We start from the raw sequence: 123,804 nt of genomic DNA on the forward strand, positions 1-123,804 counted from the left end.
TTGACCTCTAATATATGGGTGAACAATAATAATACAAGAGAGAACAATACACTTTCTACAGACGTTGTCTTTAGCAGATATTCCCACAGTATAGCTGACTTGTATTAATTAAATAAACAAAACATATAATTAATGCTAAGAGTATAGATGATATATTGAATTTGAATTAAACAAATCCATAAACAGCTTCCTCTTTTGTGAAATCCACATCTATAAAACATTCTGCGGAAATTTTCTGTTGGGCATTTTGTTAAATATTACAGAACGGCAGTGAAAGTGAACTATTAGATGTAATATATCAATACAAAATTCAGAAGGGAATAAAATTAAGTAGCTCCCCGTTGTCGTCGTCTCAAGATGAAGAGGGTAATGATTTCGAGACCCGAATGTGACGGGTTGTGTAAAATACGAACCTCCTGAAAAGTGAGAAGTGCTTCAGATAAATAAAGAAAAAGAAAAAGTGATGACATTTTGTGTGAAATCTGCAGGATCCCGTCTGACTAAGGACAAGTTGGAAAGCTGCCGAAATTACGTCTCTGCGGCGGTTTTCTCCAGCCTGTCAGTGCATGACAAACAGCGTCCTCAGCAGCTGATGGCTTTTCTAGGAAAACAGCAGAGCAATTTACCAGGGCCTTTAGAAATACAGACTGAGGGGAGAATAATTTCACTCATAATAAAATCCATTTCGCAATATTAGTTTTGAGTTTTCTTTTGAAGGAAAAAAATACTTTCGGCCTGAAAATAATCATGAGTTTCAGACCGTGAATGTGTAAATGGTATAAATGGTCTTGACACTCTATGAAAGCCATTGGCTAATAGTTAAAAGAGAATTATATCAGGAATCCTGTTAGAGGAAAAACCAACCCTGGGAAAGAATTTGTTTTGAATTGACTTGAATTGAAAACTGTGTTGTGATGTCATCTTGCCCGGCTCTCCAGGGCCGTCGGGCTCCCGGTTCTGCAGGTGCAGCCGGACGTCGCTGCTGGTGAACCTGTGACTCAATATCCCTTCAGAACGGATTGCGGTCCGACTCATAATCAGCCGCAGTTCAACAACAGCAGCCTTTATGGAACAGCTTTCACTCACGTTTGTACCCAATCATTTTTAAATGTATCGCCAGGGTCCAGTTTCTAGTACGTATCAATAAAACTGTATATTGTGATCTGTGGATGGATCAACATATTGATTTGGTCAACCAGTAGACCCTGATACTCAAGAGTCAAAGAAACCAGGACCTCATGTCACCACAGAGCTTTGCTCTTATAAGGTGGTGTGAAACAGGGGTACGTTTACAGACAAAAAATCTGACACGGTGTCAGGTAAGATAAAGGACCAGCAGGGAAGGTCTGATATGTTCTAAGTTCTTCATCTGGGTTGGATTATCCCTCTCAGTGACTCCCTCTTCATATGGATTCATCAGAGATTGACTCCTGACCTCAGTACAGTATTTTACTAATTAGTGTGCATGGTGGCTGTTTGCATACATTGATTTCATACTGAATCATACAGTAATACAGCAAATGAGTGACTACCTCTGTCCTGAACTTAATCCCTGAAAAATGGCATGAATGGCTTGGTTGCTTTGTGAGATAGGAGCAAACAATTTGTTAACCCACTGGACTTCAGTCTGCTATTAGACCAGCAATGTGGCCGTGTAACCCTTCATAGAGCAACAACAGTCGACTCGGGAGCGAACTGGAAAATAACACAAGAGTGTAGATCTGTGGCAAAAACCTCTCTGTGCAACATCTGGAGAACTTTGGATCGGACACCAACATAAGTAGATCTACAAAACCTCAGCACTGGTGCCTCATAAGATATTACTCTCGACAGCACAATGATGCCGGGGAATATTGAGAATGGTTTCATTGGTTTATTTAAAATCAAGTCAGAAACTCAATGCAATGTTTTCTTAACAATAGCTCTAGGATGGTGCTATAGTTCATATGTCAAGATTGCTGATCACAGGGGACCATTTGTGTAACCCTTTGCAGAAGAATTCAGCGGACCAGTCAGCTTAAAAGGCTGGATGTATCCCGGAATGAGGAGATCTTGGGCAGTTTGGGTGAGAGGACCACGAAGCAAAGCTGAGCAGTTCTTACTGTACAAACTGTGCAAAATGACAGGTCTTATACAATAAGAGACACTCTTGACCTGACTTTTAACTTAATATTAATCACACACCTAAGGATTAGACACGCAGATATCTTTACAGTGAAACAAATGTAACAATCAACCCCCCTTCTCTCCATCTCACAACATTTCCATCCAGATGTCACTGTAACTGACCTTTCTGTCGTGTTTTCATGCTGGTTAAATGTAACGAAATTAATGCAAATCCTGTAAAACTGGCACCACTAGCATTATGTGTCCTGAAATGTTATTTGTAACGGAAGAATTTGTAATTACTGATAAATAATAACCTGCACCGGATTATATTTATACACCCAATGACAGGTATGGAAGTGTTTTGAAACTTCTGGTCTGTGATTGGCTGGTTTCTCGCGTGTGATTTATAATACTGTCAATGAGCGTGGTGTCAGGACAACACCTCTCTACACTAGTAAGGAATCTTAAAGAGATGGCAAGACAAGAGAGCTTTTACAAACGATCACATTGTGCTATCCACCCAGTTGAAAATCAAAACTGATAATCCCTTTTCCTGAACAAGGACTCAGTATGATATTTCCAATCCCAATGATTTTAATGTGACTTAGAAAATCGCAGATCCTGAAAACATTGGAAAACAAAGGAAAACATTGCATTGAGTTTCTGACTTGATTTTAAATAAACCAATAAATCCATTCTCAATATTCCCCGGCATCATTGTGCTGTCAAGAGTAATATCTTATGAGGCACCAGTGCTGAGGTTTTGTAGATCTACTTATGTTGGTGTCCGATCCAAAGTTCTCCAGATGTTGCACAGAGAGGTTTTTGCCACAGATCTACACTCTTGTGTTATTTTCCAGTTCACTCCCGAGTCGACTGTTGTTGCTCTATGAAGGGTTACACGGCCACATTGCTGGTCTAATAGCAGACGGGGCCTCTGAAATCCAGTGGGTTGACAAATTGTTTGCTCCTATCTCACAAAGCAACCAAGCCATTCATTTTTTCAGGGATTAAGTTCAGGACAGAGGGAAGTTACTCCACACCACAGGAGAACTCTCCAAGAGTGCGCTCAGGGTGCCGGTGAATGGAGCTGCGCTGGACAATGAAGTGCCGCCGCAGACGTGATGAGTTTAATGTTGATGTGATGAGCCTAGCTCACTCTGTTGGCATGGCAGCAGCGGTCTCAAATAAAACCGCTCTGTTCCAGCGGCACGAGTGAAACCAGCTGATATAGCAACGTAGCTTTTTTCTGTCTGGGTATTGAAAGCTATAAAGCATTACGCCTTCCTCTACCCATGTACTGGATTAATTGATGACCGGTTATCGTTTTTTAAATGTTCTATTACTGTGTTGACTTTAGTTGTGTTGACGCAGATGACTGACTGAGGTCCATTCTTGTGTTTGAGTGGAGAAATTATTAGAAACATTTCAGCAGTTTACAACCCCAGTCAAGACTTGGCGTGAGCGATCAGTTATATGAACATAAGAAAGTTTACGAATGAGAGGAGCCCATTCGCCCCATCGTGCTCGTTTGGTGTCCATTAATGACTAAGTGATCAAGGATCCTATCCAGTCTGTTTTTGAATATTCCCAAATTGTCTCTTCAGCCGCATCGCTGGGGAGTTTGTTCAGATTGTGTCGCCTCTCTGTGTGAAGAAGTGTCTCCTGTCTTCTGTCTTCAATGCCTTGAAGCCCAGTTTCCATTTGTGTCCCGGGTGCGTGTGTCCCTGCTGATCTGGAAAAGCTCCTCTGGTTTGATGTGGTCGATGCCTTTCATGATTTTGAAGACTTGGATCAAGTCCCCACGTAGTCTCCTCTGTTCCAGGGTGAAAAGGTTCAGGTCCTCAGTCTCTCAGTAGGACATTCCCTTCAGACCTGGAATAAGTCTGGTTGCTCTCCTCTGAACTGCCTTTAGAGCAGCGATATCTTTCTTGAAGTGTGGAGCCCAGAACTGTCCACAGTATCCAGATGAGGAATAGGATTGTGGAAGAAGTATAGTATACATGTTTCCATCAGCCTGTAGCCTTATTTACACATACATGTATAATTGCAGATCTGCGGCCCCTACGTCTTCTGTAAATTATTATCTGCAATGCAACTGTCCGTGCCTGAGAATCACTCTGTGCCCCCGGGAGTCGAGATTAGAGAGCCCTTGGTTTTTTGCGCCCTTCGTGCCCATCTGAGATCAAGGGATTATTAAAACAATGCTGTGGCTTTTTTTATTACAACAACAAGCAAATGCCAGCCTAGGTGTTATCGAAACCATCGCATGTTGGCAGTTTGGGAAAGAATCGTAACAGCCGGTAGCCAAGAGGAAATTAGCATTTTTCCAACTTCAAAGGAAACCTCATACTTTAATGAAGAATCGGAATGTTGGCTGAAATACTTCGAGATTTGCTTAAATATAGCGAGCGAATCCATCACTGGGTAATAGGCATGCCGGACCGCGGTGTAAGAGGAAACTAGAGGGAGCGGAGCCAATGCTTTCTGTTTTTAGAAAGGGGTGCCGTGGTGATTTGAGAGTAAAGCATGGCACATTAAAGATATGTGTCCTTGTCCTTGTGTTTCTTGTATAATGTGATTGTTATTGTGAGTGTCAGAACCTGTCAAAGAAATAATTCACTATGAAATTATATATATTTATTTCAGTACAATTGTCCACATGTCCCAACCATCTTGCCTTCCTGCTGTAATATATCGAGGTCTCCTTTGCCTTCTGTGCACCCATCTTATAGCTGTTTCTTCTTTCTTCCAGTCAGTCTACAAAGCCTGGTTATGCTCAGAATATTTCAATGCCACCCAGAGCCAGTGTCACCACAGAATTCCCTGCAAGCAATACTGTCTGGAAGTCCAGACCAGGTGTCCATTTGTGTTACCAGACAATGATGACCTAGTCTATGGTGGATTATCGAGTTTCATCTGTACAGGTAAGTGATACGCCCGCAGTGTTGATAAGCCTGATGAATCAGGGCAATGCCTGTTGCCGGGCTCTTATTAATCACCTCGCATGGCCTGCAGGAAAATGCGATGTGAGGGCACTAACAATAGAGTGAAAGAATGGAGTTACAAGATACAATCATCCCCTGCGCATCATTGAGACTTGTTGATCAATGGCTGGCAAGAAGGTCGATGCTGTTCTGTGAACTTCCCAGTAAAAGAGATGGCAGAACGACAGTTACACAAGACCAGCTCGGTAAACAGGGCCAGGTCAGAAAACCACACTGATCTGAAGTGCAGCAGTGCAGCCGTATGAACCGGAAGACGTCAGGTCCTCTGCGTTCAATGTCGTCCTCACTGTCTGTTTTTGTGTAGATTCAAATTCTAGTGACAGTGAAGACTCAATTATCCAATGTAGGCACCTACTTCATAAGCACAGCGTCTTTCTCATGGTCGCTGACAATCCACAGCGAGGAGTTGTCTCATTTGACCCTCGTTTCATTGCTGTTTGTGCGGCCAATTATTGTGTCAAAGTCTTTTGCGAAAGAATTCATCCGAGATCTGTTGACCTTAAGTCTACTTCAAAAGCAGGGAAGGTGTCGTGTTTGTAAAAGGCAGGCGCTCCACTCCTCAGAGCCATGCATATTCATAACAGGGTGGGTTGGGGGGATTAGCTATGAGGCATTCAGACAGATGCATATATATTCTATTTTGTTCCTTGCAGCTTGACATTTCAGAAAACAGACACAAAATAGGAGTGTGCATGTGCAGGAAGGAGTTTGGGATTTTTTGATCTTGCTAAAATGCATTGCCTAGTTTCTGTATTGCCCAAACGTCAATCTCTGATGAAAGAATAAAACCTAATCCTTTCGAGTACTTCAAATGCTGTGCAATGCCCGTGGCACCCAAGACAACTCCGGCACTGACGATCCGGACAGACACTCAATTATTTTTAGCATTTTTGCATGGTATTCATTCAGTACTATAGCTATAACTATAAACCCCCCATAAATGGCTACCCTGGCACCAGACCCTGCTTAAGCACCACTGTTTTGTTTTGTTTTTTAACACACACACACACACACACACACACACACACACACACACACATACGGTGTCAAGTTATTGGAATTAGGACGTGTCTGACAGGAACAGGTTTCCCTTCCTCAGCAGCTTAAGCAGTGTTCCTGCTGGCTGTGGGATCGCAGTGTGTATCGGATGTGGAAAGTGATCTCAACACTGCCCTCTGGATGAGGGAGGGGGAGGGACGCCTTCAGTTCATGTTTTCTCTTCTCATCTGTTCCCTCCTCACTCTTATCTGTTTACAGAGGGAACTATTTACCACGAATGGCCAGAAACAGTTCTATCAGGGTTTCGTGTTACCGAAGGGTTGTGCTGTTTGTTTTAAATCATTTTGGCTCTTGTTTGTTACCTCCATAATAATGTGCCTAGCAACCACTGTTTTATGCTGTTGGGAAACTCGATGGCAGTGTTTTTATAAGAACTGTCTGTATGTGCTATTATTATTATTATTATTATTATTATTATTATTATTATTATTATTATTATTATTATTATTATATCTGAATTAAGAAAGGAAGATAGTATTACCAATTAAGTATTAAGTATTACCAGACAATGCCTGTCAGTAGATGTTACTTTATACTTCAAAGTACTTGAATTGCATCTAATTGCAGAACTAAACTTGTAATGTTATCATTATTTCAATACCCAAATTATATATATATATATATATGGCTGGCAGCAGTTATGAGTATTAAATATATATAATACATTACAATTTTGAACTCTATCACTCTAAGACCCTGTGTAGGTAATTTGCCACAATCTCACAGTATAGTTGTTTTGAATCAACTCAGCTCTCTGATTCACAAAACAGCAACTGACTGAATCCCTCAATAATGAGTAACAATTGGGCTCATTCTGTAATTCATTTAACTGCGGTAAACAGAGATTTAACATCAACAAAATGAGGAAACACTGAAACATATGTGTTTTTTCTCATACATAAACACATGCATGTACATCAATTAATAACACAAGCAGGGACAAAAAAAAACTAAACATTTGGTTCAGTAGCCTAGATGATTTAAAACCTTGTGAGCTCAGAGAAATCAAGTGGTATTCTTTATTTATTTCAAGTAGGTATTAGGACAGAAACATACCTTCTGTTTAGAGGTTTTTTTAATTTGATTACTTATTAAACTGTTTTCTTGTTTTCCATCATGTTTTGGCTTTCCCAGGTAAGTCAGCTGTAAATTCACAATCCTCTTGTAATGAACAATATTTGCTTCCTGTCTTTTCACTGAGTGGCAGGTTATTGAATCTTATTGAATCCTGAAGCCATTAACAAGCATTGCTTTAGAAGCTTTGGAGAAACCCTCCCCCAAATTAGGCCAGTCGTTCAAGTATTGACATTAGTTCAACTAAGAGTCCACTAAAGCTTGCCTTGGTGAGCATCTTTTCTGTTCTGTCCACTGATGTCTCCTGTAAAAACCCTGGGGTCCCCATTCTCATCCTAAAGATGCTGCAGGTTGTGCAACTCTCCTTCAACCACTGACCCTCTCAGACCAGCGGAGGGTCTTTAAATTGGTTGTCAATGATGATCATTTGTTGAACTAGGAATTTAAGTGCTTCTGGTGGAACGAGAATCTGAAGACACTGTGGCCCCCCAAGACCAAGACCGGGGACGCTTCATTTGACCAAACAATTAACCGATTTCTCTCCTCTGTGCAACAGGGCTACTAGAAAACCATTTAACCAATGCAGAACCAGAATGTTGTGATGTCAGATGGAGCTCCTGCGATCCGTCCGTGGATGGGGTCTGCAACGCATCTACCAAATTCATGGACTCCACCCCATCCCACCACCGGTCTTCTCTGCCTGTGTCGGCCGCCGCTCGGCTGTGCAACAGCAGACTCAAACTGTGCGTGCTGGTCCTCATTCTGCTGCACACCGTCGTTACCTTTTCTACTATACAGAACAATGGCGGAGTCAGTCTGGAGGCACTCACAGCGATGGAGGACAGCTCGACGAGGGAGGAGTGAAGCCCCCGCCCCCCACGCGAAAACATATTAATCGATGATGCGATGAGAAAAAGAGGAGAGTTTATTTTCAAAATGAGGCACACAGTGGTCCTTAACAGAAAACAAAGGCACGTAGTCCAGGTGGCAGGGTCACGATGAGGGAAAAAAACGAAACCCAATGACGACAGCGCCACACGGGAGGGCCCAGCTCCTTGTGGCCGTTTTGTTCTTCTCTGGAAAAGGTGATGGTAAGCACGCTCTGGGAAGGGTTTGATACAAGCGGCCTGGTCGTCTCTCAGCCCACTCTGTGGACACGTTAAGAGTCAGAGTAGCGAACGAGAGCCTTTTGTCATAAAGTGTGAAAAAGACACACCAGGCCAAGTCGCTCCTGTTCTGGATTAGACCGGTCCATCATCAGTTAAGCGGTTCAGCGAAGGTGTCGTGCGTGTGCTGATGTGGGCCACGCAACGCTAGCTTACCAGTATGGAAGCACGGTGAATATATATATATTTTTTAATTATAATAATTTATTTATAAACAGTTGACTTTTTCACTACCAGATCCAAGATGGAAACTGGCAGATGAAAGCTCGATATTGTCTTTGGGTTCATGGTATCAAATAAATACATGAAAAAGTGAATTTGCTGTACCAAACCATTCAGTTTTAACACGGGCCAGCAGGACAGTGACATGTATGTAAGCTGCCTAAATGATCACATCATAGAAGATGAAACAGCCCCGACACTCTGGTCCCAAACAGGGATGTGATTTCTGTTAATCAATCAGAGTGTGAAGTGTTTCTCTGTATTGTTATACCGATTAAGAGTAAATTTTGGCTGTCGATCCCTTTTTCCGGCCCATATTTATGCATTCCTATATGCAAAGGCATCTATTTTGGTTCAGTAAAAGCGATCTTCTATTGTGATGGTCTTGTGTATTAAGAAACCATCCTTCAGTTCACAATTGTAAGCTGCACTTGAGCAAAATGGGAGAAAGCGTTTCGAGAGCGGTGACATTATGGCTGTCGTACAGCATGCGGTGTAGGAGTTTTTGAGCGATTGACTTCTGAATCCCCGAGGAAAGTGTTCTTACATATCATGTAGGCAATCCGTGGCTTCTATTAATTTATAACAAAGCGGGAAATGAAAGCATTATTTCCTGACATTCGGCCCTCAAGTAACAGAACAGTTTATCCCGAATATTACAGAAGCAGAAAGTTTAATTTTGCAGTGATGTGTGATGGATGCAGGCGATTCTTATTATAAGTGATGAAAAAAAAAACGTTTTTAAAAAAGAAAAGAAAGCAGCTTAGTTTTTGCAGGACATGAATCTTTACACCGTGCTTTAGAAAAATCCTTCCACGCATAATGTTTTTTTTTTCCTTTTTCTTTTCTGGGACACTCATGTAAAATAATACACGCCGGTGAAGTGCAGGAGGGTTTGAATAGACCTGTACAACACCACACAACCTCCCGGTCTCTTCTTACACTAGGGTATGCACCGTTTTTCTCATGTATTGAATTAGCCTCCAGAGCCTTACTGTAAGTCTATATCCTGAATTTACCTTCAGGAACTCGATTGGACTGGTGCCTTGGTATCCAGCTGGCATAGATCATTTCACGGCTTGGATACCCTTGAAAAGGTTAAAATATGGGCAAAAAAAAAAAAGATCCATCTTAATTTCTCTTTCTATATCAAGGCCATCTGTTTTTAAGGTGTGGTACTGCTATTGTTGAAGACTTTGCAAGCTAAAATATGTTAAGATAAATCATCTCCACATGTTCCGGCTTGTTCGGGATTAAATTTTACTTTACTGTTTTTCTCGGTGTGATTAATGAAGTTTGAGAAGTCTTTTTTCTTCTGCTACTTCTGCTTCGTTCTGTTTCTTCTTCATTGTCTTCTTGTCCTTTTTAATGTCTTTCTTTTTGGTTCAGTTAGATTCAAAGTCATGAAATATAATGCACCCTGGACTCAAAAGACAGACATATGCATTGGTTGAAAGACAATATAAACCAAAACCAATATGTCTTCCAAAAGAATCAATTAATACACAGAGGGAAACAATTAGACATATTGTAGATCAAAGGAGACTTTCTCTATAAACATTAAAGAGACAAATATTTATATTTTTGTGTGCAAAGCTTAGCTAATGTGGTGTTTTACATAAGCTTCTTATTTTTAACATAAATGCCTATATTTTATTATTTATTTTTTCTATGACACAAATAATTTCCGCTCAAATATTTTTAGATGATACATTTCGAATGCAGTAAAGCTCGACAGTAAAGTATATAACAGTGTCTTCATGTAAACCTTTAGTTTATAAAATATATGGTTACATTGTGTTAATTTACGCTGTGAAACAATTTTATTTAACAGAATCGAGTATGCAGTTTATTGATACATAAATACATTGCTTCATGTTCTTAGATTTTATGTTTTACAGATTGTGCTTGTTCATTTCATTATCAGATTTTTGGTTCCTGTCACATTCAGCGGAGACACACATTAAAGAACATCTGTCAAAGCTGGCATTTACGGCTGTCAACAAATCAAATTGCACAATAACTTGTGAAACACCGTGACGATAAAATCCCCTGAGGTGTTTCAAAACATAGTAGCGCAAAAAACAACAGAATGCAATCTACTGAATTCCTAAAAAATACAATACAGGTTTAAGAGTTTAAGTTTAAGAGTACCATATACACACTATATGCTCAAACAATCTATAACACAGTATTTGTTCTTCTATATATCATCACTGTTGTAATTGTAATTATGTAATTACACACAAATGCCCTTCGAGATCATAATATGTGCATTGAAAGTAGGCACTTAAACTATTTCATATCTTTCAATATTCTATTCCTTCTTCAAAATGTTTTTTCTTTACTTTCACTTATTAGAAATGTTACCAAACTGTGATTCCTGCTCATGAGATTTATGATGTTCGGACAGAAAGGGAAGTTGGCAGGGAATGAAAACATGTTGTTATGATGTTGCTGAGGTAGTAGTGATGTTGGCCCAACAGTTTTTCTTTCCCGGTAGTTTCACATGAACACTCAACCATTTTGACTCAAGCAACAGTTACCATTCTGAACTGAAATATCACGACAGCAAATACTTTTTTAATTATAATTTGTTTAATTCTATGAATCATCACAACGTCAAAGGTCAGAAAGCCAGGACCGAACCCCCTGCACTTCTGTTTAGACTTCGAGGGTTTCATAGGTAGGACGATAAATATTTTTTAAGACGAGAGAATGAATCTTGTGTACGCCCACCACGCACAGATGTGTATAATGGTACGCTGCGACGTGTGAGTGTGTGTATCGTTCTGAGATACTGCTTCACTCGGAAAGGCTGCTTGTATTCACTCCCTTCTCACTGCTCTCAAATGGGTGCTCTCCCATTGGCAGGACGGATCCTTCTTTATAAGAAAACAAATGGCGCAAATCCACCTTAAGGGGAAACTATGATACAAATCTGGATATCTCTGCTAAGCCTGTATTCTTTAAGGGGAATACTTCTTATGCCATTTTATACACTGTGCTTTAATGTTTAGAACTTTTTGCACTAGTTCTAATAACATTTATTTTCAGAGATGGTTTGAAAACTGTGCTATATAATTCAGTTGTATAACAAAATATTATATCATATCTGTGTTTCTAGTCTTTACTTGTATCTGTAATGTTTTCTGTTTCTGATGTATTTTGGGCAGAACAGTCCCCTGCTCAATGTTTAACCCCAATAAAGAAATACAAACGTTCATTATTCATTGACAGCCTCCTGTTCTCTGATGGAAAAAAAAAAGTAACGAAATATTAATCTATGTTTTACTGTTTATACTTTGAAGTATTTTACCTAAGTCTAATGTTTATATCATGATTAAATCCAAATGCTTTAAAAGTCTTTTTATTTAGAAATAAAATTAGAATGAGAATGAACATATGCGCTGCTTGTGTTCTCTGTTTGCTAATGGCACGTGTTCACACATTTGTTTCCTGCCTTAATTCGCTGTTTACTGGTATACAAGCCTGCTATAACAAGCGTTTTAAACGTTTGTTGGGTTTGGTTTATGGACTGCAAGAATCCTTTTAGCTTACTGGGGCATCAGCTTTCACTTACGGGCCCATAACTCCAGACCCGAGCGCCCAGCCTGACAGACCAACAGGGTTCACGATCAGCTCACAGAAAATGGCTCATATTATAGTATTTAAAAAAGGAGCTTATATGGAACTGCGTTATCCTGTTATACATTTTACACTTTCCGTGGGAGCTCTGCAGATTGCATGAAACCTGCTTCTGAAGGATTATGAAATTAAAGCTACACAACAACAATCTGTCCTCTGGTTCACCTCTGAGACGGCTTTACAGAAGCAGTACCTGCAGTTATTAGGTTATCTGAGCTGAAACGATAGAAATCTATAGGACATGTTTACCTCAGGACACTTATATCCCGACATGTTTACCTCAGGATACCTATATCTCGGGTTGTCTGCAGGGCATTTGATGTAAACTTCTCCAGCAATGACAGACTCAGAAACTACACACTGCAAGCAATATGTCTTTACACAGATTAATCAAAAGACACATAGGAAAGACTATAAAAACATATAAATAGATATCACAATATTACAAAGAATCATGTTTCACGTGTAGAAAAATACGAAGCAAATCATATTCTTTAGTGAGTTTTTCCGTTGAGAGTTTGTTGTTAAAACAGGCATTACTCTTTAACCTAAAAAACAAAACAGTACAATGTGAATGTGCTCTCGGGCTGAATGGCTTATTTCTGGTGGAATGGGAGCATGCTGCAGTTCACTGGTTTTAAAAGCTCTGATAGCAGTAGCAGGTAAGTTTTCACTCTGAGAAAGTGATAAGTGTCTCCCAGCACTTTGAATTAGCCAATGACTGTGCTGTGCTTTTCATGTTTTTGTCTGAATTAAATATTGCCACTCCTAAAACTACCACACGTATGCATCATTTCATGAGTTGTCTTTGGGAGAAATGTGAACGTGTCAGTGTTTTGGTGAGACAGTTAGTGTTCAGTGGGCACAAGATTTTCAAGTGGTGAGATGTGTTAAGATAGCTATAGGTTCAAATGTACAACACTTTTAAAAGTCTACTTACAGGCCACAGTGCCTGGTTTCTGTGCTGTAGGCAGAGTAATATTTGAAGACTCTGTTTGAAGACGTGTGATCTAGCCTTATGAAGGCTTACGTCCAACATTTATGCTGTCGTCATTTATTATGTTCCTTGGCCAAACATTAGAAAAATATTAATTAAAGAAAAGAGTCTTGATAAAAAGAAACTTTCAAACTGTGTTTATTAAAAACAAATGAACCAACACATATTATTACATTACTATGTGAGATTTGTCTGATGTTTCTGATGGGAAACCTGTTTTCGTTTAAAGCCCAGTCTGTGTGACTACAGGACTGATCTGCTGTGTGGCTATCAATTACATGTTTAATTATGTAATTGGCAATTACAGTTACAATTATTGAGGCTTACTAAGGCTCAACTACAATTACAATTATCTTTTTTAAATGCAGTTGAATCTCGTTTTTATTATACAGTTCAATTAGTATAACTGATCAATTACACCTTAATTGATCTATTTGTAATGTTTTCTAATTGCATAATTTGATGAACATGTGCGACCCTCTGAATGTCAGGGTCATTTGTGATGCAGCATAATTGTTTGCTTCATATAGGAAGAATCACATTTGATTATATTAAAGGAGTGTCTCTAACCCCTGTCCGAGAGACTCCAGGTCTACTTATTTTTATTGGTCACCGTAAAGCAGTGGTTCTCGAGCCTGGTCCTGCAGGAGCCCATACCCTGTTGGGTTTTGTTCCAACCAAGCTCTTAATTACTTAATTGAGCCCTCCAGGACCAGGATTGAGAACCACTGATTTAGAGAACTATACAGTGCTGTGGGATTGAGGCTCTCCAGTTATGTTAAAAAATAACCAACGCCTCAAAGGGGATGATGATGACCAAAGACCTGGCAGTGACTCTATAATACAATGCTCTGTGTCCTGTGCAATTGCAATGTCTGTACCTCACTCAATCAGGAAGAATCCGCACTACTGGAAACATGACTGTATTTATAATATGGAATAAAGATGTCACCCCAAGGAAGCACATCTTCAGTGAGGTCTGAAGGACGGTGTATCAGATCAACATTAAAGGTAGGTGCGCGATTTGTGTCTGATTGCATGTTTTCTGTAATTTCAAATCTTGTCTGCGTGTCTGTGATGCTGAATGTTGCCTCCTCGACTCGGGTTCAGGTTCGTGGAAGATGAGGGAGTAAAACACAAAACCTCATGTCCGTGCTTTTCCCCGTATACAGTGGTCACACTATTGAACCTGTGTGGTTCTGATGAGCCAGGAGATGGTTTTCAGTCCATCGCCTGCCTTGTGTGGTCAGGGTCCCAGTCCATCTTTACACAGTATCTCACACTATTTCACTTCCATCCCCTCCAGTGGAATCCAGGAACTATAAAGTGTTCACGATGTTGCAGATTATCAAATGTGCAATATGGCCTCCAGCTGGCCTTCATGCTTTTATTACCATCTGTTTCTCCGCAGATGTCCTCAGTCAGAGCGACATACAGTTGTCACAAAATATACACATTTCAAGAATCACAATACACTGAACAAGAAGTAAAATAAACACATGAACTACATATCCGTGTGGAGAAGCTGTCACCCAGCTCACACACAACACCGTTATACATTCGAGGATGTGTCGTTAAGGTGGTGGCAGACGCCCTGTCACAATTCATAAACTGAAGAACTGATTCTGTCAGGCATAACGTCGAAGAAATATTACAAACACAGCAGACGTTACAAACTAGAAGAGAATGTTTTATACATCATTTACACAGATGTTATCACTAATTGATTATTATAAATGTGGACATGCATCCGTTATTAATGTCTGCCCGATTGTATAATCAATCGATGCAGTAGTCCACGTTATTTAAATTTAAGATTGTTTTAAATACTTCGATAGTCATCCGCACATGACAACAGTTTCACAACGTTCAATGCGTGTTTCCAGAAAGACACTGTGTTTGTATTCTGTCAAACACTGAACACAAGGTTGTCACAGAAAAGAGACGCTGACGTTTATTTATACGTTTTTTACTTTTTACATCCCATTCCTGTTTATTAATTCCTCAGCGCCACATTAGGGGTCCGTATGGGATACGAACACCATGTCACCCCCAGACATGATTCAATTCCAACTTTTTAACAAAGCCCAGAGGAACACGACTCTTTCATTTCAGCAGGTGCCCCGTTTTAATTACACGGCTCCAGACAGGCAGATATCGGGATAATTAAACTTGATGGATGATAAATTACACATAATCATAGTCATGGAGGAATTAAGTATGAATTCATATTTTGGAGGAAAAAATCCAGCAGTGAGATCCTTACCAAAATATGAATCCTTGAATGGTCCCACGGTGATGGACAAAACAAAGTTCCTGCAAAAGTAGGCCTAGATGAGTGCGGTTTAATTTCAGAAATGGGCTGCAGTAAGATAATGCTGGTACACGTCAGTTACATGTTCTGCCCTTTTAAGGCCTGTGATTGTACACTGTTCATTGGACATGTGCGTGTTAGTGTAAAATATAGGCTGTTTTTTGTTTGTTTTGTTGTGACTTTTTTAAATGATCAGTAGTCACAGAATGTGGCACACAAAGTTAAAACATACTTCATTTGTATGTTTTAGATCATCACCACAGCTGTTTTGAAATTCACCAGCCGCTACTGTAATTAAGTCACTAAATATGAGACACCAGTCCAAGAAATGCATTTCGAGAACATATAAATAATGTATTTCATGAATTAAATCATCGTTATCATCCCCATCGGCGTTGTCGTTATCTTCATCAGAGGATTGTTGGAATGACTTCAGCTTTTAAAGTCACGGACTGAAAGGCCCGGCTGCGACTCCTGTGCTGTGTGACAGTGAAAAGCACTATCTTTCCTGATCAGGGCCTACGCATCAGAGGAAACTCTTGAGACATGGGAGAATAATATTAAATAAGAGGGGGGAAGAAAGAGAGAGAGCGAGAAAGATAAGACTTTCAGTAGCATATCTAGGCTTTTCCAAATCCCATGCGATAGCACAGTGGATTTAAACAAAATAAAATAAAAAAGTGCAGATTGAAACGGCCTGCTTCTTTGCTGAAGAATAAGACAATGTCATATAGTCTTCTCAAGGATCATTTTAAATCATCTGAGTCCTCACTGCATTTATATTAAGGTCAGATATAATATTGTAAGACTAAAAAAATATTGCAATCTGTATATTGATTGTAATAAATTATAATCTGACAGACACATTCAAACTAAGCTACTACATTTATTTATGTATTGGTTTATTATTTTAGTGTTGTTTTGGTTTGCTTCCTTTACGATAGCATGATGACTTCTAAAGCTTTTTACTCCACTTCTCCTCCATCCAAATGCTATTCAGATGTTATATTATTTATTGCACTCACATTTTCATTGGCAATACTGTTTACCTACTGTACAATCACAGCCCCTTCAAAAGGAGTTTCCATGTTTCTGAAACCACATGCCTTTTCACCTTGTTTTTTTTGTCTTACTTCCATTCCACATATTTCATGTAGCTTTTGTTCTCTTTCTTTCATTTTTTAAGAAGAATCTCCTAATATTGTGCTCATTTTTTTGTTGTAATTGCAAATGTTTTGTATTAATTTTGTCCATGTACGCATACTATAATATGGTTACCCTGGGGCACTGTGGGATATTGAAGGTCTTTTGTCAGATCATAATAAACAGCCAGAATTCATGATCTCCACTCTTTGTTTCCTCATCATCTGTTATTCAAGGTGAATATAATTAATGACAAGATTGAGACTCATCCTGCCTATTGGACATCAGTGACACTCCAGCGCTCCTCAAATACTGTATCCTTTCTTTTTAACACTGATGCTATATTATATTTTATACTGGAAACATATATCCTGCCCCATCCATGACACGACGTGATGAGGAGAGAAAGAGATCTAAGTGATACAACAGTCATGGAAATGCAGGCTGTGCTCTGGGACGCACTTTCAAGTTTCCAGTGGTGATTACTCCTACACCCAGAGCCTGTGTGTTGGGAAGGCATTCCTCCAGTCAGCAGGGTTTATTCTCTTCAGCACGGCCGATGGCTTGTGAAAGGCTTTGATTAGAGCGCAGTTGTTGCTGCGTCTCTTGTGAGTTCCATTCAAAGACGGTTAACGGTGATATGGAAAGTGCCAGTACTGGAAAATTGTATAGTTCTCTATTGCACCTATTACTGAATACAGTTTAGCTGCAATATCAGAAAAGATTTAAGGGATCAGCGAAAACGCTTCAATGAGAGTCAGCTGATACTTATGCAAGGGCAGGCAAGACGTTTCAGACAACTTTGCCTTTGTCTGGTCCTTTGAGAAACATGGAAGGTAAAGTAGGCAACCTGCTCCTGTTTTGATTCCCACATTCCCAGACAAATGCCTATTACTGCTGGTAGATATTAACAAGAATCGCTCTGTATTTTATCCCAGTTAGGAAAATTGTTCCCAAGGTTTCCAGAAACACTCAGAAAGAGTGCTTATAGTTCAAATATTGAGTGTAAAATTGTATTCAATTATGTGAAATACAAGACTTATGTACTGGTGGTGAAGCACATTGACCAGGGTTCTTCTGCGGGTATAATAATAACTTAAAGCAGAACAGCCTGTTCCTTGTTAACTGCAGTATTGAGGAATCGGCGCAGCACTAGCCGACACATTCGACCAACACAACAGCCAACAGAAACACCGTTTCTCAAAGAACCGAACTTCAACTCTGTCGAGTGAAAAGGTTCAAAGGGGTTCTTGTTCCTCAAGCATTAAATCAACGCCACAAAGGAAGACTGGTAGATAAAGGAGTGCCAAAGCCCCCGTGCCCCTTTCAGAAACCAGAAGTGATCTCCGGTGACATGCTGTCAATCCAGACAGGTCAAAATAACTGCCAAGTATACTTAGAGCGAGGCTAGGGACTCGAACTGGGTCTCTTATGCTTTGAATGGTGGCAACGACAGCCCTAAGGCTGACAAAGGCTCCTGCTCAGGGGCAACAGAGTACTGTCACCCTCTCCTGCCTGATCTTCTCCAGGAAGGCTGGAAGAAGAGGGATTGGTGGGAATGCATGCAGGAAGTCCCCTGGCCACCAGTGGGCCAGTGCATCAAGTCCCAGTGGGCTGTTGGTGCCAGGAATGGAGAACAAGAGCACCAGCCAGTCAGCCTGAGCAGGGAGAGACAGGGGTGGATTGCAGCAACTCGTTCATCTGTGAGGAATGCCTTCATGGGCGTAAGAGGAGGCTATGTTACCCTCTGGGTGCAGGAGGACTTACAGGTTACAAGACCAAGTCCTGAGAAAATGCAAGGTCCTCCCTGTAGAGTGTGAAACATTCAGGAAATGTTCTCATTATTTCTCACACTGGAGTTATTGATGCGAATGAGAGATTCGTTTTGGAGCTGATTTATAACATCAAAAGTCTAGAAGGCAATATAGACTCTTCCTCGTCCCCATGCTGGGGAATGATAAAAGGCATATTTGTTTTACGCTAATTGTTTTATTTTATTGCCTTGGAACTTGCATTTAGGCTGCAGAGAGTCCCTTCAAACCCTGACGCTCTAACAGATCACAATCAGGGCATGAAAGATATCCTTGTACATCTGTTGGACATCTTGCCACAGTCGCACTTTGCTGAGCCACAAGCAAACATGTGTGTGGTCTATGCATGCTTTTCACCTGTTGCCCCACTGCTGGGGACCAAAGAGGTGCAGAGATATACTGGGGAAGCATGGGGGTCAAGTGGGGTGGGATTGAAGAGTTGAGCAAGACTGTTTCTGTCTGTAGGGCTAATCTAGGGATATAAGAACATAAGAACATAAGGAAGTGTCCAGTCGAGAGGAGCCCATTTGCCCCATCGTGCTCGTTTGGTGTCCATTAATAACAAAGTGATCAAGGATCCTATACAGTCTGTTTTTGAATGTTCACAAATTGTCTCTTCAGCCACATCGCTGGGGAGTTTGTTCAGATTGTGATGCCTCTCTGTGTGAAGAAGTGTCTCCTGTTTGCCTTGAAGCCCCATTTCCATTTGTGTCCCGGGTGCGTGTGTCCCTGCAGATCTTGTCCTGTGTTACTCTCACTTCATGATCACGCCTTGCTAATACAGACATGAAGTATCTACAGGACATCCCTCGGAGCCAATAGGTGTTCAAACAAGTGAGGCGCTCTTACAGAAGGTGAGCAGACAATTCGACTGGCAAGGGTCAGTTCAGTTCAATTACTGCTTCCACCTGTGTACATAAATGTGGTCAATGTTAATTTTGGCCCTGAGATCATTTTTAAATAGAATGACACTTAATTTCAAAGCTCAAATGTTACAAGTACATGCAGTTAGTTACATTGTGAATCAAACATCCAGTGAAAGGTACGGCAACTACAGCGGAAGTGAGAGGAAGATTTCAAGATTAAACGCTAGAGTACATTTAGAAGAATCAAGAGTAGAATCAAACACACATGTTGCTCAGATGGGTTAAAGTGTGGATATATATATATATATATATATATATATATATATATATATATATATATATATATTTGTTTGTGTAATCATAAACGTACCAAAGCTTTTTTTGTTTTGAGTTTGTGAGAAAGCTTTAAGCTGCTTTAAGTGCAGAGGGGCTTAAGGGAAATGAAAACAAATGCTGAAACTGAACAGGTGTGTGCCTCTAGGCAGAACTGGACCATCGTGTTTTTAACTTCATGCATTTGCTATTAAAAAAGGACGCCTAAGCAAGCGGAGGGGTGGGATAAAAACAGGGGTTGTGTAAACGGGGCTTGGAGGTCAATCACAGCTTGTTCTCGCGTTGATCGTTTTCCTTCGTGCGGTAGGAGCAGCCAGTGCTGCAGCTCAGGCAGAGCGAGAGCCAGGCAGGGTGTCGTGGGACGCACACTCATCATAGCTGTCGTTTTTTTCAATAAGTTGTAGTACTTTAAAGTCAATTTTCTGCTTCACTGGAAGCCAGCATTGAAGCCAACACCAGGAATAATGTGTTGTCCAGGCGTGGTTCATGTTTAGCAAGTGCAGCACACGTTTCACACCAGGCTTGTGCTCACACTGTCAGGGGTGGAGATGACCTTTATTTGTATTATTATCATTATGATTATTAGGGATTTTTGCACACGCAGAAAGGGTAGCAATTTTACATACAATAAAATAAACTGTGGTGAAAATAAGTCTTCCCACAAGTAAATTCTTTTGAACTGAAAGAAGTCGATATTCTGGTGTAAGTTTGTGACATAGTAGTCGACCGCAAGAGTCTCATAGTTTTGGGTACCAGCCCTCGTCTCCAGAGCAGGCTGGCAGTGGGGATTTGGGTGGGTAGACAATAAAAGTTGTTTTTTTAAGCACACGAGGAAATAATTACCCTCTTCTGTTTTAATCATATTTTTCCAATTTATCCCCAAACACATTCCACAGTATGAAAGTCTCGGGCCCCGCGCTCAGTGACAGCTGTGCAGACGCGAGTGAACCGGGCAGCAGACATTCCCGGGCTGTGCCAAGAGCTGACAGATCCCATTATTTCAAAGGGAGGCTGACACTTTGAGGATTAGGGATCGCTCCGAAGTGGAACAGCACGATGCATCCATCACAGTAGTGGGGGGAAAATGTGCTTTCGCTTCCCTGTACAGCACTGCACCCCCCCCAGTGAGGAACACAGTTGAACCCATCTACGAGAAGGGTTATTGACGTTTACCAAGGAGAGGGAAAGCAAATTGACAATTAATTCCAACTTGTCCAGATGCTAAGTGTGATTCCCTTCATCTTCCTTTATCCACAGTTTTAGGAGCGTGGAGTGACATCTGTGCCGTGCAGTTCAAAGATGCAGCTTCACGGAGGCTGATGCACTTCATTCCTCTTGTTGCGCGGCACTGTTGTGCGCACTGTGACACACTGCGCCGCTCCACCAGCGCCGTACATCTGTTGACATGGGACTGACGTCTGTAAATGTGGGAATATGGAAAACACAGTTCAAAGAACATGAGCATCTTTGAAGCACAGGCACACTCCACACTTAGGTTTAAGGTTTGATTTAAGTTCATTTTGTGTGAGGGTGTGCGTGCGTGCGGAGCATGCGGTGTGGTGCGGTGTGTGTGTGTGTGAGAGATTGGGGCGTGTGTGCATGGTTGTAGGTAAATAGTGACACAATTGTGAAATAAATAACAACTTGAAATAACAACCTGTCATCTGTGTTCATTGATAACTGAACTCTTTCTGGGGGGGCATATCATTTCCACAGGAATCGGCTCATCACAGGTCAGCATGCTCTTTCTCCATCCTCACCCCCAGTGAGGTCAGGACCACCCAACCCCATCCCGGACCCCCGTCCAGCCTCTGCTGAAGGCACACCTGTTCAGATGGCACCTGCAGCCCCTCAGGCCTCGGCTTCTGAACAGTATGGGAAAACCTGATGCTCCAGACTCGTGGTCTTTATTTTATCTGTACTTGTGTTCCTTGTATTTAAATTGCCTTCATTGTAACTCTGTACTATCGGTGATGATGCCTGACATGACCCAATGCACGTATCTAATACCAACTTCTGCTTCTACTCGAACTATCCCTTATCAAGAACCTAGCATTGTGTTTTATACTTAACTATAGTTTAATGTGCCTCAGTTGGGACTTACATTCTTAATTGTCATTGTTTGCTCTTATGGTATATGTCTATATTTTGAGACAACTATACAGTGGGGGAAAAAAGTATTTGATCCCCTGCTGATTTTGTACGTTTGCCCACTGACAAAGAAATGATCAGTCTATAATTTTAATGGTAGGTGTATTTTAACAGTGAGAGACAGAATAACAAAAGTTATACATTGATTTGCATGTTAATGAGGGAAATAAGTATTTGACCCCTTCGACTTAGTACTTGGTGGCAAAACCCTTGTTGGCAATCACAGAGGTCAGACGTTTCTTGAAGTTGGCCACCAGGTTTGCACACATCTCAGGAGGGATTTTGTCCCACTCCTCTTTGCAGGTCCTCTCCAAGTCATTAAGGTTTCGAGGCTGACGTTTGGCAACACGAACCTTCAGCTCCCTCCACAGATTTTCTATGGGATTAAGGTCAGGAGACTGGCTAGGCCACTCCAGGACCTTAATGTGCTTCTTCTTGAGCCACTTCTTTGTTGCCTTGGCTGTGTGTTTTGGCTCATTGTCATGCTGGAATACCCATCCATGACCCATTTTCAATGCCCTGGCTGAGGGAAGGAGGTTCTCACCCAAGATTTGACAGTACATGGCCCCGTCCATCGTCCCTTTGATGCGGTGCAGTTGTCCTGTGCCCTTAGCAGAAAAACACCCCCAACGCATAATGTTTCCACCTCCATGTGTGACGGTGGAGATGGTGTTCTTGGGGTCATTCCTCCTCCTCCAAACACGGCGAGTTGAGTTGATGCCAAAGAGCTTGATTGATAGAGCTTGAGTGACACAACACTTTCACCCAGTTCTCCTCTGAATCATTCAGATGTTCATTGGCAAACTTCAGACGGGCCTGTACATGTGCTTTCTTGAGCAGGGGGCCTTGCGGGCGCTGCAGGATTTCAGTCCTTCACGGCGTAGTGTGTTACCAATTGTTTTCTTTTTGACTATGGTCCCAGCTGCCTTGAGATCATTAACAAGATCCTCCCGTGTAGTTCTGGGCTGATTCCTCACCGTTCTCATGATCATTGAAACTCCACGAGGTGAGATCTTGCATGGAGCCCCAGACCGAGGGAGACTGACAGTTATTTTGTGTTTCTTCCATTTGCGAATAATCGCACCAACTGTTGTCACCTTCTCACCAAGCTGCTTGGCGATGGTCTTGTAGCCCATTCCAGCCTTGTGTAGGTCTACAATCTTGTCCCTGACATCCTTGGACAGCTCTTTGGTCTTGGCCATGGTGGAGAGTTTGGAATGTGATTGATTGATTGCTTCTGTGGACAGGTGTCTTTTATACAGGTAACGAGCTGAGATTAGGAGCACTACCTTTAAGAGAGTCTCAGCTCGTTACCTGTATAAAAGACACCTGGGAGCCAGAAATCTTGCTGATTGATAGGGGATCAAATACTTATTTCACTCATTAGCATGCAAATCAATGTATAACTTTTTTGAAGTGCGTTTTTCTGGATTTTTTTGTTGTTATTCTGTCTCTCACTGTTAAAATACACCTACCATTAAAATTATAGACTGATCATTTCTTTGTCAGTGGGCAAACGTACAAAATCAGCAGGGGATCAAATACTTTTTTCCCTCACTGTATGTCCCTGGGTGAGGGCCTCTGAAAATATAGAAATAATAATAACAGTCATTATATTCCCAACAGGAAACAATCACGATCTGAAGCACAAATCACAGTGTGTGACCAAGGAGGTACAACATCAACACAACCTCCAGACCTCCCATAAAACACTTGCGGTATGTTGTGCAAAATGTGCAAGTCGAAGGAGCTGGAGAGATTCTTTATTGGGGAGTCAAATATCACTCCTGAGGTATTGATGATCCTTATTAGAATATCAATTACCCTATTAGAATACTGATCATCCTATTAGAATATTGATTACCCTATTAGAAGGTTACAGAAAGCCCCTCCTCCACTGATTGCTTGGGTTTAAACACATTTGAGCGTTGTGTATTTAGAAATCTGTTTTTGACAGATATGCTATTGATAGACACACGATTGATACTCACACAGTTCTCACTTTTTGATGAATCTGTATAGGATCACACAGTGGAGACCTGCATGTTCTTTGCGATCTGAACTTTTATTTACACTTCATCAAGGTTATGAGTACATTTGGAGGGTACTCTCTGGATGGTCTTTTATGTTAGCAATACATTTTCACCTCTCTCTGCTTGGACAGCGAGGAAGAGGATATGCTGCCCATGTGTTTCTCTGTAATGATACTGTCTATTGCCTTATAAATAACAAACTGTCATTTTTTGCCGTTTCCCCATCCTGAGTTGTAAAATATGGCTTCCCTTCTCCCAGGTCAGAGATGAATGAATGAGGCCGTATTTCAGACTTCAGTGAGCCTCTGTTTTCACCTCATGAGGAATATTTATTGCACTACGAACGCTATGCTCTCACACTTCAGTGTAACTCCAGTTCTGCGGCTGCTGGGACTGAGACTGTGCCGTCACGGGCTCATGGTTATAGACATCGTTATAATCAGTCCCCAGTCTCAGCCGAATGCTCAAGGTGATCAATGCGGCGTCCGTGGGAAGACACTGTGGGCTGGAGGGCATCGAGGGACACTTTAAATTAGACAAGTGGGGTCTGAACCTCTGCAGTGAGATGAGTGGTGAGGGCTGCACAGAGCTTATCCAACCGAGATAACTTGTTGGCTGTGTTTCACTGAGAAAGCTGGGAATCTGCTGGAAAAAATGGCAAAGCGCAGGATTACTGAACATAATTGAGAGAAGTTATTATCTTTCAATAGAGACAAGGATAATGGACTGCTGCGATCCCCATCGGAGAAAGAGAGAGAATTAGACATGAGGGAGCAATAGAGACCCACTGGCCTGCAGGTGCCCACAGAGCCTCCTGTCCTTCTCACCATGTTCCTGTGATCCATCCTTGGTCATAGATGTCCTGCCCTATGTGGGTTTGTGATCTCTGTGAAAAGAAATACAAATTGTTGGTGTATTTATCTGTCCTGTGTGGGTGTCTTGAGAATCTGCTGCTGACCTGTGTGGGGGACTTTGTTACTAGACCGAAACCCAGGGTCACAGGTCCTCTACCCTATGCATCACTGAGGTGGCCCAGTGGGCTACAGTGGGGAATCTGGGGTGGTAGCGTTGTTCACCTGCTGTGACGAACACCTGAATTATTGTCCAGTGGGTCAAATGTTCCTCTCCTACCCCCTCATACAGTCCCTCCTGTCTCAGGCAGGTGCGGCTGAGAGATGAGGGATGCAGGGAGCGGGAGCGAGTTCAGGAATCAGGAGACCCTGCAGAGTCGCTGGAGACGTAAGGCAGAGAAATGACCACCAACAGTTTCTCATGAGGTTTGAGAGCCGGACAAGGACTCTGGAGCAGAAGTTCAATGTATAAGGAAAAGGTGTCCAGATTAATTCTCCTTAATGTAGAAGAAGAATAAGAACTTGGTTGAAAAGCATCTTATAAACTGAATGGAGTTAATTCAAAAAGGTGGTCATTGTCATTTGATATGTCATTTAATAAAATAATAGATTTATTCTTGTATTAACTTATAATAAAAGTATACCAATGATACATATAATATGTTGATTCAACAGATTGTTTGAACACATGCGGTTCCCTTTAAAGTGACAGGCCAGGCTGGGTGACAGTTTATTGGGCTACATATGTTAGAATTATGCTATTATGACTTTAATTTTAATGCTTTTAAGATGTCAAGGCCCAGATGGGTTTACTCGTACTTTCCCTTCTCCTGTGGTTGGTGAGCCCCCTGCGGTGCTTCACATCCGTGTCCTTGTTCTGAAGTTATACAGGAATATCACAACATGCTAGAGAATAACACGGATAAATGGATGCCGTTTTTAATTCAAACAGTACAACGTGCCGACTGGAAAATGAATGTCAAGTCCAGCACAATGGTGAAGAGCTGCGACTGTGATCAGACTACTGCCGAGCAAGAAGCTTCTCTGAGTTGTTAATTTGTGTATTAAAGGTACACCCTCTGGCATTTCCTTTGTTGTATGAAGCATTTAAACCGAGGTACAGGTGCTGGAATTATATGCTGCGTATTCGGTACATGCTTGAAATATTTAACATGGGAATAATTAGGCCGAGACATTCCATGTGACTCAGAGTTGCCAAAACTCCCAGACTTGCACCGCGCTAACTAGCAGAGTAAACAGCGAGTAAGTGTCAGGCCGGGACTGCCTGAAGCTCTCATTATCTGAACAAAGAACAACTATTTAATCTTTGCATTCAAATTCAGTGTAAAGAATCTGGGAAAATCTATCGCTGTGACTCAGGTTGTTTTATTGAGAAGTGACTTTTCAACATATAGTATATCAAACACGCCAGCAGTGAACAGAAGCACCTCTTGAGCAACAGTTTGACAAAAGTCACTTGTATTTGTCATGAATGGATGATCTTTGTTTACATTTTTCCGTCTAAATTGCAAATTGCGTGTCTTGTCTGGAAACTGCACTGAATATATACAGTTGTATTATTTTGGTAGTGTTGTCTTTAACAACCAGAACAATAAACCAATATGTCAGGGAATTATACATTCCCCATCATCTAGATGAAAAGTCTCACACTTGGTAGATGTGTCATCTGTTTGTGTGTCTGTTTGGAGTGAAGATGTATTTATAACATCAGAGAGCCACTGAGCGCTCATTGAAATGCATGTTTCATTTGTTGTTGCTTTCATTCTATGAAGTAATCGAGTGATATTGTTCATGTACAATTACTGCTGTGTACCAGCCTTCATTTCTCAGTTCAGTCTTTATTGTGTTCATCCTGAATCACAGAAGGTCTCTCCTTTGGGGTATTTACATTTGATTGTGATGAAGGACAGAATTTTAAGTTTCAAAAGTTACTAAAATGATAGAATGGAATAGAAAAAAATAAATAGAAAATAGAAAAAAATAGATAAAATCAGACTTTATTCATACACCCCAACTAACACATCGATATAGCTGTCGAAGCCTGCCGCCAAAAGACTCAGATATGTTTTAATAAATAAAGTTAAGATTGGTACCTTTAATTGTCTGTTTGTTTTTAAGATGCATTTGCAGATTGTAAATGTTACGGTTTCCTACATACATACACATTATATCTAACAAGACCATTGGCCATTATTATTATTATAATAAAGAGCAAAGAAAAGAAGGAATCCAAATTTCCATCAGGAGAGTATTGTTTTCCCGCTGAAAAAGGCATAAATCACTTGACCTAATGGTTGCAAACTCTGAAGTGGTTTATCCTGTGTTGTGTAGCTGTGAATGGATGACACACTGTGAGGGGTTTACAAGTGCACAGAGCATGTTTGTTTTTCTCATGTTTAGATTATTGTATCGTTTTACAAATGACGTTTGTACTTGAAAGCAGCCAGTGTTTTTGATTAACCCCAATTAATTCAGCCATAAACTAGTAGATTGGCACTAGAGTGTCCTTTTGAGTGGCACCGCAGTCCCGCATGGCTCCGAGTGAGACACCCGTCAATCAGGGAGAGGGACACGAGTCCTGGCCTTGGTCATCAGTGACATCACGGTCTGTGGACACTTTCCTGAGCAGCACCTCCTGCATATGCGGAGTGAACACACAGAGGAGTGAACACACACAGAGGAGTGAACACACAGAGGAGTGAACACACACAGGGGTGAACACACAGAGGAGTGAACACACACAGAGGAGTGAACACACACAGGGGTGAACACACAGAGGAGTGAACACACAGAGGAGTGAACACACACAGAGGAGTGAACACACAGAGGAGTGAACACACACAGAGGAGTGAACACACACAGGGGTGAACACACAGAGGAGTGAACACACACAGAGGAGTGAACACACACAGGGGTGAACACACAGAGGAGTGAACACACACAGAGGAGTGAACACACACAGGGGTGAACACACAGAGGAGTGAACACACACAGAGGAGTGAACACACACAGAGGGGTGAACACACAGAGGAGTGAACACACACAGGGGTGAACACACAGAGGAGTGAACACACACAGAGGAGTGAACACACAGAGGAGTGAACACACACAGAGGAGTGAACACACAGATTAGTGAACACACACAGGGGTGAGAGGCAGGAGAGTGAGAGGGAGGAGGAGTGAGGAGGGAGGGAGCAGCGCGGAGTCTGCAGCCACGACGCGTCCAGTCCTCCAATGAGCGGCTCGGGGGGCGGGCCCTGGCGCCGGATCGCCCCGCTGATTGGCGCGGCTCTCCGGGCTGCCCGCTCGTCCTGAGCAGATCCGAGCGGCGGGTCGATGCGGTTCCGCAGCGCAGTGTGTGACCAGGAGCGGATCAGCGCCGGAGCCGAGCCGAGCCGAGCCGAGCCGAGCCGAGCATGCTGCAGTAGCAACCCCTGACCCACTCACACTCAGACCCCGACATGGCATCCAAAGCTGCGCCCGAGAAGCTGGACGGGAAGGCGCTGAAGCCCGAGCTCGCCGCGGGCTGTCCGTGCCGGGAGCAGTGCAGCAGCTGCCGGGTCTTCCTGGGCTTCTTCGTGCTGTCGCTGTCGCTGCACCTGGTCACGCTGGTCTGCTACCTGGACCTGCGCTCCGAGGTCAAGCGAGAGCTGTCCCACAAGCACCGAGACGAGGCCGGGGCGCCGCCGGGCTCGGAGGAGCGCATCCCCCCGGACCCCCGGCTGCTGGACCCCGGCTCGCCAGCGCCGGACCGAGAGGTAACCCGCAGCGCTGACCTGACACCGTGCATGGGCAAACACCGGTGACACAACGTGTCTTTTAAACCTTTATTTAAATGAGTTTGCGAGCGATTTCGCGACTGTGATTGGCAGCATAAACTGCAGCTGCATCTACAGCCCGAGCCGGTGCAGTTTAGTGCACTGCTGGTTTGCATGCATGCCAGTTTAAATGCCATGCCATAGACTCCTGGCTCATGCATTTCTACTGATGAATGACTTGATGCCACTTAGACTTGTTGTTTTAATGACATTGGGTGCCATAAAAATACCCCCAGTTTGAGCAACTCGAGAGTAATAATGCGTTTAAAAGCAGTGTGTGTTTGACAAATGCACAGCTCCCCGGTCTGTGAAGGTGAAGGATCAAAGCAGTGGCTACTTTTTCAGCGGCCATTGCAACTTTCTGTCTTTTCTCAGTTCACCGTGTAACTCTTCAAACAGCCATGGATTGTGATCAGTGTGATCATTGCACAACGATATTTCAACCAGTTCACTAACACACACATGCTGTTTAATGCAGTGTGTTGACTCAGGGCTAGAAATGTCGGGTTTTGAGAAGGGCTTGCAGCAGCTTTGCCACCTGAGTGTCTTGCATTGTTATGCACAGCAGATCTGATCTGATCTGTTATTTTGGGGTGGTGGCTAATGCATTAACAATGAAAAATAAAATGCAACAGATTGTTAGAAAAGATGCATCCCAGGATAATACATACAGAGTTCCCTTAAATGTATGTTTCCACCACTGTAAGCAACATGTTGTGGCATACAGTCCTGCACTTTAACCCTTTGTGCAGAAACGCAAGTCTTGGAGTCTGCAGGTGCTGTAGTTTTGTTCAGAGGGGGACTGAATGTGTCGCGGGTCTCTCCACCGATGAGGATTGATAGCCAAGTTGGTGCCATTGTTTCAATACGAGAGAGCAAGTCCTGCATCCTTGTTGCATTGCTTTTAAAGGCACAGCACTCACAGCAGCACAATGAAGCATGAATAGCATTACAATAGTACACAGTTGCATGAAGAGGTATTGTGTTGAGAGACCGGGGACTCTTTCTGAGTCAAATGCCATCCCTTTATCATTCCTTTGTGTGTTTCGTGTCTCAGCGCTGCGGTGGGATACACTTTAACAGCGATTCTTTTGTTGGAACAGGGGTCATTTTTTTTTAAATAAAAAAAGAAATGGTTAGTTTTGTATGCTTTGAGAAGCACTCTTGAAGACCGGACATACAGCCTTTTAAATTAGATTAGATTCACAGATCTAAAGATATGGGGTATCCTCTGTAATGTGAACACTGTGAACTGAGTATGATTGCTTGCTTGCATGGAGGGACGATGCCACGGTGTGCCTTGCATAGGTACTACTGCATGAAACCGTTCAAAATAGCAGTGTGACGGACAGCAGCTTCCCCAACGTCCCATTTATTTGTGCATTAGATGTTATTGACCCAGTGCTCAGTGCGAATGTTACAGAGCTTTGAAAAGTCCAGTTAACTTCATGGGTTCTGAAGATTAGGCAACACAGACTTCTAAAGATTAACTGGTAACATCTGTACGAGACTTCTCTTGGTGCGAGCTCAGGGCTGGGGAATCTGGTCGATCCAGCAGGTGTTTTGGCAGCAAGCGTCCACAGGAAAACAACGGCCCCAATACGAGCTGATTGCCACCCAATTAGTCTTTACATTTTTAAGTGAATGAGCCATCCTTCAAACAGACTTGCACAAACAGCGGCGAAACTCCCAGCATTCCTGGCTTTCATGTTCTCAAACCCCTCCAACTGCTCATTAACACCGTGGCTGTTTCCAGAGGCAATTAAAGTATTTTGGAGACATTGACTGATCTTGTTGAACCTAGGAACGGTTGCTGCCGTCCTCCATCTGCCCTGCAAGTGTTATCTGAACAGATGACTATGTGATGGCAGGAATTCGAGCACATGTATGCGCGGGAGGATGGAAATCTCTCTTCCCATTAGTCACGTTCTGCTGGTGAAAACCCCTGTCGTATCTGTCAGCTGAGATGCAGATAGAGGGAGGTTTCAGCTCTGAACCGCGGCCTGCACAGAACTGCATCTCCAGATGTTTCTAATCACACTAGTTCAATACTGTGATCTGTGTTCAGGTCTTTATAGCAGATGACATTAAAATAATACGGCTCGGGCCTTCCTTTAAACCCCTGAAGTGACTTGAACGTACTTGTTCAGACTGGCAGCCGGAGATAAACGCGAGATTCCTGGGGAGACTCAGGCGTGCCATTCGCATGTGGCACACAAATTCCATTGTCTGCTCGAGGATTAGCAAGGCACTTCAGCGCTGCTTGTTTAGCAATCTTGTGTCTTTGCATTTGAAAAGGAAAATGCAATTGAGAAGGTAGCTTATCATTTGAAAGACGCTCCACATCTGTACCCCCTGCTAACAGTGCGGTCATTCTCAAGATTGTATTATTTATTTTAAGCCTGTGTTATTGGCGCTGACCTCTGTATGTATTAGTAATTGTGTTGTTGTTTTTTGCCAGGAAGAGCTCAGATGACGTTAATGTTGGTGGTTGTGTGTTGCTTCTGGAAAACCCGATCAAGTGTTTTCTGCGATTAAATTAGTGGACATAAGGGGAGATAATATTCTCTCACACCGTCTGTAGATTGTCAACAGGGAGAGTAAAGTGCCTTTAGACGAGCCACGGCTTTCCCTTTTGCCCAGATGACTGGAACGCAAAGGAGAGCTACTGTTGAGAGAGGCATCCCTTTACAAGGATACGAAAGCCCTTGTGATGAATAAAATAAGACAGGAATGCAAGCCAGCGAGAAAAGCGAAAGAGAAAAGGACGCCTTATATACAAATTACAAAGAACAAGACAGGAAATGTAAAACTGTCCATCTGGCCTTCATTGGCGCTATAACCAGATGAGACGCAGAGATTTGGTGGTTTGTTGCCGTTCTTGTTTCTGGAACCGCCTCGCATTCCACGTCCCAGCCCTGACCTTCCTAGCAGCTGCTGAGTAGTGCTGAGCCGGGAGACGAGCGCGAAGAACAGACCTGTGTTGTGGGGGGGCATGGACGTTGAACCCTTTTACAGGTTGTCGTTTTGTTTGCCTACTAGTTTGGCCTGCCCATGTCCCTTCCTCGGGGCTCACGGTGTCTTCAGATCTTTTATTCCGTGCTGGAGTTATTTACTGAACTAAACTTTGCTTTACTGTTTTTACCCTTTTCCCAGTAAAATCAAGGGGCCAATTAATTTCACTTCTTTGGTTTGTTTTTCAGTAGCAAGTGATAATCGAGCCGCTTCTAAAAGCAGCACACCGGGTCTGCTTCAGCAACAGAGTCGCTTGTTCCCGACCCCCACACCTCTTTGTGTAGAGATGTGCCTCTTGTTTTGGTCACCTGAATGATCACAGTACTTAAAAATAACTGATTTATTAAAGCATCTTTCTGCAGCAGATACGAGAGTTGAGTGGTTGTTGAATGTGAAAGATCAGTGAAGCATGTGGATGGAGTATATTTGATGTGTTTTTACATTAACCTAATATTTCATTTTCCACCTGTGACCTTAGCTCCCTTTGTTCTTGTATGAATTAGGCTTTGGGTTGGATTTAATTCCAGACTGAACTTGATTCCTTTAACTTGTTTTGCGTAAGACCATCCACTGAGACCCGGGGTGTCTCAACTGACTCTGGTTTGATGCAAAGTCCTTCTTGGAAACTTCAGTGTCTGGTCTTTCTTTGGCCAACTTTGCTGGCATCCATCTTCCTTATTCTGTGTTGAAATAAGTATCCATGTGCTTCTTCAAAACCGATTTTGATTACATTTCGATTTTGGGGAACCACAGTGTGTATTAAACATTTGGGCCACATTGTAAAAGGCAGAGCATAGTAGGGGGGTGAAGAATGCCTTTGCCCCGCTGTGGAGACCTCGGGTTCGGTGGCAGTGGTCCAGGCCCCAGTGAGAGACTCCTGTATGAGGCAAATGTAGCCGCCCAGAGAGCCAGCGCTCACCTTTTGTAATTAAACCCAACCGTATGCATGCTCGGCTCAGGAATGCCGTCTCTGACAGGAAATTACCTTAATGACTCCGTTGTGCAACAGAGCAATTACCCTCGACTCCATTAAAATGAAGATGGCAGGAGAACAGACAGCGGCTCGTAAAGGCTGCTGCGCTCAATACACACTGGAAGCTGAATTAAGTGTATTGTAATTAGAGTTGAATTGGTTCCAACGAGAACATCGTGCCTGCCTGACGATCGAGTGGCACCGGCATCACCTCGGAGAGGACGCCTGGGGTCCCTGTGGACAAGTTCATTTCGCTGCAATGATTACTTCGTTCCTACTGCCTGGCCTTGGGAAGTGTCTGAGGGGTGGAGAAGGTGTCCGACGCCCTCTTTGTGACTTTTAAAGGTTGTTTTTCACATCACATGTTTTTGTAAGCTTTCTTTTCACATTGAGAGAGATTTCAAGTGAGGTCTGTCTGCTGTTATCGATCTGAATTTGATGAATGAAATCCTGAGCCCTCGGATGTTGGACACCCAGTGATCGCCGGCACCTCTGGCGCTGGGTCTGGCTTGCCGCACTGTTACCGGAGCCGCGTCGAGTGAAAGGCGGGGCGTTTGTTAACAGGCACGGTTTTAGTGTTGCCTTAGCGACCCCTCGGCAGTTAGTCATCCGAGCTCCAATCGGTTGCACAATGACAGTGAACCAAAATACCAAAGGCCATAGAAGGAAATTGTGGTTTTGTGAAGAACGAGCGTGTTATAACGCATACCTCATATGTCAGAATATGTAAATCGTGCTGCTTCTCGGCTTCACCCTTCATCACTTCTTTGTAAGCCGGTTAAATCAAATACCGTGTCCCACCAGAACTTGTAACCACACGGAGATGATTTATTCTCTCCTGTACTTAATCGACGCAATGTTGACAGTGCTCTTCCATGCGATTGTGGTTTATTCCCGAAGTCAAAGAGAATAACAAAAGACCAGCGAGATCCTCTCGATCCGTTCAGCTGCAGAATCCCTGTCAACTGCCCATCATTGACTGTATCATACACTTGTTTCAAACTAGCATGGAGGAGGGGACCTCTATCAAAACACACAAGATACTTCACCACATACATGCAGAAAGGTCCAATCAGAGGTTCTCAATCCCGGTCCTGGTGACCCCATGTCTGGCTGTTTTTTGTTCTAGGTGAGCTCACAATTACTTAATTACGAGTAGGGCACTTAATTGAACCCTAATTAACTAATCATTTGCCTAATCTGAAAACAGTTCAGTTCAGAGTTCAGTATGGAACTTGAAATCTCCAACTTTTTATAAGCTACACAATTTAAAAAGTAAAATTAAGCCAATTAGTGCAATTGAGGGTCCAATTAAGTAATTGAGAGCTCGGTTGGAATGAAAAGCACCAGGGCAGGGGGTCCCCAGGAATCAGTGGTGTAGATATATTGTCATTTAAATCCCCATCGCTGTTGTGGAGATAGAAAGGTAATGGGATTTGGTAATGGGGGGGGGGTCCTGAGAACTAGGCCTGTGATTTCTAAGCACTGTGATTAATTTGAAGTCTCTCTCTCTCTCCGTGCTGCTGGTTAGTTTTCTTGGACTGAAACAGTATTTCAGGATCGCTGGTTTAGCAGCGCAGGTGGTTGGTGATGAACTTCTCTGGCGTTGGGTCAGTTTGGTCGGTCAGTGTCACGCAAGCTACAAAGTCTTCCTCCGAGTGTGTTTTTTCATGCCTGACCACGTTTTAACCACGGCTTCCTCGTGCATTCAAGTCCCTGTCAAACATAGCTGTGGCCGGTTTTTCTATCTAAACACTTGTTTATTTATAAATATTGTTCTGGAGAATTACAGCTCGTCACGATGGGCTCGGTTTTGTGACTCGTTTGTAGAAGGAAAGCAGGACAATGCACTCAGGGCTGATGGCTGGGAGTGGCCGAGTGTCTGGCATTTAATGGGCTAAATAAGAGACAGTTTGGATCACTGTTTGCTTTCTGTGTGACACCCTTTGTCTCTGTTTATCATCAAACCCTTACTTGGCCAATTTAATCCTCATCGTATCTCATCTGGAACTGTAAAGCCATTCCTTCAAACTGTTTGCTTTTGATTATAAAGGGACTTCAAAAAATGTTATCTTCTGTATGTTAATGAATCCAGTTGCTTTTGTAGGTTAGTAGGTTAAGCTATTTCGGGTGTTCAGTTAATCTGGAGTCGGATAATATTGAATCAGCTTTGTCACACATTTGTGCCATTATTCTACCCCAGTAATAACTCTTTATGAACACATTTAGATAAGTAAGTAAGCAGGGTTTGGTGTCAATAGAGTCTTTAAATCAGGGAATGAGGGATGGCATAGATGAGACTCCCAGGGATCAATGATGGAAGGACAGATATTTAGTTTAATTTAGTAAGTGTTCATACATACAAAAATTAAACAATTTTAGCTCTGTCATAGAAAACACTAGTCAGGGGCTGAATTCCCAGATGAAGGGGACGTTTATGGTTCTAGGATGCATGCAATGGTAAGATCTGTCCAGTCCAGTCCTTCATACAATATTCATGGTCTCCTTGGATCTTAATTCTTATAACAAAATAGTGTTGAATGCTAACTGTCTAGGATTACATATCAAAGAATAATGGAAGTGTCGGGACGCTGAAATGGGGGGATGAAGGGAATGCAGGGAACAGATCCAGTAAGACACTTTAAGCTTTTAACAGAAACAGCATTTTTCTACATCCTTGAGTTTGAAATAGTTTTGATTGCATTTGATGTGTTTCAGAGGAAGTAAATACAATTATTCCCAAAACCAATCGTTATGGGCTGTCCGTGGCCATAGCTGGAGGAATGCAGGTGTTGGGATGTCTGGTACCAGTTTGGTTTTGTCCGCCACAGATTTTATGATTGGATGTTTGGATGAGCTTAATTCTGGGGGTTGTGTGTTCTCCGAATTGCACCTGCTTCTATTTAAACTATCTCCAGGGCCTAGTGGCCAAGCAGATGTTTGTATCTTTTGGGATGTAAACCATAAAAACCCAAAAATGCTCTGTGGTTTTCAGTATGATGAAACAACAAGTGGAAACAATGGGCACGCACATTTACTTTTAAATGGTGGCTTCTTTTGTAGAAGCTGTCCGAAAACAAATTAACTTAGCAAATGATTTGTCACGGATTTTAAAGACCTTGCGAGATGTTGCTGGAAAACCTATTTGTCACTGAAGAGAACAGACAGTCCCAAAAAAGCTATTCTTTAATTAAGGTCTACATATTTAAATGTTGACATTTTATTTAGTCGTCTAATTGTGTTTAGTTGCAAATCCACAGGAGAGTTTTGCATAATTCTCAATGAAAGGCATCTTGTTACTCGATACTGGCTTAAAACCGGGAATACGATTAGGGTATAATTTAGTAAGAAAGCACATCTTTAGCCAGTTTAACATCATAAACAATGCAATGATTTAAAAATGGTCTTTACGAGGTTATCACCCACTTCATCCCAATTAGAGGAGGTTGCGCGGGATGTCAAGTCATAACTGAGAACCCAGTTATATTTAATTTGTTTTTGTAAGAACCACTTAATCCCTTCAATTGTGAGTGTATAATTATGAATGGTCTGCTGTGGTTTATTTTAAACTGTTTCAAATAGTGTTAAAGCTTCAAAAGCACATGCAGCTTGTTTATAATGTGATGGAGATGTCTGCCAGCGCTGTGGAAACACACAAATGGTCTAGCACTAGGGAGAATGTGTAGGGACTTAATGTTGTGTTAGGGACAGAAGACAATTCCTGACCAGGTTTCAGATAAAATGCAACCTTTGTCATTATGCTCAGATCAAATGAATAAAGACAACCAATCATTCAAAAACATGTGCTTGAGATAATTCCCTAAATGAAATGTTAAGCTCGTCCCTCCGAAATAAATCCGTCCAAATGGAATAAAGCTCTATACATTAGGATAAGACCTCTTGTGCTCATGAATAACTCTGTTGTTGAAAGTCTTTTTTTCACATTTCAATGAATTTCTCATCACAGCGTCACCAACACCATCCATGTCTTCTGTTTAGCAAAACACTGGTAAACAACATTAGTCACTGAATTATACAATTGCATTGCAGTGGAATCTCTGACTGTGAATTAATAATGAGTCCAGTACACAACAGCTCAACTGTATTGTTATGCTAACTTCATTAATCCTGTTGAAAAGATGAGAAGCCAACAAACAATAGACCTAAATGCATGCATACATTGATTAATTAGGTAAGAATGTAATTTTGTTACCTTAAATTAGCATAGTTTTATATGAGCACACTTTTTTTATTTTTTTATTTAGTTAGTTAGTTAGTTAGTTATTAGGAGAAACCCAAAGAATCTACTTCAACCACATCGCCTGTTCAACACCCCTACAACTCTCTGTGCAAAGAAACGTCAGCCATTTTCAATGTTCACAAAGAGTATTTTGTTTTAAATAGCTGACATTTTGCATTTCAGCTCTGTTCTTGAAGTAAAATATTGATTGCAATCCTCAACAAAATATCTGCAACTCATGGGTAAAGGAGTTTGTATCCCTGGTGTTTTACAACTTGAGGAACTGACAGCGTGTCGTACACCTGAGTGCTTTTGATTTTGTGTGCCTTAATTATAATGCTTGTGGTTCAAACTTCCTTCATGATGATAATGAAATTGACTCGTCCAATCGCAAAAGCGTAGCATCAACACAATTCATTGACTTTTCATCAAGCGTACAAGATCTGACTCCGTCCAGTCCTGTACAGTCCCCGCTATTGGGTTCAGGGTTTTCATCGGATTGAAACCCACGCATTCAGGGAGAGATCGATGGGACAGAGAGGGATGAAGCGGGCAGAGCCAGGCGCCAGACACTTGTGGAAACGGGACGCATGTGTTTGTATCGATGCACGATTTATTTACTGTACAGAACTCTCAATTGAACAGACAACAGAGTTATTGTAATTGTTGTGTGAGTATCTGTGTGTATATGCGGTTTCTTAATGACAGAGTCAAGGTTATATATTCATCTCTGAGGCATTCGTTTCATTTGTGGATTATTTACTTTTTCCCCTGACGTTTTGTATACAGTTTAATTTTGTTAGGAGTGAAAGTTGTATTTTGCGAAGATCAAACCCTCGCACTTTTTTCACAGTATGAAGGTGATCTTTGGATTTTTTGAGAACCGTAAAAACCGGGTTAGAACCAGCCTGACTGAGTCATACTCGGCCATATGGACCTAATTATACAAAACAGGTTTGATATCGTTCTCAGAAGACCATCAAGATTCTTTTTTTATTCTAAATTCCATTATAATGGGTTATTTCCGCCTTTTCTTATTTTGTGCTTGTTTTAGTGATTTCTTTTTGCATCAAAGGTGATATCCTGTCAGTCCCCTGTGCCCAAGGACTCGAGCCACATTCACAAATGAAGGTACACCGATATTTCTAAAAATAACTTCTCTAGGCGTTTGATTTTGTTTAGTGCATCTTTGTCTCTCAATAATTCCCGGCCTGTTCAATAATCGTGCATTTACCTCGATGCATTGTCCAAATCAGTAAGTCTGATTCACAACTCTACTTTCAGAACACTAAAAACTGCAGATGTGAGCTTATTATAAGCATTTTGATGTGTTGACTTTTCTCTTACAGGAAGTAGGCATTACCACAAACTCTGAGCATAAAGTAAACTATTACTTCTTCTGTAAATAAACTGGAGCACATAATGACTTTGCTGGTTCGAACTTGACGTTTTGCCTGAAGGAAAGACTTGATTTTCTTCAGAATTCGGTGCAGAGTTAAGAAGTGATTTGAGTCGGAGGTGGGTGAGCTGTTTAAATAGGGATCGTGCTTTGTACTGTGGGATCTGCGTTTGTGGGTCTGGGTGCAGAGGGGTGGGTGCGTTTGTAAGCTGCTGTATTAAAGAGCTAATTATTTTCTTATTATTCACAATCTGCTGCATTTTCAGACGCAAAGCCCGGGCTCAAGGGACTTTTGTTTTCAGTCGGTAATTGTCCTGGTAAAATGTTTCTGCTGTGTTGGCAGGTGTCTTTGCTGGTGAAAGTTGATGCATTTGCCTCCTGGAATTAATCCCCAAACTAAATAAACAAGACGTCTTTTTAGAGCAGATTTGTGGGCTCAGTTATGACTTCTAACTCTTCCCTAGAATGCCTTGATAATGCTGCTGCTAATAATAATAGCCTTAAAGATCACCACATTTATCTTGTTCACATCCCAGTAATTTTCCTAGTGCGATTTCTTTCAGGATATTGTGAGTCGTTTACGGTGACGTCGCGCTCTCCTAGGTTTGGAGGACTTGGTGTAACAGGTTTGTCTTTCTTTTGTGGCCGTGGCACTTAATGCCAGGCCTGAGATGGTCCCAGCAGGGTCCGACTGCAACAATAGCCTGACCCAGATTCATGAAACTGATGCCGTTCAGGTGCTGAAGCCGCTGCGGAGTTCATGGGGGGAGAGGATAGCCAAACGCACCAGTCTGTCCTGATGACGTCACCTTCCTGGTCCTTAAATCGCCTTCACACTCTCCTCGTCAGGGGACAAGCACACATGCTACCCGTGCAGCAATTGGAGAACTTGGTTTACTTATGGTTTAAAATGCTGGAGCAATCTTTTGATGAACGATTGCTCAAAGTCTTGTGTTGCTGCCTTTTCTCCTGCAGCTACACATTATGATACGGCCCTGTTTGCTCCAGTTAACAAACCCTTTGAGTTTGGCAAACTTCACAAGGCCTCTGCTTTTGTGAAATGCTGCCTCTCTGAGTGACGGAAAGCCGAGAAGACTTGTTTCTAATAATAACAGATAAAAACGCTGGCAAGGCACATAAAGTATTCAAGTGATGTTTAGCTGTTTTGTTTAGTTTTTTCAGCAGAAAGCAATAATAACACAGGCATGTTATAACTGCCAGCTTTTCAGACTTAAAATCCAAGTGAATCTCCCTTTCAGTCGGAAGGCATATTTATGGATCAAAATGACACTCGTCTCATAAACCGGCTTCTTTAAGCACAATTCATATTTAACGCCAGACAGGGTTTCCTTGGAAATAAGCAGTTTTGATTTTCATCATCTGCTCTTTCATGTACCGCGGTGCGGCTCATCATGTTACAAAAATGTCTGAGCGAGCTGCAACGTTGTCCGTGTTGCCCTGACAGCAGCAGACAAAATGACATTTCTCATTTTTGTCACGCAACTCCTCGGATCTGGTAATGAAACACCCAAACCAAGAAGAATAGCACGCTCAAATGGAGGCTGAGGTAATAGCGAGAGGTTGAGTGAAGGCAGGAGGAATTTGAATCTTCTTTATCTTGCAGGATTAAGATGAAATGATTTGACTAATCGGTTGAGCTCTAAACTTGGTCTCACCTCAAAGCGATGTCCTGTGTTTTGCCGTCTGAGTTTTCCTTCTGAATGGAAAATAAACGGTGAAAGAGTTGCTGTATGTTGCGGGACCTTGTTTAAATATGCAAATCTAATGCCTGGAACTAGGGCAGGCCATTGATTGATCGCTTCACACATGATTGCAGGTCCTTCAGCTGGGTAGTCTAGCGTCCTTGTACACCAGTGGGTCTGGAGGAAAGAGGGGGGGGAAAGACTTACTTTTTCATTAGTGAATAATTTCACGGCCTTTAACATGAATTGGTAAGAGAGTGAAAATAACCCAATCGGAAATGTCCAAGCAAGTGAGGTGCACGAGAAAGTGGACAAAAGTACAACCTGGCACAGAAACCCGACACAGATAGGGGAGATCTGGGAGAAATTCTGTTCCTGCAACAGTATTCCTGTCGTCCAGCTGTTGATGTCAGCCCCCTGCGAGAGAACATGCCCGGGAGAACCTGGCTTCAGGATATAGACGCTGCTGGAAGCGGTTGGTCTGAAATGCGTGTATCCAGTCGTGTCTCAGGACGTTCGCAGTACTTGGATCTCAGAGACCAAAGCGACAGCGTTATTTTAGTCTGTCTGGAATGGTTAAAGCTTAATATCCATCAAAGGGCTCTGAAGAAAGTGAGCATCTTCTGAAATAACACGACTGTGGTGCAGCGAGTCCACAGGGAGGGCTTCACGTGACTCGCAAGTAGCTCTGAAGTCAAGTATAGAACAAGCACTTTTTTCTATTGGTGTGTGAAAGTGCTCATGTACCTTGGTCTTTGTTCTACTGTATAGAACATGCATATTCAATTTTTCCTTTATTCTCCCTTATGCATTAAATAAGTTAGAATTTTTACAATGTTTGATTTGTGATTATTTATTATGTCAAATGTTAAAATCCTGCCTTCAGTGCATATTTGACACAATTTCTCTTGTTGCATGCTAACAAAAAAAAGTAATTATCGGCAGATATATCGGTGATCAGGAAATTTAGCTTCCCAATTATCGGTATCAGACCCAAAAAACCTGTATGTGTCGGGCATTCATCCAAATACACATTCCTGTTGAACTTGTGATGCTGCGGTGCTGACTCATACTCCGTCTGTCGTGAAGGCCAGTCTTTATTAGTGTGTTCATGTGTGACAGTGGACAATTTGCTGTCGTCTCTGCTGCTGCTTCTTCCACGATTAGCACTGGAAAGAGGAAAGGATAGTGCAGAGCTTTTGTTTTCGACAGTATGTCAAATGTGGGACCTGGACTTTTTGGACAGGCTGTTGACATAGTGAGCATTTGTGCATCGCAGCTTGTTTGGTAACCTCAGTGGAGTTAAACTATTGACGCTGTGAGTTGTTTTGTATGTGGTATCATTTTATGAATCCCCTTTTTGAAGAAGTGGCAGTCAAGGATCTTCCTCCAGTGTAAATAATCTATAGCAAAACTGTTCGTAATATTTACTCTGCAGACGCAGCGCTGTACTGCGCTGCTGTAATTGCACGGTCAGCATTGTACTTTGCGCCAGATTTCATCCTGTCCATGAAGCTCCGCGTGGGGATGAGCGTGTACGGCCTGTGACCAAAAAATAACCTCCTGAAGGTGTATGTTGACATCGGAAACATCTGCTTGAGCTCGATATCTCAGCTGTTGGCAAGGAAAGGACAGACAACTGTTCACAAGCCTCCACTAAAAAAAAACAATCTGGATGATCAGCAAAGTTTGTTAATTGGTGCTGAGCTATTTGCATACTTTGGAAACAGACTGAAAGAAGCAGGCAAGGATGGATGTGGTTGACTTCTGTCATGGCAGTGTTGTTTCTTTCCAGCATTTGTACCTAGCCAGCTAGTTATCTTTGTCTTGATGTTGGCATGTTTCACTGCATCGCTTTGCCCCTGCCCCGAGATATAACATTGCAACGTGGACATTCATACGTGTGAAACCCAGGACTGTGCCCTGTCACCAGGACTATGGATTCTCTGTATTTAATAACTTGTGAATCTGCTGTCATTATTCCATCCCAAGTTTGGTGTTAAATCCTGTGAAACGGGCGGATGCAGTTGGTTGAATTGTGTGGCTTTTTGTGAACTAATTCTGAATCGATTGCCAATCCCTTGATCTCACACACTCGCTTCAATAGTAAAGACACGCGTTGTGCAAAACCACGCCCGTCCAGCCTGCGTTGTCCGTTCTCATGCATGTGTTGAGAAATGTTGCGTTGTTTCTCTCCTCTGTGATGATAATCTTGTTTGACTGAACCAGAGAGTGTGTTTTCATTCGTAGAATTGCAGACTGGAAATATCACAGAACCTATTTACAGGAAATTAAAACAAATGGTTATTAAAGTTGCTAAAGACATTTCACGCTCCGTGCACATATGGCTGACATGTGCAAAGAAATACGGCCTTTTCGCAATGTTTGGTATTTTCCGTTAATTATTGTAATTACAGCAGTGCGATGAAGTCAAGCTTATTCACCTGCTTTTCAGATTTCTGTTTTTTATGTAATAATAAATTCGTAGATGGTAAAAGTGAACGCGTTTGCCCCCAGCGCAGGTCAGATTTAGGCTTCAGCTGGAACTTCTAACCTCCTGACTCTGCGAGTGCCCGAGCAGGACAGGTCAGCTGGTCACTGTGCCCTGGAGCTCCTGGGTAAAGCTGGTGACCACTAGTGTAAACCACACAGGTCAGAGCCGTTTACTGCACATGCCTCACAAGACCATTACTGTCATTTAAAAAACAAAAAAACAATTTTATGCATTACCTTCTTAAACCAGGGTCCTGAATCTGCACCCCTATGCATCTTTTTTCTAACCAGGCAACTTTATTTTACTCAGAGGCGGAAGTCTCTCACTCCTTCCAAGAGGTTTTCTGTTGTGTTTTTGTGTCCCAGTGAAAGTTGTCAGGAATGTAAATGAATCGAGTGTTGCAAAATTCGTGTGAATAAACCCCTTACTATGACCATAAAGAATGTATTTCTTTCTGAAAGTATCCAAAGCATTATCAGAAGTGATCTTGCGACCTCGGGATCAGTTAAATTGTTTAAATTAGAACAGCTTTGTTCAAATCTCCTTCACCTCCAGTAATAATGCAGAATGCACATTTTCTTAGGGGTTTCTGTGGTTGCAAAAGCACTAGACCGCCTCCCCTGATGCTGTCATTACTTCAGGAACACAAATAGTGTAAAATTGCCCTCCAGACAGCTTAAAACTAAACACAATCGATGTAATCCTCATTCGGTAATTTGGGGATCCTGACAAGTTAGCAAAGTATTCAGTACTGTATTGATAGGATTAAAGAACCTTTTAGGTATTTTTAGGGACCCCATTAGTTGCAGGTTATTGATCTTTGCTTTTTGTCTTCCTTGTATCGAATCCAATATCCACACAAAGTGCTGTATTACTCCTGAGGGAGGGGGTGGGGAGTGGGGCGACTGAAACAAAGGCTTTCATCGCGTCGATCCGGAGACGCCTCACATTCTGCCCAGACCGTGGACGAGTGTGGAGAGATGTCTCCCTCGGCCCCAATGAAAGGTGCCGTCCGCTGTCGGCTTGAGATGCAGAATAGCTGGCATGTGACGCGCGGGAAGCAGACATTGATAAACGGTGGAAAAGTGAAATTAAGCCCTCGTGTTGCTGCGGAGCAGATGTGGGGCCACATTTACGAAAATGTGTTTCATGTGGTTTCTGGTTATTCCAAATTGAGATGGTTGAAAGCCACAACGCTCGCGGATTCTGCCCGGAGGAAGGGCTGGGTGTTTCTGTTGGGAAAAGGGGGAAGAAAAAAAAGGAAAAACTGAGGTAGCAGGTGGAAAAACATATTAGCCAAATTGCTGACAGGTGCTCTGAAGACTTGGTCACGACGTTCAAATGGAGAGCTCAGCATGGGCACTTGGCCGAGCGTTTGGTATTTGGCAGGTCTCCACTGAAAATAAGTTGTGGCCGTTCAGCTACCTAGCTTTGCAAGTGTAAGGGATTTTGGGAATCATGGCAATAAATGTCTTCTTTTAATGCAGGCAGACAGCTAATAAAACCTAAAGCCAATTTTTCACCCTCCGAAATAGTTTAGGATTGAAGAATAATCTCGACTTCAATTGACAGGCAATTTGATGACAGCATCACATGAAGTAGCCGTGCTCCCATTGCAGCGGTTTCAATTATTAAAGTATTCCTCCATTGCTGTGCAGAAAAAAAAAAATAATAATAAAAAAATGATTTGACCTGAAAGCAGCACGTCGTTAAAACAATAAACGAGTGCATTTCTTTAATGTGTATTTTTAAAATGTGCTGATACAGGGCCTGTCCCCTGGGCATTCATTTATCTCGAATATATGTTTTTTTTTTTTTTTTGTGCCTTCAAAAGGAGGAATGTTTCGAGGGGGGGGCAAAACTCTTTAATGAACCCTTTTAAATCTGGCATTAAAAACTAAAGATTGAAGGAAAGGTGGAGCAAAAATAGCAGTGAATAATGACTTTCTGGGATAAAGATGTTGAGAGAATTCCAGGCTTTTCTTTCAAAAGACCAGATGAGAAGATGTAATTCACAAGTGTATTTGGAGCTGCTTAGAAGCCCTGAAAACAACGAGATGTGAGGTGGCCGACGTCACCGAGTACATTCGCATCTGAAGCAGCTCTCAATCTGTAACACTGGAGAAGAACGGAGACCCATTTTGGTGATTTATCATTACATTATCCCAGGATGTTGCATTAAAACATTTTAGCATGGCCTCTCTTAGTTTGAATTCATTTTTTAGTCACAACCTTGAATTTTGTCCCTCTTTTAAATGTCTTGGGTTGATTTTCTTTTTCCATATTAGCAATTTGATATCATAAGAACATAAGAGAGTGTTCAATCGAGAGGAGGCCATTCGCCCCATCGTACTCATTTGGTGTCATTTGGTGTCCAAAGTGATCAAGGATCCTATCCAGTCTGTTTTTGAATGTTCCCAAATTGTCTCTTCAGCCACATCGCTGGGGAGTTTGTTCAGATTGTGACGCCTCTCTGTGTGAATAAGTGTCTCCTGTTTTCTGTCTTGAATGCCTTGAAGCCCAATTTCCATTTGTGTCCCCGGGTGCGTGTGTCCCTGCTGATCTGGAAAAGCTCCTCTGGTTTGATGTGGTCGATGCCTTTCAAGATTTTGAATCAAGTCCCCACGTAGTCTCCTCTACAATATCCATTGTATTCATACACACTGCCTTCATGTAATTGCATTAAACCTAAATTTGTATTTGCTGTACCTAACTATATATGAAGTTACAATCTTTAATCTTTCAAATATTCGTATAAGGTATAAAATGATGACTGGGGCCGCACAATCTGCAACATCATCATTTTGTATTGCACGGTGAAAAATAACTGGTTCCTCACAAACCGAGAGCTCTGCGTTTCATTTGCGGTAATGTAATTTCACAGTCTGTGTGCTTAATTTAGCTGCAGTGCTTTGATGCATGCCAACCATAGAATCTGATTCCATATCCTAAGGACACTGTCTTGAAAGGATGAATGTCGTTTTCATATGACAGTGTGCATCCACTCCACTTAAAGAGATTTACTCTAATGGATCCGTCATGAAAGTACGGCCAGCATAAATGGAGCGTTTTATTACCAGACGGCTTCCATTGTCTGGAAACAACCACTGTCACTCTGAGAGATCACTCTGGGTTTGGTTTCTCACAAGTCCTCACTTGTAGACTTCAGATTTTGTTCTTGGAGAAGAAGGCCGAAGAAACCGGAGCTTTTCCCCTTTTCCTATCAGCGCTCTTATCTGGGAGGCTGCAAAGACCCCGAGACACATCGACTCATCTCCTCCGAGGGGCTGGCTTTGCCGTTCCAAGTCTGATGTCCAAAAGCCTTCGTGATTCCTTTGACTGGAAACAGCTGCGCAGCGTTATTGAGAAGGGATGAGATAAGGCGTGTCTGAAATGTCCCAGGCCCTTTGTTGATATGCAGTGTGTTTGATGTCCGCAGCGGCGCAGCCTGACTCATGACAATGTTTCTCGTTTGACGTGTTGGAAAACCTCACATGAGTTATGCTTTTCGAGTGATCTCTTCTGTAAAACTTGCTCTGGGATTTACTCTGCTGTTTGTTCTCTTTCAAGAGCTGTACAGTGCCATTACAGGGATCAGCGACTCTCGCTTGTATTTGTCACGTCTCTACACGGACGCGTGAGGTCGGTTTTGAGCCGAGCTTCTCTAGCGGAGAATACGTGCGTCCGGCGAGGGGCTTGGCAGGTATTCCCTCGCACAAGAAGGGAACGCACACATTTCTCGCAGCTGGAGAAGGGAGCTGAAATGGCAAGGAAAAAATGCGGTACTCACGTGAAGAAGTCCAGATTTATGTTGTTGTTATTTATTTATTCATTATCCTGAGGCCCCCAACACTGTCCTGCAATCCCGGGGATCGGTCAGATCTTGTGCTTTTAATTAAAGTTGATTTGAATAAATAATAACTTGCAGTTGCTGTCTTGATGTGGTGTAAACTGAGCGAGTGTTGTGTTGCTCGACTGGGTTTACTGTAGGGCAACACTGATGTGCAGATTCACGAAACGACAGGCATGCTTTGCTTTGAAGCCTTGCTTCATGGGTTAGAGTTTGAGTTGGTGGCTTGTGATGGAGCATGAGTGAGGAGAGGACCACAGAGTTGCCAATCCCATCACAATAGGCATTATGAGATCCTTGAGGTATATTGTGTAGAAAATGCTATCATCCAAACTACTCTACTGCTTGTACAAGATCTGTACTGTACTGGCCCCGATGACCTCAAAGCGAGGGCCGCAGCCTCCTCCTTTCGACACGACCTCCCTCTGACCGGGAGAACTCGGGACTTCGGCCAGCAATCGCAGGAGGAGATTTGGGAATGTTCTGTAGGAAGCCTGAAGGGAAATACCAAGAGAGGATTTGGAAACGCTTCAGGACAACGACCTCTCAGTGAACGTACACGGGCTAAGCTGGGCGATACAAAGTCCCAAAGTGTCCTCTGTGCTTTTATTGATGTCGTTTTTGCGTTTCCTATCTTTAATCTGATTCAGAGGAGTTGGAAATTGAATTTGGCTCAGTGGAGGGCGGCTGTGTCTGAAAGAGGGTGTGTGTTGGGTTTCTGACGGCCGCTTTATCAGTTCTAAGAATAACGCAGCTTTTTTTTGTGCGGTTAATCAATCGTAAACACCATTAACGTGTGTGAGGGATTGTGGGTGTATTATGTTTCACCGGTAGTCTGTTCTTACATGTCATAGGTCTTTTAATAAGTGTTAATTTTTAGATAATATATTAACTATAGCTCAATATTAACTGAAGCTCAATGCATCAGTTCAGTATCCGATCGCCGTTACTTTGTGGTATAAGCACAAATCAGTGCATTGTGTAGTGCTCCATATTCTTGTGTTCCTCGTTAAGATGATATTGGAGAGAATGCATCTTGAATAATTCAATATTTATGTTATATGAACAATAACTCAAATGTCATGTTATTTTGTTGTGCAACCTGAATCTATACAATCTATTCAACAATGATAAGGGTTTCCGTGAGGCTAGAAGTATATATCGGAGAACCCTTTATTAGTTGGTGAAGTAAAATATGGCCAATGGAAAGGGCCGTTGTGGTTTTGTGTCTAATCCCAATTTGTTTTGTGCTAAATTTAAAATGTTTATTCGAGACTTTGTTGCTGACTCGCTTGCATTTCTCTTTTCAGGCCTCAAACTAATCTGTCAGATAGTTTGGTCTTGTTGTTCGCCATTTAATCATAAAAGACTTGGAACCACCCAATTTTATATAAACTGTAAACTGCCTTTTGTGCGGAAGGCTCTGCTACCCCAGCACTAGCTCTTGAGTTGCATCTAAAGACATTTAGATTTGTTTGAAACGCGCACAGCTGGTCTCTCTATAAAGAGTGGGGGCCCCCGAGTCACATGTTTCCAATCAAATTATATTAATTTTCAGCGAAAGGCAGAAACAAAAGGCTTGCTTTTAGAAGTAGTCATGGCACTGAGTAACACTGCGTCTACTGTGTTTATAAGCTGTTAGCAGATTCTGGTTCCAGTAAACGAGGCCGATACACGAGAGTCGCATGCGTGTTGCATTGCAGTTCCCCGGGTTGTGGCTTTGCTACTACGATGACAAGCGACACTCAGACCCTGTGTAGATCTATTAAGGATCTGTCCGTCGCTTGGTGGTCAGACCTCACGCTGAAAGGTTTACGGGGTGTGCTTTCCTTTGTGGCCACTTCAGTTCCAGAGAATAACCCGTCATCTCGTCACTGGAAAAGAAACGATGCCCTCAACAATCTTTTATGCTGGTTTCTTTTCTGGTCTCCTTGTAAAAATAGGGGGTAATGAGTTGGACATTTGTCAGGAATTGCCAAACCTCACAATATGGCAGTTCAGAGGAAGTCTGGCCCTTCTGGCAGATATTTTACAGTTTTACACAATCCATGTATTCATGACCAGTCAGACGGAAGGACTCGGTCAGTATTGTCGTCTTTTCGGGTTAATTATAAAGTTTGGGTGTCATTATATTTTATGGTGAGTGATTCAGCAGCTAAACAAAATCCCTTCACAATTCAAAATTAGATTTGGTCATCTAATATCTATTCAGCCCATTGTCTTTAGGTCTCCCAGAATCCTCAGCGCCTTAGGAACAATGAAGTGATGTAACAATAGTCCAATTAAGACAGGAATAGGCAGTTTAAAGGTCAAGTGGAATGAACACCGGAAAGACACTATTGCCCTGCAGGCCTAGGTTGTGCACCCCTGGTTTAGATCACTTTGACTGGTACTACATGGTTCACAGGGCTGAGTCTGGGGTCTTTGTCATTCGATAGGCCATGTGTTCACAGTCCTTTCCACTCAGTCTTTAAATGGGATCCTCGACAATTCTCTGGCCTCGGACGCTCAGTCTCTGCCTTCTGTTTCGCAGGTGCTTCCCCTCGCTGATAGAGTGAGCGAGTGAGTGTGAACCCATCCCAGTTGGAGACTTGCAAGACTATTTCATCCATATCTTTTTAGTGACACTGTATATATGTCTTTCGTTGCCTCGACAAGCTTCTGAGATGTCTATCAGTTTAATCATTCTGAAACTAAGTCATGATCTGGAATCAATCCATGATATAAAACAGATTAAAGTAGATTTTATATGCAGGATGTGGACATGAGTTTCTTGTCATTAATTTAGGAAAACATAAGAATTAGATGGGCATTTATATACGACCACAAACGGGAAGTTCGATCACCAGAACATTCCCATTCTTCATGTGAAGAGAACTCACAGTTCATCACTGTCTCATGTTTGCAAAGCTTTACATTTGTATTTATAGCTTTGGTATATAAAACATTTTTCCATAAGCAATCCATGTTGTAACAAACCCCTTGAGTGGCTGTGTGACCTATGATTAGTTAATGAGATCTATAAATTAACTGCTTTAACAGGGTTGGATCTCAGTGCAAGGTTTTCCACTTCCTGTAATTATCTTTGCCAAAGGAGAGCTTTGTGATTCTCTGGATCAATCTGTATTCAAGACCATGATTCATTAGGGATTGAGGAGTGGGATTGAGAAGTGTTGTAAAGTACAGAGCAAGAGGACGTGATTTCTGTGTGGAAAGCTATAAACATAGTCCGGGACAGATCTTGATAACCATGCAAGATGCTAAGAATAGGTCTAAAGGGCTGCTGCCAGGTTTTGAAGCTCCGATTAATTGAGGCATTGCATTCTTTGCACAGCAGTACAGTTTGGAAAACATGCTTTACAATCGGATAAAGGACTGCTTAGTGTGAGTGACGGGTCTGTCAACTCTGGAGGTGTCGTGCCACTAACATGCCCTTTATGAAGGGATTGTTCAGGCCCAGTAGTGTCTTGCTGCTAAAGGTAAACTAGCTCTGTGCTTTTTTTCTTAGGTACCTGATGTGCAGAACTCATACAATACAAAAGTTCACAGTTACAATGTGTAGCCTCTATACTACTGTAGTTCCCACCTCCTTCACCAGTGTAATCTCATTTTATTAGCAAACGTATCAGTTTTCTCCCATCTCCTGAGCTGCAAGATTAAAAACACATTTTGTAACAATTAATGTGGGATTCATAGAGTTCCTGGTGCTATCGATCTGCAGACCTGGGCAGCTATGCGGTCTAATAATAGCTATCCATCCTGAAGGTGTTCACTCTGTGATAACGTTAGTGTGTGTGAGTGTGAGTGGATTGGGTGGCAGGCTGGGAGAGAGGTTACCACTGAAAGATGACTTGTGACTCTGTTTCACAACCTCAAAACATCCGCTGTTATTAGGAATATTAAAAACCTTGTGATTGTTTGGGTTGGTGAGAGGCTGCGGTGTGTACTGCCAATGTAACCGACTTTTTTTTATTGTGTTTTGGTTTGTTTTTTAATATAATTTGTTGTGTGCCCTGGAGCCACGGCTTCTTAAAGAGAAAGTCACTGTTTACCATAAGACCGCATATTATACCTCCTACTTGGCTCAGCGCAAAGATAGAGTAGCCAATCAGACCAGCACTTTGTGATCTAAATTGCTCCTCCAGACGGGCAACTCCCACTGGCACTGGGACGGTGAGTTTGCGTCACAAATTACTTTCCTGATGTTACGTTTTAAGTGTCTAATGGATGCAAAACTGTGTAAAAAGGTAATCTGTAGTTTTGTTGTTGTCTGCATTATAGTTGCATTAGTAGTTTAACCTGTACAGCATATCTCATAGTGTTTCAGGCTTGGGGAACAGCTTCGCTTGTACGTTTAAAGCTATGAACCGTTCCCAATACATTTATACTGTGATATTTATTTATTTACCACCTAATAAAAACTAAAACAGTTTATAGTTGCGACAATCTTCTATCTATGTTTGTGAGCCGTTTCAGTGAAGTCCTGCCAAGACATTTACTGACTTCAAATGAGTTTTCTGCTCTTCGGCCAATTTTTCCTGCGCCGTAGTGCATCGGCTCTTCAAACCCGAGAGATATTATGGGATATAATGTTCGAGATGCAATGTTTAAATCATTAGCCTCTTTTAACAGGGTTTTTTTGATCAAAGTAGTTTTTCTTGAAGACAACGATGCATGTGTTTTATTGTGTGACTTCCAAGTTGTGTTGGACAGGGAGGTTCGTGGATGACTTTGGTTAATAGCCCAAAATAGCCTGACTGATCTTGTGCCCAAACATTTTTTTTTTTGTTGCTCATGAAGGAGCCAAAAAATGTACTGAAATTTTAAACCTGAGTTTACTTGCAAAAAAAGGAGCCTTTATAATTAAAACACGTTAGTCCGGTGGGATGTGAGTGATGCTTCAACAGAGCAACTCGGACCATTAAAAGGCCAGGTTGCAACCGGAGGACCGATCTTGGAAATAAATATAAGCATTGTGATGTCTGAATGCCTGTTTACTAGTGGGACAAAAGAATAGGTTGATTGGATGGTGTGTTCATCAGCCAATATCTGCTGGGAACCGTTTTTTGTTTTCTTATTATGATTGACTTATATTCAACACTAAAGGAATCTGCATTAATATGTTCCATGTGTGGGGGTGGGTCAGTGGATCAGTCTTCTTTGCTATAGCGCCCTTCACAGAGGAATTGCCCTGCAGTGCTTCACAGGCTCAATGTTTACAGATTAACAAGACGGTATACATAAATGTATACATTTATTTGTACAGTAAATAAATAAACTATCAGGAACCGAGGAAATAAAAATCAAAAACTCATGGAGGAGAAAATAAATGGGTGGCTGAGTCAGAATTGTGTAAATGTAAATCTCAGGTCCACCAGTAGAACCAATCCACCATCTCTGGTCCACCAATAGAGTTGAGGTCCACCATCTCCGGTCCAATTAGAGCGGGTTGCTCAGTGCCAGCCAGGGGGCCGAGGTGGAGCACGTGGGAGACGTAGACTCGTGCTTCTGTCTGCAGAGAGGTTTGAAAACAATGTCATCCTTGCAAAGCACGTCCTGAGAACACGGGTGGTCGGCCGTATCGAAGGCTATAGAAGTACGTCTCCGTCCTGGACAGGATGAGACTGCTGGGGCATCGTGTGAGGAGGAGGGCCTTCGTGTGCCAGCCCAGTAACTAAACACTGGCTTCCTGTGTCCTTTCAAAGAGTTTGAGAGGTAGCCAGACTGAACGCGTTTCCTCTCTGGATTATTTGTGAGAATGATTCCATTTTCAGTTTTGAAGTCTGTGGGCTCACCTTGTTTTTAAAAACCTCAGCATATATTGACATCATTCTCTCAGACCGTGTTTTCGGCAGTTCGTTTAGAAGACTCCCCCCACAATTTAAGCATTTTCATTCTCGCACTATCTTACTTCCTACTGACTACACGATGCATACTAATAAAAGACTTGTATAGTTAATTTATTTTCTCCGCGGGGCCGTTCTGTGTCCCCAACTTACTTCTTTCTTCATTGTCCACTGCGTTATAATGTTTAATTGGTGTTTTAACTTTGTGACAGTAATCTAATTATATCTGAGCAATTAACCTTCTATAGTAAAGTGTCGAATAAAGACATTTTCATCCACAATTCTTCCGACTGCATTTCCTTTATGTAACATGATATTTTCATACATGGCTATTGCTTTGACCATGTCGACCACAACCTGCAGAGATGCAAAACATTGTGGACATCGCAGTCAGTGTCTTCTTGAAATACAACCAAGAACGGAAGAACCTCAATCAATATTATTTTCACAATTTGCAGCGGATAACAACATTTTTGAAGTAGTTTTTTCATACAAAATTTCCAAAATAACATCTTCCATCCATTAGCGTTGATAGGTCCATATGTGTATTAGCATCAATTACTGTCTGTCCTAATCATCTTCCAAAGCATGTTTTCATTTGACTTAACTGTCAAACTCATTCTGTAATCAACATTAATGAAGAGTTATGGACACATTCAGCCATGTTTCAGTTTTTCAGCTCCAGAAAGAAAAACAGAAACTGTTAAAAGCTTGTGTGCCCCCCAGCATAAGAGGATTATGATTGTAAACTTACTGCGAGACTAAATCTACAGCATTTAAATTGTAAAGGAAGAACACCAGGTTTTTAAAAGTTGTCTTCACCTGTGCGGTTTAATCCCATTGAAATGGGTGATAATCCTGACAAGTTCAAAATAAGAGTTTTCTTCCATATTGATATCGACCCATCTGATCTGTTGAACGTGTCCTCAGGTCTGCCAAAGCAGCTGGCAAACTCCATGAGGAATAATTACTTACAATACTTGTACTGTCAGACGCTCACCTTCAAAAGCCGAAATGAATTGTTTACTGAACTCTGCCAAAGAATTTGACTTTTTACGTTGTGCCTGAAGAAATGTGAAATGGTGGAAATTGCTTTATCACCCGATTCAGTTTCTGTAGTTGGGAGATGATTAGTTATGCAGGGCAGACGTTCAATAACTCATGCATAATTCATAATAATAATGTATATAAAATACTGTATTATCATATTTCAAAAATGTAACCAAGTTGGGACAGAAAGAGATTCTGCTTTTGGGTAAACAGATTAAAATGTGTTGCCAGTACCTGCGTATGTTTTAATAACAATGGTGGGCGTTTTCCTTTTATGACCTCAATTCTGCTTTTTTTATTTGGTTTTGCTCCGTTAGGAAAAGGTTTATTTCTATACACTGACCTGACTCCACTTGACCTCTGTGTCATAAATGACACGTTGCTCTGGAGCTATGGGTGTCACAATGGAGACCTAATAGCAGGATATCTCCATATTTCACATCTTAGTGGAAGAAACGTAAGCTAGTTTTGACTAGTTTGTAATTAAAAATGAGCAGTGTAGCTCTGCCAACATCATGAGCAGGACAACAGAAGGTAGGCCAAGAGCCAGAGATCAAATCAAAACCTTGACAAGCCAAAGAGGGTAAAATTCAATCCAAGTTACATGTATTATAAAGTAACCTCTGACAAAAATAATAATAATAAATCAACCAAAATGCATAAAATCCCCAAACTGTTTATTATTTGAGGTCAGAAGACAGACAGATCTCTGTGGAGGAATGTGTTGAACAGCCTACAGATTTCTAAACGCTCAAAGCGAACCACAGAAATAACTCTTTATGACCCATAATCTGTGTGAATTACGGCAAAACCGTGAATAATTGTAGTTTCATAATAGGCAGCTACAGTAATTCAGCCCGTTTCAAATACATTGGAGTGTCTATGGGCATAAGAACATAAGAACATAAGAAAGTGTCCAATCGAGAGGAGGCCATTCACCCCATCGTGCTCGTTTGGTGTCCATTAATATCTAAGTGATCAAGGATCCTATCCAGTCTGTTGTTGAATGTTCCCAAATTGTCTCTTCAGCCACATCGCTGGGGAGTATCAAGTGATAGGAATTAAACTACTTGTTCATGCTTTGAAACATTATCATAACATTTTACAACGCTGCTTTTTTCCTCTGCTGACTCATTTCATTTCTTGTCACGATGCATTCTGCTGCATGTGGCTTGTGGTTTGTGTTGACCTGTGGTGCATTCTGGGTTTGAAAACAACGCATCAGATGTTGTCCTGACTTGATGAGTTCTGCTTTGATTAATTTTCACTTAATTGTATTTATTTTGATAGATAGGTACTTTTAAGGTCAAAGGGACACTATTAGAAGTAATTGGCTTTATTTGCTTATACAAATCTAGCATTCTATGTAATTAAATAGAATGGTAAAAGCTATTTTTGCATATAGTTATAAGCAGTGAGATCACAACGTTTCTTAATCGCAGGAAGGCTTGAGAACGAACGGCAGTCTAATAGACCAGCAGTCTCTCGTGTTGGCCGAGCAAGTGTTTAATTACAGCCTCAAATAGCTGCGAAGCCACATCGATTCAAATGTAAACTTCAACCTGTTTTGTTAATGTTGTTTTGCAGTAAAGTACTTTCGGATGTCAGTCCTGCCAGATGGCGATGGGCTGGAGTAGGTGAGAAGTGCCGAACAGCTGCAAGCACTTTATTGTCGACAATGTTTGCGCATATGTCACTGTTAAACAATCGTGATTACGGAGACCGCACTCTGGAAGGATTCGAAAACAGGAGCACATGTCCCGAGACGGAGAGTTTACGATGATGGAGTTTGAGATGGAGCGTTCATGACTTTGCTGAGAAACCGGTCAGTACAAGCAGGAGGAGGCACACGCACACACACACACACACACACACGCACACACACACATTTACACACACACACACACACACACACGCACACACACACATTTACACACACACACACACACACACACGCACATTTACACACACACGCTGGGTTTTTCTATATTTGTGGGGACTTCCCATTGACTTCCCATTATATATCGATTAACTCATTCTCACTCATTAAAGCATTGCTTCACGTTGGAGGAAGCTAATATTTGGACACTAAGTATCTAAAAGCATTTTAGTTGTTAAAAAGCTACAATTGCATCTGTGTTTTGTCAGGAGTTACTTTTGAGGGACATTGATGGTCTTTGAGGGACATTTTCAGATACTGTCTCAACCATGATCAAAATGCATTTCAGTGCATTATCTCATGTATTTTCTATGATCGTATTGGTCAGATACGGAAGCAGCAGAATTGCTTTGGCGTGTAGAGGATGTTGCTCAAACGTCTGAACTCTGATCTCTGAACTCTAATCTCTGTCTTGGCCTTCCCGAACTCTTCCTTTAAAGGTGTTGTTTGAGGAAGTTGCCTCTTGATTAGGGTTTGATCTTTCGGTGATACATTTCTTATCGCTCCTTTAAAATTTCAATAATTTGTCATTAAGACACATCTCCATCCTTTATCTCGCAGATGCCACAGAAATCCACTGTAATGAACTATTCAGGAGTCTATAATTCCTGTATGGATGCAGTATAAACGTAGTAGAGCCAGAGCAGCATTATGATTGTTTTATGATTATTCTTTTTTCAGCTCTTTGTCCTTGATGAATCTCCCAGTAATTAAGTGAGTGTGTGTCCGTGTGTGTGTATGAGAGAGAGTGATTTTGATGTGTGTGTGTGTGTGTGTGTGTGTGTGTGTGTTTTGAAAGTTGGCTGAAGACCACAGTGCACGGGGTCAGGTGTCAAGGGTCAGGGGCTGCCAGTGATTTGTCAATCTGCGCACACATCACAAGTTGTCGTGCAAATCAAGTGCCAGCAGCCAAACCGAGCTGTGGACACAGCTGCTCACCATCTGGATCGTGCTGCTGACTAAAGACACATCTGGAAGGTTTTCTCTCAGACCAGCCCTCCGATTTCAACGCTCTCAATCGGGGCGCAATCCCTGGCTCTGGAGGCGAGGGCACGGCGCTGGCTGGCCCGAGACACGGGCCGTGACTCCCGTCGGCTCGCTGTGGTCGGCTGTGTGTGACGTAACGCTGCCAGACACGGGCCGTGGCTTCTGATTCCACGGTGGGGGAGAGAAGGTGACTGCAAGAGCGAGACCCTGTAGTTACTGTAGGACTTGTGTGTGAAGTTTAATAGCGACTTCGATTCCCGTCTCTGCGGCTGGCCCGACGAGACGTTGTGAGATTGGACAGGCTTTCTGATCCACTTCCACTGTTTCTTTGTTTCTGGACTGAACAATCATATGCCGTTTAGTACAACAGGGCTTGAGTCGGTACGAACATCTCATTTAATCGACTGTACTTGAAGCAGTTGACCTAACAGAAGGGATCAAGTAACTTTCTCATATCTCAGTGCTGACAGACACCCGGCTTTGTGTTATATTGTGTTATCTTCACACAGTGAACAATAATACAATACATTTAAAGCATCCGTGTCTGACCTATGCAGGCAGGAACACTTTAAAACACAAAACATATATCTTTTTATTATTATTAAATATGGTTCCAGAACAGGGAGACGCAACGCTGCTGCTTGACCCCCGAGGCCTGTGCGACCCCCCGGGCCGGACCAGCCGCCGTGGCTGCAGGTTGGCGCAGACCTGGCACTGAGGAGAACGGGGGGGTCGCTAACGAAAAGCAGAAGGAAACTCTGATTGTTGGGGGGGGGGTTTATTTGGGTTCGCAAAAGACATCCTCCACTGTGTAAAGAGCGACTCGTGACCTCAGAGTCTGGAAAGTTAAACTACTGTACGTGTGAGGGGTGACGTTTCTCTCGCTGTGGTGCGAGCGCAGGACACACAGCTCGGCCTCTGGCACGGGGGGACGGTCTGTGATTTTGGTTATTTTTCGCTCTGAAATCCATCGGTCTTTGCCGAGGAACAATAAAAATTACAATTTTTGTGTTTTTAAGGCACACAGATATTTGAAACCATGTGATTTCTGATCTGATCTAACGCTAAGCCTTCAACATTCATAATTCATGGGAAGCTAACTCTGTGTGTCTGCTTTTAAACTTGTCATTTTACATAGGATAGTGGAAAGCCGTCCCAGAAGAAATCAAATGCAAATTAAAAACTGAATAGAACTAATATAAACATTATTAAATATCTGTATTTGTGTGTGTGTGTATATATATATATATATATATATATATATATATATATATATTTATTTATAACAGAAAATCAGAAGTGATTTCAGATTTTAATTCTCCAACCCCATGCACTTGAATTTCCAGCACTGTCTGTGCGATTGTGTTGGTGGAGGGAGTGTAATGCGAAACGGCTTGTAACCACTGATCTGAGCCATGTGTGGCGAATGAAGCTGCGATTATAAACAAATTCAATTTCTGTAAAAGGAAAAAACAGACTGCAGTAAAAACGACTGAAATGGTTTATGGTTTTGTGAAACAGGTGGCTGGGGTTCAGTTTCGGGTGCAAAGGGTTCTGTCTGAGGCAAACAAGTGTTTCCCATTTGAAACCTCTCGCTGACGAGGAGATCCTGAATGAGAAGTGAGATGTGATGAAAAGCGAGGGCAGGCAGGTGGCCGGAGTGGAAACCTGTTTCAAACACGGCGTCGCCTCGCTCGACTGAACACATTAACTGTAACGCAGGGTTTACCTGTCAGACGAGGGCTGGGTGTTTACAGCTCGCAGGGCAGGAGCTCCCAGACTTTAACTGCCCATAAATCTGGACGGTCTGTGCTAACGGTTTATGACACACATCTGCTCCCGTGATGGATGTGTTCGTTCGGCCTGTGGGTAGAAGGGAACCCCAAGAAGACATGACCTGGCGTTTTGTGTCCGTCTGGTTACGATTACATTATTCCCAGACGATTTCATAAGATCATCATGTGAAAATAACATACGTGTGTAGATGTGTGTTATATATATATATATAACATTCACAAATTTGCATCATAAAGTGCATGTAAAGTGCTGCTATTCATTTTCTTTTTCTTTGTCTTTTAGGGTTTATTTTAGGACACCCTTTTCATTTCATTGCATATTATTTCTTGATAGTGTCCGCTATCAAAACTGAATTGCTGACACAACGACCTAATTTAACCTCTCTTTTGTTTTATAAATGCTTGAAAGCGAACATGAGTCCTAGTATTTAAAACCTTATAAGCTTCCCAGGGTGGTTTTAATCTTTTCTTGTTTAACTTTTAAACTGTCCTTGGGAATAGTCTGTTTTCAGCACTTCCCTTTCACAGAATTGTTTGTGAATTGTTGAGCAACACTTAAGATGTGGGATTAAGGTACTTTGCGATGATATCGAGGGCTTTTCTCAGCGCCAGAAAGCCACTGGAGAAACTGCTTACTTTGGACGCAATTAAAAGTGCAAATCATGTCCAAACTCCTGAGCCAGCTCATAGTTTTTCATTTTTTTTTAAATGAAATGGCCTTCAAGACTTAAACATGAGGTGCTTCAACATGAAGAGCATTTTGATTGAATGCACTTTATTAATCGGAAGAGTGTAAGAGGCCCATTAGTGCCTGCGTCTCTTTTCAATGTTTACAGCGGTCTAACGTGCTGCCGGGACCTTTAATTTTTTATTTTGCCCTCGTCCAGTTAAGGCCAGTGTTTCTCTCTGACATTCAAAGTCAATTTCATTACTTTCCTCCTTACCTAAATCCCTTCTGCCGTTCTCCCCTGCCCCGCTGAGACTGAATAATGGATAATTACACATTTATAGGATTCATTTCACCAGGCTTTCGTGCTTTCGTCTCTATTCATTATTTATGAATGTTAAAACCAGTCCTCTGATTCGATTCTGCACCGTAAGCCTTGTAAAAAAGCTGTCAGAAGTGCATTCCTGCTGTAGAAGCCATCGCCTCATCTGTTGCTATTCTCTGACCTCCAAATAAAGACTCTTTGAACAGGCCCTGGATCGAGCACAAATAGTTTGATGTTGTGCCTGCGTGGTGATGCAGCGAGTCAGGCACGCACAACGGAGCCCTAGATTGCGAGGCCTGGGAACAGGTTTATGCTTTGAACTACGTGACCGCCATTAAAACCCTCTCTGCTCACAGTTACACACTCTTGAAAGAATGAACATTTTATAGTCTTGCCATTAACGTCAATTTAGCAGCATCATTTAAAGCGCTTTAATCGGAAGACTTGCATAGCTCTTTATGTTTTAGTGCTGCTTATTTGTCTTGCACAACCTTCGTTCTCAGGATGTGTATTCCTGCCAAACGCTGATATAAAAATGCTTCATGCAAGGTCTGCCAGGGATCTGTTCTGCGTCAAGTTTCTGATGATCTGGTTTATAAATCCATCGGTATGATTTGCAACATATTTTACGTACAACCGTAAATATGGAATCCGACATCGAGAAGCAACTAACAATATCCACCTGTTCTGTACACCAATGGGTATACACTATTTAATATTAATATTACATAATATTGAATAAGGCGGATTAGTAATAAAACGATGCATGTCCCTTTAACTAAATGTCAAAATCTTCTGCCGCTTCATCATCAATGCACAGTTGTTCCAATTAGAGTGACTGACTAATTGAGATGATTAAGTGAATTGGTTAAGCAGACTACATGGCTACCTGGTGTTGGGAGGAATAAAGTGCAGCCGTAGAAAATGGTCGCACAAAACACATGGTACTGTGCATGACACGACTTGTGTAGCAGCCATTGTATTTAATAGGTCTTTTTTGTTACCCATTAGCTTTGGATCATGAAGTGGCTTTTCATCTGGTGCTCTTTGGGAACTGACTTTTGCTCAGGCACTGTGGAGATGTGTTATAGAAGCCTGCCGTTTTTTCCTTAATAAAACACAGTCCTCCTGCCCTGTCATGTCAGGCCCTCCTTGTGTGGCCGAGAGAATCGCTGGAAATAACATCTACCTACTGTGACAAGGAGAGGACTGTTGAGAGGGAGGAAAGAGGTTTCTGTATAGTGACCGGGGTGGAAAGCAGACACAGGGCATCAGTCACTGAGAGTCCAGAGTTGAACGATGGCCGCGGGTGAGACAAGCTCATTTGTAGACTGTAAATCTTTCCTGTTGAACATTTGCCTTTTAGTGGACATGTGTGGAGCTGAGGGTCTCCTCTGAGTCTGCAGGAAAGGATGTTCACAGCCTGAGGGGATATTGGTGTCTCTGAGGCTTGAAAGGGGACTAATGATTTAGACATCCATGTTATTTATACAGGAAATTGATTTTCTGCTTCCTTTTTAATATATTATGAAAATGCTACTTCATAGGGAAACAAAACTACTAAACTGAGAAGCTTTGTGATCAGTAGAAATGCTCCAGGCAATATCAAACCTATACTTAACCCTAGCCAAGTCATATACACATTTCCAGGAGATGTTTTCTGTGCGTTGGCTATACCTTAAGCGGGACTAGATTCCTCTTGGCTGTGACAGCCTCCTTCGCTAGAGTTACTGTGTGACGATGAGGTAATAAACCACAAACAATGGTCGAATCCAAGCCAACAACATCTAAAACATCTAAATCCAATATTAGCAGCTCGGTTCCTCTGAGATTCAAAGATCCCGACTCATTATCCTCCCTTCATACTTCTGACTGTGTGGGTTTGGCCGGAATTGCTAGTGTGTTCTTTAATTTCCATGGATTATGTATGAGTTTGGGATGAGGTTTGTTTTTTTTAGGTGACACGGAATATCTGATAACCAGGAATCTCCGTGTCGAGGAGCTGTTGTACCAGCGCTGCACGCATACGGATCAAAAACAAATTACTCAAACAGTAGCCGCTAGCGATGGGATTTCTCAACCGCTTTTCTCCTCAAATGTGATATTGCAGCGATAGTTGCCAAAAATGCTCTACATGTCACTGCAAGACTGGATATAAAGGCGCTGTAATCAGGAGTGTCGTTTGAATGGGCTCGTTCCAGATGTGCTAATTAATAAGTGGCTGGCCCGTGTTGTTTGGGTTACACACCATCAATCATGCTGACCTGCAGGAATCCCATGCGCTGTTTACAATGCGAGGAAATGGACATATTTGTCATTTTCTGCGTGCCTTTAAAAGAGAACCTCGGCTGAGTTCAAGACCCTGGGTGGTCTTTGAGTAATATATCAGAATCACCCAGTGCCGGTGAAGTTTATTTTTCACCTTCTGTTTCTAAGCTGCCTTCTGGCGCTCTTGAGAGTTGCCAGAGATGTTTTGGCCGATACACCCTCGACTGCCATGAAGGGATTAAAATAAAGTACACAGCCCTGACACACTGATCCAAATTAAGTGGGAAGTCCTCACAGCAATGGCAGTTGACCTTGGAGATATTGAGCAACTCCAGCATCATTGCACATGGAGATGGTGGCTGTTTCCATTATAAATGATGCATAAAAACCCAGGAGCCCTTTTTTATCAAACCGCAGGAGTGATTGAAAGTGGCACAAAGGTGGCATCATCTTCAAAAGTCCCTCAAATGAGGAGGAAGAACCAGAGAGGCTCGATTCATCTCCCATCAGGAGCCCGACTTCCCCAGTAGCTCAACAGACCAGACCGCAATCCTCCGATACTTCAAGTGGTGATTCAATTTAGTTTCATTGTCCCTTTAGCAAGAAGCAAATGAAAGCGATGTCTCTTGACTCTTTTTATTACAGTACAATAGGTGAGATAACAATATCTTGTTCTAAAAGGTGCAATTTAAAACTCTTTGGGAACAGTTACCTGCATACAAGTGCTCCGGTACTCAACACAGAGTCGGGTTGCACAGTCTAGACACGATGTCTCGCTGCTTTTCAGGGCCCGGCTTATTAGGTTTGCGTTTGGCAGGTCAGCATCCGTTCCAGTGATAATACTCGAAGTGCATCGTTGAATACGAGACTCGGGTCTCCTCCCCAGGGACCCTGCATTACCATTCGGTGCCAGCATAATCTCGTTCTTCTCACTCGCTGCGCACCCATTTATTGGGGTTTCCTTTCACTCACGAGTCTGCAGAGTCACGAGGAAGAGCTAAACAAATCCTTCATCCATCGCTCTTCTTTTGGCACTGAAGACCTGCGTTGAGGGAGAAGAGTGTGGACTGACAGTGTCCCTTTCAGAGAACAGAGATGCAGTAGAAAGTATTTGTGAGATTCACTTTCATTTCAAACAAAGTTCTATCTTTCCAGAGTTGACTTAAGGTTAAGAGGGAGGAGGGGGTCTCTAAACATGTTATGCTTTTTAGTGTTTTTTATTTGATCATGAATCATGCAGAGCATAAAGTAGTGCTTGGGAACACTTGTCCTGGGGACCGAAAGTCCTGCTGATTTAGTTTTCTTCCACCTGAGTTCTGAAATACTTAAGTTAAACCTTAAATTAATGATGTCATATTTAATTTGACTTTGTCAATAGTTTAGCCTACACAAAGATAATTCAAGTGCCTTCTACAGTTTTATATCCAGCTTGAATTCTGCAACAATTTAGCATAATTATAGCACTCAGATGAGCCAAATTATACATTTAATGAAGCTGTTCAGTTAAATTGAGAGTTTGGTTGGATCAGGAACGATCAGGACGGTGCGTCTCTGGGACAAGGTTTGAAAATCACTGACATAGAGCACCTGCTGGAGAAAGCACTGAAACATACATTATCTTAATCTACACACAGAATGAGTTTCCTTTACGGGATTTGTTTTTTGTTCAACAGATCATAAAACACATGTCTAAGTACTCGGTGTTGTTTTAAGGACAATAGGAGGGTTTTCGGAGGCAATACTACGCTCTCTCTCGTAATCTCCCCAGCAACCCCTAAACCCCCAGTAGCGGCCTGGACGGGTCCCTTTCACCGACGGGAGTTTTGTGCTCCACCCAACGTATTGTGACTCGCACACACTGTATCAAAAGCCATTGTCGAGGCCTGGATGTTGGTTCCGTTCTAAAAGATATCTTTTGTTTGCAATTACAGTATACAGTGTGTTTTTTTTATACCCCACGGAATTTGTTTTTTTGTGTTCCCAGACGGGTGCTTTGAGAAATCTGTGGCTGTTCTATCCTGTTACTTTCTATAGCTGCATTGTAAGATCAAGAGATCAAGAGCTTTTACCTGTCTGTCGAGCGAGAGTGAGAGCCGTCGTCTCTGCGCCTGGAGGCAGGAGGAGATTTTCACCTGGGTGCTGAGGAGCACTGACGACAAATCATTTAAAAAGGTGGCTTAAGGAAACTTCCATGACATGGTTTGCGGTCACAAAGAAAAATGGAAGAAATACTATGAATGTCAAAATATACTTCAGGGACGTGTCGTCTTCACGTTTTTTAAATTATTTAGGAGAACAATTCTTTCTTGACTGCAGGATGGCAATGAATACGAGAACAAAGGCCCGATTCTCAGCCTGATGTAAATGTGAGTGGTTTTTGATTTGATAAAGTTTAGCTCCCGCAGTAAAAGTTCATAAGAGGTCAGACACCTGTAAGAAGCTTGTCTGCGCAGACCCTACAGTGCTACCTTTATGCTGTAACAAAAGCAAATAAAACATTGAAATCACAGTTCAATTAAATATATAGGCTATATATTTTTTTAAAGCTTTCAACACTTCCTCCGCCTCCGTGTCCAGATTCGTAAAGCTCTCCTGCTGCTTTAACAGCACAGAAAACAACGAGAGCGGCTTTCTGCCCTTCTCACAAAGCCACATTTCAACACTGTCTCGTGTATTTATTTCATTTTTATTTGTATTTATTTTTTATAGAGATCAGCCCTTCAAGTGTTTAATCGATGAAAAACAAACTTCTTCGCTGGTATTAAACAGGATTTGCAGGCCGGCACCTGGAAGCACTTTGTGAACCTGGCCCAGCTGGTTGCCATTGTTGGCCGTGCCAGCGATTACTGTAGGACAGCTTAGCGTTCGCTTTCTTGTACTCAACACTTTGAGTGATTGAAGTGCAGGGGGTTATGCAAACCTCTGCAGCCCGTGTCGATGTTCTGCCAGGGTAGGTTTGCGCCTCTCCTCGGGTTTTCTGTGCCTTTTTGTGCCTCTCAAGGTAAGAAGGCGTTCCTCTGCTGCCAAAACAGAAGCTTGACTTCAGTGCATCATGGAGGAGAAACATACAGAACCAGGGCGTCTTACTTCATAAAGGAGAAGATGAAGGACAGTCAGGGCCGGGTCGGATAAACGCTCATCTCTGTGAATCTCCCCGATGTGAACGGTGGCTCACGAGCAACAATCAGATCCACTCTTTACTCAATGAACGGCACGGTTTCTTTTATTGGTTTTCTTTTACTGCAGTCCATTTGTATGACTGTAAATGTACCCCGGTAGTTTGTCTTTATATGTGCAAGTCAGGATTTAAAGTGTAATGAAAGTATCTCGGACCAGTAGCCGAGGAAGGCAGGCCTCCTCACATACAAACACACTTCTCAGTTTGACAATGAGAGCGCGAACATTGTTGCTCCAAATAGTAAGAAGGTCCTTCATTTCATTGTCTAGGTACATATTGTTTTTGTAAATGTTTAGAATATTTTCGGGGCATCTACAATGTTCTCGTATACTGCGTTTTAGTTTTTTTGGAAGGATAGTTTCTCTTGGTAAGAAACATAAGAGAAATACTATCTTGTTTTGTTTTAGTTTTTGTCCTATTGTTGCTTTTTGTATTTTGGTTTCTTTGTCTAATAGAAAAATGGATCCTTCAGTTTTCTTTAGCCACCCCTTTTAGTGTTCGGCTGGAAAAGAGGAAACTTTCAGATGAGCTTTTAAAGCACTTCGCGCAAGTCTGTTTTGCGGGGTGTTGGAAGATATCTGCCATTCAGCTGTTCCCCTTAATCTCTCCCATCAAAAATGCTTCACACCATTTTCAAGACCTGAGTGGGAACCAGAGCACATGCAGAGAAGACCGACCCTTCTACTAGTTATGTATTTATTCTTGGCTAAGGCTCATTAACTGTTTTGGTGCAATAGAAATAACTGTATGCAAAGACCAAAGACACAGAAAGTTTCCTTCAAAAACATCTTCCTTTAACCATGTCTCGAGTAATGTGATCTCGACTCCCCCGTTGAGCTCCTGTCACACTCGCTGAAGCCTAAGTCCTTAATCCACCCGACAGGAGATCCAGCGCTCTCAGAAGTCTGCGTGTTTGACAGTTTTAGGGCAGGGATTACTTGTATTAGTTTAATCCAGTGGTCTTGTTGAACAAGTTTATTTGCTGCTGGCTACGTTGACTCCAGTATCAGGTTCCAGATACACGTATGACTTTATAGGCTGTGATGGGAGTTTAGATAGCAGGCCGTGACTGACAACTTCCTTTGTTTTATATATACAAGTGAGTTCTTACACAGAGACGGACGCTGGGCCGTAAAGAAATGAGGAGAAACTCTTAATTAAGGACCGGGAAATGGTTTTACACAAGTTAATGCCACCACAAAGTGAGATAGGTCTGTGTTCAGCGCAGCTACTGTTCCCTGAAATAAAACACCATTTACTGAAGTATTCCTGTACGGTCTTCATCATGATTGTCTAATATTTTTTGTTGTCTTTCTGCAGCCTTCAAACGAGGTTTTCTTGAGATTGAGTTAAATTTTTATATTGATTTCTATAAGCAGAACATTTCTTATTATCACAAGCAGGAGCAGTTTCAGACTGTCCTGGGAAATGAATACATCGAACAAAAGGCCCTCAATTTTACGGATGCATACAGAAGAAATGAAAAGCAGAAATTAAATTTAAGAATCAATATAATGAAGCTTATTTGATGCAAAAACACAAACATTATTAAATAGCCTGGTGTGTGTGTGTGTGTGTGTGTGTGTGTGTGTCTACAGTGAGGGAAAAAAGTATTTGATCCCCTGCTGATTGTGTACGTTTGCCCACTGACAAAGAAATGATCAGTCTATAATTTTAATGGTAGGTGTATTTTAACAGTGAGAGATGGAATAACAACAAAAAAATCCAGAAAAATGCATTTCAAAAAAGTTATAAATTGATTTGCATGTTAATGAGGGAAATAAGTATTTGATCCCCTATCAAACACTCTCTTAGAGCACTCTCTTAAAGGGAGTGCTCCTAATCTCAGCTCATTACCTGTATAAAAGACACCTGTCCACAGAAGCAATCAATCAATCAGTTTCCAAACTCTCCACCATGGCCAAGACCAAAGAGCTGTCCAAGGATGTCAGGGACAAGATTGTAGACCTACACAAGGCTGGAATGGGCTACAAGACCATCGCCAAGCAGCTTGGTGAGAAGGTGACAACAGTTGGTGCGATTATTCGCAAATGGAAGAAACACAAAATAACTGTCAGTCTCCCTCGGTCTGGGGCTCCATGCAAGATCTCACCTCGTGGAGTTTCAATGATCATGAGAACGGTGAGGAATCAGCCCAGAACTACACGGGAGGATCTTGTTAATGATCTCAAGGCAGCTAGGACCATAGTCACCAAGAAAACAATTGGTAACACACTACGCCGTGAAGGACTGAAATCCTGCAGCGCCCGCAAGGTCCCCCTGCTCAAGAAAGCACATGTACAGGCCCGTCTGAAGTTTGCCAATGAACATCTGAATCATTCAGAGGAGAACTGGGTGAAAGTGTTGTGGTCAGATGAGACCAAAATCAAGCTCTTTGGCATCAACTCAACTCGCTGTGTTTGGAGGAGGAGGAGGAATGACCCCAAGAACACCATCCCCACCGTCAAACATGGAGGTGGAAACATTATGCTTTGGGGGTGTTTTTCTGCTAAGGGGACAGGACAACTGCACCGCATCAAAGGGACGATGGACGGGGCCATGTACCGTCAAATCTTGGGTGAGAACCTCCTTCCCTCAGCCAGGGCATTGAAAATGGGTCGTGGATGGGTATTCCAGCATGACAATGAGCCAAAACACACAGCCAAGGCAACAAAGGAGTGGCTCAAGAAGAAGCACATTAAGGTCCTGGAGTGGCCTAGCCAGTCTCCAGACCTTAATCCCATAGAAAATCTGTGGAGGGAGCTGAAGGTTCGAGTTGCCAAACGTCAGCCTCGAAACCTTAATGACTTGGAGAGGATCTGCAAAGAGGAGTAGGACAAAATCCCTGCTGAGATGTGTGCAAACCTGGTGGCCAACTACAAGAAACGTCTGACCTCTGTGATTGCCAATAAGGGTTTTGCCACCAAGTACTAAGTCGAAGGGGTCAAATACTTATTTCCCTCATTAACATGCAAATCAATTTATAACTTTTTTGAAATGCGTTTTTCTGGATTTTGTTGTTGTTATTCTGTCTCTCACTGTTAAAATACACCTACCATTAAAATTATAGACTGATCATTTCTTTGTCAGTGGGCAAACATACAAAATCAGCAGGAGATCAAATACTTTTTTCCCTCAATGTATATAATAAGAATAATTTAGGATTTGTAGTTCAAAATTTTGCTTCATTGGCCCATAATAAGTGCTAGTCGGTTTAGCAGGAGTTTTTGGCGTTTTTCTCCCTTCACTTCTCTGGCTTGTACATCAAAGACTCGCTAATAAACAAAATAAACTCTGGGCCTCACTTTCCCTCTAGTGTACTGCCCTGCTTTAATATTAGTCAGGTGCTTGGTTAACAGTAAGTCTTGGATTTTAGAAAAGCGCAGGCAGGATCCCCTGGTGCTGCCCACGTAAGTCCTTCAAATCTCCAACAGCATCCACAGAACATGTGCTAAAACATTCTCCTGCTTTGCCCCACAGAAGTCTTCTTCCTTTGAATGGTTTATCGTCTGAAGCCTGTGATCTGCAGGGGTTTGAATTCACTAATACTTTCAAACACAACTCACTTTTTCTGTAACTGGAAGAGTTTAAAGCCGCAAGTTAGTCATGTTAGTCATTTTTTATATGAAATCGGCTCAGTGGGTCTTGCCTTTGAGTCTCTGGCTCAGTTTGTTTAAATCGTGCAGATGTTCGTGGACAGCTTTGCAAGAACTTGGATTACATTGGTCTTTGCTGGACCCACAGTGTCAAGTGACTTGACTGTATCTTCATATTTATGTTTCGGGTCCATAGTGTATTATGTTGTAATTTACCCTCGTTAAAAAGTTTTTATTTTGTTATTTTTACTTCTCTCCCAGTGGAACAATACATAAGAGGAATTCAAAACTCAGTCGACCCTAAACCTTGACATGTATGTGTGTGTGTATATGATTGTTTAGCCAGTTGTAAAATGAATGGGATGCAGAAGTGTGGATTGACTTGTGAGTATTTATATACATACACACACACACCCCACACACACATTCTCATACCTCTCAATTAGAAGTATATAATCATACCGATGAAGGAGTGGAATATCATCCCTAAGGAATTCAGAGCCGCTGTAAATCAATAGGGTGACACAACAATGCAGTACTTGGCACAGCTGGCAGTTAATGGGTTGCGCTACATGTTGTTAATGGTTGGCAGAGCAGTTTTGTGTTTTTCCAGCCGTCACGAGTCACGTTAACTGCATTGCTGAATATCTGGGATTTTTCCACACGAGAACCCCCCTCTAAATGAATCCTTCTCAAAGTATCCGATGCTTGTCTTTAATTTAAGATTTAGTGATTGCTGTCAGAACGTTGTCAAGTGTATTTCACTGCCCTGTGCAATAAAATGTGCTGCGAGATTTTGTTACTTCTGCAACATTTTTCTCGTAGTTGGAACAGTGATTTATTTATATGTCCCCTCAAGCTCTGTAACCTAAAGCCATTTTGATTCAAGAAACAAACAAAAACAAATCCAGACCCCAGTAATCTAACACTTTCTGTGTAGAATCCATATAAAAATAAACCCCATGACTCTCAAACTCGGAGTATAAACCACAGTAAGGTAAAGCAGCTTTTTTCTTTTAGTTTTCTCTCACCTTCAATCAGCAATTTCTTTTTTCCATTTAATTATCCAAGTACACTTTCGGAAAGCCAACTTTCAGCTGCCTTTACATGTCGTGTTGGCCGGAGTTCCTGCTGTCTCGGGCACAGCACACACCTGAGCCCCCGATCTGTACAGCTGATCCAGCAGAACGACAAACCCTCGACGCCAAAGGACTGGTCACCTGACACGGGGGGGGTTTGGTCGCTCTTTCCAACTCAGAGATTGTCACTCTAAACAGCTCCTACACTGAGCTCCGTGACACTCGCCCCCTCTAAACACCTCCTCAGATGTCCACAGCAACCTCAGTGACGAACCAGCATGAATGTCATTGATCCGAGTCATGGCGTTATTGTAGTTATTATCTGAATCATCTGATCTTACATGAACGATTCTGTGAACATGTTCTGCTGTTCATGAATTGTTCAGGGAAAACTCTTCAACAGCGATTGCCAGCTTGTACTTTACAGTCAATGCCAGATCTTCATAACCATTAGGTCAATCTAATTTAACTAATTATCAATGGCAATAAATCATATAAGCACAATTTATCTTTTGCAAGTTGTCGTCTTTGAACACCCAGGTCATAAAGTCACGATAAAGCCAGAATAGTCCCAGCTTTCCATCAGAACTCACACACTTTTGGTTTTAATTACATATTTGCTCTTTTCTTCCTATTTCAATTTTTGTAGAAATATGTAAAACAAGCTGATAATAGAAGGTGATGCAATCCGAGAAGAGCATCCCTGGCAGTCATCTGAGAGAAACAAATAAGTGCTGACGGCCGGGCTGTTCCACATTCCTCTGAGACAGGAAATTTACAGATTTTTTAATCATGCGGTCCAGCTGATATGCACTTGGGAATGATTAGCATCAGAGAAGTTTATTGTACATAGCCTGCCTCCTACAAAGAAAGGCTGAAACGTCATAAGACTGCATTCGAGCCTCTAATCAGGCCAACTAATGATTCATTCTGAACTTCAATGAGGCGACCGGAGCTCGCGGGGGAATAATAGATATTCCGTTGCAGCTTTATTACATTAAAGACAATAAATATTCCACTTTAATAAAGAAAAAAGAGAAGTGAAATTCAAGGCGCGAATGGCCAAATGGATCTTTAAAATAGGAAGAGGTGGACAAGGTTTGCTCAAGTTACAAGATCTATTACTGCAGTCGTGACTCTCAGAAAAGGCCAACTTGCCCTTCAATGTGCTGCTTCGCCCTGCGTCAGTACAACTTTTTTCTGGCAGCACACAGATTCTTTGTGTAATACACATTCACACGAACAGAAAAGAAAAAAGACAGACACATAATAAGCAGCAGGCGTTTCCTGTATTACACCTACTTCGCTAAATAAATATATCCAATCCTATTATTTGTAGTGCCAATGATTGGGGTTATCTAGGCTATGCTGTTCAAAGCCTCATAATTCATAGCACTCCATTCATCAAAGATCACTTCGAACTCCACTTCAGATAACTCTTCTGGACATCTTTCAAACGTTGTGAAATATCATCTATAACATATCGTGTTAGGGTTTTTATGTTCTTGTTTAATGTTTCAAAATCTGAAGCTCAGTTTTGGATGATTTATAAGTGAACGTCTCGGAGAAAGCCTTCAGACTAGCTTGTAAAACAGACGTTCATACAACACTTGGACATCTTGTGCCCCGCTGGTCTTTCCCACAGAGGATAAGGATAGAAGAGATCCAATGCATTTGTGTTGTTGTTTTTATTAGTGAGGGTTTGTAAGGTGGATGAAGATTTTTTCTTGATCCTTATTTAAAGGTTTAAAACTTCATTAATGGTTTAAGACGCTCAAGCCATTTTAAACCAAGGAAAGCAATAATATCCCTCTGTTAGCCATTAGAACAAGGGAAACAAGTTATGCACAGTGTTCCTTAGGAATCCTCCCTGTGCGAGTTGAATTGGTCCATCGCAAACTCGACTCCAGCATCCAAGATGGATGCGTTGAGTGGTAACTCATCGTGAAATAAAATCTGTGTGTTTTATTGAATATTAAACGCAGCTGCCCTCCCTTCTAGCGCATTAAAGCAATCAAGGAGTCATCGTCACTCTTGAGATCTGGCAGCGAAGGGCAGTTGATAAACGCCAACAGACCGCCTGCAATCAGACACTCGCACCAAGTGGAAAACATAACTGCTAATCTGACCACGAGGCTTTCCGTGTGCTTTCTGATCATGTATGCAGCACGTGTTCCCTCATTGGCAAGGTGTTTAAAACTGATGCCCTGTGGCTGAGTACTCTCTGATATTAGTCTCCCCTCCCCCTCGGCCGGATCGTACACCTCCTGACAGTATGGCCTAAATCTGTTCTGTATTTTTGGTTAAATATTTTCATTTTCATTAGTAAGATTTTTGGTTTGTTGATGAATTGTGATGCTCCACAGATGATGCTGCTGATAATGATGGATAATTCTGCCTGATATTAGCTTTATAATCGTTTACTGTTGTATACCCTGGTAAAATGACAGTAAAGTTTATTTCCCAATTTGTTTTTCCACAGGTTAGATCAAACTTGTTCAGCATGGAAGGACACTCTCGCCTCATTGAGGAAAGTAAAAGGGTAATTCTCCGAATAAAGAGGAGTCAGAATAAAAAGTCTGATGGAGGTATGTGTATCTTTTTTATTTGATTTTATTAAATCTAACCCTAATTATTGTTGCTGATTCATTGCTGTCTATACAGCTGTCGGTGTTACTGGAAAAGATGATAATTGCTGTTTGATTAAAGTTGTGGAAAAACTCATATGTTGTCATACAATACTCCCAAGTTAAAAAAATAATAATAACCATGGAAAAGGACAAAAGTGAGAAGTTTGATAATGAAGATCGTAAGGCTGGCGACTTGAATCCAATTCACAGATGAAGTTACGGCCGTCAGATTCCCACAAATGAAAGCTTTGTTTAAGAAGCAAATGTGAGATAATATGACCTGAACAATGGGAGCTGTCTATACCTTCATGACAAGGCACCTTATACTTCAAGCTGTCAAAATACAGGGACGGAGATCTATATTGTCAAGAGGATGATCAGGGTTTTAATTGCCCACATTCACGCAGAAAAGCAGTACAATTGTGTCTGTAGGAGCAGAGCTGTTGTTAAGTGTTACCGTCTGTCATTTCTAATGAGTTTTGTGGCCCGTCCACCTGGATCGTTGTCTTGTATTTCTGTCAGCTGATACAACAATATGCCATTGTCAGGGAATAAGTGAGCCCTCTGTAAATAACTGTGCTGCAGGAAGAAAGTATTCTGACAGCTTTTATTGAACCTTTTTTTAAAAATGAATTACGCCACCATCGCTGAAACTAATTTATCCTTTCAGAAGTTGCGCCCCGGACTCATAAATTTCAATTAAAGGATTGTTGAGCCAAAACACAAAATCTTTGCAGGCTTCTCCTGACACTAGATATGTAGTTTATCCACTTTTCTGTGGAAGGCCTGACTCGGGCTGATCTATGGCGTTTGAAATGGTCCAGAGCACCTTGGATTTACAAAGGGGAACAAATTCCCTTTCATGTATTTCCAGGGTTATCTTTGCAGATGAATTGAACGTATTCCAGTTTATAACCTCTGATCAATGGAGCGGTAATTGTTAGGATTTTGGTGTAAGAGAATCTCCTCGGGCGAGTTGAGCGATGGATCAGGAATGTTTCAAGCAGGGGTTCGGGAAGCTATTGGATGGCCTTCTCTTCTGGGTTCTCAGATCTGAGCTGATAAGCAATGCATGAAAAGGCTGCATGTGTGTATTATTAGACTAGAAGGCTGGCAGGAGCTTTTAGTCCCGGCAAAACACTGTGATTTGGCCTTTATAGGACTGATCTGAATAATTCCAGATGATTTTTTTCCACTTAGCGCTGTGTTCAGTTATTGAAGGAGATGGTCTGTGAAAGATACGCTTGGCAGAATTGCAATGCGATGCTAAAACATCGATCTTGTGCTTCTTAACGGTTATGTGTCGGTCAAATATGAAGCACAAAGGCCACAGAGCCTCAGAGTCTTTTTACTGCTCAAGGGTACATCCAGGGTTTGAACCCGCGACCCTCCGTTTATCTATCTGTGCTGTAATCTGTTGATAACTAATAAGTATTTGGGGTTCATTTGCACAGCCTCTCTGATTTAACTGACTTGTTCCCAGGCTGAACTCTGTATTATTGGGATAATCACGACTCCTGTGACGTTGAGGCCGGCTTGTGGACATTTGGCAAACTTTTACATCGCAATTTCAGACTAGAAGAATGAAAACTAAAGGATCACATGTGAGCCGTCCTATATGTGTATGTAAAATAAACCATATATAGATACATCTATCTGTCTATATAGATGTATATATAATGTGTATAGCTATACATTACTCATCCTCCTGCAAGGTTTCCCAGTTTGTTGCCATCTGAGTTTGCAGTTATAAAAACGTTTTACTCAATCTACTCCAAACCGATAAAGCTAAAAAATGCATGTTTTCTAAATAAGTGTATGTATATATATATGATGATAAACAGATATATAATATGCTTCAATCGATAGCTTGCCTTTCTCATGTCATGGCTGCAAACTGTATTTCATCTTCTGTTTGGATGTTTCTATGTCTTGGGATCCATTCGATAGTCTTTGATCTGATCTTTTTGCAGTGTATGTGTGTATGCATATGTATGTGTATGTATACATGATATTACTGCAAAAATAATATCAGAACCGATGAAAGATGCATAAATATGTGTGGCGAGTGCCAAGATCACACACAATAGTGTATTGTTCATCCGATGTAATTAAGCTGACGTACGCATCAGGTGAATAATTGTCTTTCTCGTGGTTACCCTCCATTGTCTTAATGTTCAGTAAGTCATCAAATATTTCCATAGATGTGGTTCTGTGTTTGTATACAGGGAAGCATTCACAGTATAATTACTTTCTGTTTGGAAGCAAACTACTATTACTCAACTGAACCAGAATAAAGTAAATGTCCGGGAGAAACTGTCCCACAGCATTTACACTTGCAGTATCTGTCTGTCTGTCTGCCTCACACAGTACAAAAACTAACATTAGGTGAGGTAGTAATTTACTCTGTTACTGATGTATTTCTGTTTCTAATTGTAGCCAAGCGAGAAGCTTTAAAATATTCTCTAGTTACAAGCATTGACACCTGGAAAACATACTCCATTTTCTACAGCACTGCTGCATAATTGATCAGGTGTGATAGTCTGTCATTTAAAATTAAAGGCGAACGGGTAGCTGCAGAAAATCAATATTACAGCTTGTGACGGGTGATGAATGCGATATTCGACTCGTATCAAGCACCATGAACCAGCCCCTCACACAGCCCACAGTACAGCGAAGCACTTGTTTACGGTGAAGGAAATGCCTCGTCATGTCTTTGGCCAAACTGTTCGCTCGTGTCCGACACTTAGTGTACGAGTCCATGAAGAGAACATTGTGTGCTCATTCCAGAGCCTTTATTTATTCATATTTAATTGGCAATCAGACACAGATGTCGCTCTCACACACCAGACCAAGGAAGTCCTGCCCAGCTTCAGTCCTGCCTCGAACTGAACTACACTGCGTCCCACAGCATGGGTGATCTTGACGCATGGCCCTGGGCGGCTCCACCGTCTTCTGACCTCCTTTCCAAACTAATTTGCATAATACGGCCAGTTAAGAACATTAGAACATAAGAAAGTGTCCAATCGAGAGGAGGCCATTAATAACTAAGTGATCAAGGATCCTATCCAGTCTGATTTTAAATGTTCCCAAATTGTCTCTTCAGCCACATCGCTGGGGAGTTTGTTCAGATTGTGACGCCTCTCTGTGTGAAGAAGTGTCTCCTGTTTTCTGTCTTGAATGCCTTGAAGCCCAATTTCCATGTGTGTCCCCGGGTGCGTGTGTCCCTGCTGATCTGGACAAGCAGTTCATTAATAAAGATGAACCTGATCTGTAGACACTGACTGAAGACACTCTAAACCCTGACCGATCTGCTAGGATAAGCGATGTGTGAATTGTGAGAACTGTTGTTCGACTGTTGTGACTGATGTTGCCCAAATAAAAAGCCATAAACCTCTGGCCTGGGGTTGTGTGAGGGTTGTGTCCATTATTCTCCACCCACACCCCCCAATCGCAGCTATGTTTGTCAGTCCCATTCATCTCCACTACTACTACATCCGCACGTAGAATATTCCCGACTCCAACTCAGAGACGACATAATCGAGCCTCCGGGCAGAAGCTGAAGTCTTAATTTGTGGACTTACTCGAACACATATCGTCACATTTGTGTTCAACCCAGTGCGTTTCTAGTTGTTTTTAAACCACACCTTTCGCCAGCTCTTCGGTGGGGCTCCATCTCTTGATTCGCCCCAGGCTTTCATTTTCCCCGATACGAAGTTGTCAGTATACGTTGACGTTTCATAGCGCAGTGAGAAACCAACCGATCTACTGGAGAAAATGATTTCTAAATTAGTTTTGTAAATATGTAAGACTGGCTCATGTGAACTTGCATTTCTGAGACACATGGATAGATTATACTCAGTGCACTTGTACCATCGATGATGAATCATTCATTACTGCAGAAAAGAAACCTTATGGTGTGGATTAAGAGCACTGGCATCGGGGGGTTTGAAGGCTCTGAATACGATTTCCAAAAAGCCGTGCAGTGCGGGCTCCTTATTTGCATGCGGAGAATAAGGATTGAATTAACTCTGACGATGTTATGAGGAGCGATGGATGTTCGGTGATGGGAAAGGTGTCCGTAGAATTCTAATATTATTAATATACTCTGTAAGGCCCACTGTTTGATAGTTTTTTCTCCATATAGGGTTTATACACTCACCTAAAGGATTATTCGGAACACCTGTTCAATTTCTCATTAATGCAATTATCTAACCAACCAATCACATGGCAGTTGCTTCAATGCATTTAGGGGTGTGGTCCTGGTCAAGACAATCTCCTGAACTCCAAACTGAATGTCTGAATGGGAAAGAAAGGTGATTTAAGCAATTTTGAGCGTGGCATGGTTGTTGGTGCCAGACGGGCCGGTCTGAGTATTTCACAATCTGCTCAGTTACTGGGATTTTCACGCACAACCATTTCTAGGGTTTACAAAGAATGGTGTGAAAAGGGAAAAACATCCAGTATGCGGCAGTCCTGTGGGCGAAAATGCCTTGTTGATGCTAGAGGTCAGAGGAGAATGGGCCGACTGATTCAAGCTGATTGAAGAGCAACTTTGACTGAAATAACCACTCGTTACAACCGAGGTATGCAGCAAAGCATTTGTGAAGCCACAACACGTACAACCTTGAGGCGGATGGGCTACAACAGCAGAAGACCCCACCGGGTACCACTCATCTCCACTACAAATAGGAAAAAGAGGCTACAATTTGCACAAGCTCACCAAAATTGGACAGTTGAAGACTGGAAAAATGTTGCCTGGTCTGATGAGTCTCGATTTCTGTTGAGACATTCAGATGGTAGAGTCAGAATTTGGCGTAAACAGAATGAGAACATGGATCCATCATGCCTTGTTACCACTGTGCAGGCTGGTGGTGGTGGTGTAATGGTGTGGGGGATGTTTTCTTGGCACACTTTAGGCCCCTTAGTGCCAATTGGGCATCGTTTAAATGCCACGGCCTACCTGAGCATTGTTTCTGACCATGTCCATCCCTTTATGACCACCATGTACCCATCCTCTGATGGCTACTTCCAGCAGGATAATGCACCATGTCACAAAGGTCGAATAATTTCAAATTGGTTTCTTGAACATGACAATGAGTTCACTGTACTAAACTGGCCCCCACAGTCACCAGATCTCAACCCAATAGAGCATCTTTGGGATGTGGTGGAACGGGAGCTTCGTGCCCTGGATGTGCATCCCACAAATCTCCATCAACTGCAAGATGCTATCCTATCAATATGGGCCAACATTTCTAAAGAATGCTTTCAGCACCTTGTTGAATCAATGCCACGTAGAATTAAGGCAGTTCTGAAGGCGAAAGGGGGTCAAACACAATATTAGTATGGTGTTCCTAATAATTCTTTAGGTGAGTGTATATCCAATCACTGGATCTGTTTACACCATGAAACATGTTCTACTGCAGTGAAATTGAATTCAAAATTTGAAACTGAATGAAATTGACACAAAATGAGACACAGATTGTCATCAATGTCATTAAAATAGGGGCTGGAGAAAATGTAAAAGAGAATGTGTGTTTCTCGTTAGGAAACAACAAGTAATGGCAGTGACTGTAATTTAATAGTGACATATTTTCTCTTAATTTACTCGCTTGCAGATTTTTTTTCTCAGCAAAATCTTACAACACTATCCAGAAAATACACTCAATATTTAAAAATAAACGAGAGTTGCTGTGTGAAACCTCGGGCCTCTCGTCTATTCAAACTGTTTAATTTCCATCTTTCATTTCTGTCACAACAGCAGGCAAACGCTTTTCATAAATATAATTATCATTTTAATACAAAAACCTGATTATCATCAGGCATTAACCTAGTCTGATGACCTTGCCTGTGCCTTCCTGTTTCATTAATTTACCAAATTGGAAAGCTTGGCAATCTGATGTATGTGGCTTCAATCATATCTATAACGCAGGAAAAACTAAAATCCTGAATGGATTTTAAATTTGCTTTGAATAGACGCCACCCAAATGAAGCTGACATTCAAACAAACTTGTTATAGTTTACCTTCAAGGACCTTCCAGATCCAAACGGACAAGATATATAAAGTCTATTTTTAACAGCAGGTGCCAATTTAAAGAGTCAGACACATTTAAAGTACATTTAATCATCTGTATGGTTTCTGGGGGGTGGCCAATGAGAGAACATGTAATTCCTTGATTATGTTGATGGCGTACAGGGATTCATTATTTAGAATCAGGCCGACACGGATACAGTCGAGGCAGGGATCCCGCACCCCACACAGATACACACTACACCGAGATTGAAAGCCTCTGGCAAGATCTCTTCCTGAGAGATATTTTTAGCAGGCAGACTAGAAACTCCCACCATAAAACATCACCCCCAGGTCTACTGAAGCTGGGGAAGCCCGTTTAAGACGGCAGTAATCTTTATTGAAAGGTACAAAATGCTTGTAATTTTCACCTGCTTGTCAAACACGGAGAGGGATTAGGGGGTCAGTGCAGTAAGTGCTGCTTCGAGCACAGCGCCGGGATCGGGCCTGAACAGCCATGTTTGAAGACGAGCTTTATCAGACTGTGACTTGATTTGCCCCTTAACCATTTGAGAGTGAAGTGAAATGAAATGTGAATCCAGGGCTGCAGTAACCGTCTATCAGCGCTATTGTCTAACCCTGTAAACAGCAGGAAAACACGACTGTAGACTCAGTGTTGTGAACTGACAGAATTTGACAGCTGGTTGGATTTATATAGAGAGAGAGTTCTGCAATTATTAATGTTAGTTTATTGTAGCCTAATATCTGATGTGTTTAAGGAATACATGTATCATTATATTAGTTGACTTGCTGCGCTGGTCATGTGACTGAATTCAATACAGACCTGCAATGTAATTTTATACGGGATGCTTTTGAATATCAACGCATAGTTCAGGGATCCACATGGGTACTGCAGCTGTGAAAGGGTTTTTAAAGCATTGTTGATGATGTCCTGTATTAAAAATGTTCTTCGCTGTAGAAGTATATTGCACTCAGTATATTGTAGCAGAATCTAAATGTGTTAACACTTTTACTGCAAACCTCAGGTGAATAGGACTGTCAGAAGTCTACCATCTGTAGGAGACGCACAATTTGTCGAGCTATTTGTGAAATCAAGTGCCTTCTGTTTTATGGCCATCTCTCTTGTGGGGGCTTTCTGGGACAGCTGTTGTCCAGTTTGTATGTCGTGTCACAGTCTGTGATATTCACAGTACATTACGTGATGTCATGTGGTTGTACCTTGTTGTGTCTTAAAAGCAGTTTTATAGTAAATAACCATTTGTATTTAGTGGTTCGGTTTTTGTGGAAGTGGTAGAAGTGGCATGAGACATCGCTGTTTATAGTGGGAAAGGAAGCCGCACAAACCTTGTCTCATGCTTTCTGAGGGGTTGGGTGGAACATTTGTTTCTTTTATTTAATCAAGACCAGGGCAATTCCATTAAGCCATCAGCGTTTAATAAGAAAAAGCACTTTTTAACTCGATCGCAAAGCCATTCGCTGTGTTTTAATCTATCGTCTGTAATTGGAACTACTTTTCCAGTGGTTTAAATTGTATTAGTTATTCGGCCACAAAACTTTCCTCCAATATGATAATGCTAACATGATTGTGGCTTTGGATTGGAGAATTGCAAACAGATTGTTGCTGCTTTGATCAGATCTCAAGGGGTTCGCTGTGGAATTGTTTAGTCACAGTCTAGCCAAACCTTGATGCAAACTGTTCTTATGCATTAAATCGTTATTTAGAGGCCCGCGCTGTTTCTTTCTGATGTGTAAACAGTTAAATAACTACTGCGAGGAGGCAACTCAAATATGTAAACAATAAAGTCACTTTTGAAATTGTCAGGCCAAACACTGACCAGACGTGGAGTATGAAAAACTCCAATCTCACTCTAATTTTAAAGTATATGCTAGTAAATGTAAAATATAAACAAAGGCAACTTGCTTACATTGATCACCCGAAGTATTCACAGGAAGAACTGTAATTTCTTAATGGCCTGGCCTGCTCTTCTCAAGTAACTCAGCTCTTCGTTGTGTTCACAAACAAAATGGTATTTAAACGTTTCAAGAAATTGTTAAAGCATTGAGAGAAGCAAATACATCTGTAAAAATAAATATTCATTTATAATATCTTCAACACCTACTGCAAGCTTTCCAAAGAGCCTAGATGTGTTTGAGTGGCAAAACACCTGAACAGAAAACTTTTAAAGGGCCATTAAACTCAAATAATAGGTACTGATTAAAGAAACCATCAATGTTTAATTCATGTTGGTCTGCTTGTGTAAACAGTTGGTTTTAAACAACAAAATGGACTAATGTTGCTCTTATTATGGGAGGAATATGATGTAGCTGCTTTTTACTCTTATGATGATTATTATGATTATTATTATTATTAATAAAATATTCACACAATAAAGCTGTCAAAGATGCATCAATATGTTAAATAAAAGAAGAAAATAACTCACTTTGAAAGCATGTTCCAAGACTTCAAAGCCCAGACGTAAATCTTTATTATTGTTCTGTTCATCGAGAGAACTTAAATGTGGAGTGAACTTGTCACGTGCAGAAAACATTTAGATCTTCCTAATCTCGTGCCAGAACGACGTTTCACCCTCAGTCATGTGACAGGGCCCGAACCCGTTAACACAAGACCTCGTTACAGAACTGCATCGTTGCTACAGTGTAACCTGTCACCCCAGTTCAAAGTCCAGTCCTTTACGTGATCCTGGTCGAGCGATAACCCAAAGAGTTGGGACCGATGGATTTGCCAAAATCGAATTTCTCTTTCATGTCTCCTGTACATTGCTTTATAAATGCCTTGCAAGCCTTTCACAGCAGATGTGTTTTTGTAGTATGTGTTGTGAAAATGTGTTTTCAATCTAAAACCCGTCTTTGATGCTAATTTGTTCCATTCATTAAACCGTTTTACCACTGTTTTTCTAGTCGCAATCTGTTTACAGATGAAGCAGTGTGATCCTTTCAAGACATGGTGGGTGCGAGGCCGTTGGCCTGTGAGTTGTGAACAGGGCCAGCGCAGTCAATTTATTGTCTCGCGTTTATGGTTTCATTTCCGTAGTTTTTTTTTTTTTCCCCAACATAAAGCCTTGTATTCAGGCACGGCTTCTCTGCCCTTTTTGATGCTCATTTCTTAGAGCTTCGCTGAAATGAATCCCAGACTCTGAGCGACACCTGCTTGGAGATCAGCCTGTAAATGCGATTTCTGTCGTTAATAAAGCTTGTTCGCTTTTGCTGCATTTACCAAATGGAAGAAGGCAAAATACAGTGCCAGACTTGCCTAATTGATTCAAATTATACATTTTTTGTACACGTTTAAAATCTTTTAAATGTGTACAACTTTCTAAATAAGTCTCTGGTAAAGGCCAAACTCTTGGCAGAACATGTTTTGAATGTGTAACAGATTAACTGTTTCAACTCTGGGCTGTATAGCTCTAGCAGATTGTAGTCGTCTCTCTGGTGTTAAGTTGGTCCACTTAAGCCAACGATCAGACCAGTGAGTTCAGCGCTTGAGTAGAGTGAAAACCTGAAGCCATTTTTATTGTTTTGCTTTGTTTTCTTGGTGACACCTCCAGTCTTCATTTTGAGCACCATCCTGTATCTTTTTGCCTACTTGTACCAAGGGCCTGGGGTCTAACGGGGTCCGTGTGGTTCTGAAAATGGAAATTAGTGGGGCACTAGCTAAGTACACAAGTGCTATATTTATATTTAAGCAGGGTTCCCATGGTCATGGAAAATCCTGGAAAAGTCATGGAAAATTACCAAAATCTTTTAAGTCATGGGAGATCGCTACACATATACACAATCAAACCCATTTACAACATACATGGGATATAATGTTCACTCTGATACAAAGTAATAGTTTCATGGTGCAGAATAAAATTGTATTAAATCCTTTTTAAAATGTCATTTTAGTACATACTCTGTAATACATGTGGTCTGTGCTGATATTATGTTCACAGGGATTTCCTAGTCTTGGGAGAGTCCGTGTGAAGCGCATACACGCTAAGCACAACTCCTATAACCATCTAGCAACACAGAGCAGCTCGGTGCGATCACAACACGCAGACTTCCCTCATTCTGCACAGATTCGCAAGATCATTGGTTGCGTTCTTGTGCTACAAATTTACGTCATTCTGACCATTCAGCCAGTAAACTCACAGTATCTGTGAAGATTTTGAGCAGAATGACGTAAATCCGTTTACGTGATCATGACTAAATTGGTCAGGATCTGCCAGAATAATGATCACCCTTTTATGTGAAATAAAGTTAATAGTAAAATAGTCACATGCACATCCATTTTACTTAGTAGGTGCAGCATACAAAACAACTAATATAAAGTGAAAAGAAAGAAATACCTGCACACTTACCACAGCTCCAATGCACAAATAAAAAGTATTTATGTAACCCATGCTTCACAGGATTTTAGCAAAAACTTTTCGATCTACACAAGATCTTCAGGATATGGATGTATGGATCAGGATATGGATCCTGATGAAGATCTCTTCTAGATTGAAAGTTTTTTGTGACATAAAGTGGAAATGCTGTTTTAATAGTTGTTTTCTCATTATCATATTCGGTGTTCCGGTTTTTATTTAGGGAAAAATAAAACAAAAAACAAAACCAACACTAAAACCTGGTAAAAATCGGAGCAAAAAAAAAAAAAATGATCGGGTTTAATAAGGTGAAAAAAAAAAAAAGGTTTTTAGCCTACATCAGTGTTTCTCAGCCCAGTCCTGACAAACCAGTTTCTTCTAATGTTCGCTCACCTGCGCTTTCATCTCTGTTATTAAAGCAAACCTGTAAGTGAACAAATGAAGTGATTAATTAGACGTGTCCTGTTATTTTCAGCTCTCATGAGTTGGTTGATAATTCCATTTAAGGTTTCAATTAAGCAAGTGAGCTCTGTTAGAACAGAAACCAGCAGACACAGGGGCTCCCAGGACAGTGTTGAGAGCCCCTGCCTACATTCAATGCTCAAACTGTTGAAGTGTCCATTGCATTTAAATTAAGTAGCCAAATGTATGATATGCATATTTATTTAAAATCAAGTAAATAATAACCGTACATATTGTTCTGTTTAACAAATTAAATTTTATTTCAAAACCACAAACAAGTTCTACAAAAGTTACCAATATACACTGTTTATTCCAAAGCTCACTTTTGCTGTTTCTTGTGCCGTTTGCTTTCTGCGTGCTGCTTTATTCTGTCAGCGCCAGCACTGTCCTCAATGCCACACTGATGACCAACTTCCGTGTGAGCCAATCCTATAGAGCGATATTAATACGCACGCGTCTGTGTGAGCTGTACACTGCAGAACAGCGTCGATGTGAGTGCTGACGAGATCATGGTCATAATGTCAAACAAGCTTGTGAAGTAGTGTTTCATAAAAAATAACTACCAATAAAAACTGAAAATAATATTGAGTGTGTTTAAAAATGGGTATAAATCCGTAAAATCCAAACTCCTCAAATACAAAAATCTGGTCATTTATTGGTGAAAATTAATTATTTATTATTTATTCATTTTTTTGAAAGAAAGAAAAAATAATGATAAAAAGTTTTCAAGTTTAAAACAAAGCAGTCGTATAAAAGTAGCGTACAGGCCCCTACTGAACTGACCGTTTGTATATCGTAATGTTTGAATATATGTTTTTATTAATTAATTTAGCTGATTTATTGTAGTTTATATTCAAGGCAATTCAGAATTACAGCTAAAATCATTAAAATACAGATTGTTAATGTTTTGTATAGTTTCTACTGTAATTAATATTTATACTACATATACATTGATCAGATTAGTACTAGGTTTAATTTTCCATTTACATCTTTCTGTGCTCTTTATTAGTCGATGGAAGCATTTATTAAAGTGGGTGGATTGGACGGCTGTAAGGGGAGGAGGAGGCCGTCATGACAAAAGCTGATTATGTGGTTCTTTGCTATTGTGTTTATCAATATCCTCATTATTTTCTGTGTGCATTTCCAACTTTGCAGCATTTTTGTTGTAAACGAATACATAATTTAGTCATGGAAAAATCTGAAAATGATCATGGAAAAGTCATGGGGAAAAAAATATCTGATTTGCATGGGAACCCTGTGAAAGGTTTGACGTCTCGCTCAGACATTCAGGTGGAGAGATTTGTGATGAAGGCTACGATTTTGACCAAAACCATCCGACTTCCTGTCACGTGTTTATATAAATAACTGCTAACTATCATTGCTTACATCATCATCAAGTGCCATTGCAATTAATAGAAACCCAAGACATCCTTAACCGCTGGGCACCAATGAGCCCCACCGCCTGAACGATATGCTGAGTATTGAACCACTCTGCACAAACCAGTCCTCTTTACTTATTATATTTTGGCTTGTCAGGCTCCCTAAAAGATGGATGTATTTTCTCTTTAAGAGAATGAAAGCCTTGTTGCAATGCTGTTTCTGTAATAAAGAAATATTCACTTTAACAGAAAGCTCTATTAAGCAGCATCTTTCTTAGACCACAATATGACTCTTCCTCAGGTATCCCTAGACCTTCGGATCGCCATCGCGCCTCTTGCCACGGGCGTCTCACAGATCTGTTGTTTATGGGAGCATCAGCCTGCTCTCCATGACCGCAAACATCAACAAATGTTTACCAAACATTATGACAAAATGAACAAAAAATACACGTTCACATTAAACATTAAAATATGTGGAGGGAGGTTGGTGCCAACAATAATTCCTCCGTTTGCTAAACATTTGTTTTAAATCTTCACAATGCGAACTCCACTTGTTTTCTCGCCGTGTAGCGTGTGAGCGTTTTCCACAACGTCTGCATTAGTAGGTTTGAGCTGTTGTATGTTACTGCAGGTGCCGACAATAAAGAACACCCAACACCCTCAGTGGCATGACCTAAACCCAATCAAACACTAATATTAACATAACATTTACCACGTGAAAGGGTGAGTTGTTTGCATTGCCTGTCATGAAGTGCCGAGGTCGAGATTGTGTCTTGGCACTGCAGGCTGAAGCAACATCGACGGAGATCTTGCCAGTCAAAGGTTTATTTCTTAATCGAGGCACTGCGTTACTCAACCTCCGTGTCCCACGAGTGTTCGTTCTGTGCTGTCAAAAGAAAGTGAAAGACAAGGAGGCTTTTGCGTTTCACTTCGTCAGACATCTGGCCTGGCTCTGGACACGCACACTGGAACACGGGGCCATCCCGACTTTCACACGACCGGCAAACCGAGTTGCCCGAGAAACCGCAGCCGATGAGCGAGCCGACGCCTCCGAGCCGACACTTAAAACACAATGAGACGGAAGAGCGCAGGACTGACTCAGGATGTCGTGGGGTCTGCCTGTGCTTTCTGTTTAATATTGTTTCGAATTAATCATCGCTTTTCTGAGAAATGGGTGTCTGCTCTGGAATGGAAACACTCGAGCTGTTCAGTATCTTTCAAGAAAGCGAGCGGAGCAAAGATGGGGCCATCTGGATCCAATGGCTAGAAATTACGTAAACTTACATTATTTTCCTCTTTTTTTTCCACAAAACAATGAGAGGCCCATTCTTCATGACATTAAACAATTACGGGCTGGAAACCTCAGAGGCTGCTTTCAGTTTTGCAAAGCTCTCAAAGCTGGGGGGGTTGCAGTGCACCTTGATTCCTTATCTTCTCCACTTCGCTTGCGTGTCTGTTTCACGTTTCAGATGTCGCTCCGTTTCTGTTATACTTTGGTGACGGATGTCTGTGCTGTCTGACTGACACCCCATCAGGAATATTGCAGAATGCAAACAACAAAGTTAAAGACTGCAAAGTACAGAGTCTGCTGTTTGTTTGTGTGTTTGGCTGACATTTGTAGTGCACAAGGAGCAGCGTGTTCAAGGCGTCCATTCATAGGAACAGATATGACCTATGAACTGTCATCGCCATTGCAGTACCAGTAGACATCACCCAGTGCAGGACATCCACCCAGAAGATCATTTGTTTCATTCAAACCTGGCGATTGTCTTGCATTGAGTTGTGTTTGCCTGTATAACCATGTCAATTTTGTTTTAATATTTAAAAACAACAACTCTACAATACATAACCTGCTACTGCCTTTGGTAAAACACAGTAACCAAGTAAAATTACAAGTAAAAACATAGTTAATGTGGCTTTTGAAATGTGAGGCCCATCGTCTGTGTTTGTGAAATGCTGTTGCCTTTAACTTGAGCTGATGTTAGTCCTGAGAGAGGAAGGCTGTTTGATCAGCATCACCTGTTGCTGTGGATTCAGTTCTTTGATTGGTCTGGTGTGTGAGAGCGACATCTGTGTCTGATTGCCAATTAAATATGAATACATAAAGGCTCTGGAATGAGCACACAATGTTCTCTTTATGGACTCGTACACTAAGTGTCGGACACGAGCGAACAGTTTGGCCAAAGACATGACGAGGCATTTCCTTCACCGTAAACAAGCGCCTCGCTGATCCGTGTCTTTACTGTGCTGTGGGCCTCCTCTCGATTGGAAACTTTCTTAACCTTGTTTGTGGCTCGTCGTTCTGGGTTGCAATTGAAAGTGTGTCAGGATGCGCTGGGTGCGTCGTCTCGCTCATGACACAGTCCAGCTCACTTGGCACAGGACACCCCTCTCGCCATTAGTTAATAATGTTAACTGTGTAATTTAGGATATCCTTGGAGAAAGTGAAGCAGCCGGCTTTTTCCAGTGAAAATATGCCGAAGGGGTAATTGCTGCGCATAAAATTGCTGGAAAATTTTGGTTTGTGTTGTTAGTTGTCAAAAGTCTTCAGTGTGTTTCTTTTTTTCCTTGTTTTTGTTTTGAGTTCAATCAAATCTCCAGAATGCCTTCACTCGAGTAATTGCTTACATCCCGCCGGAGAGCGGCGCGAGAAGCGAGCGAGGTTGTGCGATCTCGACAGTGCAGCTACATTGCGTGACAGAGTGAGCAAAACCACCGAGCGCAGTAATTGTGTTTAAATTGAGAAACCCACCTTATAAGACTTCCCCCATAAATCAGTATAAAATCTTGACTTATTAAATGATAATTACTCCCAGCCCCCTTTCTTCCCGTTCTCCCTGGTGAGACGCAGACAAAGCCCGTTGTGATCCCGGGGAGAGATCACAAGGAACTGCTATTCCAGACGTTTGCGCTCCTAACGCGCAACAGATTGGGGATAGGTTGCTCATTAAGAAAAATTCATGTGAATGTATCCAGTAATTTAGGCAGAAATAAAACATTCCCCAGATGTCTTAGGGGCTCAAACTGTTAATTTTTAAGGTTAAGCGGCCTTTGTAGTGATAATGAGATGGTTCGGCCAACACAGGAAGTCCGATTCTAAAGGATTCTTTAGACTTTATAAAAGTTTATTATGTTTAGTGGTCTGACACCACTCGGCTGGCAACAAAGGGAAAGTGCTAGAAGGAAAGGTATTCGATAAGGAAGAGGCGGCCGGCTCTGAGCAATATTCACCATCTGCAGCTAATTTGGGCAAAAATGGTTCAGCAGTTTATAATGTATCTGGAATAGTAAATTATGAGACCATCTTAAACCGGTTAAACCTCTGTGAAGCAATGATGTCTAGCCCAATTAGGCACTTTTTTCATTGTCTGCCAACATGTTTTGAGTGCACCCTCACGGTCTGCTCTCCGCACACGGCGTTGTGTGCTGTGAAGAGGCACCTGTTTGTAGACCAACCACTTGTCCGTCATGTGTAACATCAGGATTTCTTCAAGTAATCGGCTTGTTCCATCAAATGGTGGATTAAAAACTCTGCCACAGTTTCTGTGCTGTAAGAGTTCAGCAACTAAAGCAGGTGTTTTGAGTTTCTTCAGCAGCTCAGAGACGGATCGACTAACTAAATGTCAAGTCTTCGATTTGTATGGCTGCTTAAAAGATTTGATGAAGACAGTTCTTTATATTTTTCCTTCATGATGTAGGAAAAACACTCTTTCCCACAGCTTTTTACACCACAGTGATTAAAAGCTCCACAAACACTCAAACTCGCAACCCATTTTCTGTAACTGTGGCCAAATCCAAACTTTGACCAATGTAATAATTAGTAGAAAGTTACTTCTGAACTGCAGCTGGGTTAGAGAGCTGCATGGTGGATTGTGTGTCTTATGATGTGGAGTTGGTTTTCTTCATTGTGCTGTTTCTCAATTCAGTCGGGACCCTCGTGCAGTGCCTGCTCACATCGCATGACAAGGCCCGGATGCTCTTTCCTGCCAGAGTTCATTTTGTGTTGGATTCTGCACACTGTGAATGTATACATATGCGTTTATGTCTTCAAGTAACTTTTAAATTGAAATCTCTATCTCTCTATCTCTCCATCTTCAAATCCCACAACCACGGCCCAGTCGTCTCTGATTCGGCATTTTTTTATTGTAATTTAAGATGGATATTGCATTGTGAAATTGACAGTTTTATTGGAGGTACATCTTTATGAGCCTTTACGTCTGTAATTTTCATACTAATTTGTTTAATATTAACTTCAACTAGAGCTGGCAGATTCCATGTGCAAGAGTGTTTCGTTAAACAAACCTAGTTCCTGCACAACTGAATATTATTCTCCAAAGTTATTATTTCTCTGATTGCCTCGTTGCTTAGGTCATATCTGTGCATCCTAACTGTCCTATTTAAACAACTGTATGGGAAAATGTGTGTGTGTCCCGTGGAGCATCTCCACTGTGGGCACTTACCGATGGGACCACAGGTGTCCATGAACTCCAGTTCACGGCCCAGCGTGCGTCTGATGACTCGGCTCTGTGGAAGGACGCGGTGAACTGTTGGTTATATGAAGCTGTTCAGTGTTAAAGAGTGCAGTAGGGTAGCTGGCATGTTTCTAGTTGCCCTATGTTTACGTGTGTGTGTGTGTGTGTGTGTTTATATATATACTCATACATTATTATTCCTTAGCAGATGCTCTCACCCAGGGTAACTTAGTCTTCACAGGAAACAAAACATAAAGCGCACGAAATACAACCGGAACAAAATCCAATTATCATTATCGAGTCCGGAACATAAGACTGCATAAGGAGATGTCCATGAGATTGTACTTGTGATTTCGCAGCCTAGTCTGACCAGGTGTGTCTTGAGTAGACGCTGGAAGGGTTTCAGTGACTGTGATGTCCTCACCTCGGTGGGAAGGGTGGAAAAGGAGTGGCTCTGGAGGAGGGGCAATGGAGAGGGGGTGGAGGGAGTGTGAGAAGAGATGAGAAGACGCACACGAGAAGATCAATTCGAGTGGAACCCTAGACTTGCAGGTGGGGGGTTTGAGACCAGTCTGTAGGATCACCTCCCCCCTGCGCTCCAGTCCAGTGCTGTCCCTCTAACCTGTGTTTGTTCTCTTTGTTTCAGAGTCTACTTCACAGAACAAAAAGGGAAGAGAAAAGAAAAAAGGTAACTTTAATGTTCTATGTTGTGCTGAATGTTGATCTTGCAAAACTACACCAGCTATAGCTTCCAACTGCCCCAAGCTACCCGACTCTGAGACCAGCCCGTTGGTGGAATGATTCCTCCAGTGGGAATGAGCTGGAGGTCTCAGGAGAAGCCGATGGCCCTCGTTTCGCTTGGCATCTGGAATTACAGCTTCCGTTCTCAGAAGTGCGATTCTCTATCCAGGATCCTTCACTGCTTTTTGTTGTCCGTTCAGGCATGCTGATGTGCTTTGTGTTGGCATCAGCAGATAACACCAGCCCAAAGCAAACCAGTTAAAAAGCTACAAGCTCTGCGAAGAGGAGACTGTCTTTCACTCTTAAGAGATGACAGACTGAGAAGATACGCATAATTGGCCCGAGGAAAACTCACATTTGAGTGTGCATTTCCATTCCCCTATTTAGCAGTCTTGTGCTGCTCTCAGCAGTGCATGTATTGGGCCACATTGTTGTGTATCGGTGTCCTTTAGCCCCTGTCCTCAGCAGTCAGGCACTAAATTAACGAATTCTTCACCACACTTCCCCAGATCTAATGCAGGCCGATAAAACCCCCTGGGTTGTGGCCCTCAAGTAAAGTTTAGAACTCTGCTCTGTATATTAGTTCCTATACTAATCTTGGATGGATATGAACTGGCCAATTGGATGCTTAGGTGGAAAGGTGCCATTTTGTGCCCTCTGTGATGTACATTTGATTAAAATTATAACCTGTTACTGACATGACAGAGTGATTCTCATGGCCCAGGGAAGTTGTTGTGAAAGACACGTACACTCCCCTTTCCAGGATTCTCCAAAAGTTCATGAATTTCCCCGTTAACCAGTGGAGTCCAGGCCTGGCCCTGGAGAACCCCATTGGTGCCTTAGGTTATCCTAAATCTGCTTGATTACTAAAGACAGGGAAGACGATTTTTCATCAACCAATCAATTAACTAGAGAACTCTTGGAGACTAAATGGTTTTGAGGTGTTTAAAATATTCTAGTGACTGAATATAAACATCTCCTCCCTCGACTGATTGACTGCGAATGTGGAAATCAAGGAGACGCATCCGGTTTAAAGTTGTCTTTGTATTTCAGGCAAAAAAGGACCTCCTGGAGCCCCTGGCCCCCCAGGCCCCCCCGGCCCCCCAGGACCACAGGGCCCTCCTGGAATTCCTGGCATTCCAGGCATCCCGGGAAGCAATGCCAACGTGCCTGCTGGGCCTACTGGGCCACCCGGTCCCCCTGGACCCGCTGGGCCTCCGGGGCCACAAGGTCCTCCGGGCCCACAAGGACCTGCAGGTACCGCCATTTCTGACCCCTATTAACCAGTTCTCACTTCCATACTGACTGTCCATCATTTTAGGATCCCTGAACAATTCCTCCAATGGCTGCCAAGCTTTCAACGTTAAATAGGGCTCCAAAAGTTTCAGACTTCACTTCACAGACAGACAGACAGTTTTAGTCCAGAAGGGCTGGCTGTGTTTTTCAGGCGCTGTGTTTCTGTGCAGACGTTGTGTAACGAGATGCTTTATTAGCGCAATTCAAGCCATGCGATTTGAAGAGTCGTTACAAAACCAAGCAAATCAAAGCAGCACTAAATGCACATGAACACAAAAGGACACTAAAGAAAAACTGTCATCATGTAGGAGAATCATGTTTTTTATTCCATATGTTTGGAAGCAGGTGATTTTCACAGCTCTTCAGACTCGGGTTTCGCTCTGGGCCCAAACTCCACTCAGAGCCACAGCGCAGGAGTGGTCAGGATACACAGCTGGTGTAGTTAAGCCTAACTTATTCAGATTTGTCACATAAAGCACATAATGTGGCCCTCCTTATCAAAATATATAATAATGCACTCCATTGTTCTGGCAAACCTCTCCAGCTCAGGACCCTCATTCCTGACATTCATTCGTCCCATCAGTCCACTCAGCTGCGATCCTAAATCCTGACCCATTTCACCTGTCATCAAGTCAAGTTCACAAAGCTCAGGAAACCTCGCCCTTCTCCGAGGCTGTTGTTGGTGTTTTTGTCGATATCGAATGTGTCCGACTGATATCTGGGGAACTGAATACATCGATAGATTTACTCACACAAACACAACCGCCTGCATAGTGGCAGGTCAGTCAGCTAAAATGGCTCCCAGGGGGCAGTCTGGGGTCGTCGAATTTCCCAGCCGAGCGATGAATAGACGCAGATATTCCTGAAACAAACGAGTGATGAGGGTTCTGACACGGGGTCAGATTTTAAATATGGCAGACCGATACCCAGGGAAACGTTGGCACTCGGCTCCTTCCACTGGCTGGGTCTCGTAAGAAAGAATATTTAAGGGAAACTAGCCTTTTTGTTTTCTTCTTCTTCTCCTGTGGATTTTGAAATGAAGCTTCAAAGGAGCTGAGAGGCCAGTCTCAGTGGAAGGTTGTAGAGCTCCTTCATGTTTCTTGTGTTGAACATTTCAAGTTGTTTTGACGTGAATGGAGAGCCGTGAAATGCTGCTGCTGCTGCTTCTCTTGACTGGTCGGTCGGGAAGCAACGCTCGCTCTTCCAGCGGAGCCCCTGGTGAAACCGCAGCTGTATTGTCTCATGTCAGAGCTTAACCTGTCGGTGATGAGCAAAGTCACGATCGGTTTTGTCAGATAAATCTTGTTTCTTTTACGTGGTTTGTAACGTCTCCTTTTCCTCTGTTTGTCTGTGTCTAGGAGGAATGGACAAGGCCAGGGGCAGGGAATCCCAGGTAACTGTTTTCTAATGTTGTGCATAAAGCAGCTTAATATTAAACATTCTGGCGGCGGAGTTTGCATCCAGAGCCTCAGCAGCTAATGAAGCCGCACCACAGAAACCAATTAAGTAATTAAGTATCAGCACCCCGACTAACGGCTCATTGTAGAATATCCTCTAATTATGAATATATATTTTGTACATTGGTATTTTGTCTGTGCTAATATATACCTCAAATAAGGATTTTTCCAGGTTTTATGGATTTATGAGAAACGTTCATTTTTTCTAACCTTTTATCAAAGTGAAGAGGGACATCAGTCACAGAGTGCTAATTGTCACTGATTCCCTTTCCTGGCGTATGCTCGTGTAGTGGTCTAGTTAATTGGATCAGTACAATGTGTTATAGGATTGTCCTCTCAGGTCTGAGTGTGACAGTTGGGATAAAAAGTTCACACAAAGACAGCCCCGGTGTTGTACAGCGTGTGAAGTTAATTGCTGTCTGCGTGTCTTGCAGCCTGCTGTGGTCCACTTGCAAGGCCAGGAAACAACAATACAAGTCAAGGAAGGTAAGAGTTGAATTTTAGAAACTTATCCTCAGAATTCGTCCTCTGCTTTCATGCGTTGTGTTGGTTTTGGGTGGGTTTCACCAGTTGCCTTTTCATCTGTGTGGTAACTGGCAAAGAGCAACAAGTGAAGGGACAAATATCCCCACTGTAAAGAAAAGCACGTCTTAAAAAGCAGAATCTGTGAAAGAAGTCTCGCTGTGAATAAGTGTTCCTGTGGCCGCTTTTTGATTTGCTGAACACGTATATATATGAACACACATGTATTTTAACTTTTTCCCCAGCTGTTCTTTGCTCTCTAGAAAAGCTAAGATTTTTGTTCAGTCCTTTTAATTCTCCCAGAGTTGCATTTGAAATCATCCCAGTCAACCAGAAGTAATGTAGCTTAAACAAACGAGAGATCTACAAGCGATGTGTGTATTTAGATCTATGAAGAGGTAAAAGCAAAAATGTTGACTGTGCTGTGTTTGTTGTGCTGAAATGACCGATGTTGAGTGACTGCCCTTTTCTCACGCTGAGATCTTTCAGAAGGGGTACTCAAAAACTGGAAAATGATATCCATACACCCCAAGGTGTTCAAGATGCACTCGCGCTCGGGGGAGCTGGAGGTGCTTGTTGATGGCATGTACTTCATCTATAGTCAGGTAGAAGTGAGTACGGTCTTGGGCCTAACTCTTCCTTTCAACTGCATGCAGCTCGACCCCTTCTCCCTGCAGCCGTCCGAGACCTCCTCAGAGCAGACGCAGCACTCAGCAGAGGTCCTGAGTTGGCCATCGGGGCCTCCTGGCTTGGTCCTCTTCTTACCCGTAGCCTGGGAATGAAATTCTGCTGGTTAAAAATAAATTCGAGGCAGCATCTTATATGGAAACGATTGGCTTGAACACCCCAGTGCTGCTCTCATCAATAATGTCCTGTAAAAGACCATCACTGCAGTGGGAAAGGAGAGAGCGAAAGACCGGACGTAAGTTCAGTCTGAGGTCATGCGAGAGCCCCAGGTGAATTGATTGATTGATTGAATTGCCACCAGCTGACAACCACATACGCAGAGGGGGTGGGGGGGGTGTCAGCAGACTGTTGTAACTGATTTGACAGATTTAAGAACACGTGCAAAACTCAATCCCTAAAAGTGGCTCTCTAGTTCCACCTCTCTGGGGTGTCTGGACTCACTGCTCGTGGAGTCACACTGTAGACCCAGTCACCGGGTCGCCGCGGACTCTCGCAGGGCCTCCGTGACGTGACTTGTGTTGCATGACAAGTTGAATTTAAAAAAGGAGCGACCGCAGTTTCACTGATGCCTGGTCTCTGTGTGCGCATGTGTTAGTAGGCGTGTATAAATACAGAGTGATGTTTCTGTTCACGTCTATTATTGTAGAAGCTTTTAGCGTTAGTCATGGCTTTTCCCGCAGTCACGGCTGCTGTAAACAGCCCAGGAGAGAGTCTTTGCTGAGCGCGGGGTTTTCCTCTCGTCCCGGGGTAGCTCGGGTAATAATTACGCTCTGTGGTGATTCCACAGATTTTTAATTTGCCGTTAAAGGGAAACACCCCGAGGGTCTCTCCTTTGGGGTATTTGCAGCAGCCGTGATTTTGACGAAGGTTATACTTTTAAGCGCTAATAGTTCCTAAAGAAAAAAGTGAGCAGAAAAATCAGATGCTTGAATTGTACACTCCTACTATCACAGGCGTGCATTTAAACCAAGCATTTAAGAGACTGTCGGTTACACCCGTTAAGTCAGTGGCCTCAACTCTATTCCTGGAGGGCCGTCTGTTACTTAATTTGTCCAATAATTTTTTTTATTTGACATATTTTAAAAATATATTGGAAGGTAATTTACTGTTGATGGTCTAAAAGTGCATTTGATTCAATGTACAGTTGCTTATAAAATATCCCGGGGCCCGCTTAGGTGTTTAAATGTAAATAGCTAATTAAACAATTAGATCAAATAAGTATTTGAGGACTCGGTTGGAACGAAAACCAGCATACACTCGGCCCTCCAGGAATTGAGTTTGAGACCCCTGCTTTAATGCATTCAATAGGCTTGAATGCAAGGGACTTGGATGTACAGTGTAATTTATTTTGTATATATGTACCACACTTCACAATTTCAGTTCTTCTAAGTTACTTCAGTTATACATCATTAAAAAAGTTCCACCTATTAGAAGAGAAGAATAGCCCACACGGTTTTGTATATGTGTTATGTAGAGGGTTATATCATATTCCATATAAAAGAGCTTTGTTTAAACCTGCTAATTTAACTTTAATACTTCTCATTTACCTATACTGTATCTAATTGTGTTCTCATTATGCCAAGATTTTCAAATTACAGTGAATTGTATTATCCCCCCCCAAATAAACATTATGGTCATAATCATTTAATGCAGAGTTGTCATAGAAAGGCATGTTGAGGGAAGAGATTCCCAACGGCCGCTTTCCACACCGCGCTTATTTACAATTGTGTTTGTTTGTGTGTGTGTGTGTGTGTACGTGTGTCCGTGTCTCTCCCCCACGTTTGCTGCCAGGTATACTACCTCAACTTCACCGACATCGCCAGCTACGAGGTGATGGTGGACAAGACGCCCTTCCTGCGCTGCACCCGCAGCATCGAGACGGGCCAGAGGAAGTTCAACACCTGCTACACGGCGGGCGTGTGCCTGGTGAGGGCCAGGCAGAAGATCTCCATCAAGATGGTGTATGAAGACACCTCCATCAGCATGACCAACCACACCACCTTCCTGGGGAGCATCCGGCTCGGGGAGGCGCCATCGTCGGGCCACTCTTGAGGTTCATGAGCCACAGCTTCGGTGTAGCTCTGAGACCGTCGGCCCAACGCAACCAGAACTCAGTTACAAAGACATGTTTTATATTTCTTCATCCATAGCTGCTCTCACTGCCTGGCACAGGAACTGCATTCTCACCTGCCAGGGCCACAACATTTCCCCGTTAGGTCCGTCAAATCTGCCCCTTCCTGACACGCCGACCTGTGACGCACCCGCCCGTCATCTGATCTCCCGTTCCGACTGTAAAGCCAAGAAGAAGAAAGGATGTACATACGTCATAATCACGTGGGGGGGTTCTTGTGTGTTCCTGTGTACCTGATTAGCACGTTGTGTATCATTCCACCCGACCGTTCATCTCGAAACATCTGTCCAGTGTGCATTCCAGCCCTCCGAAAAAGTTCTCTCGACAAAGGCTTTGAACTCGTTCAGAGGGAAGCCATGTCATGAAGATGGACGAGGACGACGGACAGCTGTGCTTGAACACGTCACTAGATCCCAATCCACACGGGACTGCCAGGTTATGGTCTTTATTTTGGGGGGAAATGCAGTTAATACATATCGTCTCATGCATATTAACACATTTAAATTATATTGGACTGCAATGCGATGGGAGTCCCTCTCCCGGCTCCCACGCTCGGACTGCTCTGGACATGATTGTTTCTGGTCTGTTTATTAGGCTTTATATGAAGTTTCACTTGTTACTGAGAAAATCTGTCCTTTATTGAATGTTTTACTGTAGTAAAGCCACTCCCCCCCCCCCATCCCACCCAGAAACAGGACACAGAGAGTCAATGCAATAATGAAATCTTCACAATGCTATGTGCTAAATTGTATATAATGTAAACTGTATTTAAAAAAAACGTATTTTCAAAAGTCCTGCATCCAATTTTGTGGATCATATCGAGTGTTTCTAAGATGCCTGTGTAAACGACGCACTGTGTGGCCTCAGTACAGCTCATATTGTCACCCTGTTATCACATTTTGTTTCAGTCTATGCGTTGCCCGCTGGGTAAACCTGCTTAAACCGTGCTTTTGTACCGGATGAATTACAACAGCTGCGCTGAACACAGAAACCGAGCCGAGCTGCACAACAGCCCTGTGTCCTTGGAGTCGTCGGTGTGGGACGGGGCTCGGCTGCAGGACCGTTCAGTGTCCAGGCACCGCCAGACTGGTCGGCCCGTTCCCTTCGCTCGCTGAACCCGGTGTCCGTGCTCCCCGGTGCTGCAGGTCCCTGTAGTGTTTATAATGAGCACCTCGGAGAGGAGAAGCACCCCTTACAGTCTTAAAACAGGGGCTCTGAACCGGGGGCTTCACCCTGGGGGGCTAGATGCCCTTTCTGGGGGGCAAGACATGGCAGGTTTATTAAGAACAGGGTTTCTTAAACGAGGGTGCCACCCTGGGGATGCAGGGAGGGAGTGCAAGTCAATATTACTGGATAAGGGCGTCTGCCAAGAAATAAATAATACAAATACTGCAGCCTTTAATTGGCAGCAACCCCTCCAGTCTGCAATTGGTCAACAATTTGGCAGCACCAAATCTTGACCTCATGGGGGTGCGAGTCTGCAAAAATGTTAAGAAGCACTGCTTTAAATCTACTGCTCGCTATAAAGCATTACGTCAGAGTCACATTTTTTTCACATTTACAGAACGAGGCTAACAAAATGTAATCTCCCGTGCTTTTGATGAAGCATGTTTTTAATGCAGTATAGTTTATAACATGAATCCTGCAGTTTCCTTAATAATACAGGTCTAGCAGAACTGGTCCGTCTGCTTTACCCCGGACTACAATATCCAGGGGGTTCCTTATCTCTAATGTGTTTTCATTGCTTTTTAAAGCAGTTGTTTGCCTTAAAAATATATATATATATCTAATGAAAAAGCAGTGTTTATAGTCAAGCAAGCAAACAAAACCAGTGCATTTGTTTTCTTTTATGGGGGTTTATTTGTATCCAGTAAGTCGCACTGGATAAGGGCTCTGCCAAGAGATGGTAAATAATAATTATTATAATATGAAAGTTTTTCTTAATCTAAGAGAAGTGTCCATCTTTAGAAAGAACGCAGCGGATCACAGTAGAGACGAGTGGACAGTTTTTATACGTCGGCTTCTTCCAAGAAAGGGATAGTTTTACTGTGGTACTCAGTTTCTACAGACTGGATCATGTTTCATTTCTTTAGAAGCATTTGAGCCTGAATGAAAAGGGCGACTTGATGTGGCAAAGACCTTCTTCAGTCTCATCCTCTCCTGTTATAGTGGAGTCCATTTCCACAGCCCCGAAGCCCCCGTGTGAAGCCCCCGCAGCGCAGCCCGTTCAGTCGTTCTGCCACAGTGGAGCCGAACCAGTAACACATTGCGCACTGAGGTCAGGCGACACGCAGGGGCCTCGCTGCCTTTGTTTTTATTCCCGGCAAAAAGTGTGTCCTGCGAGACGGGGAGGCAGCTGGAAGCAATCGGAAAACAGTGCAAGCAAACAAACAAGCCCAGCCTTTTTCACATGAGGCTTTTCCATGAACTTCACCGGCATCTGTGATTTGTTTTCTCCAAACTGACTTTCTCTAAACAGAATATTTGAATTTTTTTATTTGTTGGTATGAATGTAAACAGAACCTATTCTTAGTGAGCGAGCATGGACACAAGTGGTCGGGCCAACAGGTGTCCATGTGAGAGGTGTACTGAAGGAGACCGGTACATAGCGCACGGAGAGGGCTCGATACCGTGACCGTTCACAGCTCGGCACATCAGCACAGGCCTGACCGGTTCTGTGCAGTGTGGCTGTTTCAATCCCAACTCAAGGCCAAATTCAACTTCAGTACCTGCTCAACAGGTGTGATCAATTATACTGCATCGTTAATGAATACTGCCAAAGGAAAAACATTGGGTTAAAATTGGTTAAAGTGAAAAACAACTGCTTTAAACGGCCAGTTCGTCTTTTAGTTTTTTTGCACTAAATTGGTTTGGAAGGGAATTGTTTTAGTTAATGAAGGTTACTGCAGTCAAACCAAATATACTTTTTTGAGAGAGAGAGATGCTAAGTGGAACCAAATGAAATCCTCCTAAACTGCCACAGTCCAGTCTGGTCTGTATAAAAGCAGCGCTCTGTGTCCCTTTTTTAAAAGCGCTCTCCTCTGTTTTTCCCCCGGTGAAGTTCGTGAGACGCAGAGCTGTTAAATTGTTCACGTTTTCTACTCCTGCACCCTCGCTGTGTGTCTTGTGTTTATACGTGTGTTTGGTTTTTCTCATTTTGGATGCAGACATTCTTTATAACAGACAGTTAAAATACCTTTTATTTACACCTCTTATCACAGAAGAAATGTCAAATGTTTTGTTTAATGTCATCTTTTTTAATGTATTTTATTTCACAAAAATGTATTTGTTACATTTATAGCATTATGTACAGTATATCTGAAATTACAACTGCAAAAATTTTAGTTTATTTGCTGCCTTGTTCCCAAACACTTAAAATGTTTTAACATACTTCACTGTGGGTTTGTAACTGTCATTTGCTTACATTTCAGTTTCAATTTGCCTTTAAATGGCATTTTTATGAGGCACAAATTGTCCAATGCAATGCATTTTGTCAGGCTCATAAAACAGGAATAATATTTTATGTTCACATAATAATCTGGGTGACATTTTCAGTGGAAGCCTCTCAGATTATCATTGAATTGCGCCGTAAATAAAGGAGGCGCAGTGATGTTTCTGTGATATCCTAGTCGATGGAATATACTGTACATTTGTATACTGTATTGTATATATGTATATAAAAAATAGAATGTACTTTTGTTTTGTAAATGGACTTTATTTCTTTAATCATCCAATTAAAGCCTTTTTTCAGTCGGAGATGTTTGTCTTCGCGCAGAGTTTGTGTTTCTCCTGCAGTGGTCATGAAAACGGCACGTTCCTTGTCAGCTCTCGTTCCAGAGATGGGCCGGAGAGACGCCACTGTAAACAAATGACTTGAAACACGAGACGCGCGCCGCTTGACGTGGGCTTCACATCTTTTTAACGACTTAACATCAGATTGTCACTTCTTAAACATGATTGTGTACATAAATCACGAACAGACCGGCTAGAGCAGTGAAGTATTTGGTCTCTGATTAACATGAGGGTTCTGTTTAGAATCAAAGCCACGAGACTCGGCTCGCACGGCCCCGGTGACTGATAGTGCCGACTCGAAAACAAGGCAATTGAACAAACAAAAAAGCCATATATTTATGCAATTTTAATCAATGCTGGAATTCCTGGAAAGGGGCGGCGAGGAGGGGCTGCCTGAGAGTCCCGGCCCCCTGTGTTCAGAGGCTGAAACACTGGCCGTTTCCTTTTGTTAAAGGTGGAAGGCCAGTTCATGCCCCCTTCCCCCCCTCATTTGACACCTTGAAATGTGCATGGCCTTGAATTGTCACAGGGGCAGGAAGGACATGGACTGGAAAGTTTGTGGGAAGAAAAACAAATCATTGGAACCAACTGGTCAGAGAGAAAGTTTAGCTTCAAAATTGAGCCTTCAAGATGGCCGCAGGGTAGTTGCCCTGCAGGGAAACGACACAAGGCAGGTACGCACTCTGAGCAAACGCACACTTGACACACTTAGACGCATGCACACACTCCGTTTGGCTGTTTCGTGGGCCTGCTAAAGTTATGCCCTTAAAAAATGCTCATTATTCAAATATTTCCATTTTCCAAATAGTTTCTCCAAGTCGTTCGAAGCGAAAACTCCAGGGCAGTCTGGCACTCCTCACACAAACACGCGGCACACTTTCCACACACAGACAAACGCACACAACCTGAGTCTACCGTGTTGGATGTTCCTGCAGTAATACCTGGCCCAAACCCTGATCCTAACTGTTACCATCTCAGTGATGTTTGAGAACAGGTCCTGCCAAACACACCGGTCCACAATCATCCCAGCATTAGTGTCGACAGCAGAGACGTCCCACGTCACAGGAGCCACCGGATTGCAATGCTTTAAACCATCTCCTCTGCAGGTGTTTTTTCCTTCAGTATATGTGTACAAAATCACGTGTGTGTTGATGGTTAATTAGGTGTGCCATTGTTCTCATCATACATTTGTAACAACAATAACGATACAGCGTATCCACTTAAAGAAGAGGTTTCAATTCTGTCTGTAGGATTTCATACGAGTCTCTCAATCCCATGTGCATCTGAAATGATTGTTTACGCTCTGGTGCCGGCTGTGTACGTTGGCACTCAATAATCCTCCACATTTCAGTCGAATCACCTGGCTAATTGAGTTGCTTCAAAAACAAGAACTTGAGCCTGTGGTCTCGAAAACCATTTCCTTCTTTCACTCCGTCTCTCCACCCCCGTCCGTCCCCGTAGCTCTCGACCTAGACTCCCAGCACAGATGATCGCCGTCGGTTCCAAACCTTCCAGGAAGAAATACAGGATGTAAAGTGAGGAACGCTCCTGTGAAATATGATTTGTTTTCAGGGGAAAGGTGGTTTTACAGGCAGTGAGAGAGGCAGCTCGGAGACCCAGTGAGAGCCAAGTTCCGCATGTGCTGTTTGTGAAAGGGAAGCTTTTTTCATGCGCGTTTCCTGTAATACAGAGCAATCAGTCTGTGCTGTATTACTGTATTATTACTGTACTGGGGGGGGGCGGGGGTTAGCATGTTGGAGTTGACCTGTGAGAAGAACGGTCTACCTGGAAGAGTCCTGCTGTCCCTTACTCTCATAGTCGCCTTGGCTTTGTGTCTGAGTCTCTTCCTGCTGCATCAAGTAAGTGTTTTAAAGGACGAACTGGAGCAACTCGACAGGGCCGCTCTGTGCACCCGGCAGGCATCGCCCGACGCCAGCAGCCCACGGCCCGAGTCCGAGGCGGAGGAGGTTTGTGCACCGTTTAACGACAGACATCCGTTTTCACACGGCCGGGGCAGCGAAGGGTTAGTCAGATGAGTTTATTGACCATGAAGCCGGTCTTTCACTTCTGTATCCAGTGCAAAGAGGTGGAAGGGAAGAAAGTGTCTCTGGTGAAGTTTTGTTGAAGGTCAAAACCAAAAAGAAGAACAAATCTGAAAAGCAGGAAATATGTTTTTTAAATGTCTCTAAATTTGTGAAAAGCTCCGGCTTGAATTTGTTCTTGTTTCTCTCGAGTTGTGAACCCTGTGTAGATTTGAGCTTTTTCATTTGAGTTGCAGCCAGTGAAAAGCGGTTTCAGGTTCATCTCTGTTGTGGTATCGTTTGATAAGTGATTTTGTTGTGTTCAATTTGTAGAGACCCAGCTCTAGTGGCCCCACGGGCTCAGGTTACGATGCAATCGCACAAGGAGACCGATTTCCAGCTCTGAGCTCTTTCTTGAGACCGAAGCGAGAACTGAATGCCTTTGAAAGTAAGTGCATTGTCACACACATCAACATTTAACTATCTTTCATTTGAACATCCTGACACCAATTAAACAATTGAGGTTCGCGTACAGTGACATATAAACTAACGTGCGTCTCAGATATGAAACCAGCACTGTATTATTATTGTATGAATCTGATGCCACTATCAAGGTACTAGCCACAATAAGTAGTCGTGTAGACTTAAGAGCTTAAACAGCAGAACCACGTACGAAATCTCTGATCTTCTTGCTGCTGTATCATATAAGTACACGGCCTGGAGGGGAGGCAACCATTAGTCCTTGGACCCCCACAGATTTATTTTCCCCTGTAACATCTGCCATCCTGTCGGAGTCTGTGTTTTTCTCCCCTCCTTGCCGAATGCATTGTTTGTTTCTTTTCACTGTAAAGCGCTCTGTGGTTACCCTGCTATTCTCAAAGAAATAATAATAAGCTACACAAGTCTTTGGCACTAAACGCAAAGTTGCCAATTCAGCCCATGCACAACAGATCAGTCACTGGAAACACATAACAAAGGGGTTGTGTCTTCTCACGTTTACAGGACAACATTCATTTCTGCAGCTGAACGCCAGGAGGAATGAGAAGCCGATCCGCAGAGGTAATTGCCTTTCTATACGAGTGCAACGCTTCCAGTCGGTTCTGTTACAGTCATGTCCATCATAAAAGACTTGTTTATTTCTGTCTTCTCTTAACATTTGTATCTACTGCATGGCTGTTATGTGCCTCATCTGTGAACCTCTAATGTTGTGTTTGATTACATTATTTCCCCTTTTCTGCATCGATTGAGCAACCCTTACGATGCAGTCCTGCTTTTAAAAGTGTGTCATTATTAGAATTACAAATACTATGTTGAAATCTACTGCCCGGTCACTTCACCTTTGAGCATCACCCGCTGAACTCATACACTTTTCTCATTTCAACGTAGGTAATGTCATTAGTATTCCCTGGACTGTTGCTGTGCAAAGAGGAGAAGCCGTGTCTGTGCAGGACAATAAAATAATTGTACAGCAGGACAGCTATTATATGGTTTACGGGCAAGTAAGTATTCTTTTAGTATATTGTCATACAGTGTGTTGTGTAGCAGTGACCTTCAAACCCAGTCCTCAAGGACCACGGCTTCGCAGGTTGGCTGGAGTGGACGTAGGAAAGGGTTTAAAGTTGTAGTGAATAATTAGTTCAACTCGCCACACAGCTGGTGCTCTTACTGACTGGGATTCGTACTGATCTTAAAGGACTTCGTGTTTGAGGTAAGAAAGACTAAGACTAGTGCTAATCTGGGTTTGAGAGATCGGTTGTAGAAGCTTGGGGGTTAAAGAACGGGTCAGACACTGCAGTCCTTGCCGTGGCCCTGGAGAACTGGGTTTGGGTCCTGCAGAACCGCGTGGTTTCATACTGGAGGGCTTTGTAGTGGCAGACGTGTAGTGAACCGAGCAAAGAACCGTCTAGCGTGGACACAAGGTCTCCCTCTCGTATGTTCTCCAGGTTCTGTTCCTCAATCCCGACAGCGTAATGGGTCACCTGATCCAGAGGAGGAAGTCGAGTGTGTCGGGGACGGAGCCACGCTTCACAGACCTGCTCCTCTGCCTCCAGGAGATGCCAAAAAACAGGAGCGTCAATTCATGCTACACTGCAGGTGCCAGACCCGCCGATGCCATCGCTCAGTCAGCTCACGCTGCCGGGCTCTGCACCCCTTCAAACTTGAGTGGGGGTCCTCCCAAAACGAATACTTTGACTTGAATTCCCAGCAAATCCCTTAAAAAAGTAGAACAATAATGAAAATGACGTATTTGTGTTAATGAAGGAGTTGCCACAATATATTCTTCTATTCCTTAGGAGTCACGAGGCTAAAATTAAAAACAGAAAGATAACCTCTCCTCTTCTTCCTGAAGGCATTGTCAAACTTGACCAGGACGATCAGCTGGACCTGGTCATCCCTGACCGGCCTCAAGCGGAGATCTCTCTGGAGGCCGATTCCACTTTCTTTGGCATCATACAGCTGGTGTGAGCACCTGGATCAACTGATCAGTAGTCACTGAGAGGCAGAGATGAAAACATTTAGAGAAAACAGCCAGTGGACGATGAGATTAACTTCCTGTAGATCTGCCAAGAGCTGCTCCTGCTCTCCTGGAACAGACACTGGGGACCTTTGGGCATTTCTTTCCACATTTAACTTTCAAGCTGGAAACTTAGATATAATCCAGACAGTGTGTGATTTGTATAGTTGTTTTATACATGTATAAAGTAGGCCATTCACTTTTTAATTGTCATTCTTAAAAACTAGCCATTGGCCTGCAAACCTTTGTTTAGGTCTCTTGTAGCTGATTAATAATGATATTACAATATTTTTGCTAAATTATTCCATCAGTTTTGCAGGCTTTCAGGACTTTCAACGCAATCTTGGGATTTTATGTTTTTTGTTTTAGTCAAAGAAACAAACAAACAAAGACAATTAAAAAGACCAGTTGTGTGCATTGTGAAACAGTTATTTGTTCTTGAATTGTGCGTTACCAGTAATTGGTGGTAATGGTTTTGGTAAAGCTGTTTAAGGTCCACAGGCATTTTTCTTCCCACAATACCCTCCTCTCCCTTTAATCTACACACTTACTACTTCCTGTTGTCCGTGTGCGTGGCTAGCCTTGTGGACACGATTCCTGACCTCATCTGTACAGACGCCTCAGTGTGTAGCTTTCACTGTAGACTGACCGCTCTCTCGCTCTCATTAATGCTCTGAGGCATCCATTTGTGAATGTCTTTACACCTGTGATCGAATGTCAGGTTTATCTGCACTTGTTCTGCATTATTTCAACGAGCAGTCAACGGAGGCAACAGGAGCTTTGGTATCATATATTCACGCAACCTGACGGGCGGACACATTTCCCATAGTCCCCTTTGGGTGTTATTGTCCGTTCCAAAGATCACAGCAGACATCAGTGGTTTCTGGTGATGCAATACTGCATTTCACCAGTAGATGGACAGTTTCGATGACTTTACAAACAAACAAGCCTTGCTGTCCAGTTTGCTTTACACCCTCCCCACAGTGTTGGGCTGAAGGGTTGTGTACGATCCCTGGATTAATGGGGGATTGATGGCTGTGCATTACAGCGCTCACAACTCCCCTTCTTTATATACAGTAAACTCCTTCCAAGCATGTTGAATCATTTTACACTATTTATCACACTGAAGGGGGTATTTTAAACATATTCCTATATTCGTCTTTATTAATGCTCTGGAGATGTTTATACCATTTCTTAAACACTTTTTGAGGCTCATTTTCCCTTTTGTTCTGGTCTGAACGTAACTGAACATGGGCGCTTGGGTTTCTGTTTCCCGGAACTCGTATTTCAATCAGCACACTCGTCCCTTTGATTGGGTGACATAAATGTTATACTTTCCACCCGTAGGCAGCTGCTGTAGAGGAGAAAAACAAACACTTCTCGCCAGCGGAGACCAATGGTTGAGGCTCAGATTGGGATTTGTTTAGGAACACAATTCTAAATGTGGGGCTCTTGAATGGCCTTTGGACACCATCGCTAAACATAACACTAATATACACACGGAGGTTTATTTATAATGCTTCGTGCAGCAACTAATGAGTCTATATTTAACATTTCCTAACCAAACAATCCAGCTGAAATATAGACAACCTTCCCATTTTCAGACATGCGTCCACTAAACATGCCATTAAGACTGACACGGGAATGGATATGAAATTCCCCCAGCTGGAAAGCCCTGATAATAATAACGTTCAAGACGGGAGAGGGGCCCTGATGCTCACTGAGCTGCCAGAGACATCCTGTGCTCTGTTTTTGCATATCATGCCTGAAGGAAGTGGCTGTTGTAAGAGGGGGATTATGCCAAATTCCCAGCTTCGAACCTTCACACCTGCTTTGCTGCATTGCTGGAGGTGTGAAGGTGTGAATCTGCGGAGGAAAACATGTCCGGACGAGGAGAGCACGTCTTTAAAACCAAAGCATCTCACTTGGTGAAAATACGCAGGATAAAAACATCTTAGATTTGTCAAATAAATAGCAACAGCACACTATAAACTGGCAGAAAACATTTCCCTGCATGTTTACAGTCCTTCATCTTCAGTGACGGAGAGGACTTGTGTCTTCAGGGCTGGAGGTGAAAGGTTGCCTGGTTGTTTTGGCCATTTTTTGTTTTTTTTTACCACAGCCACTGAGCTATTTCACTCTCGCCCCTGACATGGGGGTTTTGCAGAGCATGTTTTTTATCTGGTCCTTTATAAAATGGGGATGTGATATTTCACTGCCGGAAACGACATGTATCGGCAGTGGTGGATTCATGTTTTTATCTTTTGAAAGGGAAGGATTGTGTGTTTAACAGTTTCTCCTGTCATAAAAGCAGTGGCAGTGCCTCTTAGGGAAAGCTGCTCTTCAGATTAAGTTTACTGATTAATAAAATAAAGTGTAAAGAATAACTATTTTTTTATTGTCTTAAGATGCGTCACACAAACGTGGCAGTTTTCAGAATTTCCACACAAGAAGTTAAGCATCTCAAATGCACGACAGTTGCACCTGCCTTTCTTTGCACATGATGGGATCAGTCGAACTGGTTTCATAACTTGTTCTGGTTTTGCACAGAACTAGACTTTCTGGCCACTGAGTCACATCGCCTGTTAAGCCCCCAGGAGGGGAACCCCAGTCCAGAACAGCTGGTCAGCTTCTCGTGCCTGCCCTGTCCCTATTAATGTCTTCTTTTTCTTTGGTAGTTTCCATTATTTACATGAATTCATATCAGGGGATGTCCTGGATGTGTCAAGAAAATGTCTTTCAATGGGGGGCTATTTTTGTCCTCCCGTGTTTTCCTTTTGGAGGAATAGCTGCCATCTGCCCGGTCTGTAACCTGTTTATTATTTGCTCTTCCTGTCTATTTTGGAAGCCACTCCATTTTCCAGGATGGGTGCAGGAACAAACAACGAGCGTCATTTGTCAGGCAACGTCAGAGGAGTCACATTTGTAAATGCATATTTAAGATAATAGTAACAAACACTGTTTAGGACAATAGACGAATGATTGTTTTTAAAAAGAGAGAAAGTGGGGATGAAGTTAATTTGTAGAGGATAGCTGCTTACAAGAATCTGTACACATACTTCCTACAACAGCAGCAAAGTAGCTTCATAGAATGACTCAGTTTGTTTCAACCTTGTGATCAATTAATACGGTCAGATTCAATCAGATAACCCCCTTGTTTTTGTGTCACTCGTGTTTCTGTGTGGTTAAACCGTCAGGTGTAACAATTGAAGTGAAGTGATGGATTTGCTTGCCTGTGACATTGTAGCCACCTAATAAAAGTGAAAACAAGAGCATCAAATCATACCGAGTAATACATCAAATGAGAGAGTGAATCTTCAGTGTGTGTATTTTGTGAGGCATTAATGATAAAGACAGCAGCTGATAAATAACAATAATAATAATAATGAAACCAATATTCACAAAAAAAAAACAGTTCATGAAAAGGGACTTATAATGAACTTAAAGGTGTTTTCATGGTGCCTTCAGCCTGGATGTGGAAGAGCATTTTTTTTCACCCAACTGACCCCGACTCGGAGGTAACTGCTGCAAGATTAAAATTAGGAAGAGTCAACAGCAGTACATCATTTCCTCATCGTTTCTCCCACGCTTGGAAAGTTTTCTGTGTGTGTGTGTGTGTGTGTGTGTGTGATAATAACAGAGCTATAAATGGATCCCAGTGCCTCAGTGCTGCAGAGTCCAGAGCCATGCAGCTGTGTCTGCGAACACTGCACAGAGGATGACTTTACCCAGACTGCTCTGCTTCCTTGTGCTCCAGAGCCCTTCTTTTCTCTGCACATCTGGAACGAGAAGTGAGAGCCCAAAGCGATGTCTAAAGGTAGGACAACTTCAAAACGCAGATCTATTGTGTATGTATTCATGTTATGCTCCTGTTGTTCGTTATGACTATAGCAGGGTGTTTAAAAGCATGTTTCTAATATACAAGGCAACCTATTAACCTGTGTGTGTGAAAGGGGGAGACCACACACTACACAACGCTGAACACCTTTCACAAACCCAAGTGTGTAAGATGACTGTTTCTATAGAATTACAACTATATTGTTTCTGACTTTTGTGAGAAGACATTCAGACAGACTTTTCATTACATAACTTTTAATTGACTGCTGCCGAATTCTTTGTTTTGTCTTTTGTGTATTTGTGTTTTTTGTAATGGAAAGAGCTGCTAATATCATTGTAACACAACAAAAGTACATAGTGTCCTGGAATAAAACATTTCTTGTTCATGAAATGACCCTTTTTCTTAGATTTAATATTTACATCCAGAATTTAAATTGTAACAGCTTGATTACTTTATTTTTCAAATGCCTTGTGCTCTTTTAGACTGCATCAAAATAACATGCAAAACAGGCAACCGAAGTAGATCTATAAACAACCATGAAAAGCCTCCAAATCCACAGGATATCCTAATGTGTCGTTTTCTTTGCTTTTGTAGCATAGATACACAGAGCTGTCCTGCTCCTACCTCAACTTGTCTTCTGTCCCTGTTGGCTTGGATTACAGGCTAAAGAAGCTTGATCTGTCAAACAATGCGATCAGAAACATAGACTGGGACGCAACCGCAAATCTCCGCTCTCTCCAGGATTTTGATCTGAGCCTCAACCATATACAGTTAATAGCAAAGAGGGCCTTTGAACCTTTGGTGCAGCTTCACACTCTGAATCTCGCTGGGAACGACTTGCATAATAGCGTGCAGAGCAATGCAAGAGCCTTCCACAAACTTCACGCGCTGAAGACCCTGGACATCTCGTTCAATAAGCTGGACACGGACAGCGTCGCTGTCTATCTGCAGAATATGTCCTCTCTGGAATACCTGACGTTAGCTGGCAACTCAATGACGACTCTTTCCCCAAAGCTGTTCAAAGCCACCCCCGGTTTGAGGAGCATTAACCTTGAGAATAACGTCATCCTGGACATAGAGGAAGGAAGCTTTGACTCGTTAGACAACCTGGTGACACTGAACTTGGCCAGGAATAACCTCAAGTGTATCTGTGACTTTGTGCTCAACCAACTGAAGGTACTGAATTTAAGCAGAAATGCGATTGAATTCTTCATCACGAGTGAAAATGAGGATGTGTATCATCTTGACAGCCTGGATCTGAGCTACAACAATCTTATCTATTTTCCCATTCTGCCCAAACAGAACCGCCTAAAATACTTGTACCTACAGCATAATAACATTGGGTCGCTGCCGTCTGAATTAGCCCTTTTAGAGATGAATGAATTGTATAGAAATATAACAAATCTATCATCGAATGAAGATGAAGACAACTACGATATATACTCTGAGCCGAAGCTGACACACTTAGTTAATTTGGACCTGAGCAATAATCACTTCACGTCTCTCCCGTCGAACGCACTGAGCGACCTGGTGTCACTGGAGCACCTCAGTTTGAGAGCGAACTGCCTCATCATCCTCACCAGCCTTCACTTTCCATCTCTGCGGTCACTAGATCTAGAACGCAATCTAATTGAGCGTTTGTCCGCCGAGTTCTTTGAGGTCCTACCAACGATTGAACGCATTAATCTAGGGGAGAATAACGTGAAGCCATGCGCCACTGGAGCCAAAGTGGGAATAACAGAGCGAGATCTCCACATTGAGAGCAATTGTGTTCCCTTTTCTAACATAAGGACCCTAAAGTATCTCGACCTGCACAGCAACAACATCGAGACACTCTCACCTTATACTTTCCAACACACTCCTCTGGTGTCCCTGAACCTGACGGGTAATAAACACCTGAGAATGGCAGAGAAGGCGTTGAATGGGCTGGAGCCGACCCTGCAGAGTCTGAGCGTGGGTGGGAATGACATGACAGCGTCAGATTTATCCCTCGCGTGTTTCAGGACATTGCGATGGCTGGACCTGTCCAATAACGATCTGGATGTCCTGCCAGAGCACATCGGATGCTCTCCCCTGAGAGACGTAGACGTGAGAAACAACAACCTGTCAGTACTGGACGAGTCCGTTGTTACAAACTGGTCGGCGAGTCTTCAGATCATACAGGTCAGTGGGAACGCCTTCAACTGCTGTGCTTCTGGTTGGCTTAAGATCCTAACGGATGCGAAAGTACAGATTCCTGATCTTGATGAAGTGGGATGCGTCTACCCGCCCAGTGACAACACCTCCAGTTCCTTACTCAGTGATCACTCACAACAATGCCCCCTCGAGGCCACTACAGACATCGAGACAACCAATGTCATGGTTGTGATCTTTTTCGTGGTTTTACTGTTGATAGTGATCGCTCTGATTACTACGATGACAAAGGTTCACAGACTGGGCTCTTCGAAAGAGTTTAAAAGCAATAAAGTGGCATCGATTCAGTTTACTAAGGACAACCAGCTCCCTACCACGGTGGCTAAAATAAACATATTTGAAACTGAGCAAAAAAACTGAGAGAGGACGCCAGCTGATCAGGAAATGCAGACAATTTTAAACGGGTTTCTTGTGAGGACGGACACTAATCCTTTACAATTCATTCTCACTGAGTCGTGGCCGGGTATTGAGAATTCATAAGGGGGAGATTCAGAGGAGATCGATTGGAATATGTTACTCTTGTGAAAATAAATGTATGCTTTATTATAGGTACATTCACATGAACTGCCATGTTGAGTTTATATAGTTTATATAATGTACACTTCATGCTGAGGCTCTCTGAAGCCACTACCTCGGGCACAGAGACAGCTGCTCTGTATATAGTGTGACTCAGTGGCAGCTCCATTGTGCGGTGAACCCTTCTAGTGTCCGTAAAACACACAACAGAGGCGACACTTGGTCAAGTTTTCACCACGAAGCCAGGCTTTACGTTTGAAATGGATAAAATACTGCTGTTGTACACATAGGGTTTCCATCCCTTTTGTCAATTAGATTATCTATTGCAATGTAAGAATATATTTTTGTACCAATTAAGCTTTACAAAATCCCTACATAATGAAAGGTCTTATAATTGATGTGCTACTTTGTTGCTGTTTGTATGAATGGATACATACTACTGAGATAGATTGTGAACTCAGAACACAATCAGAACACAATAATTGAAGTGTATTTGTCCAAATTGATACATCCCTGTATCACTGAGATCATGAGATGCACAAACATGTACAGTAGCACCCTGAACATGAAGGAGAAAATATACTTGAATATAATGTGAAATGTATATTTGTTATTTTTTTATTTTTTTAGAAATGCATGACATCAGAATTAATTATTCAAATGTTATTTATTACTTATTTATATAAGCTTATGCAGACAATTCATATTTTCATTTGGTTTACAACAAATTCTGTGTTTGTGTTTGCTCGGTTTTCTACAGTATTTCAATTAAAAGCGCACATTTTGTACCATCTTACTTTGTTTATTATTTATGTCTGTATGTATTCAGTTATGGGCATAATCAAAAAAGGGAACTGAAATCAAATAGTGTCGTATGAACTTAAAGGTCAAGAAAAACTAATCCAGCGCTGTCACTCATCAGAAGCTGTCACCATCACAAGACAACACAAGAGCGCAGGACATGATAAACACTGCGGCGTCCTGAACCGAAAGCACTTTCTAAGTATTGCAGTAGTGCAGTGGTGAGTGAGTGAGTGGGCTGAAATTGCGAAGTTATCCATTTGAGTCAATAAGACACAATAAATGTCAGATGCCAGTTACGGAGATTTCCGAGTAAAGGTTTGCAGAAGGACACATGACTTTATAAGGAGAAAGGAGAAGCGCCATGCAGGGCTGCTGTCCTCTGATATGAGTGGAGAACAGGAAGGAAAGCCATCCTGCAGCCCAGCGCCGGGGTCTTATCACCGCCATCGGCACAGCGGGGCCTAATTATAACTGAGGGCCACCAGCGCACGCCCACGCCACGAAACCACACGGCCTCGGCTTCTGCAATTTCAATACCAAGACTAGAGCTTGTATTTCCGACTGCTAAAGATGTCCTTTTCTGTGAGAAACTGGTTCCCATGTAACCTGCGGGACACTGCTGTCTTGCACAATGACCGTGCTGGTCAGAAATACAGAACTTTGTGTAGTGTTTTGTCATTCACTGGATATGAATTTTATATTTATTTTGTGTTTGTATGTATTATTTAATTCTTTATTTATTGTCAGGCGCCCTTATCCAGGGCCACTTACAGAATATAACAGAAATACAAATATGTATGTTTTCTTTGTTTGTTTATTCATAACATGAAGGATTAATGAAGGTCTTTTGTTAAAGATTTCTAACATGCATATTTTAAGTTAGCATCATCCAAACTCAGTATTACCAAATCAATGAAGTACCGAAGGAAATTACATTTTGTTCACAGCAAGAAACACCTGGGAGCTTTCAGTAACTTTCAATATCACATCAAAAGAAAATTCCACCAAAAAACACCAAATGATGAAATATAGAATATCTTACCATTAAAAAAATACACATCCTTGATGTAATTCTGGATTCAGTGTAAAAGTTTTTAAATTGCTTAAAAAAAAAATATATATATATATATATATATATATATATATATAATAATATTGCAAGTGTATATTTTGTCTTTATATAGAACTTTTTGTTCGTTTGTTTGTGTATGTATTTATTAATGTATTAGCAGACACCCTTGCCTAAGGTGACTTACACATTTCACAAGAAAGATGTTCAAGATGTTTTACTTACAGCAGGTTTGCTAATACATCTTTAACTGCAAGCATTTTTAAGTGTATTTTGAAAATAAATGTGAAATATAACCTCATTCATTATAGTACAGTATTGGGTATTATTTAGAAAACAAAAACAAGTGGCACCGATAATTTATTTAAAATGCCAGATAATCATATAAAGTGCAGTAAATTACAACAAAGCTAGAGGTTTGTATTGTTATACTGTTTATAGGGGATATAAATAGTTAAAAATAAAGCCCCCTAGAAAACCATTGCTATTATTTACTGGAGAAAACGGTCTCAAAGTCCTGCATTTATATTCATATTTGTTTTGTAATTAAGAATCAAGAAAAGATAAAAGTTGTTGAAAACAAAACTACCAACAATCGACAACAATCTTGAGGTTTGAGCGCCTCTGGGCCGGTGATGTTGAAAGCGGCTCCCCCTGCTGGGTGCGGAATGCATTACAGTCACAGAACCATTGAACTGTTGAAAGAGTTAAAATTCAGGACATTTAACACCCAAATAACAATTAATCTGAAAATGTGTTGATTCACATGTTTCCATAGATCTGTGAAACCTTTACGCCTCTACATCTGTACAGACTGATACTTCACATGTATATATGACACAATAAATTACCATAAATATATACATGTATATGCTGTATTTCATGTAATTCTTTAAATATTGTTTAATTTTGTTTAATTCATTTTCTTCCTAACCCATTATAATAAAGTAAAATTAAGAATTAAGTTAAGAATGAAATAAAAAATAGGAAAAATACAAGCAAACTATATAGACAGATAGATGGGCATTTTTGTTAAACTTATGTATTTGGTCACAGGCAATAAACATGTAAATGGATTTAAATGAAGACTAAATAAACTCCTCGGTGCATTTTTTCAAGCACTTCTTTAACCCTTTCAGAGCTGTGTGTGAAGGACCTCAACGCCTGCACAACTGGGAGCAGCAGGCAATCCTCCGGGCTGGTATGTAGATTTCAGATGAAAGGCCGGCTGAAGCCCCAGACCCGCATTGTGACTCAGCTGTGTCAGTCAGTCTGTCGGGCTTGTTTGTGTATTGCCACTGGTTGTGTATTGAAACTCAGACCTCTACTATTTTCATTACAAAGCAGAATTTTGCTGGGGACATCACAGTAGCATTCAGTCTAGTACAGGTCTACCACGTTTTGCTCTAGTTTTAATACAACTGAACTGTAACTGTTTGGAAAAGAGAAATGAAGCAAATAAACCTGGAATCGTAATTCCACAGTGTGACACAAGTTCCTGTGCTTTGATGTCAACCTGAAGATTAAGATCACAGTGTTATGTTCCTAAAAAGCCACTGGGTTGTGCTGTTACATCAACTGAAATGCAACTTTTATTTATTCCTCCATTCATTCATTGAATCAATCATTCATTTATCTAATTGTTCATGTATTCTCTTATAATACAAAATACAAAAGGGGGAGATATGCAGAGGGAGAAGAGGAACAACAGCCGCCCTTCAGTCCATTTCTACTAGCGCTCCGTCATTTCAACACAGATCTGTATATAAATGTTATAGTGTGTATTTTGATTAAGCACAGTCACATTCTTAAGCAGATAAATAGGGATTTTCTCATCCAACCATCCATTTCGAAACCGCTTATCCAGGTGAGGGTCGTGGGGACGCCGGAGCGGATCAAATTGGGATTTTATTTATTGATATATTGACTTGATCTGTTTAACAAATCACATCCATATTGACTTGATTGGTGAGTTTCTTTCCGATAGGCTTAATATCTTAGGCATAATACAAACAGTACATATAACACAATGTTAGTGGTATACAATAAATAAAGGGGTTGAAACCTGAAAGTCTTCACTGGGGTTGATCATGTTGCACCAGAACTGGTTTCCTCCCCTCTTTCTACCTCAAGCCATGGCAGAGAAAGCAGTTGTGAATGATGTCGACCTGGAGAGATGCCTTCAAGACGTCCGAATCCACATTCTGCAGTCAGGTTTTGTATGTCAAAGCAGTCAGCGCTTTGTCTTGGGAGTTATTAACATGAAAAAGCTTTGTTCGTGGGCGCAGGGCGCAGACAGGGAGTGTAGGAGAGTACGCGTCAGACTCACACCCCTCGGCCAGGCTTTCATAAAAACAAAATGTCATTTTCTCACCTCTTAAGTATTCCTAACATCCTGCTGAAACGCTCGTGGGGACGACAGGAAGCTCCTTCCTCAACGCAGGGTGCTTATAAAACACGTCGGCCTTGTCAAACCAGTGTGCTGTGGAAACTGTGGCGCTGAGGAGCAGTGAAACTTGGTCCGTCCAAAAACAGGACCACGGGGACCCGATTCAGTAGGACGCAGGTTTAAACTGACCACCGTTTGTGTCGGGGGAGGCTTGAGTGCAAGAAGATATGAAGCACAACTGCCTGAAGCTCTTCGGGCTCCAGAGGGCAATACGGCACGTCTCCCATGGGTCTGTGGTCCAGACTTCCCTGCCCCACAGCGCCCCGTTTACACAGTACAGTTGTTTGAATAAGACCAGCAGCACAAGTGTCCGCGCATGTTCGGCCTTCCCTCATAAAAGCCAACGCTGGGGAATACTCCGGGAGGAAGGAGCAGGTCTTTAAATATGTAGCGTTTTACTTCCCCGCAGGTTACTAAAGCTATTTACATAACAAACCTGAATATTTTTCCCGGCAGTTAACATCCTGACAAGTTTTTTTTTTCCTCTTTCCCATCGTCAACATCCTGACAACCTTTTTTTAAGTTGTCTGCTCTGTGTTTTAAAAAAATGTGGCATTAACTTTTGACCCCTTCCAAGACAGAAGGCTTAGACTGCTCAAGTTGGTTTTTCCTCAGCCGAAGACATCAGCAGCCATCGCTGTGGAGAGACCGGTGCAGGGATGTGGGAAGTAATCAGTCCAATTAATTGTGTTTTAATTATTCTTCTGTAAAGGGTCAAAGGACAACATCAGCCACCAGCCCCACATGTTTCTTAACAAGCGCAGCAACATGTAAGACAGCATAAGGCTATATTGAAAACATCTCCAAAAAGTAAATGAATACTACAGGGGACATATTCATACTGGCCTCTGAAAGGGCCTTAGCTTTCTAAGCAAACTCTAAGAGATTCAATATGATCTCTCAAAGCCACACACTCAAATATAAAGTCTTATGCATGTTGTATACCTGCAGAAAGTAGTCCCTGTAAGTAGGTAGGTATCTAATTATGACCTGTCTGTGTGATTACTGACACATTTAAGAGACTTCACTACATTCACGGCAAACACAGCCTCACAACTTCAACAACAACAGCAACAGGTCTGGGGCTCAGAAAAGACGTGTGTAGAGAGAGAGCGAGAGCTAAGCTGCCCAGATCACAAAAGAAGAGACAGCAGTGGCCTGTCGGGGGACAACAGCGCCTTAAATATGAACCGTCGGAGTTAAAAGCAAGCCTTAAACAGTATCGATTTGCAGCCTGTGTGATCTCCCCCGACACAAGCATGTGTTGTGTTTTTCATCTCTGCTGTCCACCTGGACGAGGGCGTAAGAACAGAGACCTCTTGTGGTGCAGGGGGCCGGCCAGCTCCGTCTCTGCAGCGCAGCCCCCGGCCCCCCCACCGCTCCGCAGATTGTGCGTGACGCGCGGGGGTCGGGAGGGGCTCGTTGTCTGCAGTACGACTGTGGCGGGGATACGAGATGACTAACATGTGTGAGCCGGTCAAACAAGGCCCTGCACTAATGCCCCGCGTCAGGTTTACACCGGCGCTGATTAACAGTCAGCCACTTCACTTTCCACTTCTCTCTGTGTGTTTATTTGGGGCGTTTTACCGCACATGTGCACTACATAATTGTTGTTTAGAGTAAAATACTGCAAAATATACAGATATATTTGTGTTAGTTCTAGGTATGCAACAGTTATTTATTACTCTCTGATATGTAAACAGAAATATGAACAGATAGATCCAGTGAAGAGACTTGCCACATACTGTGTCCAAAAATGAAGCCAATAACTGGAATGAAAAGATTAAATTAATTGATTCGATGCTGTTGTTACAATGTTGCAAAACACATCTCTTTGTGCAATTTCTAGGTAAAAAGAAAGAGTGGGGAATATATCTTTAGGAATGTATCACACAGAAGGGAATTTCTATTAAAATAATGGATGACCATTAATGATGTGCTTGTTTAGTGCTTGTTTGTTGTGGTCTGGTTTTGTCAAGCCAACAATATCATCACTCTAGTGCTAACTGTGTTGGGAGTTTCTCCTTTGCTTTCCTGCGCTGCAGTTCAGACAGAGCTGCTAAAATCTCACCTGATTTGTTTCCCTCGGGGAGTGTAAACGTGCAGCGAAGAGAAACACTTCCATGATGTCAGCCTAACAGTGAGGACCTGCTGACTGCATTTCTCTCCTCTGAAAAGTCACCAGCACTGAAAAAATATGAAACCACTAGATTCTGAAGGGCAGTTTATTTTATGTATCTACTGCAGTTACATAGACATGGTTATCTGTGCAAACGGATGATTCAGATCTTTTCTAATGCAGTTCCGGAGAGCCGTTAACAAACGGGTTTTGACAGGGCCTTTTGTGCACAATCACTCCAGTATCGCAGCGCACTTTAATTGCTGTCTTTATTTATCTTTTTCCTTCGCAGTGCCATGTCCAGCTTTATCTCCTGTGGCATTCTGGTATGTGTCTTATAATACTATTGCAACGTGAAACAACGTCCTTTTCTCAGTTCACCACAAGGCCCTGTTATTTTCTAGCCTAGACTCAAGAATTCCCAAAGAAACGCAGTTGTTTGGGCAAATACAGGACTGTATACTCTGAGAAGAATTGAATTAACATTTAGTTTTAGGTTTTTGCGAGATTCTGTATTTACGCAGCTATTAATCCTGAAACATAATCTGAAACTAAAAGGAAAGCAGTGTGAGGTGATTTGTTTGGTTGTTTCAATGTTACATTGCTCTGTAATTCAAGAAAAGTACCTTCAATTTCCTCTCTGTCCAGGAATTCAAAGCTCGGTGGTCCTTGCTAAAAGTCTCGGAGCTGTTTTTGTTTTTCTGCTGCATATTGAAGGCATTGGTTTTTAATGATTAAACAACCACTTATCAGAAACAGAAAACACTTGGAGAATAACAGAAAACAGTCCTTGTCCTTGTTCAAGAGTAACAATCCTCTTGAATCAACACTGTGTTCAATGGGTCTTTTTAATTCCCCCAAGGTGGTGAAAACAGCAAAGATAGGAGACAATTTAATTTTCTGCTACAGTGAATCTTATCTACAGAAGCGGTAGCAGAAGCCTCGAATACAGGAGGAAGATGGGAGGGAGGAAATAAGGTCAGCGTCTGCTTGATGAGAGCAAAGAGACGCGCCTCACCGAACACACAGCCACTGCTGTTCTCGCAACGCTCCTGTCAGAGGGAACAGGGCTTCGAGAAAAGATCTGTCTGGAATAACGTTGGAAAAAACTTGCAATGGTCCCAGGATTGTTGTGCATCAAAACACTCATTTAATTGTGTGGTGATACTGATCACTGATCACTCCCTCGCCTAGTGTTTGCCATGCTGGGGATCAGCTGTACGCAAATGATAAAAGGAATAATCCTTTATCTGCTGCTCTAAAGATCACTGTATCTTTACCCCCAGGAACCAGGTCTGCTCCACCTGTCTAGACAACAAGCGCTTCCTCGAGAATCCAGATGCTTTCTCAACCCAGCTGAAGGATAAAAGCAGAGGCATCAAACGGACTGACACACTGCTGTTGGGATAAGAAGGAGTTTAGAGACTCCCACAAAAACAGGACAGACTCTCTGGGTCCAGATGAAAAGGTTTCCCCTCTCTGTCGCTAGAAGCTGCAGTGGGACGGTGGAGGGAGTTTGTGATGGGGAGCTACTGCTCATCAGAGGGGATTTCAGCAGGTCGTCAATCACAGCAGCTGACTTCTGCGAACCGTCACGCAACGTCGAATGTGTCTCTCTGACTACAGATGGATCTATTAGACCATCTAATTGGCAACCCATCAATTATCTTTAGTTAAATGACACGGTCACATGTTAGGTTTAGATTAAAGCATCATCATTTTTGGTGGCTACCTGGCATTATTATGTTCATTTAAAGCTCTAAAATGTAATTAAATAAATCACTTCCAACACATGGTCTATGCAGTTTAGTTGTCTTTCGACAGCGTGATATAAAAGACTGCAATACCAAATCAAAGATGAATACCAAATACATATGTCTGGATGAGAGATGGTGAAGCTAATCTGTACAGTTTCTACAGTTTGACATCAGAGTTCAAACATGTTGTCCAGGCTGGACGGCTGTGGAGGACAGTCTGATGAGTTTATCTGACACGAGTGAGCGGTCGCTTCAACACCAGAGCCTCAGACAGGCGCTGAGGAGAACCGTGCCTGTCCTGTACAAGCCATTGACAGATACAGTCAATCTCCATCTCAACAAAATACGAGTCAAATCAACTGACACTTATTCAAAGACATAGGAAATGTTATTAATGAATTAAGACGAGGTTTGTTTTTTACTTTAAATATGCATTTTACAGCAGCCTGCAGATGACCTCTCTCTCGCTTTATATATATATTCTGTGCCTCGTGTGGAAGCCATTACTGACTGCATCACTTACTCTTAAATTATACATCTGAACTTGTTTTTAAAGACAGTAAACAGCGTTCGAACTATGAAGTGAATCCCTAATAGTCAACATTACAGGAAAGAGGGATGAGAAAACATTCCACAACACGGCCAATACGGACAATTAAAATCAGTTGGACAACCCAAAGCTGATTTATAATCCTGTATTGTGAAAGTCTGGCCTTGAACCCATTTATTGTACACTGAGCTGCTCATTTTAAAACACAGGGAAGACTGTTTACGACCACAGCTTCCTGTGCAGAGATAACGCAAGGCTGAAGAGGAATACTTGGCCAATGAAAAAGGAGGCCTATCAGTAAATTGCATCCAGAGGAGCATAGCTGTGTGATAAAAGCAGCCCAGCGGGACGTTAACAATGCGTGTCATGTGACTCTCCCTCTTTTCAGCCCATACATGGGATTCTTTGTACTATCAAGCTGTAAAGTGAGAGTAAGTGTTTTAACATTTGTTACAAGTATCAGCAAGGCTCAAACAAATCCAAAATTGCTTTAACCCCTGAACCAGGATTTATGGAAACAAATAATAATAGGACATTTACAAGAGTTCACAGACTAATATTTACGCTCGGTAGGGGAGCTGCTCTGACTGCATAGATGAAAGCGACTGCCAAAAGTAACCCACTGCCCATAACAGCCCGGGCTGCAACAAGGGGACAACGTTTAAGTCCTGCAGCCCGGCCGCCAGACGGTCAATCGGGGTGCGAGGCAAATCTGTTTAGTTCGGCTTGCTTTAGTCTGTTAAGCGGTGCGGTCACTGGAAGATCATCTGCAGATTCATATGCCCAGATAATCATCACACTGAGAGGATTAATGATTCAGGAGTCAGAGTGTAATACGGTCTAGGACTTGGGAGACAGTAAGAGATTACAGTAAGCTAAACAGTTAGAGATTCCTGGACAGTGTTGCGATTAACGCCTCGGCCCCGGGAGCGAGTCACAGCGGCGCAAGTGAGAGCGAGAGGGTCTCAGACACCGCTGTGCCATTGCCAGCTCAGGTTCCCACAGGTTGGCACACAATTGGCTGAGCACCGCCGGGGGGGAGCTGGTGCAAGGTGGCTGGGGCTGGTTTGGGTTTGTAACTGAGTGTGTCTTGTGGTTTCTCAGCCGCCTGCAGTTCCATCGGCATCACATCCTCCGCCAGTGGGCAGGCCGGGCTTGCAATGCATTCTGGGTGGCACCAGCAGTGTGCCGGCCAGAGGACAGGTGGTCCGTTTCATCCCTCCCGAAGAGGAAGATAAGTTATGGCAGTGAGACAAGTAAGTGATGCAAATACGGGTGAAGATTCAGATAAAAATAGTTGGAGATCCTAATATTGTCCAAAACAAACCCATTTCAATATCAGTAACACATCCAGAAAGCACAAAACAGGTAGAAAATGTATATGTAGATACAGGTAAATGACACTTCTTGTGCTAATGATCAAACACAGTAAGCGACTGTAGCTGCTCTGGCTCAGCATCAGTCAACCTGGCCATTTTCTTTCAGATTATATTGATTCCTATATAAAATTATATGTTTTCCAATGTATGTACTTAACTGTAAACGGAGCACACTTTTTGTCTTCTATACAGCCTCTGGTATGTCCCCGATGTGTAAATGTGCCACATTGTTTTGTTACAATCTACACAGTCTGCACAATTTGTCTGAATAGGCCAACCAACTGTATCAACTAAGTACACAAGAAAGCCTACAAAGAAATTCTGTATATTTGGAAAATAAGCATCTGGGATTTCTAAGTACAGTGACTGTGCTGGTGTCAGACCACCTGACCACACCGACACCACAGCGAGGCATGAGTCCTCAGATGCCTCCGCAGGCGATACAACGACAGAGAACAGTCACACAAGTCCTCCTCCACGCTACAGATAAACAATCCCAGATGATTCACTTCTAACCATTCATGCCTTGTGAAATAACCAGAAGTGGTGTGAGAAAACCACAGCGGTCACACAGAAACTAGGGACGAACTTCTCTGAAATCTGCATCTACAGCACTGTAAGGTATGCACTGTTTCTAAGAACAAAAGTATCGCACATACATGTGACCGCAAATTGGGAAAAATACTGGAAAGGCTTATTTCACGCAGGCTTTCTGGAATTGAGAAAGGCTGTGAGAAATGTGAGTGCTGTGGTGTTAAAATAACAACACAGAGTGTTTTTGAAGTCGTTTCAAATTGAGCCGCTGCAGATTGCGGTAAAGTAGACTCCAGGCTTGTCACATTTAAAACTTTTGAATGCTTAATCACTTAGTGAAACATACATTAATATCGATGACACATGGATCTGTTTTAGTCATTAACTGTCAGTGAAATTATTCTAATTTAAAAAATAAAAACTGCTGTAGGTGAAATGAAATGGGATGGGACATGCCAAAACATAGCAGAATAAAACCCACTGTCTTTGATGAAAATATACAAAGGGATTAAATGATGATGTACCCCTCTTAATTGACTTAGCATTTTTACAAAGGTCTGATGGAAATGTTCAATTTGTATGGTGAGCATTTTCACCCCAACCTCAAAATATGAAATAATTCAAATGTGGTTTACAGAGGAAAACATGTGGCTGAGGGGCTGTGGGGCTAAATCAGGGGTCAGTAAGTGTGTGGATTTTAAATTCATTTGACTCTGTTGGGCGACAAGCATTTAATACAATACAATTTAAATAGATCTGAAGCAAATTGGACAGGGACACATGAACAACTGGGACTACAAATGACCAAAGTGTCCTGACCTCCACTTCCATAATCCTATATATACACACACACAACAACCCCTTACCACTTTTAAAAACACTTTCTTAAGACACATCTCTGTAGATTGCACCTGAAGCCCATTCTAGCCTGTTCTTATACCCTCCATTGTTATTCAATATAATGTGTGGATGTTATTACCCTTGTTTTTGTGTATATGAAGAATTGTGTTAGTTTGTTAAACTACGTATGTTGGATAAAGGTGCCTGTTTGATAATAATAATAATAATAATAATAATAATAATAATAATAATAATAATAATAATAATAATAGGCGATTCCAAAATTGTTCCTTTCCTCGACATCTGATTTAAAGTTTTAATATCTGCATTGACGCAGTGAGGAGACATCTTTCAGAAGATGGTATGATGGACGGTGTTGCAGTTTAAAAACTTGTGTTGGAATTGGGAAAATATGTGTTTGAATCATGTGGATCAGTCATAAGATTACGGGACGAGAGTGTATGGACCATGACACAAATGTGCAATCGCTTCAGCTCCGAGAGCCAGCTGTGTGAAAAGGAAAGCAGAGAAAACATTTGAAAACAGGGAGCAGTCCTTACATGGAGGCAGTAACTCGCAGATGTGGCACGGCTGTGTTATTACCACAGGTCTGAGATTCAGTCTGATTTCATTCTTTAAGCTGATCAGATATCCGCAGGGATGGCGGGGAGGGGGCTGTCTCTCAACATTAAGTTCAGTCTAATTATTAAACACAAAACAGTGCTCACAGTCAGGTCAGTGTGAAGAAACACAAATAGTTATTCTCCCACTCAAATACGTTTGATTAAAAATAAATACGCAAGTAATAAACAAAAGTAGATAATATTCACAATGATGATCGTAGTGCTGTTGTTGTTGTGGTGGTGAAGTGTGACTGAATTTGTCACACAGCCTTGTCGACTGTTTATGCGTTCTCTGATTGACAGGTTTCAATAAAATAATACAAAGCCGAGAGACAGAAAACCAAACAGATCACTCTTACACACTCTCACTGAGCCTCGCTTTTGGGGTGACAGGATCTCACCCAGCTTCTGTGTTTAAAAATGAACAGCACAGCCCACTGAGCTATTTTAACGCTCGCCCAATTGAACTGGACGGCTAAACCACCATTGCACACCTGAACGCCCCAGTCTAAACACACACACTCGACAAAGTGTCCAGCCAGCTCAGCTTACTAAACACTACAAAAACAAACGGCTCAGAAGGGGATTTTGTGAACTGGAAACTCAGGGCAAGGACCTGCTGTGAAAATCAGAAGTGTATATACGCCAAGCCTCTAATTAAGAGCTGCGCTGGAATCTGCAGAAACCAAACGACACGGCTCGCCCCCCGGCTCTCTCTAAACACGAGACGGCCTTCAAGCGTCTTAAAACTCGACTTGTCCTAACATGGGCTCCTTTAATGTCTCATTAACAGTAATTAAGAAGGCAATAGGCTGTTTATCTGCCAAAGCGTTTGGTAAAGACACTTCAGAGAGTAGGGTAAGCTCCTCTCAGTGTGAGTGTGATGAAAGTAAGATAAACAAGGGAGTAAATAAACTCGGAGGTCAGACTCGATGCTCTACTAATATACTTTAGAAGATCTCGCTTGACAAATGAATCCCTCACTGAACTCTTGAATGTGTGCAATACTCTCACTACAATTACACATTTCGATTACATCTACATTTACAGCACATTCAATGACCTGCTTTACTTCTTCCCCCGAAACCATTCAATTTCAAAGGAGAAGGGAAATAAAATGCCTTCTAGGTTTACATATGTTAATCCTAAGTGAGAAATCCCTTTCATATTATATGTGATCACATATGTCACTGTTCAGAGCAGCCTACAGTAATAGTGTTGCATTGGTGTCAATACATCAGCAGGGCTGTAACACCGTCTCAATGGATGTGTCAGATGCGTATTCCTCCACATCTGGCCTTTGTTGGCATGTATGTGAAATGCTGTCCATTTTTAATACAATGGCAAAATGAAATACACTAGAGTGAGATACGGGGCCCGTGTTTCCTGCACGGTGGAGGAGCAGGGCTGGGTGACAGTGTTGTGGTGTTGTTCGCACCTGTGTGTTTGCTGTAGGGATGCAAAAGGGCTGAAAAACGCCATGAGAGAGAGAGAGAGAGATAGATGTTGAGATGTGCCTGGTCATGCTGGTTTCAATGATTGTCTTTCTGTTTATTCATTTGATTATTTTGATGTTTGATTGATGTATTTATTTTTGTTGA

At 42.2% G+C, this 123,804-nt stretch overlaps 4 protein-coding genes across 8 annotated transcripts in view; all 4 read left to right on the forward strand.

Moving 5' to 3' along the window:
- nalf2 (NALCN channel auxiliary factor 2) overlaps positions 1-12,028 on the forward strand; it is a 126,775-nt gene extending 114,747 nt beyond the window's left edge. The window contains exons 2-3 of the mRNA XM_066714738.1: positions 4,865-5,036; positions 7,807-12,028. Of these exons, the coding sequence (XP_066570835.1) occupies positions 4,865-5,036; positions 7,807-8,114 (480 nt within the window). The 3' untranslated portion in view covers positions 8,115-12,028. The remainder of the gene's footprint in view (positions 1-4,864; positions 5,037-7,806) is intronic.
- Positions 12,029-28,109: 16,081 nt separating this feature from the next.
- eda (ectodysplasin A) lies at positions 28,110-98,895 on the forward strand. 4 transcript variants are annotated; one of them, XM_066714739.1, is made up of 8 exons: positions 28,110-28,564; positions 71,512-71,617; positions 89,017-89,058; positions 90,165-90,368; positions 91,766-91,800; positions 92,299-92,350; positions 92,867-92,997; positions 94,865-98,895. In XM_066714739.1, the coding sequence occupies exons 1-8, from the start codon at positions 28,268-28,270 to the stop codon at positions 95,123-95,125; spliced, it is 1,128 nt and encodes a 375-aa protein (XP_066570836.1). In that variant the 5' UTR covers positions 28,110-28,267; the 3' UTR covers positions 95,126-98,895. The 4 variants fall into 4 exon arrangements, with proteins under 4 accessions (XP_066570836.1, XP_066570837.1, XP_066570838.1 ...); XM_066714740.1 differs by having other exon boundaries at positions 92,867-92,991; XM_066714741.1 differs by having other exon boundaries at positions 92,876-92,997.
- A 1,519-nt stretch (positions 98,896-100,414) lies between these two features.
- Positions 100,415-103,957, forward strand: LOC136759738 (tumor necrosis factor ligand superfamily member 13B). 2 transcript variants are annotated; one of them, XM_066714744.1, is made up of 6 exons: positions 100,415-100,855; positions 101,351-101,465; positions 102,020-102,076; positions 102,404-102,516; positions 102,961-103,111; positions 103,368-103,957. In XM_066714744.1, exons 1-6 carry the CDS (start codon positions 100,748-100,750, stop codon positions 103,481-103,483), a joined length of 660 nt encoding a protein of 219 aa, XP_066570841.1. In that variant the 5' UTR covers positions 100,415-100,747; the 3' UTR covers positions 103,484-103,957. The 2 variants fall into 2 exon arrangements, with proteins under 2 accessions (XP_066570841.1, XP_066570840.1); XM_066714743.1 differs by having other exon boundaries at positions 100,417-100,963.
- A 3,257-nt stretch (positions 103,958-107,214) lies between these two features.
- LOC136759739 (transforming growth factor beta activator LRRC32) lies at positions 107,215-111,677 on the forward strand. The gene is made up of 2 exons (XM_066714745.1): positions 107,215-107,349; positions 107,965-111,677. Exons 1-2 carry the CDS (start codon positions 107,251-107,253, stop codon positions 109,921-109,923), a joined length of 2,058 nt encoding a protein of 685 aa, XP_066570842.1. The 5' UTR covers positions 107,215-107,250; the 3' UTR covers positions 109,924-111,677.
- Positions 111,678-123,804: the final 12,127 nt, after the last annotated feature.

This window comes from Amia ocellicauda, chromosome 10 (assembly GCF_036373705.1).
Source record: "Amia ocellicauda isolate fAmiCal2 chromosome 10, fAmiCal2.hap1, whole genome shotgun sequence".
Classification (NCBI taxonomy): domain Eukaryota; kingdom Metazoa; phylum Chordata; class Actinopteri; order Amiiformes; family Amiidae; genus Amia; species Amia ocellicauda.

Coding starts and splice junctions, on each gene's coding strand:
- LOC136759739 (XM_066714745.1), top strand. CDS start 107,251: ATGACTTTACCCAGACTGCTCTGCTTCCTTGTGCTCCAGAGCCCTTCT. Junction 107,350..107,964: donor GCCCAAAGCGATGTCTAAAG/GTAGGACAACTT, acceptor TTGCTTTTGTAG/CATAGATACACAGAGCTGTC.
- eda (XM_066714739.1), top strand. CDS start 28,268: ATGGCATCCAAAGCTGCGCCCGAGAAGCTGGACGGGAAGGCGCTGAAG. Junction 90,369..91,765: donor GGGCCCACAAGGACCTGCAG/GTACCGCCATTT, acceptor GTCTGTGTCTAG/GAGGAATGGACAAGGCCAGG. Junction 92,351..92,866: donor AACAATACAAGTCAAGGAAG/GTAAGAGTTGAA, acceptor TCTCACGCTGAG/ATCTTTCAGAAGGGGTACTC.
- LOC136759738 (XM_066714743.1), top strand. CDS start 100,748: ATGTTGGAGTTGACCTGTGAGAAGAACGGTCTACCTGGAAGAGTCCTG. Junction 101,466..102,019: donor AGAACTGAATGCCTTTGAAA/GTAAGTGCATTG, acceptor TCACGTTTACAG/GACAACATTCATTTCTGCAG. Junction 102,517..102,960: donor ATTATATGGTTTACGGGCAA/GTAAGTATTCTT, acceptor TATGTTCTCCAG/GTTCTGTTCCTCAATCCCGA.